This window comes from Helianthus annuus, chromosome 13 (assembly GCF_002127325.2).
Source record: "Helianthus annuus cultivar XRQ/B chromosome 13, HanXRQr2.0-SUNRISE, whole genome shotgun sequence".
NCBI classification, from domain to species: Eukaryota; Viridiplantae; Streptophyta; class Magnoliopsida; order Asterales; family Asteraceae; genus Helianthus; species Helianthus annuus.
Window position 1 is genome coordinate 168,407,190 of NC_035445.2, and position 116,122 is coordinate 168,523,311.

General features: G+C 38.0%; 9 protein-coding genes, 5 long non-coding RNA genes and 3 pseudogenes across 15 annotated transcripts; 12 read left to right on the top strand and 5 right to left on the bottom strand.

Moving 5' to 3' along the window:
• Positions 1 to 7,072: 7,072 nt before the first annotated feature.
• LOC110875956 lies at positions 7,073 to 11,100 on the top strand (annotated as a pseudogene).
• Positions 11,101 to 14,219: 3,119 nt separating this feature from the next.
• Positions 14,220 to 15,947, top strand: LOC110939284. Its single transcript, XM_022181005.2, has 4 exons — positions 14,220 to 14,441; positions 14,547 to 14,738; positions 14,851 to 15,009; positions 15,917 to 15,947. The coding sequence occupies exons 2-4, from the start codon at positions 14,577 to 14,579 to the stop codon at positions 15,932 to 15,934; spliced, it is 339 nt and encodes a 112-aa protein (XP_022036697.1). The 5' UTR covers positions 14,220 to 14,441; positions 14,547 to 14,576; the 3' UTR covers positions 15,935 to 15,947.
• Positions 15,948 to 26,747: 10,800 nt separating this feature from the next.
• On the top strand, positions 26,748 to 31,324 carry LOC110875961 (putative disease resistance RPP13-like protein 1). The gene is made up of 2 exons (XM_022124150.2): positions 26,748 to 30,841; positions 30,926 to 31,324. Exon 1 carries the CDS (start codon positions 26,817 to 26,819, stop codon positions 30,828 to 30,830), a length of 4,014 nt encoding a protein of 1,337 aa, XP_021979842.1. The 5' UTR covers positions 26,748 to 26,816; the 3' UTR covers positions 30,831 to 30,841; positions 30,926 to 31,324.
• A 146-nt stretch (positions 31,325 to 31,470) lies between these two features.
• On the top strand, positions 31,471 to 33,248 carry LOC110910480. Its single transcript, XR_004876583.1, has 4 exons — positions 31,471 to 31,549; positions 31,994 to 32,131; positions 32,224 to 32,310; positions 32,755 to 33,248. It is a non-coding gene; the product is annotated as an uncharacterized LOC110910480 (long non-coding RNA).
• A 4,511-nt stretch (positions 33,249 to 37,759) lies between these two features.
• LOC110930155 lies at positions 37,760 to 38,946 on the bottom strand (annotated as a pseudogene).
• Positions 38,947 to 42,476: 3,530 nt separating this feature from the next.
• LOC110875965 lies at positions 42,477 to 45,373 on the bottom strand (annotated as a pseudogene).
• Positions 45,374 to 47,192: 1,819 nt separating this feature from the next.
• LOC110875968 lies at positions 47,193 to 49,112 on the bottom strand. The gene is made up of 2 exons (XM_022124157.2): positions 48,893 to 49,112; positions 47,193 to 48,243 (listed from the first exon to the last, which is right to left on the bottom strand). Exons 1-2 carry the CDS (start codon positions 49,088 to 49,090, stop codon positions 47,704 to 47,706), a joined length of 738 nt encoding a protein of 245 aa, XP_021979849.1. The 5' UTR covers positions 49,091 to 49,112; the 3' UTR covers positions 47,193 to 47,703.
• Positions 49,113 to 53,095: 3,983 nt separating this feature from the next.
• Positions 53,096 to 54,953, top strand: LOC110875974. The gene is made up of 3 exons (XR_002556638.2): positions 53,096 to 53,386; positions 53,688 to 53,829; positions 54,569 to 54,953. It is a non-coding gene; the product is annotated as an uncharacterized LOC110875974 (long non-coding RNA).
• Positions 54,954 to 55,736: 783 nt separating this feature from the next.
• On the top strand, positions 55,737 to 57,081 carry LOC110930165 (putative disease resistance RPP13-like protein 1). The gene has a single exon (XM_022173401.2). It carries the CDS (start codon positions 55,813 to 55,815, stop codon positions 57,079 to 57,081), a length of 1,269 nt encoding a protein of 422 aa, XP_022029093.1. The 5' UTR covers positions 55,737 to 55,812.
• Positions 57,082 to 57,182: 101 nt separating this feature from the next.
• LOC110930170 (putative disease resistance protein At3g14460) lies at positions 57,183 to 59,819 on the top strand. Its single transcript, XM_022173410.2, has one exon. It carries the CDS (start codon positions 57,183 to 57,185, stop codon positions 59,817 to 59,819), a length of 2,637 nt encoding a protein of 878 aa, XP_022029102.1.
• A 2,661-nt stretch (positions 59,820 to 62,480) lies between these two features.
• On the bottom strand, positions 62,481 to 64,813 carry LOC118485544. Its single transcript, XR_004876585.1, has 5 exons — positions 64,623 to 64,813; positions 64,207 to 64,537; positions 64,062 to 64,145; positions 63,658 to 63,893; positions 62,481 to 62,675 (listed from the first exon to the last, which is right to left on the bottom strand). It is a non-coding gene; the product is annotated as an uncharacterized LOC118485544 (long non-coding RNA).
• A 2,609-nt stretch (positions 64,814 to 67,422) lies between these two features.
• LOC118485543 lies at positions 67,423 to 68,117 on the top strand. The gene is made up of 2 exons (XM_035981746.1): positions 67,423 to 67,834; positions 67,926 to 68,117. The coding sequence occupies exons 1-2, from the start codon at positions 67,550 to 67,552 to the stop codon at positions 68,022 to 68,024; spliced, it is 384 nt and encodes a 127-aa protein (XP_035837639.1). The 5' UTR covers positions 67,423 to 67,549; the 3' UTR covers positions 68,025 to 68,117.
• Positions 68,118 to 68,870: 753 nt separating this feature from the next.
• On the top strand, positions 68,871 to 70,653 carry LOC110930179 (putative disease resistance RPP13-like protein 1). The gene is made up of 2 exons (XM_022173418.1): positions 68,871 to 68,975; positions 70,039 to 70,653. Exons 1-2 carry the CDS (start codon positions 68,871 to 68,873, stop codon positions 70,651 to 70,653), a joined length of 720 nt encoding a protein of 239 aa, XP_022029110.1.
• Positions 70,654 to 70,732: 79 nt separating this feature from the next.
• On the top strand, positions 70,733 to 73,198 carry LOC110930189 (putative disease resistance protein At3g14460). The gene is made up of 2 exons (XM_022173428.1): positions 70,733 to 72,420; positions 72,487 to 73,198. The coding sequence occupies exons 1-2, from the start codon at positions 70,733 to 70,735 to the stop codon at positions 73,196 to 73,198; spliced, it is 2,400 nt and encodes a 799-aa protein (XP_022029120.1).
• A 12,814-nt stretch (positions 73,199 to 86,012) lies between these two features.
• On the top strand, positions 86,013 to 87,279 carry LOC110875971. Of its 2 annotated transcripts, XR_004876584.1 has the most exons (4): positions 86,013 to 86,268; positions 86,357 to 86,443; positions 86,829 to 87,045; positions 87,146 to 87,279. XR_004876584.1 is itself a non-coding variant. In XM_022124161.2 (3 exons), exons 1-3 carry the CDS (start codon positions 86,146 to 86,148, stop codon positions 86,958 to 86,960), a joined length of 342 nt encoding a protein of 113 aa, XP_021979853.1. In that variant the 5' UTR covers positions 86,020 to 86,145; the 3' UTR covers positions 86,961 to 87,098. The 2 variants fall into 2 exon arrangements, 1 of the variants encoding a protein (XP_021979853.1); XM_022124161.2 differs by lacking the exon at positions 87,146 to 87,279 and having other exon boundaries at positions 86,020 to 86,268; positions 86,829 to 87,098.
• A 5,329-nt stretch (positions 87,280 to 92,608) lies between these two features.
• Positions 92,609 to 93,322, top strand: LOC110875990. Its single transcript, XR_002556641.2, has 2 exons — positions 92,609 to 92,640; positions 92,733 to 93,322. It is a non-coding gene; the product is annotated as an uncharacterized LOC110875990 (long non-coding RNA).
• Positions 93,323 to 94,106: 784 nt separating this feature from the next.
• Positions 94,107 to 99,846, bottom strand: LOC118485545. The gene is made up of 2 exons (XR_004876586.1): positions 98,349 to 99,846; positions 94,107 to 95,185 (listed from the first exon to the last, which is right to left on the bottom strand). It is a non-coding gene; the product is annotated as an uncharacterized LOC118485545 (long non-coding RNA).
• Positions 99,847 to 116,122: the final 16,276 nt, after the last annotated feature.

Genomic DNA, 116,122 nt, shown 5'->3' on the forward strand with positions numbered 1-116,122 from the left:
AGTTGATGGATATTAAGTGGGCTTTTGCAAGTGCAGTTAGAAGGGCCAAAGACTTCATGGCTCGTACTGGTAGAACTTCGTTGGAAGGAAAGAAAGATACGAAGTATGGGTTTGATATCAACGCTGTTACATGCTTTAATTGTGGTAATAAAGGGCACTTCAAACGTAAGTGCACTCGACCAACAAAACAAGGCAATCACAACCCTTTCAGAAACCAGACGAGTACTACAAATGTGAATGCCCAACAAGAAAACCGTGAAAGGAGGATGGTGGCAGTTAATAACAATCAGGGCCAGCCTGGAACTTCAAATCCCAATCGGGCTTTGGCTGTTCAAGCTGATGAGGGATGTGACTGGTCAGTGCAGTTTGGTGAAGATGATCAGAGAAGTGGAACAGCTTGTTATGCAAAGATCATCGAGCATGTTCATAAAGAAGAGTCCTCTGGAAGTGATGACAGTTCTGGTTATTCTGGAAGTTCTGATGAAGAAGGCTCTGTTTCTGGGGATAATCACTCAGAGTCTGATGTGAAGGAGGAAGGAGGTGATGATATTCAAGATCTACCGAATGAAGCTGATGAGCTTAAATGTCAGAAATCAATTCTGATTAGGAAGGCGGCTACTGCATCAAAGGAAATGGAGAAGTTATTTTCTGAAGATGGAGCTTTTTCTTTTCAAACTGCCTTTATGGCTAACTTTTCAGCCTCTTCTAGTCAGGTAAATTCTGAACCTCCTGCTCCTAGTGTTTGTAAATCATGTGCTGATATGAAGCTTGAATCAGAAAAGCTTCATAGTCATAATCAGAATTTGGTTATTGAACTGTCGAAATGCAAAGAGGCGAACATGGCTTTAACTCGGAATGAAAAAGAATTTAAATCTGTAATAGAAACATTAAAGAAAAATGTGTCCGAGGTTAACAAAGTAGTTTACCACAAGCAAGTAAGTATAAATGAATATATTAACATTGTGGAAGAAACTAAGAAGCAATTAGCCATTGCCCAATGCGAGCATGATGCGATCAAACAAAAATTGGAAAGTTATTCTAACTCCCAATTTGTGCTTGATCACATCATCGATGTTCAACAACCGAAGGGAAATCAGAAAGGCATAGGGTATAAGAAATGTCCGCCCCCCTTGATGAACAATTATACCAAGATGCCTGATGAGGAGGAAATGCCTCGGTATGAACCCAGTGTGCCTCTTGATGTTGAGGAATTTGCTGCTGGGCTAGGGTTCAAACCGGACAATTCTTCAAACACATCCTCTAAGGAACAAGAAATGTCATCATCCATGAAGCAAAGTCCTCCAATTATCGAGGACTATGAGACATCGGATGATGAATCAGAAGTGGATGTAAGTGAACAGGATAAATCACTTAACAAGATGAAAGGAGTAGTTATTCCACGAGAGAATCACATTCTTTGTGATCCTGATACTCCTGATGTCTCATCTGTTAAGAAACAAGTGATTGATTCTGTCAAAGTTGATAAGACATGTGTGTCTACTGTTAAAAGCAGTAATGTGTTGTACACATTGGTTGGAGATAATAAAATCTACTCAGATCACGTTTTTCCAATTAAAAATGTAAATCAATCTTTGATTGATAAAGTCTTTGAAGACAACACAAACAAATTTATGGGAAAAACACTTCCGGGAATTGTGGTAACACAATGTGATCCAATTCCTAGGGCTGAGATTAGAAAACAGTTTGGTAATCAAAAATCTTCAATCACTCAACAACCTAGTGCTTCTAATGGTAAACAACCAGTCAAACGAGCTCAAAAGCATAAAGTCTCTCAGATGAAGTCTGAAACAAAAGGAGCTCGATTTCAAAAGAAAGCAAAAGATGTCAAGTTCGTGTTATCCAAGGGTACTGATAGGATTGAAACTTTTGAGAACAAATCTAACACTGATTTTGTAAAACAAGTCACAATCTTAAAACGTAACAGTGATAACAATTACACTCAACGCACAAATGGGTGTGATGAAAAGGCTAGTACCTCAGGTTCCACGAGTTCGACATCTTGTGGTCAATCAAGCTCTCCTAAGTTTGTTGAAAGGAGAACATGTTTTAAATGTGGAGAAACTGGGCACATCATCAAAAACTGCCCAAATGCTCCAAAGAATAAATTTGTTGAGAAAGCTCCACCTGAAACAGTTCATCCTCAACGTCGGTCAGTTTCACCTAAACAAGATAAACGAACTGTAAAAGAACAAGAAACTAAACAACGACGTAAGAACATGAAAACTGTTGAAAAAGCTTTAAAATCTGAAGTTAAAACAGTTCAAAAGGAACCAAGTGTGTCACAACCTGTAAAACCGGAATCTTCAAAAACTGGTAGGCAAAAACAAACTTGGTTACCTAAGGCGAGTGACAATTCAGGGGGAGCAGTTGTTCTTGGAAACCATCAAGAGATTGATATCACGTTTCGTGATGCTCAGGGACGACCCAAGACCACTAAGGCTTGGGTCCCCATTCTCAACTGATGTTTTTAAATGACATGTGCAGGATGTTCTAGGAGGAACTATTAATAGTCACTGGATTGTTGATAGTGGAGCATCCAGGCACATGACTGGAGACTTACGGCTCCTATACGACGTGAGAAACATTAGAGGAGGGTATGTCGCATTTGCGAGAAACAAAGGCGGATTCATCACTGGAGAGGGAAGTATCTCCAATGGCATCGTGTGCTTTGATAAGATCAATTATGTGAAACAAATTGATCACAATCTTCTCAGTGTGTCGCAAATCTGCGATAAAAAATTCTCAGTGCATTTTGATGATGCCGGCTGCTATGTGCTGAAACCTGGATTCAAAATTCCACAAGAATGGATTCTCTTATCGGCTCCGAGAGTTAATGATCTTTATATTCTCGACATGAGCCAAGCGATTACAACAGCTGCACAAGTCACTTGCTTTGTCTCAAAAGCCACGGAAAAGGAGTCTATATCTTGGCACAGAAGAATGGGACACATTCACTTGAGAAAGATGAACCATTTGGTGAAAAATAATCTTGTGAATGGTGTGCCTGTGAGAAATTTTTCATCTACAAGATATCTGTGTCTCGTGCCAAAAGGGGAAGCAAACAAAGAAGTCTCACCCTTTGAAGAAAATCAACACTGTCAGCATGCCTCTCGAACGTCTTCATATGGATCTTTTTGGACCTATGAAGCACAAGACAACATTCGGAGATGCTTATTGTCTAGTTGTTACCGATGATTATTCTAGATTTTCTTGGGTATCCTTTATGGCACACAAGAGTCAAACTCCTGGCATCCTCAAGGATCTTCTTACAATGTTGGAGAATCTCTATTCGTTGAAAGTGAAGAGGATCCGAAGCGACAATGGAACCGAATTCAAGAATCAAGTTATGGATGAGTTTTGTACTTCTAAAGGCATTCTTCATGAGTACAGTTCTCGTTATACTCCACAACAAAATGGTGTCGCGGAGAGGAAGAATCGAATGATTATAGAAACTGCAAGAACAATGTTAGTAGAGTCGGAACTCCCTATTCAATTCTGGGGGGAGGCTGTATCGGCTGCATGCTACACGTTAAACAGAGTTCTTACAGTAAAGAGACATGGCAAAACTTGTTTCGAACTCCTTCAGAAAAGGAAACCGGATCTTTCTTACCTAGAACCGTTTGGTGCTCCATGTACTATGATTGAGCCGGATGGAAAGTTTGGAGCAAGAGCTATCGAGGGTTTCTTCCTTGGATATGCTACTCCGAATTTTCGCGTTTGGAATCTAGCTACCAAAAAGATTGAGCTTTGGAGTGAAGTGAGGGTTCAAAGGTACACGAGTCCTGTTAGGGCTCCGGGTGATCCGTGGATGTTCGATTATGATGGACTATTTGACTCCTTCAATCTGCCAACCTTTGACGAGGAGTCAGCAGCGGCTAGGATGTTGTTGGAAAGTGACAACGCTGCTGTCTCGCCTTTGGTTAGACCTATTGTTGTTGACCCTCAAGCTTCTTCGTCTGTCAACAATATGGTTCAAAATGAGGTTTATGAAGATGCTGCTGATTATAATGATTCTTCTGAAGATGATGAATATCATGATGCAGCTGAAGGATCTTCGGCTCCAGCTGCTCCTGTTCAAGGTGCCTCTGGTGATACACCTCATATGCAGAATGTAGACACTGCTGAAGGGAATGCATCCACCTCTACCCACATTCCTGGTGTGGAGTTGGTTGTTGATCTTAATCTTACCAATTTGGGTATCAATGCTCGTGTGCCAGATAATCCTGAAATGAGAATTCATGATACCCACCCCAAGCAGAATATTATAGGAGATGTCCATCGCGGTGTGCAGACGCGTAATCAGCTGAGAAACAACCGGAATGCTAGTTTGTATTCAGCTATAAGAGAATCTGGTCAACAAAATGACTGGTCCTTCGCGTGTTACGTGTCACAAGAAGAACCAAAATCTTGGAAAGAAGCATTAAAAGACAGTGCTTGGGTTGAAGCCATGCAGGAAGAATTGCAGCAATTTCAAAAGCTTGGTGTTTGGAAGCTTGTTGAAAGACCTGAGAACTACAAGAAAATTGGCACTCGATGGGTCTTCAAATGCAAGAAAGACGACCGTGGAGTGGTTATTCGGAACAAAGCTCGTTTAGTCGTTCAAGGTTTTCGTCAGATAGAAGGAATCGACTACAACGAAGTCTATGCACCTGTTGCACGTCTGGAAGCAATTCGGATCTTTCTGGCTTATGCCTCATTCAAAGGATTCAAGGTTTACCAGATGGACGTGAAAAGTGCATTCTTACATGGTGTGGTTGAAGAAGAGGTATATGTCGAACAGCCTCCAGGTTTTGAAGATCCTATCCATCCCGATCGGGTTTGGTTGCTCAACAAAGCTCTCTATGGTCTTCATCAAGCGCCACGAGCTTGGTATGCAACCTTATCTACCTATCTGCTGGAGAACGGTTTTCGAAGAGGTCTTATCGACTGTACTCTCTTCATCAAAGAACAAGATGGAGATCTTCTTCTGGTACAGGTATATGTTGATGATATTATTTTTGGTTCTACTAATGATGCTTTGTGTAGGAATTTCGAGCGCATTATGCAGGATAAATTCGAGATGAGTGCTATGGGGGAAATGACCTTTTTCTTGGGTCTACAAGTGCAACAAACTGAGTCTGGGATATTCATCCATCAGACTAAATATGTTGGTGACATCTTGAGCCGGTTCCAGATGTCCGATGCAACGCCCATTGGTACCCCACTGCCACAAAATCACGGAATTACTCCAGACTTGAAGGGTGAAGCTGTTAGCCCCTCATACTATCGCGCAATGATCGGATCTCTTATGTACCTCACAGCATCAAGACCAGACATAATGTATCCAACGTGCCTGCTTGCCAGATATCAAGTCAACCCGAAGGCCTCACATCTTGCAGCTGTAAAAAGGATTTTTCGTTATTTGAAGGGTTACCCTGACACCGGTCTATGGTACCCTAGGGATAATAACTTTGACTTAGTCGCATTGAGTGATTCTGATCATGGCGGATGCAAAATCGACGGCAAATCCACAACGGCGGGATGTCAGTTTTTAGGAAATCGCCTAGTCACATGGCAGTGCAAGAAGCAAACGTGCGTCGCTACATCAACATGCGAAGCTGAATACATTGCTGCCTCAAGTTGTTGCTCCCAAGTTCTTTGGATCCAACAACAATTGCGGGACTACGGTTTTGAATTCCTAACTACTCCTATTTACGTTGATAATTCTGCTGCATTACAGATCACTAGAAATCCTGTGCAGCACTCAAAGACCAAACACATCGAAATCAAATATCACTTCATACGTGATTGCTTTGAGAAAAGGCTAATCGATGTTGTTAAGGTCCACACCGATGACCAACGTGCCGACCTTTTTACCAAAGCATTTGACAAATCAAGATTTGACTTTTTATTATTAGTAAACGGCATTAAGGTCAAGCAAGAGTAAACCAACATCGGAAAATCATTTTTGTAAATACCTTTGTGTTTTAAATTTGTCTTAGTTTATTGATTTTAGGGGGAGTAAATCCAAAAATCGGAAAATCCAAAAACATCAAAAAATTTAAAAAACACAAAAACAATAGAAAAACAAAAATGAGTTTCCTGGCGAGCAAAAGAGAAAATGATAGTACATCAGTGGTCTATCCAAACCTCTTTAAACCTTAAATGAAAAACGATGAGCAGCTCTATATAAGATGTATCGGTAGGCTCACAATCTTTTTAAAGTGTGCAGGGTGATATAAATCTTAAATCGACTGAAGATCAGGTGGGAACCATTCATTGGCATATGGTCTTAGTACCGAAATTTCGTTTGATAGATTGCCGAGGTTTTGAGATATTCGGTCTTTATGCTGCTTATCATCTGGGTATCATGCTTGTATCTTTTACCGAAAAATAACGGGGACGCAAGTCTAGATCTTCCATGATACTATACATACGTGTACATATTACATACTGCATTCGACCTCAATAAGTGATAAACAATCACATGTCCAAACAAATAACACTACGTCAAAACTGGGTTTTAGCCACACTTTTCCCAAAACAGGCTTGCCACAGTTTTGATTAAATGTGTGGCTAAAGGTCATTTATAATATCTTAATACACCTTTAGCCACACATTTAATTATTAATGTGACCATTGTATAACAACTCAAAACCTTTAGCCACATATTTTATTATTAATGTGGCTATTGTATAACAGATCAAAACATTTAGCCACACTTCTAGAAAAAACTGTGACATTTACTAGCCACAACTAGAAAAGTGTGACCAAATGTAACCTATTGATACTTTGTTTGTTTGATTTCTTGATTTATGTGACGAAAACACATCTCTTTGAAACCTTCAGTCACATATTTAATATAAAAATGTGACAATCAATAGCCTCTGTAAAAAAGTATGGCCGTATATAATTATCAAGGAGATATATATAGCGACTTACAAAAATTTCTGTGACAAAATACAAGCAACTATCATGATATTTCAAAATAAAGTGTGTTTGTGTGGCTAAAGTCACTAGATGGACACAGTAAAATTTGTGTCACCAATCATTTCCTCCTTCCTCAAAACCCCCAAATTCCCCACCTCCACATAACCTAAACTTAACCCCCACCAAGTTCAGGAGATCTCCACTGTATCTCCACCGTGTCTCCACCATGACCACCGCCAATTCCAACGTCCACGAAACCCTAACCAGATTTAGTTACCACTTACCATCAATGCTCTCTTCTCATCTACTCTCCTCCGCTACCCAAATTAAGCGTATGATTCAGTTTGAAGCAAGATAGAATGAGATTACTCATATCGATTTCCACTTTCCTCCTCCTGCAGATGCAGGCGATGTAATTCGGAAATATCTTCAGTGGAGACTCAGAGAAATCTAAAGTCAAATGGTAATTTTTTTACTCAGGCGTATTGTAGTTTTAGTTTACAATTTGATGTAAATTAGGTTAAACATGAGTGGGTTTGTTTTGATTAAAGCCCTAAGATGTCAATTGGACTTGATGTTTGTAATTTTTGCTGGTCATATTTTCTTTTTTGTTGAATTGTGAAATCTTATTGAAACACTAACAATGTACTAAAGAAAGCAAGGATGTATTTATTAGCTTGTTTTTTTCTTTTCTTTTGTTTTGTTTTGTTTTTTGCTGTTGAACGGCTAAAGTTTATTAAAACACTAGCAAGGTGCTTGAGAAAGAAAGGAGAAATATGTTAGCTTGTGTTTTCCATATTCCTGAAGAATGTTACTTGGATCTGTCAAACATGCTATACAGTTTGGCAATTATGTCATTTGCGTTGACTTAACTTTGTTGGTTTGTTGTTCATAGTGTGTTGAATAATTATAAAGGTTTTTATCGTGTGGATTTTGTAATCAGACTTTTGATTTGTTAACCTTATGACAGTTCCGGTATGGCTATTTACGAGCCAAAGAACATCCTTATCACTGGAGCTGCAGGCTTCATTGCCTTTCATGTTGCTAACAGGCTGTTCACAAACTACCCTGATTACAAGATAGTTGTGCTTGACAAAGATCGTCCCCCAACTTGAAGTTTGTGAAGGGGGATATCAGGAGCGCCGACCTCGTCAACTACCTTCTGATCACCGAGTCGATTGATACCATCATGCATTTTGCTGCACAGACTCACGTCGATAAGTCGCTTGACAACAGTTTTGAGTTCACAAAGAATAACATCTATGGAACGCATGTGCTTTTAGAAGCTTGCAAAGTCACCGGCCAGATTGGAAGGTTTATTCACGTGAGTACGGATGAGGTGTATGGAGAAACAGAGGAGGATGCCGTTGTTGGTAACGATGAAGCTTTGCAACTTCTTCCTACGAACCCGTATTCAGCCACAAAAGCTGGTGCGGAAATGCTTGTTATGGATTACGGTAGGTCATACGGGTTGCCCGTGATCACCACTAGAGGAAACAATGTTTACGGCCCAAACCAGTTCCCGGAAAAACTAATCCCGAAGTTCATTCTCCTGGCAATGAGAGGACAACCGCTTCCGATTCACGGTGACGGTTCTAACGTAAGGAGTTACCTCTATTGCGAAGACGTTGCTGAGGCTTTTGAAGTAATTCTTCATAAGGGGGGAAGTTGGTCATGTTTACAACATCAGGACCAAAAAGGAAAGGAGAGTGATTGATGTTGCAAAAGATATGTGTAAGCTTTTCAATATGGATCCAGATTCAAGCATTAAGTTTGTGGAGAACAGACCGTTTAACGATCAGCGGTATTTCTTAGACGACGAGAAGTTGAAGAGCTTGAGTCGGTCCGAAAGGACTGTATGGGAAGAGGGTCTGAAAAAGACCATCGAGTGGTACACGAGTAACCCGAACTGGTGGGGAGATGTCTCTGGAGCACTTCTGCCTCATCCAAGAATGTTAATGATGCCAGGTGGGGTTGACAGACTCGTCGACGGGCCGGAAAATGCTGATTTTGATTCAGCAGCTGATGTGGCGATCAATACTTCTCAGATGGGAGTCCAAATTGTGAGTTTGAATTGGAGGTTAGTGAGCCCTTGGTTGTGGTTATTTACACCAGTTTTGGTTGTTGGAGGTTAATTAGCTTAAATATGAGTTATTTTGTTAAGATTATAACTCTAAGATGCTAATTGAATGTTCAGCTGATCCCACCCCCACATAAGACTTTTAACTTTCTTTCTTTCTTTCAGGAACTTCAATGCAGCGACTGGTCTCTACGTCCTCTTACACAAGACCAAGCTACTTACGCTGCCTTCGACACTCTTTGTTTGATTCACATTTTTTTATTTTTTCAGCAAAGACTTCTCAAACAAGGTTTTTCATTCTCTTTCTATATTCTAATTGTTTGCTAGTTGGCCTAAATGAACATATATAAATTACCTTGCTGTTAATGGTTGTTGGTGCATTCCTATCCAAAGCCATAAATATCAGATAATTTGTTTTTTTTTTTTTTTGCTTTTATATGATTTAAGTTAGTTGCGTAGTAAACAAGATACATGCTTGCTGCTTATTAGTACTGAGCTTATTCTGTTAGCTTACATTTTATTGGTTGAACGCTGATTGGATGAGTAGGGCGACCTGGAATCATGCTTGTTTGTAATATGTATGCTATTAGTGTTGTATGTTATGCAACAGTGCTATCATTTTGTTACCTAGGATTCACATGATTATAAAGTGGTTTGTTTTGGAGATGTGGCGGAGGTTCTGTTTTTGTAATGCTACACCATGCAAGTATTTCATGGTGCTGATGTCTTAATGATGATGATTCTTGGGGCTAAGACTGATATGTTTCAATATACCGTGTCAATAGCAGAAATATTATTCTTTTGATTCTTGCAGTGAGTTATGAGTGTGTACTTATGTGATCGCAAGATTAGTGTTTTTGGTATTTTATTTCGTTACACTGGGTGTGAGTTAGTTAGATGGTTGTCGCCTCGTTTTTTTTTTTTTTTTTGCTTTGGTCACCAAAGGCCTAATACATTGCAGCAGCTCATGTGAGTGTCAATGTCAATAGATATAATGTAGCAAACACATATATGTATTTACATTTCCTGGTCCACATCGTCGCGTACATTATTTCACTGCAATAACCATGTAAACATAATCAATATTATCCTCTACTAACAATAAAAATAATATGAACAGTATTTAGAGGTCTTTTGGTATTTTGTTGTAATTAACATAAATTAACTAACAAATAGAAAACAAGCCGAACTCGAGCTTGAAAAATACATACGAGCCGAGCTCGGGTTTTAAAAACAAAACTCGAATGAAGCCGAGCTTAAGCTTAGTCAAGCTCGGGCTCGGCTCGTTTGCACCCTGGCCGGAAGGAAGGTATATAAAGCAGTATTTCAGTACGTATATTTTTATAAGTTTGTACTTATGATTTAATGTATTTTCAACCAGGATTCAAACGTGTCGCCTAAGGAAGACGTCTTCTTGAGAAGAGCTATGCTCATCCAAATTACAAAAAAAAGGTTGGTCGAAATGAACGAAATAGAGTATATAAACATTTATGAATTATGATGATCTTAAATATGCTATCTTATAACAAAATTCAGTGGGGGTTATATTCAAAAGTCAAATGTTGGATAAAGTCAATAGAATAAAGTCAAATGCACTTGCTATTTAGAGTCAACATCTTGGAGTAGATCAATATGGGAATATACTTGGCATTGATATCTAAAAATAGTTGTAATCTTTTTTTTAAAGTGAAATTGAATGTTTCTAGTAGGAAAGTTATCAGCAGAAGCATAGTCAAATGATGACAATAGTCTTTGGTGGAAGTGTGGACTTGTATTTTTTATATGTATCCACGCGTTGTATTTTTTTTTCTTACAATACTTGTATAGATAGGTGTTCCAATGATAGAGTGGGACTTGTATTTAAGTTCTTTAAAATTTGTTCTCAGGTTGGTGGAGGCAAAGATATATACATGGATGCGGATATTGATGGAATACATGAAGAATGGTCGAGTTGTGGGGATAAGTTTATTTTTAGGTGACAAACAGTATTTTAGATGTCAAAGTATGCATCTACAGACAATATTTTTGTTAACTTTAAAATATTTGTAGTATATTTGATATACTATTGTGAAATGGATTGTTTTGATATATGAGTATTTTGTGTTATAAAGTGGATCATAATCATAATGAACAATAATAGATCATACATATTTTAATGTACCATATTGGGCCTTAATGGATCACAATTAACAACAGTAGATAATATATGTCACAATGGGCCATATTGGATCTTTATGGATCACGATAGACAATTGTGGATTATATATGTCTTAATGTGATATTTTGGACCTTAATGGATCAAATGGATAATGGTAGATCATACATGTCTTAATGGACCGTATTAGGACTTAATGGATCACAATGGGGAATAGTAGATCATATATGGCTTAATGGATCACAATGTACAATATTCGATCATACATATCTTAATGAACCATGTTGGGTCTTCGTGGATCGCAGTGAATAATAATATATCACATTTGTCTTAATGGACCATATTGGGCCTTAGTGGACCATGTTGGGCTCTAGTGAATCACAATGGACAATAGTAGATCATACATGTCTTAATTGACAATAGTAGCACATACATGTCTTAATGGACAATAGTAGCTCATACATGTCTTAATGGACCCATATTTGGGCCTTAATGGATCACAATGGACAATAGTATATCTTATATGTCTTAGTGGACCATGTTGGGCCTTGATGGATAATGATGGACAAATAGTTGATCATATACATCTTAATGGACCATATTGGGTTTTAGTGGATCATGATGAACAATAACAAATCATAAATGTATTAATGGACCATATTGTGTCTTAATAGATGAATATGGACAACTGTAGATCATATATGTCTTAATGGATCATATTGGTCTTAATGGATCACAATGGACAATAGTAGATCATATATGTCTTAATAGACCATACTGGTCCTTAATGGACCATGGTGAAGAACTATAGATCATGTTGGGTCTTAATGAATCACAACGGACAATTGTACATCATATTGGACCTTAATAGATAACAATTGATAATAGTATATCATATATGTATTAATGGACCATACCGGGCCTTTATGGACCACGATGGACAATTGTAGATCATATTGGGCCTTAATAAATCGCAACGAACGAGAGTATACCATACTTGACGTTTAATGGACCATGTTGGGTCGTAATAGATCACAATGGACAATATTAGATCATATATGTTTTCTTAGAGAATATCGATAGAACAAAAAACATATGACTACTAGTAGGGATACAAACAAGTCGAGCCGAGCTCGACTAGGCTCGAGCTCAAGCTTGTTTAACTTATAAAGGCTCGATTTGAGCTTTGTTTTTAAAGCTCGAGATCGACTCGTGGACAGTTTTTCAAGCTGGATCTCAAGCTTGTTTAATATTTATTAATTAATCATAATTAATATTTTTAGTTAACTTCCATTTTGCTCCTTATGATTTGGTCATTTTAACGATTTTGCCCCAATAGTTTAAAAATAGACAATTTACTCCCTGTTTTTTCTAACTTATTGTCATTTTGCTCCCCGCCTCTAACTCCATCCAAGTAATCCATTAACTAGTTAATTTTATAGATAAAAGCAAGGGCATGTAAGTCTTTTCACCTAAATAAACCTATAACTTGTTTATATACATATGTATATATATATATATAAGTAATTATTTTCTGATCCCCTATCTTTCCAACCACTCATTCTACCGGCCACCACCATCCACCACCACCTGCAACTATCACCTGCCGACCACGACTACCGCGACTTTTAACTAAATGTTTTAATTGAGTTAGAGCCAGGGAGTAAACTACCAAAATACCCCTACTTCTAATTGAACGTTTTAACTGAGTTAGAGCCAGGGAGCAAATTGGCGACAAACTCGAAAGATCAGGGAGGGAAATGACTATTTCTAACTATTGGGGCAAAACCGTTAAAATGACCAAACCACAGGGAGCAAAGCGAAAGTTAATTATAATATTATTTTTTATATAATTTAGTTATTTTTTCATAATATATTAAATGTTGTTTATTATTTAAATATATATTTAATATATTAGTTGAATTTTATATAAATACTGACCTCATACACATTTCCTAACATACTTATTTTTAGGCTCGAGCTCGTTATACTCGACTAGTTTCGAGTTTTTTCCAGACAAGCTCAAATAGCTCGCGAGTAGCTCGGCTTATTTACACCTCTAGACAAATAAGTATTTGCTTTCGATCCTCACATCCCATTTATTTACCCAAAAATTCGTTTCCCTCTTAATCCAAATTTTGATTTCTCTCCTCCTAACAAAATTCGTTTCCCCAAAATTTTCATCATTTTCTTAGTTCCCTCCAATCTTAAATAGAAGACTAATCGTAATCCAAATTTTGATTTCCCTCCTACTAGTAAAATTCATTTCCCCTAATTTTTCATTATTTCCTTAGTCCCCTCCAATCTTAAATCAAACACTAATCAATTCAAATGAGAAACCCTAGCTTCCTTTTACATATTCAGCCGCTAAAAATACTCCCACTCTATTTTCTTTAAACCAGAACCCCAATACCTAACAATTGAGGAAAGACAGTGGTTATGAAAATGAAAGTCGAATGTGATGGTGTCGTGGAGGTGGGTGTGCAGGGGAGATGGGTGTTGATGGTGGGCAAGAGCTACGGGAAGATGGAGGAAGCACCAGAGAGTTGAGGAGGTGATTCCGATTCCAGGCATTCCGTGTGATGTTGTGCGTATGAATCTGTGGTCGACAGGGCCGGGTGGTGGCCAACGAGGTATCAGTTAATACTCTATCTCAGTCTTAAATCGCAAAGTATGTTCATCAAGATTGTTATAAGCACTGTTATGAAATTTATATATGTTTAGTTTACTATAAAGTTGTATAACGATGTAGGAAGTAGGTTCTCACAAAAATGTTTAAGTTTCTGTATGATTTTTCATCAGATCTTTAACTTGAGGTAGAAGTATTGTGAATATGTGATATTATTGGTTTAGTTTTATGTGTGTTGTTTGTCGTTTGCTAGCAATATTGTTGTGAATTTGTGCACATGAGCAATTTTTACTAATAAGGCTCTAACATAGCTCGGTTTTGTAACCACGAGCAAGGCAATGTTTTACTAGATTGTTTTCACACAATGAAAACAAGAAAAAAGGTTCCTTTTTTATTCTGCGTCCGTTTAACGTGTTTTCACAGTGAAAACAGGTTCAACCGACTCAAAAAGTTGATTTTTGTGCTGATTCTTGTCACTTGATTATGAAATTGGTTAAAAAATTTACTTATGAATTGATCATTACCAGGATGGAGCTGCACTTCAGTTTAAATAAAAAACGATAGGGAAATTCCTTGCCGCAGAGCTTGGCGGAGGTACAATCATCGTTGCAAATCGTTCATCGGCTTCTAACTGGGAAACTTTTAGGGTAATTTCATTAAATGCTTTAGCGAGTAAAATGTGGTTGCCAAATTTTATGAATCTACTTGTAAGTTGTGAATGTGTTTTTATTATCTAATTTAATTTGGTACAGTTGTGAACGATCAATGAGACCAGTTTTCATATGCGGGTGTTTTACAAGCAATTTATAGGACTTGACTCAACCGGAATCAAGTTGGTCGCTATTGCAACAGATTATAAAACATCAGATGTTTTCGAGATTATTAGAAAATCTGATGATCCAAGCCTTGTTCGGATTAAAGCACCAAATGGGTCCTTCTTGCAGGTTCTTTTGCTAGCAATGTGTACTTGTTTAGTTACTTATAGATCTTAACAATTGATTGTTATCAAGTAAGTTTCACTGACTCTCATTTCCTGTCGTTTGTGTGTGATTAAAGGCGAAAACTCAAGATCTTGTGACCGCTGATTCTAAAGGTGATGGGCAATGGCAAGACGATGATCCTTCAGTTTTCGAGATGACGATAGCGCAAAGATTGCAAGGAGAGTACCAAGTGACTCATGGTTATGGTCCTTCAAAAGCGCCACAAATCATGAATGTATGTTTTTTCTTTGCTTCTTATTTCTTTTCTTTTTTACTAACAAAAAATGGACCAGATTATGACAATAAAGTCATTATTGGTGCCTTCACTGCCTTCTAAGTCAAATATACAAATTAAAACTATTTGAACGTTTAGTACACTTTCTGTTTTTGAGTAATTGAACTTGCGATGAATGAAACCTACCAGAAACTCAAACAAGGACTCAACTTGAAAGCACTTTTTGTTCAATTATCATTCTTTCACCGTAGGTTATCTTTCTGTATGTATAGTCCAAATGTCAAATTGTTACTGGTTAATGCTCATTTTCAATTTACCATGTTGACTTATGTGGATGCATATGTAGATGTAGATGCTGTTGCGCTTTAAGTTCTTACTTTTTAATTAGGGGTGCAAACGAGCCGAGCCCGAGCTTGACCAAGCTAGAGCTCGATTAAATTATGAGAGCTCAGACTCGAGCTCGGCTTGATTCGAGCTTTATTTTCAAAGCTTGAGCTCGGCTCGTTGGTATTTTCTCAAGCTCGGCTCGGGCTCGACTCGTTTATTATCTATTAATTAATGTAATAGATAAAAAAATAACATAAATAATAGACTTTTTATTGATGGCACTTATAACTTTCATTTTCGTTGCCAAAAGGCAGTTTCGCTCGTATAATCGTCAACAGTTTACATTTGATTTTGCTTATAATAATCCATGTAAGCGAAGTCGAGTGGAAATCCACGTGTAAATATATGATGATTATGAAAGTGAGATTGCCTTTGGCAACGAAAGCGAAAGTTGGGAGTGTCATTAGTCAGATTGTCAGTATGGATTATTATCGGCGAATGAGTCATAAATTGAATTATAAAATTTTATTCACTTTAAATTTATTATATAGTTGACTTAAGTTTCAGTTGTGTGTTGCAGGCTGGAGAAAACCTTTAAAGTTTCAGAAAAAACCTTTAAAGTTTCAGAAAAGGCTACAGGTTGTGTTTCAATTGTGTCTGAAATTGAAGAATTGAGCTTTGTCAAAGAACTCCATTATAGGTCAAAGTCTTGAGAGATGGTTATGTTGTTGCAAGTGCTGCTACGAGTGATGCATGTTGAGACAAAAGTGCTGTTAGGAGTGATGCAAGTTATGTTGAAGTTGCTCATACAAGTTATGTTGAAGTTGCTGACTCATTTGTAGATAGCTTTTGATTAGAAGTTTATGTATATAGTAACTAAATTGAAAACTTTTGTACAGATTTTGGTTTATTATTGTTAATATCATTTGGTTTTAGGTTTTTTCTCATGCTTACTATCGTTTTAATTTTACGAAACATTGAAAGCAAAATTGCTAGTTACACGAAAATAGCCATATAGAACCATGACAAATATGTGTGGCCAAAGGTTAGAGAATAGTCACACTTAAAATTACACGATTTCTTGTGGCTTTACATAATCATTAGTTACACCATCGCCATTTTGTTTATTTTGGTGTGACGAAATATTAGCAAACGTCATTGGTAAAAAAATATTATGTGTGACCAAAGTTATACACTAGCCACATTTAAAAAAAATCATATAGCTTTACATAACTTTTAGCCACACAATCCTTATTTTGTTTTTTATGTGACGGAATGATAACATACGTAATGCACGAAATGAATATGTGTGGCTAAAGGTTAGAGAATAGCCACACTTAAAACTACAAACATTCATGTGGCTTTACATAATCATTAGCCACGTTGTCATTAGTTTGTTTTTTATGTGGCAGAATGATAGCAATTGTGATAAGAAAAGTAAATTATATGTGACCAAATGTTAGCCATTAGCCACACTTAAAAGCACATAACTTCATGTGGCTTTACATACACAATAGCCACACAATTTTCACTTTATTTTTATTTGTGTGACGAAATGATAGCAAATGTCATGAGAAAAAAGAGAAATGTGTGACCAAATGTTTAACAATAGCCACACTTAAAATTATAAACTTTATGTGCGACTAAAGGTTAGACAATAATCACTTTTAAAATTACAAAATTGTTTTGTGTGTCTAGAAATAGTTTTAGCCACACTTATAGTAAACTCATGTGACCAAATAATAAAATGGCCACACATACAGTGAGTTCATGTGGCCACTACTATCATTTAGTCACACTTAATGAATGAAATGCTTGATTACAACAACTCTTTTTGTCACATTTTTTTTAAATTGATGTGGCTAAAACAAACTTTTAAGTGACTATATAATAGAAAATGTCACAATTACGATAAATTCATGTGGCTGTTGCTACCCTTTAGCTTCACTTATTGTACAAAATTTTGATTCCAGCAAGAAATAGTGGTACCCTTTAGCCACACATTTAAGTTGCCACGGCCACTAAACGTGAATGTGGCCGTATAATACCTACGATGACTAGACCTTTGGTCACACTTGAGTTGGAAAAAAAAAGTGTGGCAAAAGGCGTATGGTCACACTTTTTTTGTGTGGCCGTAAGCCTTTTTTGACGTAGTGTAAGTGATAAAATATCACATTTATCCGGGAGTCAAGTTCGTCTCTCTGCTGTACGAAAGTACTGACCTGTTCACGGACTTGCTCCTGTGCCCTCATGCATATGAAAATCAAGTTCCTCATCAATAAGTGATTATATCACATAGGGCTTGTTTTCAAATCAAAATAAGTGAGTATCTCACATCATATACGGTCAAACAGATGATAATCGGTATACTCACCGGTAAGATGAACCCTCGTGCATACCTTGATACGGGAATGTGTCGTGATGTGGATGAACACCGGTCGGTAAGTATAAATCATACCTTAACGTATCCCCTCGCCATGATTACATCTGATAAGTTGAGCTTAAGTGGACAACAATACCGATAATTGTTATAGGATGCTTATCTTAATGTTAACTAATTGAACAACAAGAGTGTTTTGACATGACCGTACACTGATATGATTCTCTTACCCTCGAAACTCGCAAAAAGAATGTCTGTATATATTTATTTACTGCTTAACTTTTATTGTTTTCTTTTAAACAGTTTCATCGTTTGGTGCATATCAGCACGACATTAGCGGTGATGTCGTTTGATAACACTCAAAGGATATTAAAATTGTTGTGTTTTAAGTTATTCAAAAATACCAAAAAGATTTTAAGTGTGTTTTAATATAAACTTTATAAAAGCCAAAAAGATTTTATTTCTAATTTATTTTCGATCGTACGATGTTGGAGCTCGAGTCTTCGTTACCTGAAACCTGAACGAAAACCGAATTGACTAAATCTTCATAAACGGTCGAAATTTGCAAGTTTTGAAAGTTAAATCTAAAATTGAGAAATTTATTAAACTTTCAAACTGTCGGACGGTGTTTGATAGTGACATGGTCATTCGTGTGTCATTTGTTTATACTAACTATTCCAAGCAGTTGTTCTCATTACGCATTTAGATTTCTTGCATGTGCAGATTCTAAAGGCTAGGAGAACATGGTCGATGACAAGCTTTGGAATGAAGACGCGACGTGAAGGCACTCAAAAGATGAAGATGATCGAGTTGCCGCTGACCATCATCAACACCACAAGGATCTTAAGCCTTGAAGATCAAGTCATTCACGAGCATAACTCAAGGGGGAGCTTATGTTAAGGGGGAGTTTGTCAACACACTTCCTACATGATACGGGTAGTTTGTTGATACACTCTCTACTTTCAAGACGTGAAGACTTTAGAGATCCTCCGACATTGAAGACTTGAAAGGACATCAGAGTCTTGAAGACATGAAGATCAAGGATGATCAAGGTCAAGACAAATCTGCAAATATCGAAGATCGAGACAAAGCTACAGCCAAGGGGGAGTTTGTTGGTGCACTTGTGTCTGTACTTTGTCTGTATTCGGTCACGTTATAAACGATGTCCTTGTTAGTCATGTAAGTTTGACCAAGTCAACTGTCCTCCTAGTTTGACTTGGCCAAACAGTTAGAAATATAGATGTGATTGTCTGTCTCGAAGGATGAGAGATCGAAGGATGATGTAGATCCTTCGATCTCATCGAAAGATATGCTTCGATTGATGGACCTCGATAGATCATCCTTCGAGGTCCCTGTAAATCCTTCGATGGCTTTGTAGTCGATAGATGATCCTTCGACCATCTATCGGATCCTTCGGACAAGACAATCTGTGCTGGGTATATATATACCCATGCAGTGTGTGTTAGTAGACTGACTTGATAGGCAGATGCACACATAGAGAGAAAAAAAAGTTGAGAGCATTCTGTCCGAAACACACACACACCTTGAGAGTTTGCAAAACTGATTTGTAAACATTGTGCTTGTAGCCGGAACTTTCATACGTATTAATACAAGTGGTGTTAATCGGTGAACCTTTGTGTGTTTGTGTTTATACTTGTTTCATCTCGGTTTGCTTGCTAGCTTGGATTCCGCACTCGCTAGTGGGTTTGTATAACAAGGTTTAGGTTCGTCATCCTCCGAGAGGGACCTACAAGAAGTAGCAACGTTGAGAATTGATATGGCGGGTTGCAGCGGTCTTGTGATGCGGCGGCAAGCCTGTAGCAACAACAACGTGGTAGTCACGGTTATCGGCAAATGGTTGTTTGGAGAGATTTGTAGCAACAGACATCAATATTCTCCTTCATGTCGGTTTTATATAATTATGATATTGAAAAATACATACCTAGAAGAGCAAGTATGGATCTAATAACCAGAAACAAAACTGACATGAATGACCAGTTGCAAAGTTGGTCTTTATGGCCCTGCAAGAACATGTAGTACCACTCTCATGTATTAATTATTAATCTCCCAATGGATAGCGTGTTAGACTTTGAGAAACAACAGAAAATGGAGTTTCATAGCTTCAAATATTACTTCATGACATACTGAATAACACCACTCCCAATGCAAAAGTTTGTGCTTTTTGTTTACAATGACTATTAACTAATGCTTTCAGAAAACTATATTAATCAAGATCAATGAGATTCACCTGTCATTCGGTCAAAATATGACCATATTGGAGTCCAATTATGCAGGCCACAAAAGCTGTTAAAGAACTGTACATCCACAATGCGAAACGTGTCATTCCCATTAAATGATTAAATAGACATAAATCATAGTTATTATTAAATAAAAAGTGTGAGGACTAAATTAACAGATAATATATGTTTGGTCTAAAGTATTGTTTGTCTGATCAATAAGTGCAAACATCACAACAGCGTTTTGGTCACGGTTATCGGCAAATGGTGGTCTGGAGAGATGAAATAGTAAGGGAGGTTATTTATAGTTTGCAACCAAAGTGTTAAAGATTTAAAGTGATGGAGTAAATTAATAAAGCATTTACCAAGGATGGTGTTCGAAAACGACCCGCGGCTTCGGTTCCGATTCGAGAAGTAGGAACGTTGAGAATTGTTATGGCGGGTTGCAGCGGTCTTGTGATGCGGCGGCAAGCCTATAGCAACAACAACGTGGTCGTCACGGTTATCGGCAAATGGTGGTTTGGCGAGACGAAATAGTAAGGGAGCTTATTGTCTACGAGGGACAGAAACAACCGGTGTGCGCGGTGGTGTATGGTCGATGGTTATGTTGAGACTAATGTGTAAGGATCTGGTGATGGTTGTAACTCGAAACAAAGCAGAGAGATGGGTCATATGTAAAAGAGAAAGATGGAAGTTGAGTGAGTACTTAAAAAGAAGCCGGACGTTACATGCTGAACCATTCCAATTCAATTTCCACATCATTTAAATCTTCAATAAGCTAATTTAAGACTAATCGTTTTATGAAAAGGAATACACTCTTACTTTTAAGTTTAAATAAAATCTAAGTTGTCAGATTGTAACGTAATGTGAGCCTTTCATTTGTCTAATTTATTAGTAACCCTGCCAATTCAACTTCCACGTCAATTTAAATAAAAACTATCTTCTCAAATAGTAACGTAGTAACGTCCGCATATCAATTAGGACACTTTTTTTTAAATACAACAAAAATAAAATCTAGACACCATTAATTGAAGTTTAATGAATAGAGATTATTGAATGAAGTTGTTAGATTGAGGTTGTAAAATTCCAATTGTATCTTTTCAATATGTATTATATAGTAGTATAGATATAGATATAGATATAGATATAGATATGGATATAGATTATTCATTTTTTATTACATGATTTTTTTCTCGCCATAAAACCTAACTAATTTAGTTAAATTGTTTTCTTCTCTCTATTTCCTAATTTAAAGTTATTATTTCAATAAAATAAACTTGTTAATGGTTTAAGTCAACAAGGGGTCAAAACCGGCTTTGTTTCGAACTGGCTTTTTAGGTGGGAAAAAAGCAGTTTCAAAATTAGGTTTTAACTAGTTTGGTTTGGGTTTGACCATTCGATGTATATATTCCCACACCGATTACAACCCATATGCTTGGGTCGATTCAGAACCAATTTCAATATCAGTCCCGGTTCCGAATTACAAACATGCTCTTGTTAACCAGCTTTTTTTTTCCACTTCCTTAACCCTAGTAATATTAAGCTGGGCTCAAATGACTTGTTTAAGAAGCTGAACTCGACCCAACTTAATCAGCAATGGCCTATGTGACTCAAACCACTTAAATCTTCTCCCCTTTGGAGACGAATGGAGTTCACTTTCGGCCACCATTCCGCCGTTATCCCTTACTCTGTTTTCGTATGTTTTTTTTTCAAACCAGTTCAGGTTTGAGTCAACAAAAGTCAAAACCAATTTCTCTTGGAAGTGGTTTTTGAGGGGGAAGAGGTTGGTTTTAAAAGTATGTTTAATGAATTTGGCTCAGGTTTAATTGGGCCAGTTTGAAACTAAATACAAAGAAACCAGTTTTTAATCATCTCCCTGTAGACCCTTAGTAATATTAAGTTGGGCTTAATTAATAAATATGATTAAGTTTTAATAATTTGATTTGTATGGATATTAAATCCAGTTATTCATTTTTTATTACATGATTTTTTTCTCACCATAAAACTTAAGTAATTTAGCTAAATTGTTTTCTTGTATTTATTTCCCAATTTAAAGTTATTATGTCAATAAAATAAACTTGTTAATGGTTTGAGTCAACAAGGGTCAAAACCAGCTTTGTTTCGAACTGGCTTTTTAGGCTAAAAAAAAAGCAATTTCAAAAATGGGTTTTAAATATGTTCCCACACCAATTACAACCCATATGTTTGCGTCGATTCAGAACCAATTTCAATATCGGTCCCGGTTTTGAATTACAAACATGCTCTTGTTAACTAGTTTCTTTTTTTCACCTCCTTAACCCTAGTAATATTAAGCTGGGCTCAAATGACTTGTTTAAGAAGCTGGACTTGGCCCAACTTAATCAGCAATGGCCTATGTGACTCAAACCACTTAAATCTTCTCCCCCTTTGGAGACGAATGGAGTTCACTTTCGGCCACCATGCCGCCGTTATCCCTTAATTTATTTTCATGTTTTTTTTTTCAAACCAGTTCAGGTTTGAGTCAACTAATTTATCTTGAAAGTGGTTTTTGAGGGAAAAAGGTTGGTTTCATTAATCAATTAGGCTCAGGTTTAATTGGGCCAGTTTGAAACCAAATACAAAGAACCCAGTTTTTAATCATCTCTCTAGACCCTAGTAATATTAAGTTGGGCTTAAGTGACTTTGTTTAACAAGTTGGACTTGGCCCAGTTAATCTTCTTCCCGTGGAGACGAACGGAGTTCACTTCCGGCCGTCATCGCCGATTCATACGAACATAATAAAAACCTAAACGAACTACACAAACCCAACTCTGTTTATCATCTTCTTTTTCATCTTTTCATGAAATCTCCTCCTCTCTCATGGGTGTCGGTTTCAGTAATTGGTGGAGAAATAGCAAGTGTTGGTTGAAACTAAAGAGGTAGGGTTTTGAATAGGTGGAGAATTGAGAGGTTTGTGATGAGAATGAGGGATGAAATTAGGGTTTAGAGAGTACACGAGAAACCATCCACACACGCATCCTGTAAGTATCACCTCAATTTTTTGAATTCCAATTGCGTTCATGTGCTTGATTTCTGATTTAGATACAATTGGGTTCATGGGTTTGTTGATAAATGGAATTTCGATTAGTAATTTACTATATTTTGTGCCCTGATTATGATACTCTGTTTGCGCTGTTCGATTTGAAGCTCAATTGATGATTGATGGGTTTGATTTGCTGATTAATACTTCAAATTTTATGAATTTTAATTGCATTTATATGTGTTTGAATTCTGATTTTGATTGAATTGGGTTTATGGGTTTGTTGGAAGTTAAGACATTGGTTACGCGGGAACCGACAATTTTAAGGTTTCGTGTTCATGATTTTCATGGATTCAATGTAAATTTGCTTAACCTAACTTACTTAATTGTCATTCTGTGTTTTGTTCATCAACTGTTGTTACTGGTTTCTTTGGATTCCAACCAACTTATGAGCAGAATGCCTGTTTCTTTTTTTACATGAGTTCGTAATTCAAATTGCGGCTTCATGGTCTTCTTTTCACATATCTGTATGTGTTCATGTATGTACTTACCGGTTTATTGGTTCAACTTATGTGCATGTTTGGCTTTCCTTTCGAAAATGACTTTTCAACTTATTTGAGAAGTAATAAGTCAAGATTTCCTGACTTATTGACTTATTCACTCACACACAAAGGAATTCCAAACACTTTGAAAAGTCCTTTTTGCCTCAAATAAGTCAATAAGTTGAAATAGAAAGAACCCCAAACACCCCCTATATATATGTATGTGCATGTCTTTGTTTTCAACCTAATAAATCCGATTTGGGGGTAGGAGTCAGGGCAAAATCTGGTAAGAAGCAAATATCATAAGATGCTGGTGGCAAAATTGCACATTTTGCAGGAGCTTCAATGAGCACTAAACCCACAAGGTGATGGTAACTTTAACTCACACATGCAACACGAAAAGCACAAGGTGATGGTATTGTGAAAAATGTGGTGGTTTGCCTTTGATTATAAAGGCAATCGGAAGGCTATTGAGAACGAAAACAGATGGAGAAGATTGGGATGACCTGTTGAATAGTGAGGTATGGGATCTAGAAAATGCAAATGAAATTGTTCCAGCCCTTAGGCTAAGCTACCATGATGATGATTTTTTAAATTTTTTAGATTTTTTAGTTTTTTTTTTTTTTGGATTTTCTAGAATTTTTATGATTTTTTAGAATTATTTAGATTTTTTAGATTTTCTAGATTTTTTTTTTATTTTTTTATTTTTTAGAATTTTTTGGATTTTTTAGAATTTTTTTATTTTTCTTGATCTTTTAGAATTTTTTTGATTTTTTAGAACCCATCTTAACCCAAACTCATCCTAACCCAAACCCATCTTAACCCAAACCCATCTTGACCCATTACCCATCCAACCCTTTTCTTTAAATATCCATCCTGACCTATACCCATCCTAACCCAAACCCATCTTGACCCATTACCCAAACCCATCCAACTTGCCCACTTTGCCACCACTGATGAGGACGATCGAAACGCTTTAAAGGTGGATGAAGCCAAAGTTGTTCAAAGTAAACAAACGCACAGGTGCTGCTGGAATAGAAGCTGCAGCAGGGCTAATGAATGCCAACGTTGCTCATAAAGAGGCTTCTGAAGGTTTGGTTTTATACTTTCATGTGCGTGTTTTTACTTCTTTCCCTGTACAATTAGAGAGGGCAATTTCTACGTAAACTGGTCATTTGGGTTATCTTCCATTTCTTTAAAATATTTTCTAGAAAGGAAAAGTCTTAATTTGGTGGAACGTAGACTCATACTCTAGTTTTACTGCAGACATCTTATTTGCTTCATCTAAAAAAATTAGATTAGTGGTATATAAATTTTATTATTGTAAATTGTGATCTTCTTTAAAGCACTAGTGGCATGCTAAAGGATCTTCAACAGCAGTATTTAAAAAGATTTAATTTAGCAGTGTAATATACAGCAAAATGGAGTAAACGGTCACATATGTTCATTGAATCAGCATTTTAATAACAATCAAAGTCTTAAGTGTAAGTTTTTTTAAGTCAACAACATTTGACCACCCATAAGTGGAGGACTTAGATTTAGTAACCGACTTGACCCGTACACAACCCGTAACATCAGTGGGTGTTGGGTTTGATTTTGATGTTACTGGTCATGTACGGGTCAAGCCGGTTACCGGTTTTGTTTAAATGGGTCATGGAATAGAAAACGGGTCATGGGTTGGTAGGTAAATGGGTCTTTAACCATCCAACGGGTTAATGAAGAAACGGTCTATGTGTTGACCGAGTTTACCTTGGCTATTGAGATATAAAATGGATATTTGTATAGGAAGTTCTTGAATGTCTTGTTTCTTGACTATTTTTGTTTGTGCTTCGTTGGTAACTTTTCCTTTTTTATATTTTTTTTATAGTAGTTTTTATACAATGATAACAGATGTAACAAAATATTTGGGTTTGGTGGTTAAACAGGCAATCTTTTGATATCCTGTGTTGATTCACAAACACTTTTTTATCCTTTTTTCTTTAAATATTTTATATAACTTAAATATTTAAATTACTGTTAAGAGCTGAGCCGGCCTTGGGTGGGCGAGGAGGACCAGCAGCCAAGGGACGTCTTTATCTCGGGGCTCATTTGCTTTTTCCAACGCCCTTATTTCCGGCGAACCAATAAAAACTCATAAGCAGGTTTCACAATCACGCAGGGTGATTAGAATTCTATCTATTGATTTTGTAGGTCATCGCCATTTGTTGACCCGTTTTCCCCTGTGCAGCTACCAGATAACTGGGAGAATACACCCCTTAGCCATTATAGCTGGTCCTACGGGACGTGACATGGTGGTTATGGGCTTGATCTCTTAAAGGGTGGTTTTGTTCCAATGGTGGAAATAGATGGTGGTGGGTGGTGTTTAACGTGGGCGGTAACGGAGCGAGAGACAGTGAGGTAGCGACCGGATATCGCTGACGCCCGCGGGGAGGGATTTATCGGAGACGGTGAGGGGTGGTCGCTGGTCTTTAGTCTTTAGGGTGCATGGTGGGTCTTTAGTCTTTAAGCTTTATTACATGTTGGGTGGTGTAGTGGGTTGTTGGTCTAATCTTATTCATTTAATATATTTTTTTATATATGATGTTTTAAATAAACTATCAAAGTAAGAACATGAAATTTTAGATTAAACCAATTTGGACAAGTTGTGTATACTGAAAATATATATTTTATTTTATTCTGATAAATTTACACTTGCTTGACCAAAAGTTCACCGGTTTATGCCATTGCATCTAAATATTTTTAAAGGTTGCAAATAGTCCCTAACAAGATATAAAGTTGTATCTTATTATTGCAATAAAATTTAACCTTATTATTAGTTGGAAAAGATAAGTATATCAATAAGATATAAAGTTGTATCTTATAGATATAAAGTTGTATCTTATTGTTTATTGTGGGTTAAATAGATCAACCGAACATAACCGGTGTTATCATAACATCAAACACAAGCACGAGTTGTTTATTAAGCCAGAAACATGCCGATTCCGTTATACAAATATACCCTTTTTAGTTTTTACTAATAAATGTAAATGAGTGTTGGCAAGCTGGCCATTAATTCATAAAATGTTACAAAAATATATAAATGGAATATGCTAGAGAACAATATTGACCAAGACCATTGTAAATAAGACCATGAACAGAATCCTTCTTTCAGTCCACTCATATCTTATCCCAACTCCTCTTGTCACCCATATTAATTTTACTGACTATAAAACCATGACTACCTTCGTTCATTCATTCTACGCACTCCACTCATATCTTATCTTATCTACACTCCTCTCTTCATCTTCAGACCAACTACCCTCATTCCCATTTCACTGTTAACCATGGCTGAAACTCTTGCAAATGAACTCCTCAAAGTTCTTGTTAAGAAGATGACCGATGAAGCCTTCAAGCGAATTGCTCGTGCTCAGGGTATTCACAACGAGCTCAAGGAGTTGAAGACCACACTGTCCAGAATCCAAGATCTGCTTACCGATGCTTCCCAGAAGGAGGTGACTCATAAATCTGTCAAATCATGGCTGAATGCTCTCCAACATTTGGCTTACGATATCGATGACGTACTCGACGATTTGGCTACCGAAGAAATGCATCGTGAGCTCACCCTGCAGGAACCTGCAGCATCCACCAGCAAGGTAAGAAAGCTCATCCCATCATGCTGCACAAATTTCTCACTAACTCATAGGCTGTCTCCCAAGTTAGATCGTATTAACAGAGAGTTAGAAAATCTAGAAAAACGAAAAACGGATCTAGGTTTGCTTAAGATTGATGAGAAGCCAAGAAATACTAGTAGAAGAAGCGAAACCTCTTTGCCAGAACGCGATGTTGTCGGAAGAGAAGTTGAGAAAGAGCAATTGCTTAAAAAGTTGCTGGGGGATGATGATGGGTCATCTCAGGATAACTTTAGCGTCTTACCTATAGTTGGTATGGGTGGGGTTGGAAAAACCACTCTCGCTAGACTTTTGTATAATGATACAAAGGTGCAGGATCACTTTGAACCCAAGGCATGGGTTTGTGTTTCAGATGATTTTGATATCTTCAAGATAACTGATGCTATCCTTCAAGATGTGACTAAAGAAAACAATAAATTTAAAGATCTAAATCAGCTTCAAAAGGCCCTCACTGAGCAATTTAAGGACAAACGATTTCTACTAGTAGTTGATGATGTATGGAGTGAAAACTATGGTGATTGGGAAAACCTAGTGCGCCCATTTCTATCATGTGCTCCTGGAAGTAGGATAATCATGACAACTCGTAAGGAGCAATTGCTCAAACAGATAGGTTTTCATAATGTAGACCGTCTCAAGAGTTTGTCGAATGAAGATGCATTGCGTTTATTCGCAGTACATGCATTGGGGGTAGATAACTTCGACTCACACACGACACTTAAACCGCAAGGTGAAGGTATTGTGAAAAAGTGTGGTTGTCTGCCTTTGGCTTTAAAGGCAATTGGAAGGCTTTTAAGGACAAAAACAGATAGAGAAGACTGGGATGACGTGTTGAATAGCGAGATATGGGATGTAGAAACTGGTAATGCCACTGAAAATGCTAAAGATGTGGAAAATAGTGATAAGATTGTTCCGGCACTTAGGATAAGCTACCATGAACTTTCTGCAGATTTGAAGCAGTTGTTTGCATACTGTTCCTTGTTCCCCAAAGACTTTTTGTTTGACAAGGAGGAGTTGGTATCATTGTGGATGGCAGAAGGGTTTTTGAACCCATCTAAGTCACCAGAACGCTTGGGCCGTGAATATTTTGAAATTTTATTCTCAAGGTCATTTTTCCAACATGCACCTAATGATGAATCATTGTTTATCATGCATGATCTGATGAATGACTTGGCCACTTTTGTTGCCGGAGAATTTTTTCTAAGGTTTGACAATCATATGAAGACAAAGACAGAAACTTTGGCAAAGTATCGCCATATGTCATTTACTCGCGAGAAGTATGTAGGTTACCAAAAGTTTGAGGCAATCAAAGGAGCCAAAAGCTTGAGAACATTTTTAGCAGTATCTCTCAGTGTGGATCCAAGTTGGAACTACTTTTTCTTATCTAATAAGATTCTGGTTGACTTACTTCCTAGCTTAACATTATTAAGGGTTCTTTCTTTGAGTCGTTTTCAAATAACTGAGGTACCAGAGTTCATCGGTAGTTTGAAGCACTTGCGGTATCTTAATTTTTCTAGAACTAGAATCAAAGTGTTACCGGAGAACATTGGCAATCTCTATAATTTGCAGACATTGATTGTTTTCGGTTGCAAAAGTTTGACTAAGTTGCCTGAAAGCTTCTCGAAGCTTAAAAAGTTGCGACATTTTGATATAAGGGATACTCCGCTTTTGGAGAAGCTGCCATTAGGGATTGGTGAGTTGGAAAGCCTACAGACTCTCACCAATATCATCATTGAAGGAGATGATGGCTTTGCAATAAATGAGCTCAAGGGATTAACAAATCTCCATGGGAAAGTTTCCATTGAGGGATTGCACAAAGTGCAAAGCGCAAAGCATGCACGGGAGGCGAACTTATCTCAAAAAAAGATTACTGGATTAGAGCTGCAATGGGTTGATGTGTTTGATGGCTCACGAATGGATACACTTGAAGAGGAAGTTCTCAATGAGCTGAAACCTGATAGTGATGCGTTGAAAACACTTTCAGTCGTGTCATACGGGGGAACACAAATTTCAAATTGGGTTGGTGATCGCTCTTTTCATGAGTTGGTTAAAGTGTCAATACGTGGTTGTAAAAAATGCACATCTCTACCCCCATTTGGGTTGCTCCCTTCACTTAAGTGGTTGCAGATTCAAGGCATGGATGAGGTTAAAATCATAGGTTTGGAGTTAACCGGAAATGATGTTAATGCCTTCCGCTCACTTGAAGTTCTAATATTTCAAGATATGTCTGTTTGGGAGGGGTGGTCAACTATAAATGAGGGTTCAGCAGCAGTGTTTACGTGCCTTAAAGAGCTTTATGTAAGTAATTGTCCACAATTGATTAATGTCTCACTTCAAGCACTGCCTTCACTCAAGGTTCTTAGAATTGGCAGATGTGGTGATGATGTGTTGAGAAGTCTGGTTCAGGTAGCTTCTTCAGTCACTGAGTTGAGAATAAGTGATGTATCAGGGCTTACAAATGAGGTGTGGAGAGGAGTTATAAGGTATCTTAAGGAAGTTGAAGAATTAAGTATCGGGGGATGTAATGAAATAAAATACTTGTGGGAATCAGAAACAGAGGCAAGTAAGCTTCTTGTGAGATTAAAGGAACTGAGATTAGAGTTTTGTTCAGGTTTGGTAAGTTTAGAAGAGAAAGAGGAGGATGACAATTTTGGGAGCAGCACCGGCCTGTTATCTCTTAGAAGGTTGTATGTAAAGTATTGTAGTAGCATAAAGCGTTTATGCTGTCCAAATAGCATTGAGAGTTTGGATATTGAAGCTTGTTCAGTTATTACAGATGTCTACCTCCCAAAAGAAGGAGGGAATAAGCTCAAATCACTTCGTATAAGAAATTGTGATAAACTTGAGGGAAAAATCAACAACACAAGCATGCCAATGCTTGAAACCCTACGTATTTATAAATGGGAAAATCTAAGATCAATCAGTGAATTGAGTAACTCCACTCACCTCACCAGCGTGGATATAATACGATGCCCACATATGGTGTCACTTCCAGAGCTTCAGCTATCAAACCTCACCCGTTTGGGAATTGGTAAATGTGAAAATCTTGAGTCATTACCCGAGCTATCAAACCTCACCAGTTTGTCAATTTGGACATGTGAAAGTCTGGAGTCATTACCTGAACTATCAAATCTCACCTTTTTGTCAATTAGTGATTGTAAACGTCTGGTGTCATTACCTGAGCTAAAGAATCTCGCCTTGTTAAAAGATCTGAAAATCAGAAGGTGTCCAGGCATTGATGTTTCCATTCATGGTGGGTGTTGGCCTCCCAAATTGTGTTCCCTTGAACTAGAAGGGTTGAAGAAGCCCATATCAGAGTGGGGGGATCTGAATTTTCCAACTTCTCTTGTTGACCTAACGTTATATGGTGAACCCCATGTGAGTGATTTTAGTCAATTGTCCAACCTTTCCCCTTCTTCTCTTACATCTCTGGACATAACTGGATTTGATAAACTGGAATCACTATCAATAGGACTCCAACACCTCACATCCCTTCAACATCTGGCCATTTTCAGCTGCCCAAAGGTGAACGATCTACCAGAGACGCTGTTACCTTCACTTTTGAGTTTGAGAATAGAAGAATGCCCAAAATTGAAAGAAAGGTGTGAAGGAAGAGGCTCCCACTACTGGCCCCGAATCTCTCATATCCCCAAAATCGAAATTGAAGACTAATTGAAAGAAAGGTACATGTTAATTAAATATAAGTTAATTATTGCTAGATGTTGTTTTAAATAAATAACCCTTACCTTCTTCTTTTTTCTCTGTAGTCACTGAAAACAGATTTCCTGTCGTAAATACCAAATCACCGGATGTAAAACGACATCGTACCCCCATCTTCACACATCATATCGGATTTATAAAGCTATCACAGCCGGTGACTTCGTCGACAGCTGTAACTTTCCGGCGACCCGTCTTCGAACCGCTGCTCACACCCTCAGGTAACAATTAGCATCGTCAAACCTCTAATTAACCCATCTTCGAACCTGAAATCACTTTCAATGGGACTCCTGGAGTCACTTTCAATGGGACTCCTGGAGTCTGACTCCGACACCTCACATCCCTTCAACATCTCACCATTTACAGTTGCCCGAAGGCGAACGATCTACCAGAGACGCTGTTATCTTCACTTTTGAGTTGGAGCATATATGATGATTGCCCAAAATTGATGCTGTGTTCCAGAGATCTACTTAACAGGGGGAGGGGAGGGGAGGGAAAATGGGGTTTTTTTTGCCTGATAATAGTCTTTCCAATTTGGAAAGACATGGAGGGGAGGGGAGGGATGGGGAGGGATTTTTAACTCGGGAACACACCCTGAAAGAAAGGTGTGAAGGAAGAGGCTCCCACTACTGGCCCCGAATCTCTCATATCCCCAAAATCAAAATAGACTTGAGGTAAATACCCTCTAATTTCCATAAGATAAACTGGTATTCTCAGTCTTGTGCATGTTATTTTTTTTTTTCTGGACTAGGAATTTGTTGCTGAATACCTAAAATTAAATTTTAATGACAACAATAATTTATACGTTGAAATTAGTAATCACTGTTCATGAGTTTAAACTACTATATTGCGTGGAAATGATTTCACAATGCGTACTAATAATATCTTAACATATTTAATATCTCTCAAAGGGTTAAGTGGATGGAACTCCATTTTGACACAACTGAATAAGATTCGTTTTATTCTTAAAATTCTTGCACACACAGATCTGAATATTGATATTTTCTTCACTTGTAAAACACGTAAATCAAGCATTTTCTCATTATCTTAGATCAGAAGTTTCAATTTAGTTGGACAATCGAATCAAATATCATATATGATACAACTATATTTTGCAGGTTCCTCTAACCATGACATTGTAAAGCACATAAATCAAGCATTTTGCAAAGAAAGTCTCAACCTTGAATGAGAGACTTTGGCAGTGTAAGTTTCAGGAACATGGTGTAAAGCTCGGGCAAAGTGTCAATGACATAAGTGTAAGTTCCTTTCAGTCTACAACATTTGACCACCCCATTATCATATAACAACCTGCTTTTGATTATTCGTATTCATTCATGATATAACTCAGGATTTGTTCATGATAGCACGTCGGATTCATTATTCAAAGATGCTTTTGAAGTTGATTTTCACAGCATGTGCGGTTCAACTGAAAAAGGTAAATCAAAATATCAATGAATTATGTTACACACACACACATTATACACACACACACACATATATATAAGTATAAATAACACATTTTGAGTTTACTTTTTCAATGATACTATTCGATCCATTTGAGATAACCACATGAACCCTTGTATTAAGTATTATATATATAAATGAGTTGAAATTGTCACGTCCACAAAATATGAACTACAGTTCAGTTTGACTCTTGATGTCAAACAGATATTATATTTATTACAAAATTGATTACTACTCTTCTTCATTGTTTTGAGAATAGTTTTATAAATGGGATAGAAATGCAACTGGTTCCACATCATCTTTAATGGAAAAAAGTTGTTTTTTAACATCCTTGTTATATTTAATTTTAAAAGCAATGGGTTTGGACACTAACGTCAAAGAGTGTTGTTTGACCCTTGAATATTTAAAATTGCAGTTATAGAAAGAAGAAAATCTATCAAGGTTTCTTCAAATCAACAAAACAGATCCAAGATACATCATAATTGCTGGAAAGGGCACTACGTCTACTTCGTTAACTTGGTTCACTTACATGCTTCAAACATCCTGAGATTCAAGATAAGGTTGCAACAGAAATCAAAGAAACAACAAAAATGAGAAACAATGCTACAAATGTTGTAGAATTTGCAAACGGTATGAGTGAAGAAAGCCTAGAAATGATGCAAAATCTTCATGCAGATTTCAATGGAACTATCAAGACTATCATGCAGTTCCAGTGGTATGCTATCTCAGACATTTAGCAATTTCTAATACTTTGACTTACAGGAGAGTCAGAGGTTCACATCGTACAGGTTAGGCCGACCCAAAGCTCTTTTTGTCTAAAAATTATAAATTGATTATTTTTAATAATTAGGGTCTCAACAAAAGAAGTAATATTTCAATGATAGTCTAATATTTTTTATTAAAATAATTTCAAGGATCTTACTTTTAAAAAATACACTTTGGATCTCTTTATATCCTATAAAGATAAAAGTGAGGTAATTAAAATGTTGCAATTTTCATATGCTCTTGTTTACTAAGATGAAATGTTTAGGTGGAACAATACCATCAGATGCCCTATTTATGTATGCTTTCCGGTGTGATGATGTATCTGTTGGTTGTGAGGTGAAGAAAGGAGATACCGTACCATATTGTTGGTATCATCGTCATCGGAAACCCAGGACCAATCGGAACGGATGGACTTGTGACCACAAACACAATCACTAACGAACAATCCACAACATTCACACGAGTTCATGATGGTTATGAATTGAAACGAAACGATTTTCAGAATATAAAACTAACCGAATGAAACTTGAACAAACACTAAACTTTGAATATGATAACTGCTTGTAAACACGTTCTGATTACAAACTTGACTAACTGAACAACCGTATAACTTGGAAGTTTGGCAACCGGTTATATAGGGATGAAAAGGTACGTCAATTCCAGTCACACCGTTTCACAAACAGTTGTGACGTTCCATGATAACCGCCCAGCGGTTATTGCTGATAAGGGACATGACGCTTCATGATATCCGGCCCAAACTCCTTGTGTTATCGGACTCAACATAACTGACTCGTTCGACCCATTCAGGTGGCCTACGGCCCAAATATATACATAACATAGACTATTGTTTTGACCCATTACTAACATAAACATAAACAAATAAGACATATAAACATAAAACAGGCCCGAGGCCCAAATACGTGACTCGGATGATTCTTGATTACCGAAACAATCTTCATTCTCCCCCTTAAGCAAGAAATATCCGAGCTCTTCGATCCGTTTACTCCTTGCGGTTGTTGGTGACTTCGATCTTCACCACCACGTCATCATCACTTGAATCTTCGATCCATCCGCAATTGCTCGAGCTCTCGGCCATTCCAACTTTCTCTCTTGCACGCTCCTTCTTGATGTAATCAAAGTACCATTCGGCCAACTCTAGATAGTAAACGTATGCAACCTTCATTTCATAGGCGTCGTCCTTGTCGTAACCATACTTCACCGATATCTCACCCCATTTGTCTTTTGCCATTATCTCATCAAACCCACCGTTGTGCTTCACGATGCGGTGTAGTAGTATGAGGCTAACATCACGACCATCAATTAACTCCGGTGGCATTGCCTTCTCACAAACAATTCCAAGAAAGTTCGTGATGAACCAAACTAAGATTTCTTCAAACGGTGTGTCGAAGAATCTTGGGTGCTTCTTGATTTCTTCGTGTAGTGTGATTAGATCCCCTGGTTCAATGCAGCTTTCCATGATTAACCCCCTTTCAACAACATCCTCCTCGAGTTGAGAGAGAGTTATTGCCCATTCCCGAAGCATTTGCCTTGATTGTCGTGGATTATCCTTCTCGCCTTCGAGATAAATCATTAAAGCTTTCTTTGCCTTTTTCGAGTACACGACTTTCCTTGCACTTGGGCGTTCGTCATACACTTTCTTTTTATTTTTTGACTTTTCAAATTCCCGCTCATAGTAATCGCCTAAACATTCTTGAAACTTTTCCTTTTCTTCCTTGTACCCATTGTCGACCCCAAGATTATCATAAAAGGCGTCAAGATAATCTTGTTCCAAGTCGGTTTCCGACTTGTCTTCGTATATGTCGAAACCCTTTGATCGACAACCGAACATCTTCTTCAATACGCACTTTTCACCCATAGTAACCGTCTCGATTCCTTGAAACAGGAGTTGTTCCAAACTTAGAACATTCCTGTCAAGTTTTGGTGCGTAACTAACACACGGAATTGTCTTATCCTTACCGTCCACCGGCACCCTTACTTCACCAATTCCATGAACAAACGAAACATTCTTCTTGCTTTCATTCGTTACAACCCCGAAGTGTCTTTTAAAACACTTGAACAAACTACGATTTCCCGTCATGTGCGTCTTAAACGTGGGATCCACAACCCAGATTGAATCCCATTTACCCCCGCAAGTATCCTTTACAATATAATCATTCTCGACTGGTAAAGGTGATAGTATAATATACTTACTAGGGCAAATTGACGCGATGTGGCCAAACTTCTTGCACTTGAAACACCGAACCCCCGGTTTTCTTGGCCTACCCACTGATGCGTTGGGTTTCTTCCCGTTCTTCTTCGTGAAACCCCCTCTGAATACCTTCTTTGGAAACTTTTTCATTGGTGATACCCCGGTCCGTATGGTTGGCTTCCCCTGCGCGTACTCATCCGCTTCCGCCGCCCGGCCGCACTCTCCACTACGAACAAACACATCATCACCGAAATCGGTCATAACCGATTTCCCCTTGTTTCCATCGATTCGGTTCTCTCCTTGATCACAATTCCTTCCGGTTCCTGTTAAACCTTTGGCTCTGATACCAATGTTGGTATCATCGTCATCGGAAACCCAGGACCAATCGGAACGGATGGACTTGTGACCACAAACACAATCACTAACGAACAATCCACAACATTCACACGAGTTCATGATGGTTATGAATTGAAACGAAACGATTTTCAGAATATAAAACTAACCGAATGAAACTTGAACAAACACTAAACTTTGAATATGATAACTGCTTGTAAACACGTTCTGATTACAAACTTGACTAACTGAACAACCGTATAACTTGGAAGTTTGGCAACCGGTTATATAGGGATGAAAAGGTACGTCAATTCCAGTCACACCGTTTCACAAACAGTTGTGACGTTCCATGATAACCGCCCAGCGGTTATTGCTGATAAGGGACATGACGCTTCATGATATCCGGCCCAAACTCCTTGTGTTATCGGACTCAACATAACTGACTCGTTCGACCCATTCAGGTGGCCTACGGCCCAAATATATACATAACATAGACTATTGTTTTGACCCATTACTAACATAAACATAAACAAATAAGACATATAAACATAAAACAGGCCCGAGGCCCAAATACGTGACTCGGATGATTCTTGATTACCGAAACAATCTTCACATATCAGCCATACACAAGGGTTAAGTTTGATGAGTTTGAACCAGAAGATGGTTTCATCACATTGTTGCATTCATCCAGAAAGATCCTTTGTTTCCAGCTTTGCAGGTTAGTAAAAATACAACCCATATCGATCATTTCTTTTTCATTCAGATCATGTAACTAAACCCATGATATGTAAAATTTTATGTGGTCCGGTTTACCAGTCAACCTTCAAGTCATGTCATATGACCAAAGCAAAAGTATCTAGATTATCATAAAATGTATATTGTTTGTTTACGATTTTGACATGATTTACTGTTTTGATGCAGAAACACAAGCAGGACAAAGAATTTGTTTGGCTCAAGAATCTGCGTATGTGCAGATGAAGATCTTTGCTTCTATTTAGTTAAGTTCTTTCATTTTCAAGCTGATTGAAAACAAAAGTGCAAAGTACAGAATGATGCTTAATCTTTACATTGATGGTGATACAGAGTTGATCCATGATCTAGCATACTTGTATTTGGTGCGACTAGACACATGGAAGTGGACTGGAAAATGGTTCAAGCTAAAAAGGGCATAACTTTCATTAGGTCTGAAGTTATACGGGGGATAAGTAATGGACATAAACGTCTCAACGAGCCGCACGCTTGGACAAATGCTATAGGCGGGTTTTCTGACTCTCGGCACCGAATATCGACATCTAGAGCTCCAATTTTGAACTCAAGGTTTTCCCCAATTTTAGCAGTTTTAACTAATTTCGACTGTTTGTAAAAAAGGGATTGATTTTTTAACTAGATATTTATTCGTTGTTTATTAGGCTGTTAATTTCAAGGAACCCTTGGAGCGGTTACAAGTTGCGACTGGTGGCACTTGTCGTTCATGGTCCAAGTTACATACCTCTTATTGGAACTTATAACCGATGAAGAATTAATGGAATTTTGCCTCTAATGTCAAGTTACCATCTGATGAAGATTAAAGAAACTTACCACTGAAACAAGTTACCCCTAGTGAAGATCGATGAAGTCTCGCTAATGAAGAAGAGATATTACGTGTTAGCCTATCATTTGACGAAGACAATCGGTTGAGAGGATGTTATACGTAACTGTCACTTGTCAATTTCGTACATCTCAACAAGATAACAAAAACATGAGTCCGCATTGAATTTATTATCACTCGACCCCATAGCTTATTGTGTCAAGTAGTTGAGAGTGAATTCGGTGCATGAACTTATGTGTGCAAACTTCAGAGGAAATTTGCAAGTCGTAGAATCTTGCATAGCTAGGATATCGTCTTGAATTTCAATTGTTATTTGTGACTAGCTTTACATTATGTATTGAAACATTCGATTTAGTAATGTTATGACCCCGAGATCTATCTATGGATGTAGTTTTTAAAAGACTTGGTTTTTCTATTCAAAAAGGGGTACTCGTGCAGCTTGTTGCCCGTTTACCTTCTATCTTGATATAATTTTTTATTAAGTAAATTTTCAAAATAAATAGAAATTAGAAGCTGAAAACGAAAAACATTTTTTAATTAATACCTCTTCTTAGAAACCATACAAGTCCAACCACATAAACTTGCTTTGTTAGTCAACAATCCTACAATAATAATGCTACATAAAAATTACATTTGCACTAGTTTGAGATCCCTATTTCCTCCTAACTTGATGCAACATCATATACCAACAGTTGAAAACAATATAAGTTGTTTTCAAAAAGTGCAAAATTAACAAAAGAATCATGTTGAGTATATCAAAACGAATAAGAACTCAAGAACAAGTTTACCACTTTTTGCCTCAATGATCACCTTTATTCCCCGAACCATAATACTTCTCATACCATCTAACAAACTTATTCAACCCCATTTGAAGATCCGTCGTTGGTTTATACCCAAACTCCCTTTCCGCCAAACTAATATTCGCACGAGTAAACGGGACATCACCATTTCGCTTTCAACAACTTCTCCAAAATACTTGCAAGATCCGAAATAGGCACAGGCATAGTATTCCTTAAATTAAAAATTCTAAACTGTGTAGCCCCTTTTTTCTTCCCACCACTTCCTGTACTCTTTTCAGCAGTGTCTAACGCACCTAAACAACCCTTACAATATCATCAATATACGTAACATCACGCGCAACGATCCCATGATTACTCGACTCAAAAATGGGAATCGGTTTTCCTTTCAAGATATCTTTAGTGAAGAAAAAGTAAGCCATGTCCGGTCTACCATAAACCGTAAAGAACCTTAAACCCGTTAGCGACAACCCGTAAATATGATTATACGTATGCGAGATTTCTTCACCCGCTTTTTTCGTTGCAGCGTATAGGCTTGCGGGTGGGGTTGATCTGTTCGGTCTTTTTCTGACAGAACTAGAAGAAGCCCAAACAATTGCAGGCTGTGGGTTTGCATTTTTACAAACTTCAAGAATATTAACAAAACCAGCAATATTACCATGTAGTACCTCAAAGAGTTTGTTCAGCAAAACAGCATCATTTATGCCCCCTTCCACAATAATAATCCCACTTTTTTCAAACAATTGTTGGCGAGCCCTTTTGAGGGTAGAATTGTAATAATGGTTAAAATTATCTAACCCTAAAACGCAGTCGTTTCAAGGCGGCGCTGATGTGGGTCCTGACGAAGCCTGCTGCACCGATGACCAAAACAGAGTACCCTGTTTTTGATCTGATGTTGACTGATGACTTAACCATTTTTCCCATCTGGATCGAACAGAGAGTGAGTGGTCATCTAAAAAATAATGATATTAGAAATGTAACATAGGACAAACAAATTATTAAGGCGTTGTATAATAATACACTAGAAGGAACCCGCACGATGCAAATGGTTCAAAAGGTTTCGACTGGATTGAGTCAGAATGAAACTAAAATCAAATATATGATCAAGTACACTCATTTCACAAAGCCTTAGTTATTCCCAAAATGTTAAATGTCAGTTTTGGTCATTTTACCTATTAGTTTCATAAATAAACAGCGCTTGCCTAACATTTAAGTATCTAAATTTTACAACTTCTAACATAAGCATGTCGCATCCAAAAAGAGGTGTATGGTTTCAATATTTTCAGATTGAGGTGTGAATTCTTCTTATAATCAAATAATAATCAAACTGTCAATGGCATAAGCGTAAGTTCCTTTCAGTCTACAACATAACAACCTGGTTTTGATTATTCGTATTCATTTATGATATAACACAGGATTAATTAATGATAGCAGGTTGGATTCACTATTCAAAGATGCTTTTGGAATTGATTTTGACAGCATGTGTATACTTTATAAGTATACAAATAACACATTTTAAGTATACTTTTTCAAAATACTATTTGATCCATTTGAGATAACCACATGAACCCTTGTATTATATATAAATGAGTTAAAGTTATCGCATCCACAAAATATGAAGTACAGTTTGACTCTTGATGTCATACAAATTATATTTATTTCAAAATTGATTACTACTCTTCTTCATTGTTCTGACAAGAGTTTTATAACTGGGATATAAATGCAACAGGTTCCACATCATCTTTTATGGAAAAAAGTTGTTTTTTAACATCCTTGTTATATTTAATTTTAAAAGCAATGGGTTTGGACACTAACATCAAAGAGTGTTGTTTGACCCTTGAATATTTAAAATTGCAGTTATAGAAAGAAGAAAATCTATCAAGGTTTCTTCAAATCAACAAAACAGATCCAAGATACATCATAATTGCTGGAAAGGGCACTACATCTACTGTGTTAACTTGGTTCAGTTACATGCTTCAGAATAAGTCTGCAACAGAAAGCAAAGAAACAACAAAAATGAGAAACAATGTCACAAATGTGGTAGAATTTGCAAACGGTGTGAGTGAAGAAAGCCTAGAAAAGATGCAGTATCTTCATGCAGATTTCAACGGAACTATCAAGACCGTCATCCAGTTCCAGTGGTATAAATTAATAATTATTAATAATTAGCGTCTCAACAAAAGAAGTACTATTTCAATGATAGCCTAATTTTTTTACTAAATCAATTTCATGGGTGTTATTTTTTTTAAAAATACACTTTGGGTAACTTTACATCCTCTAAAGTTGATTAAAAAAAAGTGAAGTACTACAAATGTGGAAACTTTTCATATGCTCTTGTTTACTAGACTGAAGAAAGGGGATACCGTACCATATCAGCCATATGGAATAGTAAGGGTCAAGTTTGATAAGTTGGAACCAGAAAGAAGGTTTCATCACATTGTTGCATTCATCCAGAAAGCTCCTTTCTTTTTCATTTCTTTTTCATTCAGATCATGTAACTAAACCCTTGATATGTAAAATTTTATGTGGTCTGGTTTAACAGTCAACCTTCAAGTTATGTTGTATGACCAAAGCAAAAGTATCTAGATTATCATAAAATGTATATTGTTTGTTTACGATTTTGACATGATTTACTGCTTTGATGCAGAAACACAAGTGGGACAGAATTTATTTGGCTCAAGAATCTGCGTATGTGTAGATGATCTTTTCTTCTATTTAGTTAAGTTGTTTCATTTTCAAGGTGAATGAAAACAAAAGTGCAAATGCTTAATCTTCACGTTGATGGTGATACAGAGTTGATCCATGATCTAGCACACTCGTATTTGGTGCGACTAGACACACGGAAGTGGACTGGAAAATGGTTCAAGCTAAAAAGGGCATAACTTTCATTACGTTTGAAGTTATACGGGGATAAATAATGGACACAAACGCCTCAACGAGCCACATGAATGGACAGATGCTATAGGCGGGTTTTCTGACTCTCGGCACCCAATTTCGACATCTAGAGCTCCACTTTTGAACTCAAGGTTTTCCCCAATTTTAGCATTTTTAACTAATTTCGACTGTTTGTAAAAAAAAGGGCTTGATTTTTAACTAGATATTTATTTGTTGTTTTTTAGGCTGTTAATTTCAAGCAACCCTTGAAGCGGTTACAAGTTGCGTCTGATGGCACTTGTCGTTCATGGTCTAAGTTACATACCTCTTATTGGAACTTATAACCGATGAAGAATTAATGGAATTTTGCCTCTAATGGCAAGTTACCATCTGATGAAGATTAAAGGAACTTACCACTGAAACAAGCTACCCCTAGTGAAGATCGATGAAGTCTCGCTAATGAAGAAGAGATGCCACGTGTTAGCCTATCATTTGACGAAGACAATCGGTTGAGAGGATGTTATACATAACTGTCACTTATCAATTTCGTACATCTCAACAAGATAACAAAAACATGAGTCCGCATTGAATTTATTATCACTTGACCCGTTAGCTTATTATGTCAAGTAGTTGAGAGTGAATTCGGTGCATGAACTTATGTGTGCAAACATCAGAGGAAATTTTCAAGTCACAGAACCTTGCATGGCTAGGATATGGTCTTGAATTTCAATTGTGATTTGTGACTAGCTTTACATTATGTATTGAAACAATCGATTTTAATTATCCGAGTTCAAAAGGTCATGCACAGTAATGTTATGACCCCGAGATCTATGGATGAAGTTTTTAAAAGACTTAGTTTTGCTATTCAAAAAGGGGTGGCAGTGCAGCTTGTTGTCCGTTTACCTTCTATCTCGATGTAATTTTTTATTGACAAGTAAATTTCAAAATAAATAGAAATTAGAAGCTGAAAACGAAAAACATTTTTTTTAACTAATACCTCTTTCTTAGTACAATTCTTCACTTCTACTCTCATTTATTGCTTTGTTCAATCAATTGACGACAAAACAGTAATGAATCTAGGGTATTCGCTAAGTCTTAGTTTGATTGTGATCCACAAAGTCAATCTCCCTACAACAACATTGTATCCTAGAAACATGTCGAAACATGTAATTCTCTTGGTAGTAACTCGAAAAGTATCTATTCATGTTGCAATGAGAATCAATATATAAGGTAGACATGACTTGTAAAGTTTACAAAAATATTATGTCCTAGGTTAGTAATAGATTTACGTTACAACTAGTGAATCACAACTACTATACTGACATGATTGTTTGATACCCTATACTATTGCAACTTTAGTTTACAATAATAAGTTTAGATTCAGGTAATGAGGTAACAGAACAAAAGTAATCATAAAAGTCAAACCTGAATGGAAAAAAATTATCATCAAGAGTTCACAAAAACCAAACACATATCAAGAAATTTATATAAAAAAAAAAAGAAAGTCAAACTCCAATCAAGAAATTAAACAAGAAAACACCATAAACATTTAAACTAATGTGTTCTATTTATTTGAATACCATAAAACGATAGAAGTCCAACCACATAAACTTGCTTTGTTAGTCAACAATCCTACACTAATAATGCTACATAAAAATTACATTCGCGCGAGTTAACAAGAACACAAAGTTCTCAAATGAAGACCACGACGTTTGAGATCCCTCTTTCTTCCTAACTTGCTGCAACATCATATACCAACAATTGAAAACAATATAAGTTTTCAAAAAGTGCAAAAATAACAAAAGAATCATGCTGAGTATATCAAAACGAATAAGAATTCAAGAACAAGTTTACCACTTTTTGCCTCAATGATCACTTTTATTCCTCGAACCATAATACTTCTCATACCATCTAACAAACTTTTTCAACCCCATTTGAAGATCCGTCGTTGGTTTATACCCAAACTCCCTTTGCGCCAAACTAATATTCGCACGAGTAAACAGGACATCACCATTTCGCTTTCACTTTCAACTTCTCCAAAATACTTGCAAGATCCGAAACAGGCACAGGCATAGTATTCCATAGATTAAAAATTCTAAACTGTGCAGCCCCTTTTTTCTTCCCACCACTTCCTGTACTCTTTTCAGCAGTGTCTAACGCACCTAAACAACCCTTTACAATATCATCAATATACGTAAAATCACGTGCAACGATCCCATGATTACTCGACTCAAATGGGAATCGGTTTTCCTTTCAAGATATCTTTAGTGAAGGAAAAGTATGCCATGTCCGGTCTACCCCACGGTCCATAAACCGTAAAGAACCTTAAACCCGTTAGCGACAACCCGTAAATATGATTATATGTATGCGAGATTTCTTCACCCGCATTTTTCGATGCAGCGTATAGGCTTGCGGGTGGGGTTGATCTGTTCGGTCTTTTTCTGACAGAACTAGAAGAGGCCCAAACAATTGCAAGCTGTGGGTTTGCATTTTTACAGACTTCAAGAATATTAAGAAAACCCGAAATATTACCATGTAGTACCTCAAAGAGTTTGTTCAGCAAAACAGCATCATTTATGCCCCCTTCCACAATACAAATCCCACTTTTTTCAAACAATTGTTGACGAGCCCTTTTGAGGGTAGGATTGTAATAATTGTTAAAATTATCTTACCCTAAAACGCAGTCGTTTCAAAGCGGCGCTGATGTGGGTTCTGACGAAGCCGGCTGCTCCGATGACCAAAACAGAGTACCCTGTTTTTGATTGGATGTTGACTGATGACTTAACCGTTTTTCCCATCTGGATCCCTATACACACAAACAGCTCCTGGTTTAACCTAATCGAACAGAGAGTGAGTGGTCATGTAAAAAATAGCAATATTAGAAATGTAACCTAGGACAAACAAATTATTAAGGCGTTGTATAATAATACACTAGAAGGAACCTGCACGATGCAAATGGTTCAAAAGGTTTCGACTGGATTGAGTCAGAATGAAACTAAAACCAAATACATGATCAAGTGCACTCATTTCACAAAACCTTAGTTATTCCCAAAATGTTAAATGTCAGTTTTGGTCATTTTACCTCTTAATTTCAGTTTTGGTCATTTTACCTCTTAGTTTCAATATTTTCAGATCGAGGTGTGAATTCTTCTTATAGTGTAACATTACCACAAGAAAAGTAAGCTTCATAGTTCACCATCAAAAATCAGCATGCAATACAATAGCCATCTATAAAACCATACGTGACAACTCAGCAATTGAAACTCAGTTATAGCTAGAGGTGGCAAATTCGACCCAATTACTTATAAATGAATGATTAGTGGTGTATTTAATCTAAACGTACTTAAAAGATGAAAGGACTGAGAGTAGCCAAATGTCTATTTAAATGCATGCATCATCCTAAATTAAGTTATTCGAATATTAAGATTACTAATGCAGCATTTAGTTGAAAAAGGAATGAACTATAAATGTTTGCGGGTCAACCTATATAATCTGTTGAGGACACATTTAATTTAACTGCTATATAATCAAATTTATTTAAGTTCAAATATATGAAAACGAAGAACCAACCGCTACAATCTGAGCCTCTTCTGAAATTGAGTCTTCATGCTCTTTGGTTGCCAATTTCAAGTCAACCTCTACCTGTGGCTTGACTTGATTCGAGTCTTTAATATTTTCTCAAATGTCATTCCTCCCAATCTGTAAGCTGAAAAATAAACAAAACAGCTTTAGAAAGTTAATAACACTAAAAGTAATAATATCGCATTCAAAAAAAATATCTTAATTTAATTTAATCTCAAACCAGCCTATTCTAAAAGCGGATAACAAAACATTGTGAAACCAAGGGTGTTACTTTGGTCTATTCAATCATTTTACCAAGTGTGTTCAAATTCGATCTACGATTTAGATATGAATAGAACAAAATACCCAAAGCAATCAGCTGATGTTCTGAACAAATTAACAACCTGAGATATGCTCCAAAACCCCACATATTTAAACACCGAAAACAAAGTCGTTTCAAAAACTGAAACAAAAAGAGACATCTTTCATTGAGGCATTAAAACAAACACCTGGTATGCATGTAAAGTCAATAGCCAAAATCTCTTCCATAACAAGCAAAAACAAAACTAACAAACGTACAACAAGACAACATACGTCCCCAATTTCACATCTGCGCTAAAAAAAACCCTACCGACTGAACACAAAACAGTTCATAAATCAACCGGAAAAAAAAAAAAAAAACACGAACAAGAAAACCCTAGTTACAAAAAGCAGAAATTTAGCATTAAAAACAAGAAAACGGAGGTATAAATTACTTTTGGGAACCGTTATTATGGGGAAAAGTGGTGGTCCGAACGCATGCACGCAATGTGAAGAATAATTGAAACAGATTAGAGGGATCAATCAACTCAATTTCTCCTCCAGTCCAGCTGTGTTTTTCTCATCCATACTAAACTCAAATGAAGGGGATATTTGGACACAGGGTGTTTGAGTGTTTCATCCCTCCCTCAATTGGCCGGGAGGGAGGGAGGAACCCAGTAAATCACCAATTGTCAATTTTTATCTCATTTTTTATTTAAATGGGTTTTTTCATTTTTTTTTTTTTGGGTTATTCACTTTGGCCGGTTTTCTTCCTGCTAACTAACCTTTTTTTTTTCGGTTTAACGGTAAATCAGTTAAAACAGGTCTCTTCTAAAAAAATCCTTAACCGGTTAGAAACCTATAGTTAAAAAAATCACTAATTGGTTATTAACCAATTACAATTTCGGTTAATAACTGGTTTCGATTAAGTTATTTTGTGCATCTCTATTAGTGTTTTCTAGCTTACAATACTTTAGCCCAATATAGCTTAATAAGTAAGCCCAGTATGATCATATAATATATTGTAAATATAATTTTATAATTGGTTTTTATTAAATGAGTTATATAATAATGTTATTAGAAAATTTTTAATAGTTAAACATATTTAACTTAAACAGAAAAAAAATAGTATTACTATAACTAATAATAGCAAATTATGTTGTTAAGAGTTATTAAGGGGCTTTGCTATAATATTATTTTAGAACTATTACAAATCCAAATGAAATGTGAAAAGCAAGAAAATAAATCTGGAATGGGGATTTATATTAAATATTTAGGATGTGGTTACAAAAAGTTTAAGGCAAGTAGTAACCCAAAAAGACCATGAAATTAAGTAATGATCTCATTTGTTCATTTCATTATATCGTCTATTTCATTCTCTCATCAATTCCATTACCCCGTACTGAACAGACCCTAAATCTATATATACTTATGCAAATGACGATAATAGTAATTAGGGTTAAATGGGATTCAATTCATAATTGGTTTTTAACCTGATTGATAGATCCGATCCTTTATTAGTCATAGATTCATAGGTCACGTCTTCAAGGTTGCCACTGGCCACCGGCCCACTATAATTGTGTTTCCTTTCTTTTTCAAAATCCTTTCTTTTTAAAAATATGTACTGCAGGTTTGAGCCCAGCAACAGCTATCTGTCATGGGCAAATGGCCACTTGATTTCCTGTTCAGTCCATGTACATACAGCAGGCCCAAATTGTATACAAGTATCTGACATTCGTTTTCCTTTTATAAGTAAAAAAGGTGTTTTTGTTTGTCATGTTGTTTAATTTTGTGCACAATATAGGTTCTTGTTAATATATATTACAAAATTAATGATTTAAGCACTTTGATATATTAAGAGTATTTTATTTTAGTATTATTTTATATTTTCTGCTTTCATATCACCATAATACAAATATACTTTCGAATAACAATTCAAAACCCACAACAAAGAGCTTTAATAGTTTATAGTTTATACTTACTCTATAAGAGTTGTATCTTGCCTCTCCACAAACCATCTTTCTTCGGGTCGGTTCGTGATTCATGTGAGTTTTTCAGCCCAAAACCCAACCCGAGACTGAAACCAAAATTTTCTAAAAATCTGAACCGATACAGAAATTTGCTAAAATCTGAACCCGAGACCGAGACTGAAACCAAAATTTGCTAAAATCTGAACTAAACCTATAGTGTTGGGTTCGGTTTCGAGCTTTCTTTGGTATATAAAATTACATTTTTTCAACCCGTGTATTAGACGGGGTTCTAACCCAGTACACTTATATTGCTTTGTTAAATCTGAGATTTTTGAATATATTGATGTTATTATACGTATCTTTCAAGATAGCATGATAAACTAAATGGCTTATGCATATCTACGGTACACAGAGAACTTTTGTAATCACATTTGACTCGCTGATTGAAGCTAAAAAATTGGACAAAAATGTTGGGGAAACCCAACATTTTCGGTATTCACAGTAATATTACAAAATGGTTGTGTAGAAAGATTCATCTAAAACTTTATATTCAACGGGAAGCTACACACAGATATAATGTGGAAAAATGACTATTACGGAAGTCTGCTCCGTCACCCGAGGTGTAAAGAAGCCACACAAAGACTCAGGCCTAGAGATATACCAGAGGTATCAGAAGAGTACTGAGCTTATGAAACTTCCATTCCAGAGGCTCGTGAGAGAAATCGCTCACAGGATTTCAAAACAGATCTACGATTTCCGAGCTCCGCTGTAGCTGATCTCCAGGAGGCTGCTGAAGCGTGGACACTAATATGTGCGTGATTCATGCTAAACGAGTAACGATCAAGCCTTAGGATATCCAGCTTGCACGTAGGATCCGTGGTGAGAGGGCCTAGACTATGATTTGTAATTCAAAGTCTGCACATCACGTCATCCTCCATAAACAAATCCAAACAAAACCTTAGAAAAATCATTCAGCATCGGGTACATCCTCTACAGCTTCATTAAAAGATGCAGCCAATATTTCAGCAAGGCTAGGTTGTGAACTAGACTGTCTTTGAGATTCTGAAACTCTAGGTTTTTTCGCATTAAGAGAAGGTGGAAGCCACTGCTTTTTGAGTGACTTCCAAATTACTGGTTCTAGTAACTTCCAAGGGTCTTCCAACATTGACTTGTTGAAGAAACAATCGGGCCGTTGTTCTTCTGCCGATACTTGATTATGGCCCCGCCCTCGCCCTCGCCCTCCACCCTGTCCTGACCCACGACCTCTCCCTCTCCCATATCTTGGACCACTGGTGAAGTGGGTTTGCGGGCTAGGAAAACCGACACCTAGTGGGCTATAGTAACCTCTAGGGTGAGGACTATTGCCCCTCCAACTAGGGTTCAGTAAAGAGCTACTTTGCGGTGGGTTAGATGAATAAGCATGATTACAACTTGCATAATACCCCCGTGGTTGCTGCATTTGCGGATTTGGTGATTGGTTTATATGTGGTTTCGTTGGTCCGCAAGCCTGTTGAACCAAAAAATATTTATGTAAATTAATAAAAAAGGGAGTTTAATGCTTGCCGAAAACCAAAGAAAAATGAGTATAAAGAAAATCAAACTACCATTGTATGCATAAGAAGTGGCAATTTCAACCCATTTACCGATTGGGTCAATTCCAGTTATAAATGAGTAAAATAATGTTTTTTAGATGGCTTAAAAGGGAACGGGTCAAACAAGCTGAAAGTTGCTCAAAGTGTAGTTGTAATTCATAAAACCTCCTAAGTCAATCACTCAAAAATTAAGAGTGTTACTGCAGTAATATAATTTGACTAAAATGGTTAGTAAAACTGACCCGTTTAGACTTGTACAACATGATCACCCATTTGATATTCATATTGCTACATATATAAAAACATAGCATCAATTCGCAATTTATAATACTTGCTTAGTGACAATCTCTCAAAAGTTATTTGCCTCCAATCCAATCATCTTAAAAGGTCAATTAACTAAACACAGATTCAATGATTATCCGTTTAAGCCCCAACAAGTCACGCACTGATGTAAACTTTCACGTTCAAATGGTGAAATCAAGAATATATATAGAGAACACCAACGAATTAGCACACATAAGAAATTCAAAACTATGTGATAACAATAAGGTCATATGGTATTACTTGGAGTGGATGAAATATTCTGTGATATCTGAGGGCTGACCTGGCTCCTCTGCTTGTTGCCAGAATACGCAGCCATTGGGTTGGTGTAATAACTAAAGCTTCGAGAAGCCGTCTGCACCTCAGTTTCAGAGTTAGTTGTGGATTCAAGTAACGGGTTTGCGAGACTAACAGCTGAATGATCTTTATTATCAGTTGCATCCTCCTTTGAAGCTTCCAATCGCATAGCTTTTAGTCTCTCTTCTCTGAGTTGACTCTTCCATTGACCAGAGTGTTGGTATATTACTTGTTTTGAGAATCTATATGTCTCCTTTTCAAATAAATTACATTTAAATAATAATTACTTTTTGTTCAATAAATACGATCTTACAGATTGATTAGTCCTTTCCGCAACAAGGTGTATACATCTAACCCAACCAATGTTTAAGACTGATAACAAAAGTTATGTTAAGGTACGTTGGATTACAGTTTCTATATCTGGACTGTTACGTTTTTTTTATTTGAGTTTGCTCAGTGATTTGAATTTTGTAAAATGTTACTTCCACATTTGGTGAATTCATAAGTTCTGCCTTTCAACAATTTCATAAGTATGGTCAAATGATTGATTACTATTCTTTAGCATTTTGTTAATTTGAACTTGCAAAGCAATGTGTTTGACCAAAAATTGTTTCACCCTTGAATTTTTAAAATTGCAGTTGAAGAAAGAAGACATTATATCAGGGTTTCTACAAATCAACAAGACACATCCAACATACTAAGAGAGACATAATCCCATCCTGTGCGGGGTTGTTACTCTTACTTTGGGCCTGTGTTTGGCCTTCAACTGTCATGTTGCGACAGGTCATGAACTACCAGAAGAGAGCACTTAGCTTTTGATCAAGAGATTCTGTTTGAGAGGATAGTGAGAGAAATCACTTAGGTTTTCAAAACAGATGCTCTGCAGCGGCTGCTCACCAGGAGGCAGCTGAATCATACCTTGTTGGACCCATTGAAGACTCTAATATGTGTGCGGTTCAATGCTAAAAGAGTAATTATCATGCCTAAGGATATCCAGCTTGCACGTAGGATTCGTGGTGAGAGGGCTTTGAGTTTATAGATCTGTAACGCTAGTATGTTGATCTGAACTGTTTTATTCTGCTCTTATAGTTCTTATTTGATTCATATTGAATGAAAGTTTCCAGTTTAGTTAGTCCTGTTAAATGATATTATGTAAGTTCTTTGTTATGATGTTGGCGTTGTATTTGATCTTCTATCAAACTATGCATCCATCAACGTCTTTTGAAGGTACTCGTTAGTGATACATAGAAAGTCAAGTAGTTGAGTGTTTTTAGAGTAGTTAGTATGTTTCGATCACCATTCCGTCAAAACTTCCAGGTGTATAATGCAAATGAAGATGCATTTGAGTTGTTTTAATTTGAATATAATTGATTCATATATTAAATTGTTTAGATCATATTGAAAAACCTTGGAATCGTTAAAGGTGGTTTTGAATGTGATGAATAAAATGAAAAGAAACAGAGAATTTTCAATTTTAGCTGGTGGGCCGAGCAACTAGGTTGTGGTATTCTTCATTGGGCCCAAACCTAGCCATGGTTTCTTTGCTGATGGGCTTGAATCCATAACTAGGTTTGGGCCCAAATCCACGAGATGTTTTGACTTTGGGGACTGCATAGGTTAATTTCCAATGTAAACTAATTAATAAATATGATTAAGTTTCAATAATTAATGATTGTTGTATTGAAACAAGTAATTGATTTGTATGGGTATTAAATCTAATTATTCATTTTTTTATTACATGGTTTTTTCTCACCATAAAACCTAACTAATTTAGTTAAATTGTTTTCTTGTATTTATTTCCCAATTTAAAGTTATTATTTCAATAAAATAAACTTGTTAATGGTTTGAGTCAACAAGGGTCAAAACCAGCTTTGTTTCGAACTAGCTTTTTAGGAGGAAAAAAGCAATTTCAAAAATGGATTTTAACTAGTTTGGTTCGGGTTTGACCATTCGATGTATATGTTCCCACACCGATTACAACCCATATGTTAGGGTCGATTCAGAACCAATTTCAATATCGGTCCGGTTCCGAATTACAAACATGCTCTTGTTAACTAGATTTTTTTTTTTCACTTTCTTAACCCTAGTAATATTAAGCTGGGCTCAAATGACTTGTTTAAGAAGCTGGACTTGGCCTAACTTAATCAGCAATGGCCTCTGTGCCTCAAACCACTTAAATCTTCTCCCCTTTGGAGACGAATGGAGTTCACTTTCGGCCACCATGTCGCCGTTATCCCTTACTTTATTTTCATATATCTTTTTTCCAAACTAGTTCAGGTTTGAGTCAACAAAAGTCAACTAATTTATCTTGAAAGTGGTTTTTGAGGGAAAAAGGTTGGTTTCATTAATCAATTAGGCTCAGGTTTAATTGGGCCAGTTTGAAACCAAATACAAAGAACCCAGTTTTTAATTATCTCTCTAGACCCTAGTAATATTAAGTTGGGTTTAAGTGACTTTGTTTAACAAGTTGGACTTGGCCCAGTTAATCTTCTTCCAGTGGAGACGAACGACGAACGGAGTTCACTTCCGGCCATCGTGTCGTCATCGCCGATTCATACGAACATAATAGAAACCTAAACGAACTACACAAACCCAACTCTGTTTATCATCTTCTTCATCTTTTCATGAAATATCCTCTGTCATGGGTGTCGGTTTCACTGATTGGTGGAGAAATAGCAGGTGTTGATTGAAACTAAAGAGGTAGGGTTTTGAATAGGTGGAGAATTGAGAGGTTTGTGATGAGAATGAGGGATGAAATTAGGGTTTAGAGAGTACACGAGAAACCATCCACACACGCATCCTGTAAGTATCACCTCAATTTTTTGAATTCCAATTGCGTTCATGTGCTTGATTTCTGATTTAGATACAATTGGGTTCATGGGTTTGTTGATAAATGGAATTTCGATTAGTAATTTACTATATTTTGTGCCCTGATTATGATACTCTGTTTGCGCTGTTCGATTTGAAGCTCAATTGATGATTGATGGGTTTGATTTGCTGATTAATACTTCAAATTTTATGAATTTTAATTGCATTTATATGTGTTTGAATTCTGATTTTGATTGAATTGGGTTTATGGGTTTGTTGGAAGTTAAGACATTGGTTACGCGGGAACCGACAATTTTAAGGTTTCGTGTTCATGATTTTCATGGATTCAATGTAAATTTGCTTAACCTAACTTACTTAATTGTCATTCTGTGTTTTGTTCATCAACTGTTGTTACTGGTTTCTTTGGATTCAAACCAACTTATGAGCAGAATGCCTGTTTCTTTTTTTACATGAGTTCGTAATTCAAATTGCGGCTTCATGGTCTTCTTTTCACATATCTGTATGTGTTCATGTATGTACTTACCGGTTTATTGGTTCAACTTATGTGCATGTTTGGCTTTCCTTTCGAAAATGACTTTTCAACTTATTTGAGAAGTAATAAGTCAAGATTTCCTGACTTATTGACTTATTCACTCACACACAAAGGAATTCCAAACACTTTGAAAAGTCCTTTTTGCCTCAAATAAGTCAATAAGTTGAAATAGAAAGAACCCCAAACACCCCCTATATATATGTATGTGCATGTCTTTGTTTTCAACCTAATAAATCCGATTTGGGGGTAGGAGTCAGGGCAAAATCTGGTAAGAAGCAAATATCATAAGATGCTGGTGGCAAAATTGCACATTTTGCAGGAGCTTCAATGAGCACTAAACCCACAAGGTGATGGTAACTTTAACTCACACATGCAACACGAAAAGCACAAGGTGATGGTATTGTGAAAAATGTGGTGGTTTGCCTTTGATTATAAAGGCAATCGGAAGGCTATTGAGAACGAAAACAGATGGAGAAGATTGGGATGACCTGTTGAATAGTGAGGTATGGGATCTAGAAAATGCAAATGAAATTGTTCCAGCCCTTAGGCTAAGCTACCATGATGATGATTTTTTAAATTTTTTAGATTTTTTAGTTTTTTTTTTTGGATTTTCTAGAATTTTTATGATTTTTTAGAATTATTTAGATTTTTTAGATTTTCTAGATTTTTTTTTAATTTTTTTATTTTTTTATTTTTTAGAATTTTTTGGATTTTTTAGAATTTTTTTATTTTTCTTGATCTTTTAGAATTTTTTTGATTTTTTAGAACCCATCTTAACCCAAACTCATCCTAACCCAAACCCATCTTAACCCAAACCCATCTTGACCCATTACCCATCCAACCCTTTTCTTTAAATATCCATCCTGACCTATACCCATCCTAACCCAAACCCATCTTGACCCATTACCCAAACCCATCCAACTTGCCCACTTTGCCACCACTGATGAGGACGATCGAAACGCTTTAAAGGTGGATGAAGCCAAAGTTGTTCAAAGTAAACAAACGCACAGGTGCTGCTGGAATAGAAGCTGCAGCAGGGCTAATGAATGCCAACGTTGCTCATAAAGAGGCTTCTGAAGGTTTGGTTTTATACTTTCATGTGCGTGTTTTTACTTCTTTCCCTGTACAATTAGAGGGGGCAATTTCTACGTGAACTGGTCATTTGGGTTATCTTCCATTTCTTTAAAATATTTTCTAGAAAGGAAAAGTCTTAATTTGGTGGAACGTAGACTCATACTCTAGTTTTACTGTAGACATCTTATTTGCTTCATCTAGAAAATTAGATTAGTGGTATATAAATTTTATTATTGTAAATTGTGATCTTCTTTAAAGCACTAGTGGACCAACCGAATATCTTATATGTTACTACTAAACGTGTAGGGAACTTATACCCATGGCATGCTAAAGGATCTTCAAGACCAGTATTGAGAAAGATTTTAGCAGTGTAATATACAGCAAAATGGAGTAAACGGTCACATATGTTCATTGAATCAGCATTTTAATAACAATCAAAGTCTTAAGTGTAAGTTTTTTAAGTCAACAACATTTGACCGCCCATAAGTGGAGGACTTGGATTTAGTAACCGACTTGACCCGTACACAACCCGTAACATCAATGGGTGTTGGGTTTGATTTTGATGTTACCGGTCATGTACGGGTCAAGTCGGTTACCAGTTTTGTTTAAATGGGTCACGGGATAGAAAACGGGTCATGGGTTGGTAGGTAAATGGGTCTTTAACCATCCAACGGGTTAATGAAGAAACGGTCTATGTGTTGACCGAGTTTACCTTGGCCATTGAGATATAAAATGGATATTTGTATAGGAAGTTCTTGAATGTCTTATTTCTTGACTATTTTTGTTTGTGCTTCGTTGGTAACTTTTGCTTTTTTATATGTTTATTATAGTAGTTTTTATACAATGATAACAGAGGTAACAAAATATTTGGGTTTGGTGGTTAAACAGGTAACAAAATATTTGGGTTTGGTGGTTAAACAGGCAATCTTTCCTGTGTTGATTCACAAACACTTTTTCATCCCTTTTTCTTTAAGTATTTTATATAACTTAAATATTTAAATTACTGTTAAGAGCAGAGCCGGCCCTGGGGTGGGCGGGGGCCGGGGAGGACCACCAGACAGGGGACGTCTTTATCTCGGGGCTCATTTGCTTTTCCAACGCCCTTATTTCCTGCAAACCAATAAAAAATCATAAGCACGTTTCATAATCACGCAGAGTGATGAGAATTCTATGGATTGATTTTGTAGGTCATCGCCATTTGTTGACCCGTTTTCCCCTGTGAAGCTACCAGATAACTGGGAGAATACACCCCTTAGCCATTATAGTTGGTCCTACGGGACGTGACATGGTGGTTGTGGGCTTGATCTCTTAAAGGGTGGTTTTGTTCCAACGGTGGAAATAGAAGGCGGTGGGTGGTGGTTGATGTGGGCGGTAACGGAGCGAGAGACAGTGAGGTAGCGACCGGATATGGCTGACGCCCGCGGGGAGGGATTTATCGGAGATGGTGAGGGGTGGTCGCTGGTCTTTAGTCTTTATGTCATTGCATCTAAATATTTTTAAAGGTTGCAAATAGTCCCTAACAAGATATAAAGTTGTATCTTATTATTGCAATAAAATTTAACCTTATTATTAGTTGTAAAAGATCAGTATATCAATATCAATATAAATAATAAATATAAGGTAGAATGTTAAAAATTATTAAATGATATTGTAAAAGTATATAATTCCAACTGAAATAAAAATAAGGTGGAATGTTAAAAATTATTAAATGATAGCGTAAAAGTATATAATTCCAACTGAGATGTGAAAAACAAGAATATATATATATATATATTAGATAGGGATCCATATTAGATTGTTAGATATTGAAAGATGTGGTTATAGAAAGTTGAAGTCACATGTGTTTTCAAGTGGGAAATGAGATGAAGAGGTATGGTGAAAGAATAAAAAGGAGATGAGCTAAACCGGTCAAAGAGTTCTAAAAAATGTGTTAAATTATTCGATGGGTTGACTTGTTTAAATAAATGGGATGACGGGTTAAACTGTGTAATTAAATTAACGGGTTAAATAGATCAACCAAACATAACCGGTTTTATCATAACATCAAACACAAGCACGACGTGTTTATTAAACCGGAAACATGCCGATTCCGTTATACAAATATACCCTTTTTAGTTTTTACTAATAAATGTAAATGAGTGTTGGCAACTTAGCCATTTAATTCATAAATGTTACAAAAATATATTAATGGAATATGCTAGAGAACAATGTTGACCAAGACCATTGTAGATAAGACCATGAACAGAATCGTTCTTTCAGTCCACTCATATCTTATCCCAACTCCTCTTGTCACCCATATTAATTTTACTGACTATAAAACCATGACTACCTTCGTTCATTCATTCTACGCACTCCACTCATATCTTATCTTATCTACACTCCTCTCTTCATCTTCAGACCAACTACCCTCATTCCCATTTCACTGTTAACCATGGCTGAAACTCTTGCAAATGAACTCCTCAAAGTCCTTGTTAAGAAGATGACCGATGAAGCCTTCAAGCGAATTGCTCGTGCTCAGGGTATTCACAACGAGCTCAAGGAGTTGAAGAAGACACTCTCCAGAATCCAAGATCTACTTCAAGATGCCTCTCAGAAGGAGGTTACCCATAAATCTGTCAAAGAATGGCTGAATGCTCTCCAACATTTGGCTTACGATATCGACGACGTACTCGACGACGTGGCGACTGAAGCTATGCGTCGTGAGCTCACCCTGCAGCAGGAACCTGCAGCATCCACCAGCAAGGTAAGAAAGCTCATCCCATCATGCTGCACAAATTTCTCACTAACTCATAGGCTGTCTCCCAAGTTAGATAGGATTAACAGAGACTTAGAAAATCTAGAAAAACGAAAAACGGATCTAGGTTTGCTTAAGATTGATGAGAAGCCAAGAAATACTAGTAGAAGAAGCGAAACCTCTTTGCCAGAACGCGATGTTGTCGGAAGAGAAGTTGAGAAAGAGCAATTGCTTAAAAAGTTGTTGGGGGATGATGGGTCGTCTCAGGATAACTTTAGCGTCATACCTATAGTTGGTATGGGTGGGGTTGGAAAAACCACTCTAGCTAGACTTTTGTATAATGATCCAAAGGTGCAGGATCACTTTGAACCCAAGGCATGGGTTTGTGTTTCAGATGATTTTGATATTTTCAAGATAACTGATGCTATCCTTCAAGATGTGACTAAAGAAAACAATAAATTTAAAGATCTAAATCAGCTTCAAAAGGCTCTCACTGAGCAATTTAAGGAAAAACGATTTCTACTAGTAGTTGATGATGTGTGGAGTGAAAACTATGGGGATTGGGAAAACCTAGTTCGCCCATTTCTATCATGTGCTCCTGGAAGTAGGATAATCATGACAACTCGTAAGGGGCAATTGCTCAAACAGATAGGTTTTCATAATGTAGACCGTCTCAAGAGTTTGTCGAGTGAAGATGCATTGCGTTTATTTGCAGTAAATGCATTGGGGGTAGATAACTTCGACTCACACACGACACTTAAACCGCAAGGTGAAGGTATTGTGAAAAAGTGTGGTTGTTTGCCTTTGGCTTTAAAGGCAATTGGAAGGCTTTTAAGGACGAAAACAGATAGAGAAGACTGGGATGAGGTATTGAATAGCGAGATATGGGATGTAGAAATTGGTAATGCCACTGAAAATGGTAAAGATGTGGAAAATAGTGAAAGATTGTTCCGGCACTTAGAATAAGTTACCATGAACTTTCTGCAGATTTGAAGCAGTTGTTTGCATACTGTTCCTTGTTCCCCAAAGACTTTTTGTTTGACAAGGCGGGGTTGGTATCGTTGTGGATGGCAGAAGGGTTTCTGAACCCATCCAAGTCACCGGAACGTTTGGGCCGTGAATATTTTGAAATTTTATTATCAAGGTCATTTTTCCAACATGCACCTAATGATGAATCATTGTTTATCATGCATGATCTGATGAATGACTTGGCCACTTTTGTTGCCGGAGAATGTTTTCTAAGGTTTGACAATCATATGAAGACAAAGACAGAAGCTTTGGCAAAGTATCGCCATATGTCATTTACTCGCGATGAGTATGTAGGTTACCAAAAGTTTGAGGCATTCAAAGGAGCCAAAAGCTTGAGAACATTTTTAGCAGTATCTCTCGGTGTAGATAAAGGTTGGAGCTACTTTTTCTTATCTAATAAGATTTTGGTTGACTTACTTCCTAGCTTAACATTATTAAGGGTTCTTTCTTTGAGTCGTTTTCAAATAACTGAGGTACCAGAGTTCATCGGTAGTTTGAAGCACTTGCGGTATCTTAATTTATCTGGAACTAGGATCGAAGTGTTACCGGAGAACATTGGCAACCTTTATAATCTACAAACATTGATTGTTTCTGATTGCGGAAGTCTGACTAAGTTGCCTGAAAGCTTCTCGAAGCTTAAAAAGTTGCGACATCTTGATATAAGGGATACTCCGCTTTTGGAGAAGCTGCCAATGGGGATTGGTGAGTTGGAAAGCCTTCAGACTCTCACCAAGATCATCATTGATGGAGATGATGGTTTTGCAATAAATGAGCTCAAGGGATTAACAAATCTCAATGGGAAAGTTTCCATTGAGGGATTGCACAAAGTGCAAAGCGCAAAGCATGCACGGGAGGCGGACTTATCTCTAAAAAAGATTACTGGATTAGAGCTGCAATGGGTTGATGTGTTTGATGGCTCACGAATGGATACACTTGAAGAGGAAGTTCTCAATGAGCTGAAACCTAATAGTGATACATTGAAAACGCTTTCAGTCGTGTCATACGGGGGAACACAAATTTCAAATTGGGTTGGTGATCGCTCTTTTCATGAGTTGGTTAATGTGTGTATACGTGATTGTAGAAAATGCAAATCTCTACCCTCATTCGGGTTGCTCCCTTCGCTTAAGAGGTTGCAGATTCAAGGCATGGATGAGGTTAAAATCATAGGTTTGGAGTTAACCGGAAATGATGTTAACGCCTTCCGTTCACTTGAAGTTCTAACATTTGAAGATATGTTTGGATGGGAGGGGTGGTCAACAAAAAATGAGGGTTTAGCAGCAGTGTTTCCATGCCTTAAAGAGCTTTATGTAGAGAATTGTCCACAGTTGATTAATGTCTCACTTCAAGCACTGCCTTCACTCAAGGTTCTTGAAATTGGTAGTTGTGGTGATGGTGTGCTGAGAAGTCTGGTTCATGTAGCTTCATCAGTCACTAAATTGAAAATAAGTGATGTATCAGGGCTTACATATGAGGTGTGGAGAGGAGTTATAAGGTATCTTAAGGAAGTTGAAGGATTAAGTATCGGGAGATGTAAAGAAATAAAATACTTGTGGGAATCAGAAACAGAGGCAAGTAAGCTTCTTGTGAGATTAAAGGAATTGAGTTTACATAGATGTTCAGGTTTGGTAAGTTTAGAAGAGAAAGAGGAGGATGGCAATTTTGGGAGCAGCACCGACCTGTTATCTCTTAGAAGTTTGTATGTAAATTCTTGTAGAAGCATAAAGCGTTTATGCTGTCCAAATAGCATTGAGAGTTTGGGAATTGTTGATTGTTCAGTTATTACAGATGTCTACCTCCCAAAAGAAGGAGGGAATAAGCTCAAATCACTTAGTATACGCAGATGTGAAAAACTTGAGGGAAAAATCAACAACACAAGCATGCCAATGCTTGAAACCCTAGATATTGATAAATGGGAAAATCTAAGATCAATCAGTGAATTGAGTAACTCCACTCACCTCACCAGCCTGGAGATAATAGAATGCCCACATATCGTGTCACTTCCAGAGCTTCAGTTATCAAACCTCACCCGTTTGTCAATTTGTTATTGTGAAAGTCTGGTGTCATTACCTGAGCTATCGAATATCACCAGTTTGTTAGTTAGAAATTGTAAAAGTCTGGAGTCATTACCTGAGCTATCAAACCTCACCAGTTTGTCAATTAGTAATTGTGAACGTCTGGTGTCATTACCTGAGCTAAAGAATCTCGCCTTGTTAAAAGATCTGCAAATCAGAAGGTGTCCAGGTATTGATGTTTCCATTTATGGTGGGCGTTGGCCTCCCAAATTGTGTTCCCTTGCAATAGGGGGGTTGAAGAAGCCCATATCAGAGTGGGGGGATCTGAATTTTCCAACTTCCCTTGTTGACCTAACGTTATTTGGTGAACCCAATGTGAGGAATTTTAGTCAGTTGTCCCACCTTTTCCCTTCTTCTCTTATATCTCTGGACATATCCGAATTTGATAATCTGGAATCACTATCAATGGGACTCCAACACCTCACATCTCTTCACCATCTTAAAATTTGGAATTGCCCAAAGGTGAAAGATCTACCAGAGATGCTTTTACCTTCACTTTTGAATTTGAGAATTGTTGGATGCCCAAAATTGAAAGAAAGGTGTGAAGGAAGAGGCTCCCACTACTGGCCCCTCATCTCTCATATCCCCTGCGTCGACATATAAGAGACTAATAAAGGTAGTTGTTAATTAAATAGCAATTGTCTCTTACATAGAAATTATTGCTAGTCGTTGTTTCAAACAAACAAACAAACAAACCTTACATTCTTCTTGTTTCACTGAAAACAGACTTCCTGCCGTGAATACCCAATCATTGAAAATTGCCCAAAATTGGAAGAAAGGTGTGAAGGAAGAGGCTCCCACTACTGGCCCCAAATCTCTCATATCCCCAAAATCCAAATAGAGTGGAGGTAAATACCCATAAGATAATTTGTTGAAATTAGTAAATCACTGTTCATGAGTTTAAACTACTATACTGCTGCATATGGTGGAAATGAATAAGATTCGGTTTATCTTAACATGTTTAATATCTCTCAAAGGGTTAAGTGGATGGAACCCCATTTTTACACAACTGAATAAGATTCGTTTTATTCCTGAAATTGTTACAGATACAGATATTTTCTACACTTAGTAAATTTCTATTTTGTTTACAATATATGATTGACATCTAGTTGACTTTCGGTTGACATGCAGTTAGTATTTATATCAAGTTGACTTTCAGTTTTATAAATTCAAGAATCTACTCACATCAGAGGGGGCTGAATTATATGTTATTTTCCTCATAGCCAATTTCATTATCCTTTTTGCATTGAAACCTACCAGTGATATGGAAAGCAAACTGATTATGTTGAAATCAGTTTTCATTGTTTATTGTAACTCTAAGGGTTAAGTGGATGTTTACACAACTGAATATGATTTTTTTAAATATTTCTTCACTATTAAATATCTATTTTTTTACAACATTTTGATTGAAATCATGTCTTACTCTGATGTTTTCTTTTCTTTTTTTTTTGAAAGGTTAACTTCATTAAATTTATATCACCTTGACTTTCGGTTTGATAAATTCAAGAATCTGTTCAATCAGAGGGGGCTGAATGGATATGTTGTTTTTTTTCCTGGCCAATTTGGTTATCCTTTTTGCAATTTCTTGAATTGAGTTTCTTCAATGATTGTAAAACACATAAATCAAGCATCTTTCTCATTATCTTAGATCCCAAGTCTCAATTTAGTGGAATAATCACATCGAATATCTTATATATTATCCAACTATGTCTTGCAGGACCCTCTAACCATGAAATTGTTAAGGATGAACATTCACAGTTGAACGAGACATATGAGAGAACAGAGAAAAGTCTCAACCTATGAATGAGAGATTTTGGCAATGTAATCTTCAGGAAAATGGTGTAAATCTCGGGCATAGATTGACTGGATTATTCGTATTCATGATATACCAGGTTGGATTCACTATTCAAAGATGCTTTTGGAATTGATTTTTACAGCATGTGTATACTTTATAAGTACACAAATAACACATTTTAAGTATACTTTTTCAAAATACTATTTGATCCATTTGAGATAACCACATGAACCCTTGTATTATATATAAATGACTTAAAATTGTCGCATCCACAAAATATGAACTACAGTTTGACTCTTGATGTCAAACAAATTATATTGATTTACAAATCGGTTACCATTCTTCATTGAAAATGGATTTATAACTATGATAGAAATGCAACAGGTTCCACATCATCTTAATGGAAAAAAAAAGTTGTTTTTATTTTAACATTCTTGTTATATTTAATTTGAAAAGCAACGGGCTTGGCCACTAATGTCAAAGAGTATTGTTTGACCCTTGAATTTTTAAATTTGCAGTTAAAGAAAGAAGAAAATCTATCAAGCTTCTTGAGTTTTTTTTAACATTCTTGTTACATTACTGAGATTCAAGATAAGGTTGCAACAGAAATCGAAGAAACAACAAAAATGAAAAACAATGTCACAAATGTTGTAGAATTTGCAAACGGTGTGAGTGAAGAAAGCCTAGAAAAGATGCAGTATCTTCATGCAGATTTCAACGGAACTATCGTGCAGCTCCAGTGGTATGCTATCTCAGATATTTAGCAATTTCTCATAACTTACAGGAGAGTCAGAGGCTCATATCGTAACAGGTTGAGCCTACCGAAAGTTCTTTTTGTCTTAAAGTTATAAATTAATTATTATTAATAATTAGCGTCTCTATAGAAGAAGTAATATTTCAATGATAGGCCAATTTTTTTTTTTACGAAAACAATTTCACAGGTTTTAATTTTTTTTATTACACTTTTGGTAACTTTACATCTTATAATATAAATGTGGCAAGCTTCATATGCTGTTGTTTACTAGGATGAAACTTTTAGGTGGAAACAATACACTACAAAGAATTCTGGCAATAGCGGCGACTTTTGTCGCCGCTAATACTTCCAATTGTCGCCGCTAAAAGTATTAGCGGCGACTTGTCGCCGCTAATGAGTCGCCGCTAACGAACCGTTGCTAATGCTTGTCATGTCGCCGCTAATAGTATTTGTCGCCGCTAATTGCTTTAACTTTTTAGCGACGACTTTTGTTTTTGCAACGATTTTTGTGGTCGCTAAAGCCATATATGACACGTCAGCAAATATTAATAGCGACGACAAATGTCGCCGCTAAAAGTCAAAAAAACCAATAAATTCTTTTTTTTTTCTCGCTTAATCCCAGTTTTTGAAAATAACCGAACCTGAAACCTGCTGTTTCTTTTAATTTTCCATACACAAACAATAATTCAAACAATTCTTCAAACAAACCAAGTTTTAAACATAAAACGACAACAAAAGAATTTTGTTTGATTAAGTTAAAGTTTTGAAACCCCTAAGTTCAATACAAAATACATCATTCTCCCTCCTCGTCCGTGTCATTTTCGTTGCCTTTTCTTGATTCCTTCTTATCCATAGCTTTGTAGAGTCGTTCCATAAATCTCGGGTCTTCAAACAATTCGTCAAAGTATTCCTACAAAATAAGATATACATTATTAGTTTAACAATTTAAACCCTTGCCGGAGCGCTTAATATTATTAAAAGGCATAGACTGCTAGTATGGAGTTCGAATGGTTCGTTTTGTTCAAACAATTGTGTGTCCTATATTTACATACATCAAGTATTTACACACATCAAGTATTTACAAACATCTATTAGCCGTAAAACAGTTCGAACTTGTCTAAAACAGATCAGTTTAACCGAAACAGTTCTACAATGATCAGTTTATTTATCAGAGAATCACCAAAATCAGTCCGTAATCAGCAAAAAAATTCTAAATCAACCAAAAGTTCGAAAACATAACACACATTAAAGATTATCAACAACCAGATTCATTAGTAATTCCTTATATTCTTTCATCAACACTGCCATTCAGATTGATATTAAAGCTAACTAGTTCGAAAACTGAAAACTCGAAGTTAATGATTCAAACAGATTATGTGATTCACTTGTAAACAATCGTACGATTTAAAACGCTTAAAATTGTTATCCATTGCAGATTTTGTTTTCATTTTTTCTGAAATTATTACGAGCAAAAATCTTTGTTTTTGTTTCAATTTTCCAGTCGTTCATACAATCTTTAAGTGATCAGATCAATCCGAAATGATTGCAACTTTGTTCGAATCAAAGAAACTAGCCCGGAATCACACTGAAATTCAAACGAATCAGTTCGATATACTCAAACGATACTCCGAAACTAATCAAAATCCATCGAAATAGTCTATAATCACTTAAAACTTTCAAAAATCAGTCCTGAATCAGATATGAATTTATGAAAAACAGATCGAAACAAACAGGATGTTCAAAACATGATCAGAACAGATCAAAATCACGTCAAAACTCAGCTGAAAAAACATTTGGTATTAACAACTTATCATAAATTATAGGGGCCAAAACAGCAATTTACTCTAAAGTCATTATTAATAGAAGTTTAAAAAATAAAAAATTAGTGTTACCTCTGAAAATTGCGGACGTGTCTTCTCCTTCTCATGAGGACTCACGTCACTCGAGGCTGAAGATAAAGAAGGTTTACGCCCGGTCCCCTATAAATTCCGCGCCGAGCACCAAACACCTTTTCAAAAACTTGAACATTACTAATGGCAGGCGCACTACTTTCACCGATTTCACCCTCATCTTCCAAGAATGGGTTATTTTGGGTCCTTTGTCTTTTAAATTCTTCCTTTAATAGGTTCTGTATTTTTCAAAGATAATTGAAAGACAACCCATGAATATAAACGAACTCAATAACTAGCGTGCGGATTGGTCGTTTCGTTACTGTTGAAAGCAACAACACGAATCGACATCCTATTGTGAATATATATATATATATTTAAGAATTATACTTTAAATAAACATTTACAAAATTCTCCTCTTCCAACGGGCTGGCAAAGGTCCCATCGGGTAGAGTGTGAGCATGAGCGTACGTTTCCAAAGCTTCAACATTCTGTCAAAAATTAAAAATTAGATGATATATTGAATAAACATTTATATGTATAAATCATTACCTTTTTAAAAGACCAGCTGCTATATGATGCCGACCCCCCGTGGTTTGCGAACAGTTGCTTTTCACGATTTTTTTTGTTAACTTCACACCTTTTTTTTATATTTCGGATCACCGAAAAGGTCTATAGTCTTCCTCCAATTTTCCACACCCATACCCGTGGGGGGACTGCCCCTTATTGTCTCTAAATTATCATGTCGCTTTCCTAATTCTATAAACTCCTTTTTTGCCATACTCTTCCGGTCTCTGTATCGCTTCATGTAGACCGACCGAATGCCACCCTTAAGCTGACCACGTTCGCAATCCCGCTCAATTTCCTCAAAATTGAAGCGCCGCTAGAAATTAAACAAAATTTAGTTAGTCAACTAAAAAAGAATCATGAACCAAGAACATATAAAATAACTTAAACTAAACATTTACTCTGAGATGTTGTTCCATAGCATTCTTTTCAGCAGCAGAAACATTAGTGTAAGAGTACCTATCAAATGCAAGGTTATCCCACATATAAATCCCCACCTCTCGACTGAACATATCACAAGCGTCACCAACCGGGGTATATGTCGCGAGTCTATCAAAAGGGATTGAAACAAGCCCTCCCATCTTATTCGCTTGCAAAAAAAGCGTGGGCTTTTTAAGAAAAGCGTGGGCTTTTTAAGAAAAGCGCACATAGAGAAAAAAATATAAAAAATATGTTATGCTTTAAAAATAAATAAGATTCCACATATAAAATAAAAAAAAAGCTATTATATATGCCATTTAAGATCATGTAACTAATAGTTAGTAGCAAAAGTTTAGGAGTTATACACACGTAGTGATACCAAAAGTTACTAGGACTTATACAAACGTTTGCGGTTACTAAAACATTTAAACTTTAAAAAGGAAGGGTTTACAGCTGTAAAAAAAACTTTAAATAATTAACATCAAAACAGAAAAGTGCGCCTGCTAGAAAAAAGCCCGCGTTTTTTACTCGTTGCGCCTTGTTCCGGGCGCGCGCCTGAGCACCGTTTTTACAAAAAAAGCCCATATTTGCGCCTAAGCTACCACCAGGCGCTATAGCCTCGCCTCGCTGCGCCCGAGCGCCTAGGCGCGCGCCTTTTGCGCTTTTGACAACTATGTTTGTTACTCTTACTCAATTCATAACTATACGACTTGATATATGTGTGTGTCTTGTAAAGGTCAGCGCAGAAGAAGACGAAATAAGGCTTCAACTTATAAGTGAAATGCCAACGTGACCTTTAAAAGAATCTCACAAGCCGTTTAAAAAAAAAGGAATCTCACAAAAAATCGGTTGTTTTTCGCACAGCCTAGATAATCATCCAAAAAGTTACTATCGTTGACTTTTACAGTTATACTAAACATTAAAAGCGGATCTAAAAATCTTAATTTCTAGTATCAGTTATATAGGAATCATTACATGTTAATTTCTGAAATCAATTATATACGGCCTAACTTTGATGAACATGCTATGATCACTACAAAGAATTCTGGCAATAGCGGCGAGTTTTGTCGCCGCTAATACATTCAATCGTCGCCGCTAAAAGTATTATATAATAAATTTACAAAAATAGTCCCAACTCAACTGGTTGATCTGGTTATCAAATAAATTTACAAAAACAGTCCCTGTAACTAAAAAGTGTTCTAATTATATAGATGGTCCTTGTGGTTTTAAAAGGGTATATTGGTCATTTTACCTAGATTTAACAGAAAAATTAACGTCCATTGCCCTTAGTACCCCAAGTTTTACCAAATCGAAAAGATAGAACCTAAACCAGTTACAAAAAAAAAGTTATTCGATCCAAATGTAATGAGAAAAGATATAGTCGTCGAAGCGTGACATCTACGTCTATTGCAATGAGGTCTTTTGTGGTGCCAAAACTGACTAGTCAAGTCGGGTTGGGTTGGATGTCATGTTAAATGGAATTGAATCACACTAGGTTTGGAACAGCTCTGAGTGCAACTGAGCTGGGTAAAAAAAACGTTTCAAAAAGTATCACTTTTGTTCGGGTTAATTGACTATGAGTATGAAAGGTTGAAAAAATGAAAACAAAACAAACCGGTCAAAACATTAGCCAATTTCATTACTGTCTTCTTTATAATATGTCAATATATCAAATGAACATTATGTTTTCACGCAGATTCGGTAAAAAACATTACCCAATTTCAAGCCGGTCAAACCCAAACCAAACCAGTACCCGATTTCAAACCGGTCAACCCGAGCCTTTCCCCTAAAAAGCCAGATCAGAACCCGAACCTATTTCACCAAAAACCGGGTTTTGACTTTTTCTTTGAGCTAACCCCACAAGGTTTCAACTGAACCAGTTTGAGCCAAAAACCCCATTTGTGCACCTCTACTTCTCCTAATCTAAACTTCTCTTAGGTACCTACTGGAAATACATCTACTGCCATGTATAAATAGCCTAACCCAACCCTTGTGTTCTGAAAAAAAGCCCAACCCAACCCGCACCAAGACCTGCAACCCTAACCATACTTGTATTTGACTAAAAAACAGTCAAACATCATGAAATCAACAACAGATCTACTCAAATTACTAACATAACAACTGAAATTACAAAGAAATTTGAAATGTTCGTACCGTTTTCAAAGGGCGTCGGACAATCAGGCAAGACGAGATGGAGGTGCTATGGCAGATTGAAGGTGGTGAGGCTCTCCGGCAGATTCAAGGTTGTCCTCCAGGGGTGTGTGAAGATTTCATCTTGGAGGGAAGAGGGAAAAATGCCGCTAAAACAGATGTGAGCCTTTTTACACATGTTTTATGTAGGGATAAACCCTAGCCCTTCGATTAGTTCAGTAAAGAACGGCCCAGATCAATTGTAAATCCCTTGTCCCGGATTAAGATTTTTAGCGGCGACCTTTTAGATGTCGCCGCTAAAAGTGTCGCCGCTAAAAGTGGTAATTTCTTGTAGTGATACCATCAGACGCCAGATTTTTATGCTTTGCGGGGTGATGATGTATCTATTGGTTATGATGTGAAGAAAGGAGATTACCATACCTTATCAGCCATATGCAATAGGCAGGGTCAAGTTTGATGCATTCGAACCGGAAAGTTGGTTTCATCACATTGTTGCTTTCATCCACAAAGCTTCTTTAAGTTTTTACAGGTTAGTAAAAATACAACCCATATTGATCATTCCTTTTCCGTTCAGATCATGTAACTGAACCATTGATTTGTAAAATTTTATGTGGTCTTGTTTAACAGTCAACCTTCAAGTTATGTCATATGACCGAAGCAAAAGTTTTGACATGAATTTGTTTGGCTCAAGAATTTGCGTATGTGCAGATGAAGATCTTTACTTCTGTTTAGTTAAGTTATTTCATTTTCAAGGTGAATGAAAACAAAAGTGCAAATGCTTAATCTTCACATTGATGGTGATACAGAGTTGATCCATGATCTAGCATACTCGTATTTGGTGCAATTAGACACACGGAAGTGGATTGGAAAATGGTTCATGCTAAAAAAAGGATTAACTTTCAGTACGTTTGAAGTTATATGGGGGATAAGTAATGGACATAAACGTCTCAACGAGTCACACGCATGGACAAATGCTATAGGCGGGTTTTCCAAAATCTCGGCACCCAATTTCGTCATCCAGAGCTCCAATTTTGAAGCCAAGGTTGTCCCCAATTTTAGCAGTTTCAATTAATTTCGTCTGCTTGTAAAAAACGGCTGGATTTTTTAACTAGATATTTATTTGTTGTTTTTAGGCTGTTAATTTCAAGGAACCCTTGGAGCGGTTACAAGTTGTGTCTGATGGCACTTGGCATTCATGGGCTAAGTTACGCACGTCTGATTGGAACTTATAACCAATAAAGAATTAATGGAACTTGCCTTTGATGTCAAGTTACCATCTGATGAAGATTAAAAGAACTTACTGAAGCAAGTTACCTCTAGTGAAGATTGATGAAGTCTCGCTAATGAAGAAGAGATGCCATGTATTACCTATCATTTGACGAAGACAGTCTGTTGAGAGGATGTTAGACGTAATTGTCACTTGTCAATTCCGTAGAGCTTAACAAGATAACAAAAACATGAGTCCGCATTGAATTTATTATCACTTGGCCCCATAGCTTATCGTGTCAAGCAGTTGAGTATGAATTCGGTGCTTAAACTTATGTGTGCAAACTTCAGAGGAAATTTGCAAGCCACCCAACCTAACATATCTAGGAAATGGTCTGTAAAATTTGTGACTAGTTTTACATGATGTATCGAAACATTTGATTTTGATTAATACCTTGTGCTCAAAAGAATTGTTCTTCTACACTTGTTTATTGCTATGTTCAATCCATTTTCTGATTTTATTAAAAATCGACGCTACATACACACTAAGGCATGAAGAAAAAAATGAAGTCGATTGAACCGATAGCATGAAAGCAGTAAAACAAGTTGAAAAAAGTCAAAGTCAGTGTAAGAGTTTTTATGCTCCCTCAGTTCAGCAAGAATGTATTGCCTATCAAAATGATGCATAAATTATAAACTAAAAAAATATTTAACTTATAAAAGCTTAGATAGAGTGAAATGGCAAGCATGCATGTTCTCCAAACCCCCACAACTGAATTTATATATATATATATATATAAAATTCATCTTTAGATAACTGAAAATTTTTCTGAATTACACTTGTTAAACAAACAGAAAGTGGCTATACACCAATGGAGGCCAGAAACGGGTTGGTTAAAACCGGTCAAAGGGATAATGTTTTGACCAAGAAATATTCTAATTTATTCAGATATACATGTAAGCCCATTTGTTATCGAGTAATTGCTAATTTCTTTATATGGGTTCTCAAATAAGAAGCCAGCTTAACTAACTTTTTTTAGTGGTATGGTTAAAAAAAATGAATTTGTTTCTTACTTCAAATTCCAGATTATCTAAGGTCTAACTAAAAAACAATGGTTAACAAATTATGCCCTTTCTTATAAAGTTCTAATGCGGTAGTGTCAATTACATCAATGATTTAGATATGAATAGAACAAAATACCCAAATCCATCATCTGATGTTCTAAACAAATTAACAACCTGAGATCCGCTCCAAAACGCCACATAGTTACACACTGAAAACAGTCATTTCAAAAATTGCAACAAAAAGAGGCATCTTTCATTGAGGCATTAAACCAAACATCTGGTGTGCATGCAAACTCAATAGCTAAAATCCCTTCCAAAACAAGCAAAAACAAAACCAACAAACATACAAGAGCGCAACATACATTCCCAATTTCACATCTGCGTAAAAAACCCTACGGACCGAACACAAAAAAATGCTCTAGTAACTAAATCAACGGCAAAAAAAAACGAACAAGAAAACACTAGTCACAAATAGCAGAAAATTACAACAAAAAACAAACCCACAAAGGGGGCAACGATTGAAATCAAAAAAGCAACTAAAACGGAGGCATAAATTACTTTTTGGGAGCGTGATTTTGGGGAAAAGTGGTGGTTCGAACACACGCACCTGATGTGATCATGTGAAGAACAATTGCCAGCGGCCCACTGTGATTGTTTTTCAAAATGCGTACTGTATTTGGGCTGCTGGTTTGAGCCCAACAACAACTATCTATCATAGGCAAATGGCCCGTTTTCAGCTCATGTAGGCCCAAATTGTATCAGGTATGGGAGAATATACACGGAGATTATCGCTACAAGTTAACTAACAATGGACTTTTATAGTTTTATATAGGATGCTTAAATAAAATTACAAAATTCACTATTTAAGCATTTTGATATATTAAGAATATACTTTATATATATGTTAGTGTCATAAATCATTATTAATGGAGATTTTAATACCATTATTACTCTCACTTATATTGAAAACTTAAGGAAAAACGGTTTCTACTAGTACTAGATGATGTGTGGCATGAAAACTATGACGATTGGGAAACCCTAGTGCTCCCATTTCATTCAGGGGCTCGTGGAAGTAAGGTAATCATGACATCTCGCAAGGAGCAATTGCTTAAGATGCTAGGTTTTGATAATCTAGACCATCTTGAGACTTTGCCATCTGAAGATGCTCTGTCTTTATTTGCTTTACATGCATTGGGTGTAGACAACTTTGATTCACACCTAACACTCAGACCAACGGGCAAGCATATTGTGGAAAAGTGTGGTCATTTGCCTTTAGCTTTAAAGGCAATTGGTAGGCTATTGAGAACTCAGACAGACGAAGAAAAATGGGATGAGGTGTTGAATAGTAAGATATGGGATTCAAAAAGTGTTGGTGATCTTTCTGCAGATTGGAAGGTGATTTTTCCTGCCCTTATGTTAAGCTACCATGAACTTTCTGCAAATTTGAAGCGGTTGTTTGCATATTGCTCCTTGTTTCCTAAGGACTTTTTGTTTGACAAAAAAGAGTTAGTCCTGTTGTGGCTAGCCGAAGGATTTTTGTACAAATCAAATGCAGCCAACTCACCACTCACCAGAACGCCTTGGTTATGAATATTTTGAAGAATTGTTATCAAGGTCATTTTTTCAACAATCACCAAATGAGGAACTGTTATTTGTGATGCATGACCTGATGAATGATTTGGCCACATTTGTTGCCGGAGAGTTCTTTTCAAGGGATGACAATCGGATGGCGACGGAAGATTTAGCAAGGTACCGCCACATGTCATTTATTCGTGATAAATATGTAGCTTACCACAAGTTTGAGGACTTCAAGAGAGCTAAAGGTTTGAGAACATTGTTGCCGGTAAATGTTGGGGTGGATCAAAGTTGGGACAAATTTTACTTATCCAGCAAGATTTTGGCTGACTTACTTCCTGAGTTACCGTTATTAAGGGTTCTTTGTTTGAGTCGTTTTATTATAAGTGAGGTACCGAATTCCATTGGTAGTTTGAAGCACCTGAGGTATCTTAATCTATCTCATACAAATATTCAAGAGTTGCCTGACAATCTTTATAATTTGCAGACATTGATAGTTTCTGGATGTAAAAGTCTGACCAATTTGCCTAAAAGCTTCTTTAAACTCAAAAGGCCGAGGCATTTTGACATAAGAAATACTCCACTTTTGAAGAAGTTGCCTTTGGGAATTGGTGAGTTGAAAAGCCTACAGACTCTCACTAGGATCATCATTGGAGGAAACAGTGGCTTTGCAATAACCGAGCTTAAGGGATTAAAGGATTTGCACGGGGAAATTTCCATCGAGGGTTTGAACAAAGTGCAAAGCTCAATACATGCACGTCAAGCAAACTTATATTTAAAAGAGATTAGCAAGTTAGAGTTGAAATGGGATGATGGTTCTGGAAGTGAAACACTTGAGACAGAGGTTCTCAATGAGCTAAAGCCCAGAAATGATAAGTTGAAAATGCTTGAGGTTGAGTGTTATGAAGGAATAGAGTTTCCAAATTGGGTTGGGGATCCGTCTTTTAATCGGTTGGTTCACGTGTCGCTACGCACTTGTAGGAAATGTACATCTATACCGCCACTTGGGCGACTACCTTCACTTGAAATTCTAAGGTTTGAAGATATGTCGAGTTGGGAGGTATGGTCAACCAATGGTGAGGTAATGTTTCCATGCCTTCGAGAACTTCAAATAAAAAAATGTCCCAATTTGATTGATGTCTCACTTGAAGCATTACCTTCACTAAGAGTATTAACAATAATTGAATGTTGTGAAAGTGTGCTGAGAAGTCTGGTTCAAGCAGCCTCATCAACCACTAAATTGAAAATAAGATCAATTTTAGGGCTTACGGATGAGGTGTGGAGAGGTGTTATAGAGTATCTTGGGGCGGTTGAAGAACTAAGCATACAACATTGTGATGAAATAAGATACATGTGGGAATCAAATACAGAGGCAAGTAAAGTTCTTGTATATTTAAAGGAATTGAAGGTATCTGAATGTAAAAAATTGGTGAGTTTAGGAGAGAAAGAGGAAGATGAGGATAACATTGGGAGCAACCTCCTATCATCTCTTAGGATTTTGGATGTAAAGGAATGTAAGAGTATGGAGCTTTTGTGTTGTCCAAATAGCATTGAGAGATTAGTTATCGAATGGTGTAGTTCAGTTAGACACGTCTCCTTCCCAAGAACAACAACAACAGGTGGAGGAGGGGAAAATCTCAAGTCACTTACTATACATGTATGTGAAAATCTGAAATCAATAAATCAATTGAGTAACTCCACTCACCTCACCTCTTTGTCAATAACTTATTGTCAAAACATGGAGTTATTTTTTGATCTTCATCAGCTATCAAATCTCACCTCGTTGTATATACAAGGTTGTAAAAGCACAGGGTCATTTCCTGATTTTGAGCTATCAAATCTCACCAGGTTGTTTATATCAGGTTGTGAAAGCATAGAGTCATTTCCTAACCTCCAGCTGCCAAATCTCGCACATCTGGGCATAACAGGTTGCAAAAACATGAAGGCATTTGGCAACCTGCAGCTACCAAATCTAATCAGTTGGTGGATAGAAGATTGTGAAAATCTGGAGTCATTTCCTGACCTTCAGCTATCCAATCTCACCATGTTACAACATATGCGTATCACAACATGTCCAATGACTGATGCTTCCTTTCCTCGTGGGCTTTGGCCTCCCAAATTGGTTACACTTGAAGTAGGGGGGTTGAAAAAGCCCATCTCAGAATGGGGCAATCAGAATTTCCCAGCTTCCCTTGTTCACCTAACATTACATAATGAACCAGATGTGAGGAATTTTAGTCAATTGTCCCACCTTTTCCCTCCTTCTCTTACTAGTCTGCACATAGGAAAATTTGATAAACTAGAATCACTTTCAACGGGACTCCAACACCTCACATCCCTTCAACATCTCACCATTTACAACTGCCCAAAGGTGAACGATCTACCAGAGACGTTGTTACCTTCGCTTTTGAGTTTAAGAATACCTTTTGGATGCCCAAAATTGAAAGAAAGGTGTGAAGGAAGAGGCTCCCACTACTGGCCCCGAATCTCTCATATCCCCAAAATCGAAATAGACTTAGGGTACTTTTATACTGAAGACCCTCTAATTTCCATATGGTAAACTGGCTTGTCTTATGCGTGTTTGATAAACTGGAGTCCAACTCCTCACATCCCTTCAACATCTCTCCTTTAACAAATGTCCAAAGTTGAACGATCTACCAGAGACGCAGAGACGCTGTTACCTTCACTTTTGAATTTGAGAATATATAATGAATGCCCTAAATTGAAAGAAAGGTGCAACAGAAGAGGCTCCCACTACTAGCCCCTCATCTCTCATATCCCCTGCATCGACATAAGATAAAAGACTAATAAAGGTAGTTGTTAATTAAATAACAATTATTTCTTACATGGAAATTATTGCTAGTCGTTGTTTCAAACAAACAACCCTTACATTCTTCTTGTTTCTTCTGCAGTCATTGTAAAGAGATTTCCTGCCCTGAATACCCAATCACCAGAGGATAAACGACATCGTACCCCCATCTTCACATCCTATCGGATTTCTAAACCCATCACAGCCAATGGCATCATTGACGGTCATTGAACCACTGCTCACACCCTCAGGTAACAATTTAGTCACACCCTAATTATTTATTTTGGGCTCCTGGTTTCTTTCTAGTTTGGGCCTGGCCCAGTACTGTTCTAATGTTGGAACTTGGAAGCCCAACTGGTTTGCATTTAAGGAATGTTATTACGCCCAACTGGTCCCATCTATAGAATATAGTAGAGGTGTACATTTGTTCTTTTTTATTCAGCAAAACCGGCTCAGTTTGGCCAGGTTGTTTGGTTAAAACCGGTTTGAGTCAAAATCGGTTGGGTTGTAATCCAGTTATGAAAGAAAATATTTGATCCTATATATACTAATCGGTTTGGGTCGCGTTGAAATTGTTTCGCTTTTTTAAACCTCTAGTTTCCTAATATTATACCGGTTTTTCAAACAGGTTCGAGTTGGTTTTTGTAACAAGAATAGGAACAAATGTTGGTGCACTTGTGTCTGTACTTTGTCTGTATTCGGTCTGTACATAAACGATGTCCTTGGTAGTCTGTAAGTTGACCAAGTCAACTATCCTCCTAGTTTGACTTGGACAACTGTTGAAAGATGTTCTGATCGAAGGATAGCCTCGAAGGATACACCTGATCCTTCGAGGTGATCGAAAGATATGGTTCGACCATGGTTCGACCATTAGACCTCGAAGGATGATCCTTCGAGGTCCATGCTGATCTTTCGTGTGAACTATGATCGATAGATGATCCTTCGGACCATCTATCAGATCCTTCGATCCAGACCTGCTGAGCTGGGTATATATACCCATGCATGTGTTGAGTTTCGGTAGACAGACAGAAGACAGAAAGAATACACACACACAGGCTGAGAGCATTCTGTCCAAACTCACACACACACTTTAGAGAGTTTATAGAACATTTCTGTAAACATTGAGCTTGTAACCGAACCCTCATTGCATTAATACAAGTTGTGTTAATCGGTGAACTTGTGTGTTTGTTTCTCTACTTGCTACTAACTCGGTTTGCTTGCTAGCTTGGATTCCGCACTCGCTAGTAGGTTTGTATAACAAGGTTTAGGTTCGTCATCCTCCGCGAAACAGGGACCTACAAGTGGTATCAGAGCCTCGCTCTTTACCTTGTTTAAAACCGGGTTTTTACAAGTTTTGGTGTGTTGAAACACTTGGTTTTTGCACCTGTTTTTACTTGGTTTCTTGTATTTTCTTTGAGTAAAAACGTGTCTAAACTAACCGGGAGTGTTTAAAGTGGGGTTGGGTAACTTGAAAAATTGTTTCAAGTGATTTTGAATTTTCCGGCCATATTCCGGTTAAAAATTCCGGTGACTGGTGTTGAAGATAAGGTTGCCATTTTTGGGCATTATTTTTGAAAGTCAAAAAGTAGGTGAAGATTTGTGTGCAGAACATACCTTTCTGCCGAAAGTACTTCACCAACCCATCACCTTTTTCACCAACCTATCACATCAGATCTGTCTGTGTCAGAGGTCTCGAAAGATATCTTTCGACATCGAAAGACTATCCTTCGACATCTGTCGATCAAGGAAGGTTCGAAAGATTGTTATCCTTCGACCCATCCTTCGGAGTCTGAGTCATATCCTTCGAGAAAGGAATCTAATCGAAAGACAAGTGTCCGAAAGATAAGGATCTATCGTATTGGTGAATCTTTCGAGATCTGTTGTTCGAAAGATAAGGATTTAGCTCGAAAGATAAGGATCTTTCAAAGGAGAATCCTTCGAGCTCTTGAATCTTTCGAAATCATTGTTCGAGAGTCAACAGTAATCTTTCGAATACTGTTGATCCTTCGAACAAGATTGTATCTTTCGATTGTGGTCTGTTTATAGTTAACAAGTTTCTGTGATTTCAGATCTTTCGACCAGGATCTTTCGGTTGTGTTATCTTTCGGATCATTCTTACTTAGCATTTATTTTGCTCATCTATCATGAATCCGAGTTGGTGGGGAAGTCCGGCTCCAGACAGTGGAAAATACATGAATACCAGTCAATCTCCATCATGGGCCGAATCTCCGGTATCTACATCCTCACAAACAAATGCCACTCAAGCTGGTCAATGGGCGTTTGTTTCAAATCAAACTCCGAGTATTCAAAGTCTTCTTCTAAGCGAAAGTGAAACCGGAAGTTTGAACAGGCCTCCAAAGTTGATGCATCTTAATGAATATCCGGGATGGGTTGATCGCTTTCATACATACATTCTTGGTCAAAATACAGAGTTATGGTTGCGGTTTACTACGGAATTCGATCAAACTATCGAGGTTGCTGCTTCTTCTACAGCTACATTTGCCGATCTTCCTGAGGATCAAAAGAAGACGTATGATTTAGAAAAGAAAGCATACGCTATTCTTACTCAAGCACTGAGCAAGGATATTTATCATCAGTTCGTCAGTTTCAAGACTACGAAGAAGCTGTGGGATGCATTGAAGACAAGAGGAGTAGGTAATGAAGCCACACGTCAACTACGACGAGATCAACTGAAGAAAGAATTCGATGGCTTCACATGTATGGATAAGGAGTCCTTGGGAGATATGACAAGCCGTTTCTATCACCTGCTTACTGAGCTGACAAACTTTGAAGTCACAACGACTCCAACAGAGGTGGTAAAGAAGTTTGCTGATGCATTGCCTCCTCAATGGAATAACTTCCTGGAAATCTTGAAGTACAACGGAACGTTGAAAACTACAAATATCAACGATTTCGTGCAGCTTCTGGAAAACAAGGATCAGGAAGAAACGTTGAAGGCAAAGCGAGTTGCAGTGCCACAGAATCCAGAGATGTATTATGGCACCTCCACTACTTCATCTGCAAAAGCCGGTTCACATGCTCCACTTCAAACGGCGTTTGTCACAAGCACGGATATGTATGGCAATCCAGTGCAAGTTCCTGTGAAGCCGCCTCCAACCACAGATCTGTATGGAAATCCAATACAACCACCTCCTCCTCCTCCTGTTCAACAACCACAATATGCGTGTTATGGAGGAACATCATCTGCAGGTCAACCATCAAAGTCTAGTACCGTTCAGCTCGACACGTCAAGTTTCTCTAAAATCAGTGTAGAAGTAGCCAAGGAACACATGGAGCTGCTTAACACTGTGGTGAGCGCGTACTGTGGGTTGATAGAAGGTCAGATTGGAAACATTAATCTGACACAAGAAGATTACAGGCAGATTGATAAGGAAGAGATGGACTTGATGGATATCAAGTGGGCCTTTGCGAGTGCTGTGAGAAGAGCAAAGGATTGGATGGAAAGTACTGGCAGAACCAGCTTGGAAAGTAAGCGAGACACCAAGTATGGGTTCGATAAGCAGGCTGTTAAGTGCTTCAACTGTGGTGAACGGGGCCACTTTAAAAGGGAATGTACAAAGCCAGCACAGCACGGGAATCAAAATCCCTTCAGAAACCGAGGCAATCAGCAGAATCAGAACAGAAACACTGAGCGGTCATTGGTGCCTACAAACAACCAAACCAACCGAGCACTTGCAGTTCAGGTGGATGAAGGTTGTGACTGGTCAATCCAGTTGGGTGCTGATGCTCCTGATGAAACAGCATGTTTTGCTCAGGTTGTGAAGAAGTTAGTTCACACCAGTGGTGGAGAATCTTCTGCCAGTGGTGGTGAATCATCTGAAGATGAAGATTCGTCTGGTTACAGTGGAAGTGTTGATGAAGAATCATCCAATTCTGGTGATGATCATGTGGGTGAGACATCTAATGTTTCGGATGATGTTGATTTTGATGAACTTTTGGAGGAAGCTGCAGCGGAAACTCAAAGAAGATCTATTCTGGTGGATCAAGCTGCTTATACTTCGTCTTCTCTCCATTCAGCCTTTATGGCTAATGTCGACGGTTCGTCAAGTCAGGTATGTGTCGATGAACCCACTGCTGTTAACTGTGATGAGTGTACTAGACTGCATACTAGATGTGCTGAAATGGAGAAAAGTATGTCTGAGTTGCAAGGCAAACATGATGCTTTACAAGCTAGTTTGTTTGACTTGCAAGACAAACATACTACTGTGAATGAGAATTTGAGCAACTTGCAAAGTAAGCATGACGCTTTGCAAGAAAAATATGATGTGACCTTTCTCCACAATCAGAAATTGACTGTGGATCTCTCAAAATGCACAGAAGCCAACATGTTTCATGAAAACCATGAAAAAGAATTTAAGTCAATGATTGAAACATTAAAGAAAGATAAAACTGAATTGACAAAAATGGTTTCAAGAAAACAGACGGACATTAATTTGTATATCTCTCGTCTTGAAACTATGCAAAAAGAGATGGCTTGTGTGAAAACCGAAAGTGATGCGATCAAACTCAAGCTAGACAGTTATTTGAGCTCTAGCTATGTGTTAGATCACATCATTGACGTTCAGAAGGAAAAGAAAGATGTCACATGCATAGGCTACAAGAAGTGTCCACCCCCAGTGAGACATAATTATGACGCCATGCCTGATGAAGAGGACAGGGTTTTCTTTGAACCTACTGTGCCTCTAGATGTTAAGGAGTTTGCTGCAGGACTCGGATACCAAAAGGAAGTATCCTCAGATTCAGATGTGTCAGCAGATACATTTGTGAGTGCTGAACAGAATCAAGATCCTCCAGTTGTGATTGAGGATGCTGATTCGTCTGATGATGAATCTGACGATACTGTCCCAGCAAAGTCTGATGCGGTAGCCAAAAATGAGGACATACCTCTTGAGAATCACATTCTATGTGATCCCCCTGTACAAACCGCTAGGACTATTGCAACTGAGTCCTCATCTGCAAAAGAGCCGGAGAGTGTGAATTTGCTGTACACTCTAGTTGGTGATGATAAAATTTACTCAGACAAAGATTTTCCAATTAAGAATGTTAATCAATCCTTAATCTGTAAAGTCTTTGAGAATTCGACGAGTAAGTTCTTGGGAAAGGCAGGACCTAAAGTTACAGTCACACAGTGTCCTCCAATCCCAAAGGCTGAAGTTCGAAAGCAATTTGGCAACAAGAAATTGCCAACAGTGCCAACACAGCAAAATCACACCAAACCCAAAGGTAAAGCACCGACTCCAGTGCAAAAGAAGCCGAATCAAAAGAAGAAGAAAAATGTTAACTTTGTGAAATCGACGGGAACGGACAAAATTGAAAAGTTTGAAAATCAATCTAACTTAGATTTTGTCAAGAAAGCCATTGTCGAGAAAAGAAATGAACCAAGTAGTTCAAAACCTAGTACCTCGGATTCACAAAGTTCAACATCATCGGCTAGACGATCACATGATTCTTCGGGGTTTGTAGAACGAAGATCATGTTTTGAGTGTGGAACCATTGGGCACATTATTAGAAACTGCCCATATCTTCATAAGCTGAAAGGAAAGGTTGATGATCCCCGTGGCAAAACTGACCGTAAGCCAACTGTTTCCACAAAACAAGATCCCCGCCTTGTAAAAGAAAGGGAAAAGAAACAGAAACGCCAACAGGTCAAAAAGATTGAAAAAGCGATTAAAACCGATGTGGTTCAAAAACAATCTGTTGCTGTAAAACCAGAAACTTCTAAAACTTCAAATCATCAAGAAGTTAAAATTTTAAAGAAAAACACTGGTGAAACAAAACAGACTTGGAAACCAAAAACGGTTGTTGAATCAGGGGGACCATCACAATTCACCAACCATCAAAGACAAGAAGTGATTGTCATTGATGAAAATGGAAGACCCAAGACCACAATGGCTTGGGTCCCCATCTCCAACTAATTCATTTGAGTTCATGTGCAGGGTGCTTCAGGAGGAACTATCAGTAGTCATTGGATTGTTGATAGTGGGGCATCCAGGCACATGACAGGCGACATGAAGCTTCTCTACGACGTTAAATCTATTAGAGGAGGTTATGTTGCTTTTGCTGGAGATAAAGGTGGATATATAACGGGTGAAGGAATGATATCTAACGGGATTGTCAGCTTTGACAAGATCAATTATGTGCAACAACTTGATCACAATCTTCTTAGTGTTTCTCAAATTTGTGACAAGAAATTTTCAGTACACTTTGATGCTAATGGATGTTATGTGCTGAAACCCGGCTTCAAAATTCCAAAAGAATGGATTCTCTTGTCGGCTCCAAGGATAAATGATCTGTACGTCCTTGACATGAGCCAGGCTATTACTACGTCTGCACAAGCAACTTGTTTCGTTTCTAAAGCCACAGAAAAAGACACTATCTCTTGGCACAGGCGAATGGGTCACATTCACTTACGCAAAATGAATCATTTGGTTTCAAATGAATTGGTGAATGGTGTTCCCCTCAAAAATTTCCATCTTCAAGACGTCTGTGTTTCGTGCCAGAAAGGAAAGCAAACGAAGAAGAAGCACCCTACAAAGAAGATCAACACAGTGGCAGTTCCTCTTGAACGTTTGCACATGGATTTGTTCGGTCCTGTCAAACACAAGAGTATTCGAGGTGATCAATACTGTCTCGTGGTTACTGATGATTATTCAAGATTTTCTTGGGTTGCGTTCATGGCACACAAGAGTGAAACCTTTTGCATTATCAAAAACTTAATCATTCAGATTGAGAATTTGTATAAGTTGAAGGTTAGGCGGATACGTAGCGACAATGGTACTGAATTTAAGAATCATTCAATGGCGGAGTTCTGCACTTCAAAGGGTATTCTTCATGAGTTTAGTGCAGCCTATACTCCTCAACAGAATGGTGTCGCTGAACGTAAGAACCGCACATTGATCGAGACTGCTAGGACAATGTTGGTAGAGTCACAGTTACCCATTCCATTCTGGACTGAAGCTGTGGCCTCTGCATGCTACACATTGAACAGAGTCCTTACAGTCAAAAGACACAACAAGACCTGCTTTGAGCTTCTTCAAAAACGGAAACCAGATTTGTCCTATCTCGAACCGTTTGGAGCTCCTTGCACGATCATCGATCCTAATGGAAAGTTTGGGGCAAGAGCAATTGATGGATACTTTCTTGGGTATGCCACCCCTAACTTACGAGTCTGGAATCTAGAGACTAAAAGGGTCGAAGAATGGTCTGAGGTCAGAGTACAAAGGCACACCTTGCCAGTCAAAAATCCGGGTCAACCTTGGATGTTTGAGTACGATGACTTTTTCAATTCGATCAATGTTGAAGCCGTTGAAGAAAATGCTGCGGCTAGGATGTTTTTCGAGAGTGACAATGCAACAGTTTCACCGGTGGTTCGTCCAATTCTTGTTAATCAAGAACCATCTTCTTCGGTGAACAATAATACTCTCAACAATGAGGATTTTCATGATGCAAACGAATTGAACGAATCTTCAGAGGATGATGAATTTCTAGATGCAGATCAAGAAGCTCCTACAACAGCAGTTCATGGTACTTCAGAGGGTACTCCTCCAGTGGATACACATAGAACAGCTGAGACTACTGCATCATCCTCTTCGTCAATTCCGGGTCTTGAATTGGTTGTTGATCTTAATCTTAACAACCTGGGTATAAATGTTCCAGTTCCAGATAATCCAGAAACAAGGATTCATAATACCCATCCTCAACAAAACATCATTGGAAATGTGCAAAGTGGCGTACAAACAAGAAACATGTTGCGAAACAACAACAATGCAGGCTTGTATGCAGCTATTCGAGAATCCGGGCAACAAAACGACTGGTCCTTCGCGTGTTATGTCTCACAAGAAGAACCAAGAACGTGGAAAGAAGCATTGAAAGATAGTGCTTGGGTTGAAGCAATGCAGGAAGAACTGCAACAATTCCAGAAGCTGGGTGTCTGGAAACTAGTAGAGAAACCTGCTGGATACAAGAAGATTGGTACCCGTTGGGTTTTCAAATGCAAAAAGGATGACCGCGGAGTTGTTATCCGGAACAAAGCTCGTTTAGTCGTTCAAGGTTTTCGTCAGATTGAAGGGATCGACTACAATGAAGTATATGCACCAGTGGCACGTCTCGAAGCAATTCGAATCTTTCTAGCCTATGCGTCCTTCAAAGGATTCAAGGTCTATCAGATGGACGTGAAAAGTGCATTTTTACATGGTGTGGTTGAAGAAGAGGTGTACGTCGAACAGCCTCCAGGTTTTGAAGATCCTATCCATCCCGATCGGGTTTGGTTGCTCAACAAAGCTCTCTATGGTCTTCATCAAGCACCACGAGCTTGGTATGCAACCTTATCTCACTATCTGCTGGAGAACGGTTTTCGTAGAGGTCTTATCGACTGTACTCTTTTCATCAAGGAACAAGATGGAGATCTTCTTCTGGTACAGGTATACGTTGATGATATTATTTTTGGTTCTACTAATGATGTCTTGTGTAGGGAATTCGAGCGCATCATGCAGGATAAATTCGAGATGAGTGCTATGGGGGAAATGACTTTCTTCTTGGGCCTACAAGTGCAACAAACGGAGTCTGGGATATTCATCCATCAGACTAAATATGTTGGTGACATCTTGAGCCGGTTCCAGATGTCTGATGCAACGCCCATTGGTACCCCATTGCCAACTAATCACGGAATTACTCCAGACTTGAAGGGAGAAGCTGTTAGCCCTTCAATCTATCGCGCTATGATCGGATCTCTTATGTACCTCACAGCATCAAGGCCAGACATAATGTACCCGACGTGCCTGCTTGCCAGATATCAAGTTAATCCGAAGGCCTCACATCTTGCTGCTGTCAAAAGGATTTTTCGTTATTTGAAGGCGTACCCTGACACCGGTCTGTGGTACCCTAGGGATAATAACTTTGAATTGGTAGCTTTCAGTGATTCTGATTTTGGCGGATGCAAAATCGACGGCAAATCCACAACGGCTGGATGTCAGTTTTTAGGAAATCGCCTAGTTACATGGCAGTGCAAGAAGCAGACGTGTGTAGCTACATCAACATGCGAAGCTGAATACATTGCTGCCTCAAGTTGTTGCTCCCAAGTTCTTTGGATTCAACAACAAATGCGGGACTACGGTTTTGAATTCCTAACTACTCCTATTTACGTTGATAATTCTGCTGCTTTAGATATCACTAGAAATCCTGTGCAGCATTCAAAGACCAAACACATCGAAATCAAATATCACTTCATACGTGATTGCTTTGAGAAAAGGCTAATCGATGTTGTTAAGGTCCACACCGATGACCAACGTGCCGACTTATTTACCAAAGCTTTTGAAAAATCTAGATTTGATTTCTTATTATTGGTAAACGGCATTAAGGTCAAGCAAGAGTAAAACCAACATCGGGAAATCATTTTTGTAAATATCTTTGTGTGTTTTTAAATTTATCTTAGTTTATTGATTTTAGGGGGAGTAAATCCAAAAATCGGAAAATACAAAAACATCGAAAAATTCAAAAACCCAAAAACAATAGAAAAACAAAAATGAGTTTCCTGGCAAGCAAAAGAGAAAATGATAGTACATCAGTGGTCTATCCAAACCTCTTTAAACCTTAAATGCAAAACGATAAGCAGCTCTATATAAGATGTATCGGTAGGCTCACAATCATTTTAAAGTGTGCAGGGTGATATAAATCTTAATCGACTGAAGATCAGGTGGGAACCATTCATTGGCATATGGTCTTAGTACCGAAATTTCGTTTGATAGATTGCCGAGGTTCTGAGATATACGGTCTTTATGCTGCTTATCATCTGGGTATCATGGTTGTATCTTTTACCGAAAAATAACGGGGACGCAAGTCTAGATCTTCCATGATACTATACATACGTGTACATATTGCATACTGCATTCGACCTCAATAAGTGATAAACAATCACATGTCCAAATCAAATAAGTGATAAAATATCACATTTATCCGGGTGTCAAGTTCGTCTCTCTGCTGTACGGAAGTACTGACCTGTTCACGGACTTGCACCTGTCCCCTCATGCATACGAAAATCAAGTTCCTCATCAATAAGTGATTATATCACATAGGACTTGTTTTCAAATCAAAATAAGTGAGTATCTCACAATTTATACGGTCAAACAGATGATAATCGGTATACTCACCGGTAAGATGAACTCTCGTGCATACCTTGATACGGGAATGTGTCGTGATGTGGATGAACACCGGTCGGTAAGTATAAATCATACCTTAACGTATCCTCTAAACATGATTACATCTGATAAGTTGAGCTTAAGTGGACAACAATACCGATAATTGTTATAGGATGCTTATCTTAATATTAACTAACTGAACAACAAGAGTGTTTTGGCATGACCGTACACTGATATGATTCTCTTACCCTCGAAACTCGCAAAAAGAATGTCTGTATATATTTATTTACTGCTTAACTTTTATTGTTTTCTTTTAAAACAGTTTCGTCGTTTGGTGCATATCAGCACGACATTAGCGGTGATGTCGTTTGATAACACTCAAAGGATTTTAAATTGTTGTCTTTTAATTTCAAAAATACCAAAAAGATTTTAGGCTTGTTTTAATATAAACTTTATAAAAGCCAAAAAGATTTTCTTTCTACTTTATTTTCGATCGTACGATGTTGGAGCTCGAGTCTTCGTTGCCTGAAACCTGAACGAAAACCGAACTGACTAAATCTTCATAAACGGTCAAAAATTTGCATGTTTGAAAGTTAAAAACTAAAATTGACAAATTTTAAACTTTCAAACTGTCGGACGGTGTTTGATTGAACAATGGTCACATGTGTGTCGTTTGCTTATGATATTCCAAGCAGTTGTTCTCATTACGCGTTTAGATTTCTTGCATGTGCAGATTCTAAAGGCTAGGAGAACATGGTCGATGACAAAGCTTTGGAATGAAGACACGTCGTGAAGGCGCTCAAAAGATAAAGATGATCGAGTAGCCGCTGGCCATCATCAACACCACAAGGATCTCACTTCATAAAGATAAAGTCCATTCACGAGCATAACTCAAGGGGGAGCTTATGTTAAGGGGGAGTTTGTCAACACACTTCCTACATGATACGGATAGTTTGTTGATACACTCTCTGCTTTCAAGACGTGAAGACTTTGAAGATCCTCCGACATTGAATACGTGAAGGACATCAGAGTTTTGAAAACTCGAAGACCCAAGACCGTCGAAGTTCGAGACGAGTCTACAACCATAGAAGATAAAGACAAAGCTACAGCCAAGGGGGAGTTTGTTGGTGCACTTGTGTCTGTACTTTGTCTGTATTCGGTCTGTACATAAACGATGTCCTTGGTAGTCTGTAAGTTGACCAAGTCAACTATCCTCCTAGTTTGACTTGGACAACTGTTGAAAGATGTTCTGATCGAAGGATAGCCTCGAAGGATACACCTGATCCTTCGAGGTGATCGAAAGATATGGTTCGACCATGGTTCGACCATTAGACCTCGAAGGATGATCCTTCGAGGTCCATGCTGATCTTTCGTGTGAACTATGATCGATAGATGATCCTTCGGACCATCTATCAGATCCTTCGATCCAGACCTGCTGAGCTGGGTATATATACCCATGCATGTGTTGAGTTTCGGTAGACAGACAGAAGACAGAAAGAATACACACACAGGCTGAGAGCATTCTGTCCAAACTCACACACACACTTTAGAGAGTTTATAGAACATTTCTGTAAACATTGAGCTTGTAACCGAACCCTCATTGCATTAATACAAGTTGTGTTAATCGGTGAACTTGTGTGTTTGTTTCTCTACTTGCTACTAACTCGGTTTGCTTGCTAGCTTGGATTCCGCACTCGCTAGTAGGTTTGTATAACAAGGTTTGGATTCCGCATTAATACATATTGGCGGTTTGGGTTGTGTTGGAATTAGTGTGGGTCAAACCGATTCAAGGTGTGGTGTCAGGTCGGGTTATCAAAACCCCACTTTTTTTTTTTTTTTTTTTTTTTTTTTGTACATCTACCATATTTGATTTAAATTAAGTAAATAACAATTGTCAATTTCTAAAATTTTACTTAAAAGAGTTTTACTAAACCTAGATAGGATGTATATAATTCTTAAATGTTAATCTGCATAATTTTACAAATATTATGTTGGTCAACAAAAAATAAAAGATTTCTCTAATATAAAAGGTGGGACTGTCAGGAGAAATAAAAAAACCTAGATAGGATGTATATAATTCTTAAATGTTAATCTGCATAATTTTACAAATATTATGTTGGTCAACAAAAAATAAAAGATTTCTCTAATATAAAAGGTGGGACTGTCAGGAGAAATAAAAAAAGGTGGGACTGCCAATGGCCAATAACGTCTAGTAGAGATTATTTGAGGCCAATATCCCTTATTTATATCACCTTGACTTTTGGTTAGATTAATTCAATAGTCTGTTCAAATCAGAGGGGGCTGAATGGATGCTTTTTTTTCTTGAATTGATCATAATTCATGAATTGAGTTACTTCAATGACGCATTTTTAGGAATTCCATTCAAAATATGGCATTTTGTAAAACATGTAAATCAAGCATTTTTCTCATTATCTTAGATCAGAAGTGTCAATTTAGTTGGACAATCGAATCAAATATCATGTATGATACAACTATGTTTTGCAGGTTCCTCTAACCATGACATTGTAAAGGATATTCTGGGTGATGTTGGAACATTCACAGTTGAATGAGAGGCTTTGGGAGTGTAATCTTCAGGAAAATGGTGTAAATCTCGGGCATATGACGACTAAATCAGCAAATAACAATCAAAGCATCAATGACATAAGTGTAAGTTCCTTTTAGTCTACAACATTTGACCATCCCGTTATCATATAACAAGCTGGATTTGATTATTGGTATTCATGATATAACACAGGATTTATTCATGATAGCATGTTGGATTCATTATTCAAAGATGCTTTTGAAGTTGATTTTCACAGCATGTGTGGTTCAAGTGAAAAAGGTCAATCTAAATATAAAAAATTATGTTACACACACACATATAAGTACAAATAACACATTTTGAGTATACTTTTTCAATAATATTATTTGATCCATTTGAGATAACAACATGAACCCTTGTATTATATATAAATGAGTTGAAATTGTCACATCCACAAAATATGAACTACAGTTTGACTCTTGATGTCAAACGGATTATATTTATTTCAAAATTGATTACTACTCTTCTTCATTGTTTTGAGATTAGTTTTATAACTGGTTCCACATCATCTTTAATGGAAAAAAGTTGTTTTTTAACATCCTTTTTATATTTAATTTTAAAAGCAATGGGTTTGGACACTAACATCAAAGATTGTTGTTTAACCCTTGAATTTTTAAAACTGCAGTTAAAGAAAGAAGAAAACCTATCAAGGTTTCTTCAAATCAACAAAACAGATCCAAGATACATCAGAATTGCTGGAAAGGGCACTACGTCTATTGCGTTAACTTGGTTCACTTGCATGCTTCAAACATCCTGAGATTCAAGATAAACTTGCAACAGAAATCAAAGAAACAACAAAAGTGAGAAACAATGCCACAAAAGTTGTAGAATTTGCAAACGCTGTGAGTGAAGAAAGCCTAGAAAAAATGCAAAATCTTCATGCAGATTTCAACGGGTATGCTATCTCAGATATTTAGCAATTTCTAATACTTTGACTTACAGGAGAGTCAGAGGTTCACATCGTACAGGTTAGGCCGACCAAAAGCTCTTTCTGCTTTCCGGTGTAATGATGTATCTGTTGGTTATGAGGTGAAGAAAGGAGATACTGTACGATATCAGCCATATGCAAGGGTTAAGTTTGATGAGTTTGAACCAGAAGATGGTTTCATCACATTGTTTCTTTCATCCAGAAAGCTCCTTTAAGTTTACAGCTTTGTGGGTTAGTAAAACACAACCCATATCGATCATTTCTTTTTCATTCAGATCATGTAACTAAACCCTTGATATGTAAAATTTTATGTGGTCCGGTTTAACAGTCAACCTTCAAGTTATGTCATATGACCAAAGCAAAAGTATTTATCATAAAATGTGTATTGTTTGTTTACGAATTTGACATGATTTACTGTTTTGATGCAGAAAGATAAACTTGGTAATCAGTAATTGTATTACGTATTGAATTGTATAATTACATGGTATATATAAAGACTAGAATAATACATTCTAGACCCTATACAATTAGATACTAATTAAATATGAACTAATGTTTGTCTAATATCCCCCCGCAAGCTAAGGCCGGGGAGCGACTCTTAGCTTGGACCTTAGAAAGAGAAATTTTGGAGAAGGCAAAGGCTTTGTAAAGACATCTGCGATCTGATCATCTGTAGTAATAAACTGAACTGATAGCTGACCCCGAGCCACCTTTTCTCGAACAAAGTGATAATCTACCTCAACATGTTTTGTACGGGCATGGAAGACGGGATTAGCTGATAGATATGTTGCACCCAGATTATCACACCATAATTTAGGGGCAGATCGTGTAGGGACATGTAGCTCACGAAGGAGAGTTTGCAGCCATGTCAATTCAGCAACAGCATCTGCGAGTGCTTTGTATTCGGACTCTGTGGATGACCGAGAGACAGTCTTCTGTTTTCGTGCAGACCATGACACAAGGTTCGAACCCAAATAGATAGCATAGCCCCCCGTGGAACGACGGTCATCCGGACACCCGGCCCAGTCCGCATCCGAGAAGGCCGAGAGATTGGGATGTGTGGAGTCCGCATAGGCATGTAACGCTGACTCGGAGTGCTGTTGTATGAGAAGCCCGTGGGAGATAGAACCTTTTAGATAGCGCAAGATACGTTTGACAGCGGACCAGTGATTTTCGGTGGGAGAATGCATAAATTGGCATACTTTGTTAACCGCATAGGCAATGTCAGGTCTTGACAAGGTGGCATATTGAAGGCCACCAACGAGCTGTCGATATTTTGCGGGGTTGTCAAATGGTGGGCTGTCTCCCAAGGCTAAGTTAGCCGTTGTGGCGATAGGAGACGAAACAGGTTTGGCATCGGATAGGCCTGCTTTCTGTAACAGCTCAGAGATGTATTTCTGTTGTGACAGTACAATGTCCGTGCCTTTGGAGGCAACCTCAATACCCAAGAAATAAGATAGACGACCCATGTCTTGTACGGGAAAAACGCGGCTCAGGTGATGAATGACAGAGTCAATAGCCTGTGGATCATTACCTGTCAAAATTATATCATCAACATAGACAAGCATGTAGAGTAGTGTGCGCCCTGATGAGAGAATAAATAAGGAAGGGTCGGTCTTAGAACCATGAAACCCAAGCTTGTTGAGTGTTGTAGATAACTGATGAAACCACGCCCGGGGTGCTTGTTTTAACCCGTAGAGGGATTTGTGTAGAAGACAAACATGGTCCGGTTTAGTCGGGTCAAGGAAACCTGGGGGTTGCTGTAGATAAACGGTCTCCTTGAGGTCACCATGCAAGAAGGCATTTTCTATGTCAAGCTGTCGTAGTGGCCACTGTTGTGTGACAGCGATAGATAACACAAGGCGAATTGTTGTCGCCTTAACGACTGGACTGAATGTGTCATCATAGTCAATACCGGACTGTTGTCTAAAACCCCGTGCACACAACCGTGCTTTGTATCGTTGTATTGCCCCTGTGGGATCACGTTTGATCTTATAAACCCATTTGCAATCGACAACATTGGAACCAGGAACACGAGGAACCAGAGACCACGTACCATTTTTCAACAGGGCCGAGTACTCAGTTTGCATGGCAGCCCGCCAGTGTGCGATGTCGTTGGCAACGGTAAAGGATGCTGGGACAGTGTTTGGGTCATGGGCGGTTGTGTGAAAAGAGGCTGGATTGAATGGGTTTGTAGGTTTGGGGTTGGGTCGTAGGTTAGGTGGGCGTTGTCTGGGGGCTTGTGTTTGGGCCGGCTGGTTGGTATGAGAACTGGCAGTAGGTTGTGGGGCTGTTGATGGCTGATCAGGAATAGTTGTGGTGGTGTTGGAGGGTTTCGGGCGGCGTTGATAGGTTTGGAAGATGGGAGGTGGTGGTGGTGGGGGTGGTGTAGGTATAGGTGTAGAAGGTGTAGGGTTAGGAAAGGATGGTGTGGCATGTGGGTCATCAGGTGGGGAAGATTCATCCGGTGTGTAAGGATCCGGATAGGTAGAGATGTAGGGTTCGGGTTCGGTTGGGGTGGTTGTAGGACGAGTAGGTCGACCGAATGGGAAGCACAGTTCGTTGAACCGAACATGGCGTGCGATATAAAGACGGTCGGTTTGAGTGTCAAGGCAGCGGTAACCGTGGTGGTCCGGGCTGTAGCCTAAGAAGACACATGGTGTGGAACGGAACTCGATTTTGTGTTTGTTGTAGGGACGAAGATGAGGAAAACATTGAGAGCCGAAAACTCGTAGGAATGAGTAATCGGGTGAACGTTTGAAGAGGTGTTGGAAGGGTGAAACGGAGGAGTTGTTTCGGGAGGGCATGCGATTGATGAGGTAAACCGCGGTGTCAAAAGCATAGTTCCAGAATCTGTATGGAACATGAGAATGGGCTAGGAGTGTGAGGCCCGTTTCCACAACATGGCGATGGCGCCGTTCCACGGTGCCGTTTTGTTCGCTCGTGTGTGGGCATGAGAGGCGGTGAATGACCCCTAGGGAACGAAAAAGATTGGAGAGGTTTCGGAATTCGCCACCCCAATCTGTTTGAACTTGTTTGAGTTTTGTACCAAATTGGCGTTCGGCCATAACAATAAATTGTTTAAGTATCGTAAAAACATCTGATTTCAATTTGAATGGGAAGAACCACATGAATTTGGAGTAATGGTCAACACATAAAAGAAAATAATTGTGACCCTCAACAGATGTCACAGCAGAGGGGCCCCACACATCACAAAATACAAGATCGAACACATGAGAACTTTTAAAATTACTGTTCAATAAATGTTGTTTGGAAGATTTGCCAATAGAACAAGAGTCACAAAACGAAGAGGAACAATTGTCATTTAAAGGTAAATGAAAAGTAGATAACATTGACTTCAAAAGTTGTGGATGAGGGTGTCCCAATCTTTGATGCCAAATGTTGGAGGAGGCCCGAACTGCAGAAAACGCGACTTTAGGGATTGTTTGAAAGCGAGGAATGTTGAAGGAGTAGAGCCCATCAGTGCTTGGACCCGTGAGGAGGGTAGTATGTGTAGCCTCGTCCTTCACACAAAAGAAAGAAGCATGAAATTCAAAATAAACATGGTTATCATAACAAAATTTTTGAACAGATAGAAGATTTTGTTTAATTTGAGGGACATGAAGGATATTACGAAGGTGGAAGGTACGGTTGGGTGAGTGGAGGTTTTTGGAACCGATATGTAAAATGGGTAGACCCTTACCATTACCAACATGAAGGCTGTCACTTCCGTAGTATGTTTCGGAATTGTCGAACCCCGAGAGATCCGGTGCAACGTGGTGGCTGGAGCCTGTATCTGAGAGCCAAGTTGACGACTCTTGTGACCTGTAATCTGCATAATTGGCCGAAGGTTGTTGTCTTGGCCGAATGGTTGTTGGATCACGATTCGGGCACAGAGATGGGATGTGTCCGATGCCGCACCTGTTACACGACCCATACACAGTGTTCTGATTAGTTGCCCAGCTAAACTGATTTTTGTTGCCGCCATTGTTGCGGTTAGTTTGCTGAGAGAAGCCTCCTCGTCCACGGTTGTTGTTGGACCTGTTGTTGCGGTTGTTGGATGAGCGATTGGTGTAGAAGGCTTGCGGCTGTGAGGGGATCTGTAATTGCAGCCCCAGTTGAGCCGCAAGCTGTTGAACCGCCTGTACAGCAGCATCAGAGGGTTGAACAAATTGCACACTGCCAGAGACAGGTGGTGGCTTGAGGGCTGCCGTGAAGGCCTGTGTTGGAGGGACGATATTGTCGTTCTTTTGATGCATGTAATCGTGGTCTGCAAAGAGGGCATGGAGTTCATTGAATGCTAATTGCTTTGTTAGGGCAGCAGTCTTAAGTCCGTTGTATTCTGGACGGAGACCGGAGATGATAAGCATTACAAGATCTTTTTCCTTCATCGGTTCCCCTATATTAGCAAGGGCGGTGGCATACTCTTGGGCCCTTGTTAAATAGGCAAAGGAGGATTCATCAGGCTTCATCTCGATACGCAATAACTGTGTCTTCAACGTATATTCTCTAGAGGAAGTATGGGGAGCAAAAGCTCGTTCCAGAGCGAGCCATAGTTCTCTCGAGGTGGTAGTACCTTGAGCATGTTGGATAGCGCCTTCGGAGACCGTGGATAGGATAAGCATCCGTACGTGAGCGTCGTTGGCCACCCATGCGAAGTATTCTGGGTTCGGCAGTCTTGTTTCTGCAGCCGATTCTTTTTCTTTTCCGGAGGTAGAGGAGGTCAGAATAGTAGCCTCCGGACATGGTATTGTGCCATCTACGTAACCGTACAACTCGTTGGTTACTAGGAATGGTTGCACCAGAATTTTCCAGTGACCGTAGTTGTCTGGATTTAGGAGAAAGCTGAACTTGTGAGAGTTGTGGATGGCCTTCTCCTTTGAATCGAAAGTTGTGATGGTGGCCATTGTTGCAGATTTGTGAGGGTGCGGCGGTTAGGGTTTATTGGCGGCAGCTAGGGTTTTTTTTTTAGGGTAGGCTCTGATACCAAGATAAACTTGGTAATCAGTAATTGTATTACGTATTGAATTGTATAATTACATGGTATATATAAAGACTAGAATAATACATTCTAGACCCTATACAATTAGATACTAATTAAATATGAACTAATGTTTGTCTAATACAGAAACACAAGCTAGACAAAATTTGTTTGGCTCAAGAATCTGCATATGTGCAGATGATCTTTTCTTCTATTTAGTTAAGTTTTTTCATTTTCAAGGTGAATGAAAACAAAAGTGCAAAGTACAGATTGATGCTTAATCTTCACATTGATGGTGATACAGAGTTGATCCATTATCTAGCACACTCGTATTTGGTGTGACTAGACACACGGAAGTGGACTGGAAAATGGTTCAAGCTAAAAAGGGCATAACTTTCATTACGTCTGAAGTTATACGGGGGATAAGTAATGGACATAAACGTCTCAACGAGCCACACGCTTGGACAAATGCTATAGGCGGGTTTTCTGACTCTCGTCGACATCTAGAGCTCCAATTTTGAACTCAAGGTTTTCACCAATTTTAGCAGTTTTAACTAATTTCGATTGTTTGTAAAAAAGGGCTTGATTTTTTAACTAGATATTTATTCGTTGTTTTTTAGGCTGTTAGTTTCAAGGAACCCTTGGAGCGGTTACAAGTTGCGTCTGATGGCACTTGTCGTTCATGGTCCAAGTTACATACCTTTTATTGGAACTTATAACCGATGAAGAATTAATGGAATTTTGCCTCTAACGGCGAGTTACCACTAATGAGGATTATGGAACTAGCCTATGATGTCAAGTTACCATCTAATGAAGATTAAAGGAACTTACCACTGAAACAAGTTACCTCTAGTGAAGATCTCGCTAATAAAGAAGATATGCCACGTGTTAGCCTATCATTTGACGAAGACAATCGGTGGAGAGGATGTTATACGTAATTGTCACTTGTCAGTTTCGTACATCTCAACAAGATAATAAAAACATGAGTCCGCATTGAATTTATCATCACTTGACCCCATAGCTTATTGTGTCAAGTAGTTGAGAGTGAATTCGGTGCATGAACTTATGTGTGCAAACTTAAAGAGGAAATTTGCAAGTCACTGAACCTTGCACAACTAGGAAATCGTCTTGAATTTCAATTGTGATTTGTGACTAGCTTTACATTATGTATTGAAACATTCGATTTTAGTTACCCGAGTTCAAAGGGTCATGCACAGTAATATTATGACCCCGAGATCTATGGATGTAGTTTTTTAAAAGACTTAGTTTTGCTATTCAAAAAGGGTGGCGGTGCAGCTTGTTGCCCGTTTACCTTCTATCTAGATGTATTTTTTTAATGACAAGTACATTTCAAAATAAATAGAAATTAGAAGCTATAAATGAAAAACATTTTTTTAACTAATACCTCTTTCTTAGAACAGTTCTTCACTTCTTCTACTCTCATTTATTGCTTTGTTCAATCAATTGACGATGAAACAGTGATACTTGACATATTGATTAACTAATATTTCATTGCAAACTAGCTAATAATCAATCTAGGGTATTCGCTAAGTCTTCGTTTGATTGTGATCCACAAAGTCAATCTCCCTACAACATTTTATCCTAGAAAGATGTAATTCTCTTGGTAGTAACTCGAAAAGTATCCATTCATGTTGCAATGTCTTATAAAGAATCAATATATAAGGTAGACATGACCTGTAAAGTTTACAAAAATATAGTCCTAGGTTATTAATAGATTTATGTTACAACTAGTGAATGCGATTTTGATAGTAAGAATGCACAACTACCATAATGACATGATTGTTTGATACCCTATACTATTGCAACTTTAGTTTACAATAATAAGTTTAGATGCAGGTAATGAGGTAACAGAACAAAAGTAATCATAAAAGTCAAACCTGAATGAAAAAAATTATCATCAAGAGATCACAAAAACTAAACACATATCAAGAAATTTATATAAAAAAACCGCAAGTCAAACTCCAATCAAGAAATTAAACAAGAAAGCATCATAAACATTCAAACTAATGTGTTCTATTTATTTGAATACCATAAAACGATAGAAGTCCAACCACATAAACTTGCTTTGTTAGTCAACAATCCTACACTAATAATGCTACATAAAAATTACATTCGCTCGAGTTAACAAGAACACAAAGTTCTCAAATGAAGACCATGACGTTTGAGATCCCTCTTTCCTCCTAACTTGATGCAACATCATATACCAACAATTGAAAACAATATAAGTTGTTTTCAAAAGGTGTAAAATTAACCAAAGAATCATGCTGAGTATATCAAAACGAATAAAAATTCAAGAACAAGTTTACCACTTTTTGCCTCAATGATCACTTTTGATCCCCGAACCATAATACTTCTCATACCATCTAACAAACTTCTTCAACCCCATTTGAAGATCCGTCGTTGGTTTATACCCAACCTCCCTTTGCGCCAAACTAATATTCGCACGAGTAAACGGGACATCACCATTTCGCTTTCACTTTCAACAACGTCTCCAAAATACTTGCAAGATCCAAAACAGGCACAGGCAAAGCATTCCCTAAATTAAAAATTCTAAACTGTGCAGCCCCTTTTTTCTTCCCACCACTTCCTGTACTCTTTTCAGCAGTGTCTAACTGTGCAGCCCCTTTTTTCTTCACCCGCTTTTTTCGTTGCAGCGTATAGGCTTGCGGGTGGGGTTAATCTGTTCGGTCTTTTTCTGACAGAACTAGAAGAGGCCCAAACAATTGCAGGCTGTGGGTTTGCATTTTTACAGACAACAAGAATATTAACAAAACCAGCAATATTACTATGTACTACCTCAAAGAGTTTGTTCAGCAAAACAGCATCATTTATGCCCCCTTCCACAATACAAATCCCACTTTTTTCAAACAATTGTTGACGAGCCCTTTTGAGGGTAGGATTGTAATAATTGTTAAAATTACCTAACCCTAAAACGCAGTCGTTTCAAGGCGGCGCTGATGTGGGTTCTGCCGAAGCCGGCTGCTCTGATGACCAAAACAGAGTACCCTGTTTTTGATCTGATGTTGACTCATGACTTAACCATTTTTCCCATCTGGATCGAACAGAGAGTGAGTGGTCATGTAAAAAATAGCGAGAGTTAATTACTGTTTTCGTCCCTGTGGTTTGTCAAAAATCACTATTTCAGTCCATTAGTTTAAAAATTGAGATTTCAGTCCCTGTGATTTCACTTTTGTAACCATTTCAGTCCTTGTGATTTCACTTTCGTAACCATTTCAATCCATTTATTCTTTTAGTACAGGGACTGAAATGGTTACAAGGTGGACTGAAATGGTTACGAAAGTGAAACCACAGGGACTGAAATTGCAATTTTTAAACTAATGGACTGAAATAGTGATTTTTGACAAACCATAGGGACGAAAACTGTAATTAACTCAAATAGCGATATTAGAAATGTAACATAGGACAAACAAATTATTAAGGCGTTGTATAATAATACACTAGAAGGAACCCGCACGATGCAAATGGTTCAAAAGGTTTCGACTGGAAACTAAAATCAAATATATGATAAAGTACACTCATTTCACAAAACCTTACTTATTCCCAAAAATTAAATGTCAGTTTTGGTCATTTAAGTATCTAAATTTTACAACTTCTAACATAAGCATGTCAAAACACATCCAAAAAGAGGTGTATGGTTTCAATATTTTCAGATCGAGGTGTGAATTCTTCTTATAGTGTAACATTACCACAACACCATAAAAAATCAGCATGCAATACAATAACAATCTATAAAAACATATACAACTCAGGAATTGAAACTCAGTTATAGCTAGAGGTGGCAAATTCGACCCGATTACTTATAAATGAATGATTAGTGGTGTATTTAATCTAAACGTACTTAAAAGATGAAAGGGCTGAGAGTAGCCAAATGTCTATTTAAATGCATGCATCATCCTAAATTAACTTATTGCAATCTGTAAGCTGAAAAATAAACAAAACAGCTTTAGGAAGTTAATAACACTAAAAGTAATAATATCGCATTCAAAAAAATATCTGAATTTACTTTAATCTCAAACCAGCCTATTCTAAAAGCGGATAACAAAACACTGTGAAACCAAGGGTGTTACTTTGGTCTGTTCAATCATTTTACCAAGTGTTCAAATTCGATATATGAACGAGCGGAAGTTGAACATTTAAACTTGAACGAAATTCGCTGAAGAGAGGTGATGAAAAGCCCTCTATGAAGATGTTAGCATACTAGGTGTTCGACATGACATGAAGTCATGAAGAATGGTAGTAGACATATTGTTATTTTTTCACAAAGTGTTCATCACGAACAAGAAAAATAAGAAAATCACCGTCTTTAGTCATAACATGGGCACTTATATATGTTTCAGATAAACCCAAATTACCTTACACATTCAAACCTGATACTCATGTGTTACAGCATTAACACCAATATTTCCGGTATTCACATTAATATTACAAAATGGTAGTGTAGAAAGATTCACCTAAAACTTTATATGCAGCAGGGTAGGTACACACAGATATTATGTGGAAAAAAAGAAGTGATATCAACCACCAGAGGAGTAAAGAAGCCACACAGATTCAGAGATCAGGAAGTATCAGAAGAGTACGAGTACTGACCTTTTGATCAGAGAACTTCCGTTCCAGAGGCTCATGATAGAAATCGCTCAGGATTCAAAACACATCTATGATTTCGGCGCTCTGCTATAGCTGCCCTCCAGGAGCCTGCTGAAGCATACATTGTTGGACACTAATCTGTGGGCGATTCATGCTAAAAGAGTAACAATCAAGCCTAAGGATATCTAGCTTGAACCCTATCATTCTGCGTTGGGTTTATCGTCTGTAGCTTCATTTAAAAACGCAACCAAGATTTCAGCAAGGCTAGGTTGTGAACTAGACATTCTTGGAGATTCTGAAACTCGAGGTTTTTTCGCATTAACAGGTGGAAACCACTGCTTTTTGAGTGACTTCCAAATTACAGGTTCTAGAAACTTCCAAGGGTCTTTCCACCATTGACTTATTGTAGAAACGATCGAGCCGGTCTTCTGCAGATACTTGATTATGGCCCCGTCCTCACCCTCCACCCTATCCAGGCCCACCGCCTCTCCCTCTCCCGGAACTTGGACCTGAGCTAGGGTACCCTCCTTGACCCGAGCCATGGTTGGGGCTATTCCTGAAGTTGGGTCCAGGACTAAGGTAGCCGCGCCCTGGACCATGACCTGGGCTGTTGGCAAAATGGGGACTATTTCTGAAGTTGGGTCCAGGGCTAGGGTAACCTCGTCCTGAACCACGACCTGGGCTGCTGGTGAAATGGGGACTAGAGCCATGACTAGGGTAGCAGCCTTGTCCTGAACCACTGGTGAAGTGGGTTTGCGGGCTAGGAAAACCGACACCTTGTGGGGCAGAGTAACCTCTAGGGTGAGGACTATTGCTCCTCCAACTCGGGTAGGTTAAAGAGCTACTTTGTGGTGGGTTAGATGAATAAGCATGATTAGAACTTGCATAGGATCCCTGTGATTGTTGCATTTGCGCATTTGGCGAGTGGAAATAAAATTATGTAAATTAATAAGAAAGGCAATTTAATGCATGCCAAAGATAAAAGAAAAATGAATATAAAAAAAATCACTACTGTTGTATCAGAAGTGGCAATTCAACACATTTACTTATTGTTGGGTAAATTTCAGTTACAAATGAGTAAAATAATGTTTTTTTAATGGCTTGAAACTTAAAAGGTTACGGGTCAAACAAAACTGAAAGTTGCCCAAAGTGTAATTGAAATGCATAAACCCTCCTAAATCAATCACTCAAAAATAAAGAATATTGCTGTAATAATACAATTTAACTAAGACGGTGGATAAAACCGACCCGTTTAGGTTCGCACAACATGATCAACCATTTGATATTCATATTGCAACCTTATAGAAACAGAGCATCAAGTTTAATTTTTTTCATACTTGTTTCGTGACAATGTTAAAAGTTATGTGCCTCCAGTCCAATCCTCTTAAAAGGTCAATTAACTAAGCACAGATTCAATAATTATCTGTTTAATCCACAATAAGTCATGTCAAGAGTTAAAATTTAACGCTCAAAAAGAGAAATTAAGAATATAAAGACAGCACTAATGAACTAGCATACATAAAGAAATTCAAAATTGTGTGATAACAATATGGTAATATGGTATTACTTAAATGAGTGGATGAATAATTCTGTGATATCTGAGGGCTGACCTGGCTCCTGTGCTTGTTCCGAGAATAAGCTGCCATTGGGTTGGTGTAATAATCAAAGCTTTGAGAAGTAGTATGCGCCTGAGTTTCAGAGTTGTGGATTCAAGTAACGGGTTTGCAAGACTAACAGCTGAATGGTCATTATTATAAGTTGCATCCTCCTGTGAAGCTTCCATTCGCATAGCTTTAAGTCTTTCTCATCTCTCAGTTGACTCTTCCATTGACCTTTCTGCAAATTACCCTAGAGAATATATATATCAGTATTGCATGATTACATACACCAATATAAAAAATGTGAAATCAGAATGTGTTTGTGATAATATAGGTGTTAAATGGGTGAAATTTTACAGCCTGTGTAGAAAGGAAACAAGTTGAATGGGTAATAAAGTCGTCCAAAGTATATTCAAATCCATGAAACCTCTCAAATCGCTTTGATTTTTAACAGAATATATTATTATAATGACAATGACGACTTGTTTGGACCCATATAAAAAATAACCCATTTGACCCGCTACCTAACCCATCCATTTAACCAACTAGATATGGATGACAATATTTAACAGTTTAACATAAGATGTGCACTAATGCTTTTAGGTAAACATATATTACCTTCCACATTCAAACATGGTAGTTGGTACACATATCACATATGAGTATACTATTTAGAAAAAAGTAACATATGTATATCAGATTTTCTTTTAAAACACGTGCCCCTCGAAGTCACGGACCCTGTGCGGTGGTCCTCCCCGCACACCCTCATCACCGCCTCTGTTCATAGTCATATCACAAAACTGTTGTGTCGAAAGATTCCGATAAAACGTTATACGGAACAAGAACAGGACACACAGATATAATGTTAATCAGAAAAGAAGTGATATCAACCCTATGGGCTATGACTATAAGGAACGAAACCTATGCTAATCAACTAATTTATTGGCATCAGGGCGTTAAAGATGGCTCGCTAAGGCATTAACGGGCGCCAGTCCTTGGAAACGGGTGGGAGCCACTCAAACACACACACACACACACACACACAACGTGATAGTTAAACGGTGGGTTAGTTAATGCCCCGTTGCCTACATGGCAGTGATGTGGAGCTTTAACGCTCCCTCCATGTTAAACCACAACGCCAGTATAAATAAAATAAAATATAATACGCCCAGAGTAAAGACTTTCAACCTCAACTAATAACTGACACCAATGTACCTAAAAGTAAAAGCACAGAAGAAATCAAACAAATTTGATATCAAATTAGCTTCTAACAGAGTTATGAACATCCATATCGATTCCGAAGCCAAAACACAGCTTCTTTCACATCCAAACACAGATTTAGATCAATGTTGCATTACAAAACCACAAAGATTGCAATTTGAAAACTCAAATACGCATTCAATTCCAAATACCGCCATAACAATTACCTAATCTCGTATGCAGCAATCAATTGGATACAGAATAAGTTACCAATTGACATTAGGTTAAGCAATTTTACAAAATAATCAGGAAGAAGCGAACCCTAGAACACATACGGAAACATACATATACATATACATATTATACGTATGACAATTAGAAATTGAACCTCAAAGATTGGTGTAAACAGGAACTAGAGGGAGAGAAATTGAGATAACCTGAATTAATTCGCAGAAATCAAAGCAAGTTTTGAAGTATTATTATTATTATTATTATTATTATTATTATTATTATTATTATTATTATTATTATTATTATTATTATTATTATTATTATTATTATTAATTAAATTAAAACATTAAAATTAAATTAAAACACTATAAATTAGCAACCTTTTTGTGCATATATATCTTGTACCCATTGCTTTGGGAGTTTTTCAAAAAAAAAAATGAATTTTTTGCTTTTCACCCAAAGCTATTTGCAAAATTACTTTTAATCCATAACTATTTGTTTTTTATACTTTTAACCCAAAACTTTTTTATATTTTACGATCTACTCTCAAAACTTTTTTTTTACAACTTCTAACATAAGCATGTCAAAACGCATCCAAAAAGAGGTGCATGGTTTCAATATTTTCAGATCAAGGTGTGAATTCTTCTTATAGTGTAACATTACCACAAGAAAAGTAAGCTTCATCGTTCACCATCAAAAATCAGCATGCAATACAATAACAATCTATAAAACCATATGTGACAACTCAGGAATTGAAACTCAGTTATAGCTAGAGGTGGCAAATTCGACCCGATTACTTATAAATGAATGATTAGTGGTGTATTTAATATAAACGTACTTAAAAGATGAAAGGGCTGAGAGTAGCCAAATGTCTATTTAAATGCATGCATCGTCCTAAATTAACTTATTGCAATCTGTATTCTGTAAGCTGAAAAATAAACAAAACAGCTTTAGAAAGTTAATAACACTAAAAGTAATAATATCGCATTCAAAAAAATATCTGAATTTAATTTAATCTCAAACCAGCCTATTCTAAAAGCGGATAACAAAACATTGTGAAACCAAGGGTGTTACTTTGGTCTGTTCAATCATTTTACCAAGTGTTCAAATGCGATCTATAGTATGAACGAGCGGAAGTTGAACATTTAAACTTGAATGAAATTCGCTAAAGAAAGGTGATGAAAAGCCCTCTAAGAAGATGTTAGCATAATAGGTTTTCGACATGACATGAAGAATGGTAGTAGACATATTGCTATTTTTTCACAAAGTGTTCATCACGAACAAGAAAAATAAGAAAATCAACATGTGCACATATTCTTTCAGTAAAGAAGCCACACAGATTCAGAGATCAGGAAGTATCAGAAGAAGAGTACGAGTACTGACCTTTTGATCAGAGAACTTCCGTTCCAGAGGCTCATGAGAGAAATCGCTCAGGATTTCAAAACACATCTATGATTTCGGCGCTCTGCTATAGCTGCTCTCCAGGAGCCTGCTGAAGCATACATTAAGAGTTAATTATTAAGGAATATAAGGAATGTGAAATAAGGATGTGTTTGTGATATTAGAGGCGTCGAATAGGTGAAATTTTACAACTTGGCTAGAAAGGAAACATGTTAAAGGGATAAAAAGAAAACTCGTCCTAAATGGACAAGTTGCTTTATATTTTGGAATTTTGACAAACAGCAGACTATATTATTAAGAGTTAATTACTGTTTTCGTCCCTGAGGTTTGTCAAAAATAACGGTTTCAGTCTATTAGTTTAAAAATTGCGATTTTAGTCCATTAGTTTCGTTTTCGTAACCATTTCAGTCCACTAACTTAACTCCATCCATTTATTTTGTTAACTTTGAGTTAATTAACTAATTCAGGGACGGTTTGCGTCAGTTTTGGATTTTTTAGAATTTTTTAGAATTTTTATTATTTTTTAGAATTTTTTGGAATTTGTTTGGTTTTTTGGAATTTTTTTGATTTTTTGGAATTTACTATTTTTTTTTTTGTTTTAATGTTTTAGAGTTTACACTTAAGTCCCTGTGTTTCTAAAACTGACGCAAACCGTCCCAGAATTAGTTAGTTAACTCAAAGTTAACAAAATAAATGGATGGAGTTAAGTTAGTGAACTGAAATGGTTACGAAAACGAAACTAATGGACTGAAATCGCAATTTTTAAACTAATGGACTGAAACCGTTATTTTTGACAAACCTCAGGGACGAAAACAGTAATTAACTCTATTATTAAAATAACAATTCCAATCCATTTGGACCCGTATAAAACTTTACCAATGTGACCAGTTAGCCAACCGACCCACTTTACCAACTGAGGAAACTAACTACATGATATATGCATGACAATATTACTTTGGTCTTACCTTCGTTGAAATATAATGAAGTTACATAAACACACAAAGAAGCACCAACAAGAAAAATAAGAAAATCAATGTGTTTAACAAATGATGTGCACTTATGCTTTTAGGTAAAACCAAATTACCTTACACATTCAAAAGATTCACAGTAATATCACAAAACTGTTGTATCGAAAGATTCACTTTAATTTACATTAGTTGAAGCAATTTTGCAACAAATTAGGGCTAGAATGAGAAATTAGCGAACCCTAGAACACATACGGAAACATATATTAATTATATGCATAACAATTAGAAATTGAACGAGCGTGTAAACAGATACGAGAAGAGAGAGAGAGAGAGAGAGTACTAACCAGAAATCAGAGCAACAAATCTTCAAAAACGGAAGATTTCAAGGTCGTTTTATGAGAACATCGTTTACATTAACTTCGTTACAAGTTTGGTCCAAATTTATTGTGTGTATACACAAAATACCCTGAAGTATCAGTGATTGACATTTTTTACTTAGTTGTGGATTATATTTATGACTAGAGTTATAGGGTGTTTGGGATTACGTTTTGAAGTGATTATTTGATTATTGCGTTTGTAAAACATAAATAATCTAAAAAAGTGTTTGGATGAAAAAGTGATTATCTGCCTCCAAAACGCAGTTTTGGAGAAGCATGTACTTACATCTTTTTCAAAATGAAGTTTTAAAAAGGAAAATTGGTTTATTGCTTTGTCACGTTGGTAAATAATAAACTTACCTACGTAATTAGTATACAATAATCCTACCTATCAACATGTTGGTACTCAATGAACTTCCGTTAATTTTTTTTAACCGAAGTTAGTTTTTAAGTTTTATTTATTACACAAACAGTCCATGTAGTTTTAATTTACTAGTTTTAACTATTTTAAAACTAGTAAATTACAGTCCAAAACTAGTAAATTACAGTCCCTTGAGGTTTTCTTGTTTTATAAAATAGTTAAAACTAGTAAATTAAAACTACAGGGACTGTTAGTGTAATAAATAAAACTTAAAAAATTAACTTCAGTTAAAAAAATTAACGGAAGTTCATTGAGTACCAACATGTTGATAGGTAGGATTATTGTATACCAATTACGTAGGTAAGTTTATTATTTACCAACGGGACAAATGTTGGTTTATTAAAAACCAATTTTTCTTTTAAAAACGAAAATCTATTTTGAAAACGTAACACCAAACACCCCTTAGTTGTGTCTGTTAAAAAGTGATTATGTTTATGACTAAACTTTCACATCATAAGAAAAATGTTGGCAAGCATGGTTGATGATGTGAATGATCGCTAAAACTAGGTGTAGTTGGTTGACGCCATATTCCACCTCAGATTAGGCGCTTATTAAACTTTTTTTATATGCATGTGGAGTGCATGAGTTGGGCAACACCCCTTGCCCCCTTTTTATATACATATTTAATTTTCTTAACAGAAAAAAAAAATAGACATCACACCTTTTTGCCATAATTTATTTTTTATTTATCTATTTTAATTAAATATTTAAAAATTGTTCATTAAAACCATTACAAAGTTTTGAGGGTTAGTTTATGAAAAACCCATACCCCATGGAGTCACTTTTTTACTTTTTAGTTAAATCACTAAAAATATTCTAACCCTGATCATCTTAGAATGTAACATTAATAAATATACGGGTTATTGGATTTTAATAATCCGAAGTTTCACTGGTTGGCTGATAATAGTCCCAACTTCAAAAAGTGTCTACAACAGTCCCAACTTGTAAGATTTTGGCCACCAATGATCCTTGTCTAACTAGGTTAGTTAAATGTGACGTGGCAGGTGACGTGTTTAAAATCTAAAATGTGGATGCTGACGTGTATCATATCTGTCACTGTTTAAAAACCCTACGCTGACAAACCAGCCGCACACCTTCCCCTCCTTCCCTCTCGGTCAGTGTTTCCGGCGACCGGAGCTGTGTTTCGTTCCTACTCACACCCACCTTGCCTGAAAATGAAAAGAAAGCAGACGGAAGAGAGAGAGAGAGAGAGTTATCGGAGAGAAAGAGAGTAGAGATGGAGGTCTGGTCAGCGGTCATCGTCGACAACCGTATACAACGGTGCCCGGAGTTCAGCGGCTGCAGTGGTTGTGTGGTTCGGGTTGGTCATGACGGCAGCGGAGGAAGTGGTGGTGGTCAGTGACATGATTCAGATGGTGTCGTGGCTCGCCTCCGGCGAGGTGACGTCAGCTGGAGTGTCGATATGGCAGTGGCAGCTGTGGTCTTGTGATTCGAAGTACACGACAGCAGTAGTTATGGAGGTGTTTATAAATAGGGGTGAGTGTATACATGTTGTAGTCTTTAAACACATCAGCATCCACATAGGCATCCCACATTTTAGTTTTTAAACACGTCACCTGCCACGTCACATTTAACTAACCCAGTTAGACAAGGATCATTAGTGGCTAAAATCTTACAAGTTGGGACTGTTGTAGGCAATTTTTGAAGTTAGGATTATTATCGGCCAACCAGTAAAACTTGGGATTATTAAAATTCAATAACCCTAAATATACTAATGTGGGTTGTGTTTCACCTAAACCTTAAAGTGATACATTTTCTTTTAGGGTACATTAAACTTTTCGTCCTTTATGTTTATACCGAATTGCAACGGATAGTCTTTAACTTCATTAAAATTACAGTCGCAATCCTTTATTTGCAAAACACGTTACACTCTACGTCCTTTAGTACTAACCAGATTAAAAATTTCAGTTAAGTTTATTCATTTAAGGGTATTTTGGTCAATTCATGTTTTTATCTAAATGTTTAATAAATAAAGTCTTTGGTATTGATTGCTAGTAAATGTTGTTTTTATGGGATTAAGATCAAATACAAAATACAACATAAATAAGAAGGGTAAGAAGGATTTTAGTGCATTGTTCTTAGATTTGGAGGGTCGAGATTAGTTTTAGGGAAAAGAAAACAATGGAGGGGGCGCCCGACCCCCCAAACTTTTCGCTCAGTAGTGTTATGTATGTACGTTTCGTATATAACTTTTTAGGTATATACGTTTTCGACCCCCCGGTTTTATAAAAAAATAATGTTTTTAGGTATATACTTTTAGGTCTGGCGACTTCCGCCCCCCCCCCCTGGAAATTTTCAAGCTTCGCCGCTATTTCAAGCCCAATTTGATATCAAGGTAATACAAAAAAAAATGATTAATTTTCTTTTTGGACCTTTTCTCTTCATGATGGAAAGTTGGGTCATTAGTTTCAAGCCCAATTTGATAAGCTCACAATTAATAGAACATAACTGAGCCCAAAAAAAGGAAAAAAACCAGTTTACAGTTTTCAAATTGTATTTCACAGTCGTTCAAAATTAATTGATTTATTTAATCGACTCTTCCTGCAATCGTCAATCAGGAGCGTGTAATTGTTATGCTATGAAACAACAATATATAAAACCTATGCTTTTGATAACACAACAAAATACATATAGAAATACCCATACAAATTACAAGAAGTAAAAACTTCTTTGTATACAACATTAGATGTGCTATTAGTAAGGTTACCATCTTTATCAAGAATTGATAATTTGAGTCCATCTCTGCTCTTGACTCTCGACAAAGCCACGTAAAGTTGATCATGAGAAAATACTGGATGTTTCAAAAACAAACCAACTCTGGATAACGACTGCCCTTGACTTTTATTGATTGTCATAGCGAAGCATAAAGCAACAGGAAACTGTCTTCTTTGTAATCTAAAAGGAACCTTCTTATCCGGCGGTATTATTGTAGGACCGTGTTTCGGGACCGAAACCGTGATTCTTGTGAGATAGGTTCAAGACGGGAGAGATTAGAGACAGATAAAAGTACTAACTTGTATAGATTTGAAACATAACAAAGCAAGTCGGCCCGATTAACAAGCTAACCGGACCATACCAAAGGAGTACACATCCGGGGAGAGACCAAGTGGTGATCTCTCCCTGGTGAGGTCTCAAACCTCCTAAAATCTCCCAGTGTTTGAAATGGCAAGGGTTTTCTATTTATAGTCACACCCCTTGTCTTGCAAACACACACGGTCAACCGAATAACCCTCTCGTTTGACCACTTCAAACGAGCGGGTCTATACACGTTCAATAGACCGTTTCATTAACTATTACAAATTCAGCGTAAAATAAAACTAATCTATTCGACAAGCATCGGACACAAAATCTGCATCAACAAATTCCCCCTTGTCCGTTGCTGTCGAATGCTGAAAATGCAAATGCAATCGATCTTCAGTCAAGTATTCATCTTCTTTGTGTTACCAAAATTCCCCCTTGACCGATGATCCAGGTAAGTAGTATCTTGATGTTCCTTGTATAATATTTCCCCCTTAAAGTACGCGTATCCGTGTTGGGTGTTGTGCAATTTCCTTAATTGACCGATCTTCCGCTGATCTTCCAATACTCCAAACGGCATTTGATAAGGGTTCCATTCTTTAAAAACACTGCATCAAGTCTTGATCTTCAAGCATACTACATTGATAGAGATTTCTGGTGAACTGTCTTCTGTAAACCGTCTTTGTGGAATCGACCAAGTAATGCACTTTAATCTTCAGCATCAACACTCAGGAAAGTCAGCTAGACCAAGTGTATCCCTTGCAAGCTCAACCAGCATGCTTAGTTGATCTACATCCAGATCTCATTGTCTCGCCTTTGTGAAGTTGACCACGTAATGCACTACGGATCTTCAGCATCAGTACTCAGGAAGTCAGCTAGACCAAGTACATCGTTTGCAAACTCAACGAATTGAGTTACCCCCAGATCCCTGTAAAATCCCAAAGAAACATCAAACCCAAAACCGAATCCTGTAGGTCTTCAGTCTTGAACTATCAGCTTTCATAAAGATTCCCCAGGTCTTCAGTGAACAGCGCTTTTGTAACTACTGTAGACTTTAGAAACCTGTATTTTTCCGTGCAAAACCCTTCACGCTGGCTGGAGAATTAATTAAAATCCTCAAATATGTGTATGTGCAAAACATTCCACGCCGAACCGTTTGTATCACTAGAAAATCACAAACTCTACCACCTGTGATTGCGTTTAGAAATTTACCGAAGAAATTCAACATTTGAAAAATTTTTATCCCCCCATTTCTTTGGTAAAATCTTTAAACCATAACAGATTCTCTCCACTTCAAAGAAACTGTCATCAATTTCATAGAACAAATTCTCTCCACTGAGTAGAATTTATCTTCAAATGTTCACCAATTCCCTCCACAGAGCGGAACTGTCGTCAATCTTCACTGAACAGATTATCTCCACTGAGCAGAATCTTTCAAACATTCTCGGTTTTTCTAAAAATCACGAAAGCAATTTTCTTCTTTGCATATTCTAGTTGATAATGAAAGTCCCCTAGCCCCGTAGGATCCGACTTGTATCCCCCCAAAGTTCTGCTAACACCTAATCTGAAAACTTCCATCATAGGCATAACTCTTCGACTTTGTGAACTCGTTAGGACCTGTCTTGGCTCTCTAGGTTCCTCCAATCGTTACCAAATGCGAGAATATGACAATAAACAAAATTCTTTCGAGCATGTACGAACACCGATAATCAATCATAAACATTGACGTGCGGAAGTGAACATACCGTTTTGTTTTTGGCCCATAGTAGTCATGTAACACCCCGTATTTTACTAATGTCAAAGTCAAAGTCAAATACTGACTGTTATTGGAATTAAAGTTATTTTTAATTTTATTTTATTTTATTATGTGGAGTAAGTGTTGTATAATCAAACTAATCGATCGATAATCTAACCGCGAACCGATAACCGACTTTGAATAATAGGAAGTAACAATGCGATAAAGTTAATCAATCAATGATCAGGCTAATCGAATCAATCATCGAATCGAACACGGGAATTTTTGTACTTTATACGTGTGTGTGTGCCTTACGTGTTACTTGTGCATGTTATTTTTACGTTGAAATGTGAGGTGAATCAATCAAATCAAATCGAAACTCGAAGGATAATCAAACTCAATCGAAATCGAACCCGAATTGTAGTGTAAGGATGATTGTTTGTTAGATATAGTAGTTGGGACTAAAAGTAATTTGATTAGGAACTCTATCATACTCAAATCATCGATCATCGAAGTCGAAATACCAAAAATCATCACGAAACTCTCAAAAAGGAACATCCTGATCGAACAGGACTTCCGATCGAACAGGCTAGCCGATCGAACATGCTGTTCGATCGAACAGCCCATTCGGTCAGGAATCCTGGCCGATCGGTTGGGCCTTTCCTCTTTTGGAAGCCTATAAATAGGGCTGTCATTGTCATTCTTTCTACTTTTGGAAAGCTCTGACCGACCAGCCCCTTGTTCTTCACTATTTCTCAGATTTCTCGCCAATCCGGTAAGTTTTCTCTCTAAATCTTGTACGATTTTGTTCATTTAATGATTCTACACCTTTCTATCTTTCAAAACTTGAATTCTAACCGTGAAATAAGTGTTCTTGGGTGATGTCATCATGGTGTTCTTCAAGAACATCAAGTTTTGACATCATTCCACCATGATTAGCTTAGATCTAACCGATTTCCACATAAATAACCTAAAATCTACCAAAGATCTTAACATTCCACAGTGGAAAAGGATTGAAAGACGGATTTTCACCTATCTTTCAACTCTTCTACACTCAAACCGGTGAAAACGGAGCTTGAACCGACTTACAAATCATTCTAAAACAAACACATGGTTCAAGATTCGGATTCTACCACGAGATTCATCGATTTCGGGTTAAACGTTAAACTAAGGTTTTGAACCGCTAACTGACCGGACTTGGGTGATTCCTGCCCGTAACAGTGAACCAAGTAAGGGCTTGTGTTTTGTGGTTCAACTCGTTATCGACCTAACTCAAAATCACATCAAATAACCAAAAATAACCAAGTGTTAGAAGATAGACTAACCAGGTCAGAAATGTTGGCCGAACGGTTAGGCTGTCCGATCGGACAGCCCAACCGGACGGACTACCCAGCCGATCGACCGGGCCAGCCGATCGGCTAACACATGGACCCACAATTTCACAAAGTGTAGTATTGAAGAAGTGATGTTCGATCGACTACGCTATTCGATTGTAACATTAATGCTCGAATCATGAGATACTATACTTCAACACTTAAACATTCTTTTCGAAACATTGGAATGTCACCCGATCGAGCATGCCACCCGATCGAGTGGCACATTGCCAATTTATAACACTAAAGTTGCAAACCGATCGGTTGGACTAACCGATCGAACGGACCGTTCGATCGACCAACTTGAAATGTAATGCTGCAAAAACTTCAAAAGTTCAAACCATCATACACAAACACATCCTTTCCTAAAGGAAGAAACAATCCACTTGAAAGGACCAGCCGATCGAGCCTGCCGGCCGATCGAATGGGAATGTTCAAACGGACCTTCAAACTGGACGAACAGCCCGTCCGATCGAACCAGCTGTCCGATCGACCAGCCCAACCGAATCAGTATCACTGTTTTCATTTCCGCGTTACTCATCGTTAAACCATCGAACTATTCAGGCTAACTTACTTCAGTGCTCCCTTCAATCCATACCAAACCACTGTGAGTATACTCGATCCCTTTTTGCTTTTAGCACTTTTGGGTGTTACATACGTTACCTATCAAAATCACAATCAAACACAAACTATTCGAACGCTAACCTATCCGCATGTGCTACTTGACTAAATGATTGCTGTTTATTATGTTTACACGTGGAGTGCTATCTACCTGCTTTAGCAACATAGTACTATAGTTTAGACTCAGCACCCGTTCACACGGGGGTTGCTAAGGACAATTACTTGCATGGATTACGGTGGTAATCATGTATTGCGAACTGTCTCGGACAGTCAACCCGCAGTCGTTGGTACCGATGGTCCCATGTTGATAATTTACATGCATCGTTTTCCTCTGTGTACGTGCCTGGTTATGCGTAAACTATTCGAACTCTATATGCTATATCAAACTTGTGTACTCACCTTTACATTATTTGTATTGACTTTATTTTAACGTATGTGACAGGTGTTTAAGGTTTTAGCTTGCTAGGAAAGCGAGGCATAAATAAGTTTCTAGAAGCCCCAACAATGGTTGTCGGCCCTGACAGCTGGGTCATAGTTGTCAGTAGATCTTGTCCACTGGCACTATAGCCAGAGGAGTCAACAGAATAGGGGTCTAGAAACATCAAACAATATTTCATTTGGTTTGTAATAATTAAATCTGAGTTGTCGGAACAGTGACTTTTGTTTGGATGCTTTCCGTAATGACTTGTTATTAATTTAGGATACGGTATGGGACGTATCATTTAAACTGAATTTGTATGATAGTTGTTGTGGAAACTTCTGAACAATCTGTTTCGCTCAGTGCCGCGCCCCGATGATTCCGCCATCGGTTGGGGTGTGACAGATTGGTATCAGAGCCATAACTATAGGGAATTAGGTTAGACACGACCTAGTCCGGGTCGCTGTCTTAGAGACCTAGACTATAGCTAAGAACCAAGAGACCAAGTTTATGTGCTTATTCATTCTATTCTATCACTGCACTTGAACTCCAAACCAAAGTCTGCAATTTGGACAGGAATAGGTGTGAAAGCCGCAAACTCCTGCCTAAGTTGTCGGATTTTGTCGATTATTTATGTGTGTATTTCTATCAACCAACGGGGAGAATTACACCGAATCAGGGCTGAAACCCGTAATTTGATGCAAATTTTCCCCAGAATTTTCTTAAAACAAGGAAGAAATTGCTAAGCTAGGGGTGAAACCCTAACCTTGGCGATTGTTCCGACCTTATTTCATCTCGCCAAGGCAATTGACGGACTCCAACGACCTGAACTCACGAGTATGACCTAGGAAACGCGTGCATAATGCCCAAGAACTGAGGCAGAAACACGACTCCTAGAGTCGAAAGTGACGACAAGTTCACTGTGAATAGTTAAATTGTTTTGGTTAGTCAATGTCTAGTAGCCGCAGACAATCTATCTCTTGAATTTACTTGTTACCTCGTTGATTTTATGTGTTTTGCCTGTTTCCGTGTTTATATTTCCGCTGGTTATTCAATTATGTTATTTGGCCCGCACGACTCGATACGATTTCCAGTTGACGCAATCTAGACGATATCAATATGCTATACTACGCAATACGATTAAGTAGACAATACGATATGATGTTACTCAATATACTACACGAACGACACTCGAATTTGAGATATAGGTTTCTGTTTTCTGACTGTCTCTGTGCTAAATGCGTATGTGTTTAGGTGTTCTGTGCTCTACTTGCTTACCTGTTTATGTGCTTATGTGGTTATGTGAACTCTGTGCATTCCGTGCTTTGGTGCCTATGTGATATGTGATACGTGTTATGGTGTGATTCTAAGCTTTAGTAATCTAAGACGTGTGAGGTGAGATTCGATTTCGTTGTGTTGAGCCCTGTGGCGATGTCTATTGCAGACCATGTCGTCATCTTCCATGTCTCGTCGTCTTACCCGTCAAGAAAAGAGGGACCGACGTCTTGCTGCAATCATCTCCAAAACTGTGGCGAAAGCTGTCAGTGATGTGTTCGAGAACGCAAGCAAATCATCCGAGGAATCTCGAGTTGTCATGCCCAAAGATTCCAACAAGACTGCTTTTAGCTTTAAGCAATTCAAAGCGTGTGGACCAAAGGAGTTCACCGGTGAAAATGGCCCTACAGCCATGTTTCATTGGTTTGACTCGGTGGAAGTCACCCTTCGACAAAGCGGATGCCCTGATCACCTCCGTACTCTCAACGCTACTGGTGTCTTCCAGTCTCGTGCTTTGGACTGGTGGACCGCAGAGAGAAACAAGCGCGGGAACGACGCAGCATACGAGCTGACGTGGGAGGAGCTGAAAGCAATCATGATCGACGAGTTCTGTCCTCCTCACGAACGCCAAAAGTTGGAGGATGAATTTTGGGGTATCAAGCAGAAGGAGGGAGACAATGCTGGTCTCACTGCTCGCTTCAAGCAGTTGAGCATTATCTGTCCCGACCAGGTCAAGACTCCAGATATGACCATCAAGAAATACATCCGCGCTCTTCCTGACTGTGTAGCGGATTTTGTTCAAGCCTCTAAGCCAGCATCAATCGAGGAAGCCTACCTGCTAGCCGCGGAGATTAATGACAAGCGGGTGAAGGCTGGTTTCTGGGATAAGCAAGCCAAGTCTCTGCATCAAGTTACAACCGCATCAACCGACAACACCACTGCTCAAGCCTCCAAGTCTTCAAGAAGAAGAAAGAAGAACAAGAGTTGCGCTGCCGCAACCACTGCTACTCCTCTCCAGTCTGTACCAGCGCAACAGCAGCAACCACAGCGCGCAGCTCCAGTGATCAATGCGCCGCCAGCTAAGCGTGCATATACCGGCCCCCATCCACTCTGCCCAACGTGTTCCTATCATCATCCAGTGGGTGTGGCCTGCCGATTCTGCGCTCACTGCAATGTCTACGGGCATTTCACTGCAAGCTGTCCCTATGGTCCCCGACAAGCTCAAGCTCAAGCCGCTGTTAATCAGGCTCTACTCCCTGCCCCACAAGGTCAACAAGCCGCACAGGCCCCAGCAGCCAACGTTCGGACCTGCTTTGCTTGTGGTGACCCTAACCACTTTGCAAACCGGTGCCCGAACAGGATAGTCAAGCAAGAAGCCCAACAACCCCAACAACAACAACAACAGCAGCAGCCTCAGCAACAACAGCAAGCAGCTCACGCCAGAACCTTCAACATCAATGCACGTCAGGCTCAAGCTGACAACAACGCGGTCAATGGTACGTTCCTTGTGAATGGTATATATGCATCATGTTTGTTTGATACTGGAGCCGATAACTGCTTTGTGTCGTTTGAATTCGAGAAGCTTCTTAGTCGTAAGCGCTCTTATCTTTCGTCGTCATTCGAAGTTGAAGTCGCTACCGGAAGAACCATCGCTGTAAATTCTGTGCTCCGTGATTGTACTCTCGAGCTCAACAATCGTATCTTCCCTATCAACCTCATTCCGATGCAGCTCGGAAGTTTCGATGTCATAGTAGGCATGGACTTTCTTCGTGAAAACCATGCTGAAGTTGTGTGTTTCGATAAAATGATTCGATTTGTGTTAGCTAGTGGTGATATTCTATGTGTCTATGGTGAAACTGCAACGAAAGGTCTCAAGCTCATGTCGTGTCTTCAAGCCCGCAAATATCTCCGAAAGGAATATCGAGCCTTCTTGGCCAATATTGTCGTAGCAGAGGAGGGAAAGAAAAAGAAAGTTGAAGTCAAAGACGTTCCAGTTGTCCGTGAGTTTCCTCAGGTGTTCCCTGATGATCTCCCCGGATTACCTCCAAGTCGTGATATTGACTTTCGAATCGACCTCATTCCTGGAGCTAACCTTGTAGCCAAAGCCCCTTACCGACTCGCTCCCTCCGAGATGCGAGAACTATCAAACCAACTCCAAGAATTACTTGAAAAAGGCTTTATTCGCCCGAGCACTTCTCCTTGGGCGCGCCAGTCCTTTTCGTTAAAAAGAAGGATGGGTCGTTCCGGATGTGCATCGATTACAGGGAATTGAATAAGCTAACCATCAAGAACCGATACCCCTTACCCAGAATCGACGATCTGTTTGATCAGCTACAAGGTGCCCAGTGTTTCTCCAAGATCGATCTACGCTCAGGTTATCATCAGTTGCGGATCCAAGAGGAAGACATACCTAAAACCGCTTTTCGAACCCGATATGGCCATTACGAATTCGTTGTTATGCCTTTTGGTTTGACGAACGCACCCGCGGTTTTCATGGATCTGATGAATCGCGTGTGTAAGCCCTTCCTAGACCGTTTTGTCATCGTGTTTATCGACGATGTCTTGATCTATTCCAAATCGAGGGCCGAACATGCGCAACATCTACGATTGGTTCTCGAGTTACTTCAGGGAAATCAACTCTACGCCAAGTTCTCCAAGTGTGAATTCTGGTTGGAGGAGGTTCAATTTCTGGGTCACATCGTGAATAGTCAGGGTATACACGTTGATCCCGCGAAGATTGAAGCAGTTAAAGGTTGGATTACGCCTAAGAATCCGTCAGAAGTTCGCTCTTTTCTCGGATTAGCAGGTTATTACCGACGATTCATCGAAGGATTCTCGAAAATCGCCGTGCCGCTTACCGCTCTTACCCATAAGGACAAGCCTTTTGTGTGGGGAACCGCGCAAGAGACTGCCTTCCAAACCCTCAAACACATGCTGTGCAATGCACCTATTCTTACACTGCCCGACGGAAGCAATGACTTCGTTGTCTATTGTGATGCTTCAAACCTTGGTCTTGGCTGTGTTCTCATGCAACGAGACAAGGTTATAGCCTACGCTTCTCGACAGCTCAAAATCCATGAGAAGAACTATACAACCCATGACCTCGAGCTAGGCGCAGTTGTCTTTGCATTAAAGATTTGGCGACACTACCTGTACGGTACCAAGTGTACGATCTTCACCGATCACAAGAGCTTACAACACATCTTTAATCAGAGAGAACTCAATATGCGTCAACGCCGATGGGTAGAACTTCTCAACGACTACGACTGCGAGATTCGTTATCACCCAGGCAAGGCGAATGTAGTTGCTGACGCGCTCAGTAGAAAGAACTATGTGCTCGGTGTCCGAAACATCCAAGCACAGTATAACCTCGAAGCTCTCATCCGTGAAGCACAACATGCTTGCTTTAATGAGCAAACATTAAAGAAAGAAAGAATCTATCACGATGGAGCTCATCTCGTAAGCAAAGCCAATGGGATATTCTACTATCTAGACCGAATTTGGATCCCGATGAGGACCGATTTGCGGAAGATCATCATGAATGAAGCCCACAAATCCCGATACTCCATTCATCCCGGTGCTGACAAGATGTACCAGGATCTTCGCTACAAGTACTGGTGGCCGGGAATGAAACGGGATATCGCTCTTTATGTTGGTAGCTGCTTAACCTGCACAAGAGTTAAGGCTGAACATCAAAGACCTTCCGGCTTACTCGAACAACCGCCGATACCCGTATGGAAGTGGGAGAGCATAGCTATGGATTTCATAACTAAGCTTCCGACCACGCCATCAGGTCACGACAGTATTTGGGTTATAGTCGACCGTCTAACCAAATCAGCCCATTTTCTGCCAATACGAGAAGACTATAAGGTGGCCAAACTAGCCCAAATCTACACCGACGAGATCATTAAGAATCATGGTACGCCTCGAGACATCATCTCTGACCGCGATGCTCGGTTTACTTCGAGATTGTGGGAAACATTTCAAGCGGCTCTTGGTACGACGCTGAATTTGAGTACCGCATTCCATCCACAAACCGACGGACAGACTGAAAGAACGATCCGTACTCTCGAAGACATGCTCCGTGCGTGTGTTATTGATTTTGGTGGCAGTTGGAGCAAACACCTACCATTGGTCGAATTCTCGTACAACAATAGCTACCATTCCAGCATCCAGATGGCACCATTCGAAGCCTTGTATGGTAGGAGATGTCGTTCGCCCATTGTGTGGCACGAGATCGGTCATTCCCAATTAACCGGTCCCGAGATTCTACAAGAAACGACCGACAAGATCCACCAGATCAGGGAAAACTTGGTGAAAGCTCGGGAAAGACAAAAGAGTTACGCCGATAATCGACGCAAGCCCCTTGAATTCGAAGTTGGTGACTACGTACTCCTAAAGGTATCACCTTGGAAGGGTGTAGTCCGCTTTGGCAAGAAAGGGAAACTCGCGCCGCGATATGTTGGACCTTTTAGGATTCTGGAAAGAATCGGAAAAGTCGCCTACAGACTCGATTTACCGGAGGAACTCAGCAATGTCCACCCGACTTTCCATGTGTCAAACCTTCGGAAGTGCTTAGCGGATCACGATGCAATCGTACCGCTTGACGATCTTCAGGTCAACGAGACGTTACACTTCGTGGAAAAGCCTGTCGAGATCATGGATCGCCAGACCAAGCAACTCAGACGCTCTCGCATTCCGATCATGAAAGTCCGATGGGAAGGCAA

Coding starts and splice junctions, on each gene's coding strand:
- LOC110875971 (XM_022124161.2), top strand. CDS start 86,146: ATGTTGGAACATTCACAGTTGAATGAGAGGCTTTGGGAGTGTAATCTT. Junction 86,269..86,356: donor AAAGCATCAATGACATAAGT/GTAAGTTCCTTT, acceptor GATATAACACAG/GATTTATTCATGATAGCATG. Junction 86,444..86,828: donor GTGTGGTTCAAGTGAAAAAG/GTCAATCTAAAT, acceptor TTAAAACTGCAG/TTAAAGAAAGAAGAAAACCT.
- LOC110875968 (XM_022124157.2), bottom strand. CDS start 49,090: ATGCAACTGATAATAAAGATCATTCAGCTGTTAGTCTCGCAAACCCGT. Junction 48,244..48,892: donor GAATATTTCATCCACTCCAA/GTAATACCATAT, acceptor TTGGTTCAACAG/GCTTGCGGACCAACGAAACC.
- LOC110930165 (XM_022173401.2), top strand. CDS start 55,813: ATGGCTGAAACTCTTGCAAATGAACTCCTCAAAGTCCTTGTTAAGAAG.
- LOC110930170 (XM_022173410.2), top strand. CDS start 57,183: ATGGCAGAAGGGTTTCTGAACCCATCCAAGTCACCGGAACGTTTGGGC.
- LOC110930189 (XM_022173428.1), top strand. CDS start 70,733: ATGAATGATTTGGCCACATTTGTTGCCGGAGAGTTCTTTTCAAGGGAT. Junction 72,421..72,486: donor CAGCTATCAAATCTCACCTC/GTTGTATATACA, acceptor AAATCTCACCAG/GTTGTTTATATCAGGTTGTG.
- LOC110939284 (XM_022181005.2), top strand. CDS start 14,577: ATGCGGGTGTTTTACAAGCAATTTATAGGACTTGACTCAACCGGAATC. Junction 14,739..14,850: donor CAAATGGGTCCTTCTTGCAG/GTTCTTTTGCTA, acceptor GTGTGATTAAAG/GCGAAAACTCAAGATCTTGT.
- LOC110930179 (XM_022173418.1), top strand. CDS start 68,871: ATGGAGGCCAGAAACGGGTTGGTTAAAACCGGTCAAAGGGATAATGTT. Junction 68,976..70,038: donor GTAAGCCCATTTGTTATCGA/GTAATTGCTAAT, acceptor TGAAAACTTAAG/GAAAAACGGTTTCTACTAGT.
- LOC118485543 (XM_035981746.1), top strand. CDS start 67,550: ATGAAAACAAAAGTGCAAATGCTTAATCTTCACATTGATGGTGATACA. Junction 67,835..67,925: donor GCTCCAATTTTGAAGCCAAG/GTTGTCCCCAAT, acceptor TGTTGTTTTTAG/GCTGTTAATTTCAAGGAACC.
- LOC110875961 (XM_022124150.2), top strand. CDS start 26,817: ATGGCTGAAACTCTTGCAAATGAACTCCTCAAAGTTCTTGTTAAGAAG.